We start from the raw sequence: 144179 nt of genomic DNA on the forward strand, positions 1-144179 counted from the left end.
CTTCCTTGTGTGTTCTTGTTTACTTAATTTTGATCACCTGTGACTTGTTCCAGCCTGTGTATTTAAGCTGTCACTTTGTCTGTGTTCCTCACTCGATTGGAAGGCCGTTTGTTTTGAGGGAAATTCAAATTAAATCGTATTAAAACGTTTATTGAAAAAGACTGGCGGTTGTGCACAACAGCTATTTTCTGAAAGAAATAGGACAGAAGTATGAAGTGGTGATAAGGTTTAATGGAATGAACCAAGAAGTTATAAAGAAAGCAAACCCATTTGGGTTAACAACCAGCCTGGCAAATTAAGTAGGGCAGATAGAGTACACAAAGATCCTTAATGATGGTAACCTACTAATGAGATGTGCTGATGCTGGGCAAATGGAGAAAGACCTGAAAATTAAGGATGTGGTCAAATGTAAGTTGGAGAATAAGGGTGGAAGTGGGGAGGAAACGTGTAGCTAAAGGGGTGATCACAGGAGTATTATTCAGTGTAACAGAAGAAGAAATGAAAAAGAATATAAAAGGAGCAAAAGTACTGAATGTTACAAGAATGAAAACAGCAAGAGATGGAGAAGTTAAAGACAGTAAAACTGTGTTATTAGAGTTTGATGAAGTGGTAGTGCCAAATAAAGTAATTCTTGGATTTGTGAGTTATCCAGTGAGATTGTAAAAATCTGTAATAGGTGTGTAGGGTATCATGATTACGGAAACTGTGGAGCAGGGGTTCAACCAAAATGTTGCAATTGCGGAGGTGCTTACAATGTGGCATTCAGTAGATGCAAAATCATGCAGAGGGAGACAAATATACAAAAGATAAGAGTGGAGAAAAGAAATCACATATGCTGAAGCAGTTATGGCCCGTTTCCACTGAGTGGTACGGTTCGTTTTGGTACGCTTTTATGGCTGTTTCCACTGTCAAAAGGCGTACCAAACCAAACCGTACCACTTTTTCGGCACCCTTTCGAAAGGGTCCCAAACACAAGAAAGGCGGAGCTAGACTAAACGCTATTTGTTTACAGAGATACGTCAGTCACTTACGCAACAAGCCAGAATGTAAACAAAGGACCCGCCATGTTTGAAATACACAGCGAGAGATTACTTGTGTCCGATTACTTGAAACCCGATCCTGTGAGAAGCTGACAAACGCGAGAATGACACATTCAGAAAGAAAAGGACAAACGCGAGAGTGGAGCACGGAAAAAAAGGGAAAGCCAAGGAGCACGTTATTTCTTCAGCAAACGTGAACAAACTGCCTTGTTTTAATTTTTATCATCACCTTTTGGACTAATATGAACTGGGAATGATGGAATGACTTTAACAGAGGCTACATGTGTTGCTGAAGATTACAGACACAGATGAGAGGTTTTCACTGACTGTAGGCTATACTTTGTGTTGTTTTGAACCTAATTAAGGACGAAATGTATGCTTTATGTACTTTTTCTGTAGTTGGTAACTTATCAGGGACTGTAAGAGTCTGTATGTGTTCATATATGTTCATTTATTTATTTATTTAAAATAATTACAGACGTTACAGTAGGTTATTTCAACCCAGTCTCATCAATCTGTGTACAAACAACACGACTTTACACTTTCCTTTTGCGTGCAATGCATATGCAAAAATCCATTTTTTCGTGCATATGATACGCCAATTCTCCCCATTCACTTCTGTTGAGAACAGATGCGTACAAATACCACACACCAACTCTATGGCAATGACGTCATGAACAAGATTCGGTTCCAATGCACAGTTCACCTGAGGAGGGACCATACTGAAGCAAGTAAGTCTTTTTTCTTCTTTTTATGAAGAAATCACGGCGTTAACCTGTGCATATATGTGTGTGTATATATATATATATATATATATGTGTGTGTGTGTGGGTATATACATATATATATATATATATATATATATATATATATATATATATATATATATATATATATATATATATAAATTAGTGTTGTCAATCGATTAAAAAATTAACTAATTAATCGCACCTTTTTAAAAAAATTAATCTTTTAAATATTAAATTTTTAAAAAAAGGTGCAAATAATTAGTTAATTTAAATATATATATATATATATATATATATATATATATATATATATATATATATATATATATATATATATAATTTATAATATAATATATAATTTATTGTATTTATTTCTGTTAAATGGAAAGATATTTTAATAACTAACTGATTCTATGAACTGCTTTTCTCTTTGCCATGACTACATAGTATTTGACTAGAATTTCTTAAGATAATCGTATTCATCTTTTGCAGTTTAAAGGTTTAACTAGGTTAATTAGGTTAACTAGGGAAGTTAAGGTAATTAGCAGTCATTGTATAAAAATGTTTTGTTCAGTTGGCAATTGGAGGAAAAATAGCTGAGTGAAAGAATCTTCTTCTTTGGCTCTGATCTTCTTCTTTGGCTCTCGGCGAAGGCGGTCGCTCTTCTTCCCGCTCCGTCCCATATCTCTCCTTGCTAGCACCTCTTGTCTCGTCTTATTCTATCTCTGAGGCTCTCCTTGTCCTGCTTTTCCAAACGAAAAAGGAATTATGGATTTGATCAACTGGTCTCTGAATGCAATTGACACCATCTTCTCAACGAGATCGCTGGGCTCCGGGGAACCCAGCTGTCCTGCGGGGACACTCGCAGCTGGATATGTGATGGACGAGTGGGAGAAGTGGAGAGTCCTCTGTCTAGCTGCTCTGTCTCTGGAGGATATTGAAGATATCTACCTATTCAGAACTTTGATAACAGGGTTTCTGCTGATGGGCTTATGCGGGGCCCTAGGATATCGGAAACTGATAAAAGCGGTCAGCGCAGCTCAAAACCCCACTAGGCTGGCCGGCTTGATTGAAACACTGATGTGTAGGGTCGCGAATCAGACTATGGTCCTTGACCGAAAACTGGAAACCATCGAGGTGAAGCTAGCGGCTCTGCAACAAATTTTGGCCAGATCGGGAGACGAGTGATGGACATTAAATATCTGTGAAATTGCCAGATATTGACCTAAAGTTGAAGTATCTTACTGTCTTTTTTTCGGTTCTCCTCTTACTCCTGCCAGACGGCCTCGGCTGGAAGTAAACAACTCCCTGGGATAAGCAAGATAAGCGGACGCTCTGAAATTTCTGCCCCTGTCAAGGACACCAGCGGGACTCTGGACTATGCAGGCTCACACACACACAAACATATCTACAGATAAACATTCACCACCGATCCCCATCCAAACGCCTTCGTGTGTTTTTACCCACGTGGGGCGTGGGCGGGGCTGTGACTTGCGCCGGAAATGGCTGCTGGACCAGTTGGCTGCCCGCACTCAACGGACTGTTTTCCATTACCACTGTTCCCATCCCCTTTGTCTATGTTGTGTCTTGCCAGTGTGCTTATGCTAAGATAGGGCTGTTTTTCTCCCTTTTCTCACTTTGTCCTAATCAAGGGCAAGCTGAGGGGGTGTTTTTTAGCCTAACTGTCCAAATGTATCTTTCTTCGTTTCTAAATGCTGCCTCCTATGATCTGTCTCCCCTGAAAAGTTGTTTGTGATGTTTTGTGTATGGTCTGGGGGGTCCAATTTCGCTATACGAAAGTGTAGTGACAAATAAAGGCTTGATTGATTGATTGATTGATTAGTGTGGTTAATAATATTGACCTTAAAATGCTTTTAAAAATTGCTTTTATTCTAGCCAAAATAAAACATTTCTTCAGAAAAAATAGGAAATACTGTGAAAAAATTACTCCCATCATTTGGGAAAAATTTGAGAAAAAAAAAATTAAATAACAGGAGAGCTAATAATTTTGACTGAAGCTGTACATGCATACACACGCACGCACGCACGCACACACACACACACACACACACACACACACACACACACACACACACACACACACACACACACATTGTAGCCAAGGTCCAGTCACTAATGGCCACTGTTTCAGTGTGGAAAAACTGGAAGTAAGGGTAAATCTTATGTTTAAAATTCACAGGTCAAATGGATGTGAAGTGAAAAGCAATTATTATTTATTTATTTATTTTGTCATGGAATTTTTATTCTTGCAAATAGCATTTTACATTTTATAACGATCCACAAAGCAATCCCCAAATAAAACAATCAACATCTACAAATGAATAAATAAATAAATAAAATAAACAAAATAGTAATAAACAAAATGAAATACAAATACAGAAAAAAATTACAATAACAAACCATATACATACATACACATGTACCTTCACTCAATACACGTCTAAGGTTTTTAAGTGATTAAAGAATGCAATAAATTGTTGCCATTTTTTCAAAAAAATTTTCTCCCCTACCTCTAATATTGTATTATATTTTCTCAAGTTTTAAAAAGAAGACCAAATCTTCGAGCCATAATGAAATAGAGGGGGGTTGTGGGGAGGTCCAAGACAAAAGTATTCTGCGGCTAGCGAGAAGAGATGCAAAAGCCACAATGTCAGCGTGTCTCCGGTTTAAAGGTTGACACTGAGAGGGAACACCAAAGATCGCGATTAAATTGCAAACAGCTAACTTGACCCCCAGAACACCTGAAACAATTTTAAAGAAAGTAATCCAGTAATTTTGCAACTTGGGACAAAATACAAACATATGACTAAGGTTACAAGGTGATAGTTTACACTTATCGCACATATCAGAAACATTGGGATACATTTTATAAAGTTTGGCCTTTGAGAGATGAGCTCTGTGTATCGTTTTAAATTGTATAAAACTGAGTCTAGCGTATGAAGTGGAGGTGCGCACATTGTCCAATACTGCACTCCAGTCAACTTCAAACTCTAAGTCAAGTTCCTCTTCCCAGGCCCTGATAGCTTTAATGTTATGAGAATTATCCTTTGACAAAATAATTGCGTATATTTTAGAAATAATCCCACTGGTATGAACATTGTTTAAATGCCTTTTCCCATGGAGACTTTGTAGGCAGGGAGGGAAACTCAGAGAACAGAGAGGAAGCACAATGTCTAATCTGAAAATAACAAAATAAGTAAGAGGGGAGCAGGTTAAATAATAAATTTTTTTTATTTGCTTGTTTATTTTACAGGGACAATACACTTGACATTGTTATACAAAGATAACCGATGTTGTGTACATAGGGCATAAAGCTAATTTGCAGCCCTGGTCCCTGGTTAGGCTTTACATAAAAAAATAATAATAATAAAATAAATAAAAAAACAGTCAAGAATAAAACACAATACAGCGATACATAATGATGATGATTCCGAAAAATTTGCAAACACATTGTTAATATAGAGATCTTCAAAGCATTTTAGACCTTTCTTTTCCCAGAAAGAAAACACAGAATCTAAGAAAGAAGGAAGAAAAAGATAATTATTATGTATAGGGGCCATAGTCGATGCAGAGATAAATTTAAAGTGACGCCTAAATTGAAAGAATATTTTAAGAGAAGCACACACTATTAGATTATCTGTATAATGCGAAGGGGACACTGGTAGAGAAGAGAATACCATAGCAGGGAGAGATGTTGAAGAACAGGACTTTGCTTCTAAGTTGCACCATGATAAAGAAGAGGCCTGTACACAAAACACCACTTTCTGAATATTTGCCACCCAATAATAATACATAAAGTTAGGCAAGGAGAGCCCTCCACTTATTCAACTTTTTTTCAACCTGCCTATATAAAAGAAGAAATTAACTGATCTATATTCTTAAAGAAAGATTTTGGGAGAAACAACGCAATAGCTTGAAAGAGGTAAAGTAATTTTGGAAGAATATTTATTTTTACAGCATTTATCCTGCCTAGTGGTGATAATGGGAAAGATGCCCATCTTGAAAAAGCTGATTTCATGTATGAAATTAAAGGTGTAAAATTTGCTGACTTTAAGGCAGAATAGGAAAGGGTAACATTAACACCAAGATACTTGAATTTAGTTCTCTCCAAATGTAAAGGGATGTCATTCTGTTTTAATGTTTGGCCAGATTGGTTTATGGGTAAACATTCACTCTTCTGTAAGTTCAATTTATACCCAGAAAACTTACCGAAATCATTTAATAAACAAGTTATTTGGGAAATAGATGCAATTGGATCAGTGATATAGAGTAATAAGTCATCAGCATATGAGGCTAGCTTATGTTCCATTCCTTTATGGATTATACCTTGAAATACAGGAAGTGTTCTAAACATTATTGATAGGGGTTCAATAGCTATTGCAAAAGTAAGCGAATCCATGATATTAATCCATTCCCAAAACCAAACTCTTCCAATACTCTGAAAAGGTAAACCCACTCTATCCTATCAAATGCTTTTTCGGCATCTAATGAAATAATTAACTCTGAGGAGTCGCTGCTTTGTCTTGAGTATATAATATTAAACAGAGTGCGAATATTAGAAAATGAATATCATCCCTTAATGAATCCAGTTTGTTCCTCTGAGATAATACTAGGAAGTATTGGTTCTAATCGAGAGGCCAGAATTATGGCTAAGATCTTAACATCAACATTGAGTAGGCTAATGGGTCTGTATGAATTACATAATGTTGGATCCTTCCCGTCTTTAGGCAATAGAGTTATAGATGCTTGTCTCAATGTTGGGGGCAATTTCCCTAGATCTAAGGATTCCTTAAAAACAGACAGAAGCAGCGGAGCAAATTTGAAATGAAATTTCGTATAAAATTTCGATGGTAGACCATCAGGGCCAGGGGATTTCTTAGACTGCAATGAGTTAATTGATTTGGTAATCTCCTTTAATGTAATGGGCCCATCAATTTCGGACACTAAAATAGAATCAACCTTAAGGAAGTTAATGCGGCCAGGAAATTGGTTTAATTCTTCTAGATTGTTAGAAGCTTCATTTGTATACAGAAAAGAGTATTTATTCTGGTTTAATAAATAGCAAAAACTGTCATCTAATTATTCTTATATTTTAAGTTGGTCTTTAGATTAAAAATATTTTGTATTGTAAATAAGGTCTCTTTGATAAAATATCAAGTGTGACGGTAATCCAATACTCTTTATGTGTGGACTTGTAGGCTATCCAAATGGATTCCCAGAGGATGGGTCCAGGGGCCTCTTGTGTACTGAAGAAAAGACTGCAGGACCTCAAACTGAAACAGCAGCAGACTGTAGCATGCAAAAGGTATTCTGGACTCAACTCCTAGCTTGATGGAAGAAGAGGAAAGGCAAATGGAGAAAGAAATAGGCTTGGAACATGACATTAGTTCTAAGGATGAAGATGAGGATGAAAAAGACACAGCGGTGGGAACTCTAGTGACTTGACTTGGGGTTTTCAGTCAGATCGCTTTGGTTTCTGGGGCCTCATGTATCAACGCTGCGTACGCACAAAAACTTTGCGTACGCCAGGTTTCACGCTTAGAACCGCTCACATTTGGATTTACTAGCGATAAACTGAACGTGGAAATGTGCGCAGCTCCACGCCAGCTTTATGGCTGGCGTACGCACATTTTTTGTGCGTGTCTGTTTTATTTCCATTGGCGACTCCTAGAGGCAGTTGTGTTAAATTCCTCTCTACAAAGTGTCTGAGCCTTGCAACGGCAGCTGTATGAGACGGGTTCATCTAGCAGGTATAAAAGGTTTCCATACCATACAGTTGACCAGCTAAACATTAAAGCACAATTTGCAGCGGCATGAATTGTGCCTGTTTTCCCAATGTAATCTGAGCTATCTACTGCACGCACATTGCTATAAAGACACTATCTGAAGATGAATTTGCATGCATGAATCAGAAACATTTCCATTCAATTAATGTGCAAATAAAATAAGATGCACAAACTTATTAATGATTCCTAATTGTCTTTCTCGTGATAAATAGTTGGCAAAATCTGATATGTAGCGGGGGAAAAAAGATGAAAGCGTTCATCAGACGCTGGATTCGAACCAAGTTCATGGTCAAACGTGTCAAAATATGTTGTCATGCGTCTTACGATCTGCGCCACTGAGAATGTTGAGAGTACTGCAATATTTTACACCTACAAATCACACTATTTCTTTTTTATTTCACTTTTTCAATTTCATTTGCGATGTTCAGACCCAACTGTGTTAACCGCATCAGCTAAACTCTCCCACTCTATTTTTTTCTTTTGTTGTTAATTCCGGAGAACAAACTTGCAAATAACACCGCTTTTTTTCCGGTCTACCTCCGAAAGCAGCACCTCCAATTCACATTCTGTTCAAAGTTTCTCTTCTTGCTTGCTTTTGACTTTGCTTTTTCCTTGGGTTTTGCCAAAGTAGAGTCATTAGCATATTCATACGGGGGAGGAGGCAGGGAGGGGTTTTGAGCTCGTGCATGTTGCGCTCAGTTTCATGTTCATTCAGATGTTCAAAAGAATATGCGTGAGATTCGGCGTACGCAGTGTTTCATGCATCTGAATTTTTTTCTGCGTACGCACATTTACAGCTTTGTGTATACGCAATTTTTTAGTATGATTTCCACGCAAGTCTACGTACATGAGGCCCCTGGTCTTTAGAATTTTTTTTTAAATATTATTTTAAAATACATTTTAGTTTAAAATGGATAAAATTTTTTTGTAATTTTAAAGACCATTAAAGCTGAAGGCAATTATTAAATTCATTTATGTTAAAACTAGGGCTGCACAATATTGGAAAAATCAAACATTGCGATAGTTTTTCTGTGATATTTGTTGCTATATGATTATAATTATTTCACCAGATGAATTGACTAGCTCAGTTTGGAAATAGCTCATGACTTTATATAAATTGGGATGATTTTGTAGGCCAGATAATCTGCAAAAATGAAATTTAATTAATTTATTTCTATTGCTGAGTCTAACTGTATTTGAGTATAAAGTAAATAATCAATCAAAAGCAAATAAAACAGCTTGATCTTTATTGTATCAGAGTTAAATGTAAATTAATTTCTATTTGGTATAATTTCTTGTACACAAATTATTAAAATGCACTTGAAATCTTACAATCATCTGCCTTAAACAAAGCAAACAAGCACTCTTTCACTCTATTAAGGTTAAACTTTACAACCATTTAACAATATGGTTCTTGGTCAGCTATAATTCCACTCAAATTTTCTGAAGAATAAATAAACTGAAGCTAAACTTGACATTGCAGATTCTGTGACGTGACTACTGCAAATGATCACATTGTGATATCAATGCTGAAACGATATATTGTGCAGCCCTAGTTAAAACTGATTACAAAAATGCAGTGTTTTACTTTTGTAACAACATGTTGATTTACACTGCTGTATTATCAGTAACATTCGAGGTTACAGAAGTAATCCTTCGTTCCCCGAGGAGGGGAACGGAAGTGCTATACAGTGGATTTGATTTTGAAAATCCACGTATGGGAGGTTTCAGTTCAGAAGCCGCTTGTCTGAAAGAGTATTGAACGGGCCAATGAATGCAATGAATTGGCAGCGTAAGCTTGCACAGGTGTGCTTCATTGCCAATTATCCCAGCATATAAGCACACCTGGAGTGACCAAACACCATCCTTTTAAGCTGAAAAGACTTTCAAACAGCTAAGGGACAGTCATTATGGCGACGGAGTATAGCACTTCCGTTCCCCTCCTCGGGGAACGAAGGGTTACTTCTGTAACCTCGAACGTTCCCCTTCGGTTGGGGAACTTCAGTGCTATACAGTGGATTTGATTTTGAAAATCCACGTATGGGAGAGCTATGGAAAGCGCCATAATGACTGCACCTTACCAACGCCCCCGATGAGGGGATAGTCAAGTAAGCGTGACGCACCCACATCATGGGAGGTGCGGTCCTGCAATGTGTCCCTGGCCCTAATTTATCCTACTTCAACAGAAGTTTTACGGACTTAGATATATTTTGTGGGAAGTCGTGAGCATCTAGATAATTCTAGGAAAATATGACAGTACGTTGAGAAGTGTGCAATCCCAATAGGGAGGACGCTGCGGAGGCCATCCGCTACCCAAGGGGGGGATAGATGGCAGAATTTACAAATGGACTAGCCCTAAAAAGGGGGAGTACGCATAGAAAAAAAAAAAAAGTGGTTAGCGAAGAGGGAAGACACGGGTCCACCCAGGGGGGGGGGACTTAACCGTGGCGGAATAGGCATATGGGATCGCCTAGTGGGGATCACGCATAGCAGGCACCTATACCCAAAACGCGGGCTGACCAGCGGGCAGACCTACAACGTAGTCGGCCAGCAGGTGACTCCTCCGCTGAGTCAGTGCTGGGGATCACGGAGGAATCTGCAGGGCTCAACTGACAGGGACTTTACTGACAGATAAAAAGGCGCACATACCTCCGTGTTAGGGAGAATGGCGCAGTAAGCGTGTTTCAACACCCTACTGAGTTGTTTCCTCAATCACCAAAGGGTTACCTAATACCCTTGAGGAAACCGGCTCCACTTGCAGAATGTTAAACCTTGCAAATGTGTTGGGTGTCGCCCAGCCCGCAGCTCTACAGATGTCTGTTAGAGAGGCGCAGCTCACCTAGGCTCTGATAAGCGAGAGAATGGCATCCACAATCCAGTGGGAAACTTAATTTCGATACGGCACTTCCCTGCTGCCGACCGCTATAACAGAGCTACTCAGATGATCTAAACTCTGAGTGCGGTCCGGATAATACGCAAGACGCGAACTGGACAATAAAGAAAGGGCTGGGTCTGCCTCTCTTCGGAGAGGCGCGCTGCCATGGTGACCGAGTCCAGCTCCATCCCGAGAGAAGAGATCCTCTGCACGGGGGCGAGTTTGCTCTTTTCTCGGTTGACCTGAAACCCCAACAGGTGGAAGTGCCGTAGCACTTTGTCTCTGTGCATAATCAATTGCTCCGAGAGTGGGCAAAAATCAGCCAGTCATCAAGAAAATTGTGTATGCAGATTCCCATGAGCCGAAGGGGTGCTAAGGCACCCTCCGCGGGGTGTCTGATGGTGGCAAGGAAGAGTGGAGACATGGAAATACGCGTCCATCAGGTCTAATGCTGCAGACCAACCCAGAGGACGAACGCACTGGAGGATGCGCTTCTGCGTGAGCATTCTGAACGGCAGCTTGTGCAGACAGCGGTTCAAAACGCGTAGATCAAGAATTGGCTGTGACCCACCGCTCTTTTGGGCACGATGAAGTGTGGGTTTTTAAAACCCGCTCTCCATCTCGGCTGGAGGGAGCGGCTTGATTGCATCCTTCGCTAGGAGGACAGCAATCTCCTCTCGCAAGACAGGGGCAGACAGGGGGCTGATCCTGGTAAATACACACCCGTGACTTGGGGGGCCGTTTCGCGAACTGAATCGCATAGCCGAGTCTGATTGTGCGTATGAGCCACCGCGAAGAGCTGGCCCGCGCTAACCAGGCAGGCAGAGCTCTTACTAATGGACTCATCGCTACAATCGCTGACTTACCAGCAGTGGGGCAGCGCAGAGTGGGTGTGCTGATCCGGGAAGCGCGCGGGTCCCACGGAAGAGCTGGAGGTGAGAGATTTGCTCTCACTCCGCAACCGAGCTCCAAAGGAAAGGCTCGAGGGGTGGGAGAAAGGAGACTGTCCTCCCAGCGCTCGTGAGCCACTGGAGAATCGCACCGAATCTGCAAGCTAGAAAGCATAGCGTCCCAGACTGGCAGATTTTGGGCTGTCACATCTGGGGAAGTGGAAAAGTGCTCTTTCATGATGTTTTCATGGCAGTAAAAAGTGCCGTTGGAAATGGGGCTCCGCCCTCCAGCAGGGAAAGAGCAAGTTCCCTATTCTCCAAATGGTCTGTCCCAAGGACGCTTTGCGGTCCATTGCCGGACTTAGTGGCGTTCTGGGAAGGGGGGGCTGCCTGCCTCCGTGGTGCTCGACGCGCTCGCTTCGCCCGAGGCGTTTGCGGGGGCGGTGCTGCTCTTGTAGGCGGGCGCCTTCGGCGAGGAGCAGGTATGGATGGCACGGCGGGCAGAGCGGGCTTACGGACCCATCATCACCCATCAGACTTCTCTCTCACCGCCTCGAATTCCTGGGTGAATTCACCGACGGTGTCGCCAAACAGGCCAGCCTGGGATATGGGCGAGTCAAGAAAGCGAACTTTGTCAACATCGCGCATATCTGCCAGGTTTAGCCAGAGGTGGCGTTCCTGGACCACAAGTGTGGACATCGTCTTCCCCAGTGCGCACGCGGCGGACTTAGTAGTCCGGAGAGCAAAGTCGGTCGCGGTGCGCAGCTCGTGTAACAAGCCTGGGTTAGACCCACTCTCGTGCAGCTCGGCCAGCGCCTGCGCTTGGTAGCGCTGGTAGGTGGCCATCGCGTGCAAGGCGGAAGCTGCCTGGCCCGCAGCCTTGTAAGCTGTAGCTCCGAGGGAGGCAGATAACCTACAGGCTTTGGACAGGAGATGGGGCGGACCGCGCAAAGTAGGGGCGCCACGCGGACAAAGATTGACCGCAATGGCGCGCTCCACCTGCGGGATCGCCTCATACCCCCTGGCAGCTCCACCATCCAGGGTGGTGAGGGCGGAGGCGGACGCAGTGCGGGCAGAGAAAGGTGCCCTCCAGGACTGCGTGAGCCTACTGTGCACTTCCGGGAAGAAGGGGACGAGAGGCTTCAAAGGCTTCGCCTTTTGGTCCTCTACGTAACACCCATCTAATCGGTCCGGCCGCGGGGCTGGGGGATGAACCATCTCCAACTCGACGGCCGAAGCAGCCCGAGAAAGCACGGCCAACATGTCCGCTTCAGGATCCGTTTTGACGGCGCTCGCTTGCCCAGAGGGGGCGAGCGGGTCCAGATCATCGTCGGACAATGAAAGCCCACCCTCGATGCCGCGGAGGACATCTGATCTCTGGTGTCAGCGAGCGTGAGAGCTACCATCTGATTAGACGGATCACTCCCAGCACCTGAAGCTTGGATGGAGCGCTTGGAGGAGCGAGAGGTCCGCGAGCCCTTAGGCGGCGGATTATCTTTCGCTGGAACCCTCAGATCTGCCCGAGCGCCCGATGCAGAGCAGGAGGCGACTGGGGTGGCTCGCTCTCTTACGAAAGTTAGCCGCGATCTCAACTGCGCGACGGTCATGGCATCGCAGTGACGACATGAACCGCCCCTGAGCACCACATTAACATGCTGGACCCCCAAACATGTAATGCAGTGATCGTGCCCATCATCTGGAGCCAGGAAACCCCCGCAACCAGAAACGCACAGTTGGAGCACCATCCTGAAAAGGACATGCTGCACGACTGTGTTGCTCTTTTAGGAAACTGCAACAATACGCACCGCTCTGGAGGACCAGACCCAAAGGGACGCCAGGCAAGGGAGAAAACCCAGCTCGACCGTCTGCCGCTGCGTGGACTCCCTCTGGACCGGGAGACACTCGTTCGCTCGATGTGGCTGTAGACAGCAAGAGGAACCCTCATGAAGCTCGATCAGAAAAGTCTCTGAAGCGAAAAGGATAGCGTTTGCTGGCGCCAGGTGTGCTTATATGCTCAGTTAATTGGCGATGCAGCACACCTGCGCAAGCTTACGCGGCCAATTCATTGCTTTCATTGGCCCGTTCAACATCAAAACATCAAATCCACTTATAGTACTGGAGTTCCCCAACCTAAGGGGAACAGCACAGTTATTATAGTTAATTCAGTTCATCTCATTCACGCCAAGCTGTGCATGCAGGGCCAGTGAGTGCTAGAGTTGGGGTTGAGTCCACCTTTGTCGAGTCCAAGTCGAGACCAAGTCCATAACCAGTCGAGAACAAGTCCGAGTCCAAAAGGGGTCGAGTCGGACTTAAGTCCGAGTCCTTAACATCCGAGTCCGAGTCGAGTCCGGCCGAGTCCAAACAGTCTTAAAACTCATTTATTAATTTTTCTTTTGGCTTAGTCCCTTTTTTATCAGGGGTCGCCACAGCGGAACAAACTGCCAACTAGTCCAGCATATGTTTTACGCAGCAATCCATTCACTCTCATTCACACACCAAGGCCATTTTAGTAAAATAAATTCCCCTATAGCGATTGTGTTTGGACTGTGAGAGTGTGCACCCGGAGGAAACCCACACCAACACACGGAGAACATGCAAACTCCACACAGAAATACTCCTGGCCCAGTCGGGACTCGAACCAGTGACCTTCTTGCTGTGCGGCAACAGTGCTAAGCACTGAGCCATGGTGCCACCTATATGTAAAAAAAATAAAAATAATAATAATAAATCAAATATATTTTATATTAACAATTAAACTGTTAAATTAATATTTTAAACTTTTGATACATTTTTACAAAATGCCTTGTATTTTTTGTAAGCTTGCTTTGAATTAAAATGAAAATAGGAGGATATATGTAGAATTTTACATACGTTTGACATTATTCTCATGCCACTTTCTCACATTTCTTCTGCTTAAATTACGCTTGTAATGTAAGCGTAATTTAAGCAAAAGAAATGTGAGAAAGTGGCATGAGAATGTCAAACGTATGTAAAATTCTACATACATCCTCCTATTTTCAAGGTAAAAATGCATTTTTATTACTATTAATTCCAGAAAATTCTGTTATCAGCCCCAGTGTGAAACCATATTCATGCCAACTGACCCAGATCTGCACAGAACATAAAGGTTCAGCAAAGAGAGACCATTCGGCTTCACTTTTGTCTTAACAGGGAATTAACAGTCAGAAGAAATTTGTTCTAAATAAACAAAGAGTGAATAAATAGCAGGGGCGATTGGGTGCGAAATAAAACCCAGCGGGAATCAGACTGAAAAAATAGTCCAGTGGAGATTTCTAGGCTCATGATCTGGGTCCACCTTTTAGTCATAGCCTAAAACAGGGGTTCTAAAAGGTCCAATTCTGATTTTTTTTATTAAGGTCAAAGGTATGAAACAATTGATATTACATTACTTGTTTTTAATAAACATTCATAAGATGCAGCACGGTGGCACAGTGGATAGCACAATCGCCTCACAGCAAGGTCACTGATTCGAGCTGGCTTGGGGCAAAATAAACACATACTTATCTGTTCATTCAACTTTGAACTGTCTATTCTCTTTATCAAGTTTTATTTTCTGTGAGGCCGACATCTTCATCCATTCAAAGATCGCTTTGCTGCAGTGTTTTAAAGTAGGCGTGCAGGCGCGATTATCAAGCTTGTTCATGAATAAGGCCCGACCCTAACCAATTTGGAGCCCTAGGCAAGATTTCAGGTGAATTCCAGTAAATTCCACTGCTAGTGTACATATACTCCTAAGACACTTATTAGCTTTGTCTTGGACATTCTTTATTTTTAATAAAGCAAGTGTACATTCAAAATACTTAGAAAGAAGTTTTTGCAACTCTGGGACACGTCGAAAAAATACGTAGCGATTATGCATTATGAAACCTGTGTAAGTTTTGCAAGTGGACAAAACAAAAATTAAAACAATATAATGATGATCTTATTTTAACTAAAAATGCTATGAAGCAGAAAGGAGAGATGAAGAGTCAGGCAGGTAAGATTAGGCCTAAATTCACAATTCAGGTCTAAAAAGACAACAGATAAATCTGATTCATTCATTCATTTATTTTATTTTCGACTTAGTCCCTTTATTAATCAGGGGTCGCCACAGCGGAATGAACCGCCAACTTATACAGCATGTTTCACACAGCAGATGCCTTTCCAGCTAAAACCCAATACTGATAAATATCCATACACACTCATATGCTATGGCCAATTTAGTTCATCAAATTACCTATAGTTTTTGGAATGTGGAGGAAAACCCACGCCAACACAGTGAGAACACGCAAACTCCACACAGAAACACCAACTGACCCAGCCGTAACTCAAACCAGCGACCTTCTTGCTGCAAGGCGACAGTGCTACCCACTGCGCTTCCGTGCAGCCCACAGACAGTTGTGTCTTTGTGTTCCAGTTACATTTAGGACAAATTTCTGTTATTTATTTAGAATTAATTGTATAGTAATATTAAAAATAATATATATATATATATATATATATATATATATATATATATATATATATATATATATATATATATATATATATATATATATATATATTATAAATAAATGGAGGGTGAGGTGCTTTTGAGGATAGGTCATGGTCCTGGTCCTCAGTGGTGACATCAGCATACAACTATGCATAATTCTGAATAATTTCTAAATGAAACTTTGAGATGAATACTTATGCTATACACATATTCTTGCCCTCTGCCATTTGACTACATATAAATAGAATCAGAAATTAGTCATTATCAGATTCTCTCTTGCATATTCAACATGTATGGCAGATATATACTGCTGCTCACAATCAGTAATGTTTATTCTCACACAGAAGACACATTACCTGAATATTAATTTTTACACAAAGTCAAACCTCATTCTGTCTTTAAAAAGATTCAATTATTGCTGGAATTTGTGGACTTAGTCCAGTGATCATCCATTCTAAATGTTGACTGGATTTGTGCTTATTAATATAATATGCAACTCCAAGCAACATTATTACAACATTTTTGCTATTCCATCATTTAATTACTGTAATTTTACACTCTCTTTATACTCTCTTAACCCCACCCCCAAAAGCAGAAGTTGATCTGGGATAAGTTTATACGGAAGGTGTCCTGACCAGCATGCATAATAGGCTGCACTGATTCAGACGTTATGATCGACGCACATCTTTAATGGAAAGAAAGTGAATGCAGACGTTTTCATATTCATTTAATTCCCCATTTATGCATACAATTCTAAAGAAAATCTCCAATGACTACTTATGCATCAAGCAAAAAAAGGTCAGACATAAGGTCAGGATAACCAGAGGTGAAAATTAGCTCATCGTCTCCGTCAATAAAGAACCCACACATACACAAAGAATGCTTATGTCATGCTCTATAGCTGGCATCTTATCAGAATTATAAAATAAACACTTTTCTACTGGCAGCTATACCTAAACATAAAAAACTCTTTCATACATTAGAGCCTTAAACAATTTATTCTTTATCATATAATAAAATGTACATCTATTGACAGCTGCATGTCCAGGTGAACAGCTTAACATCAAACATAAACATGAATTATTTCAGCAATGGAGAAGTGCTTTGCTCATTAACAGAGATTCACCTGTACCTAGAAACATTACTGGGAGAGTATTTGGGTAAATGTAAGTATGGGCCTTTTCAGACCTTTCAGTTTAATATTGTAAAATAGTTTGTACAATTTGCATAATAACATGAAAATAACGCTATTATTTTTGCTAAAAAAGCATTAACCACTGTGCTTAATGCTGTGGGTATTTGTTAGAATCTATTAAGAGAACACTGTGCTTATCCCAAATACGATTTCAGACAGCAAGGTTCTAATCTATATAGTGAACTTAGTGGGTAGAGAACTTCAACAAAACATCCTGTAATGGTAAAGAATTAGGTCAATTTGCTGTGGCTTTGTGTGAATAGGCTGTGGGTTTTGATAAATGAAAGTGGACAGGCTCATAAAGTACTAACCACGATCACACCTCTGTTTATTTTCATCCACTGGTGTTTAGATCAACATAAAATGCACTGTAACATCAGGTTGCTCTTTAATACAAGATGAATGTCCTGACTGATGCCATTCTTTTCCACTCATCTTGTGATGGATCTGTTTTTCTAGATCCTTCAGGTCTTTTAAATGTCTGTATTTTTGAGTCTCTTGATGGTTGTTGGAGCCTCAGCAGCAGAATTTGGAACACACAGGTGTTGACTCTTCATTTGTGGCATCTGCAGCAACCTGGAGAGTACATGTCTTTACAAATTAAACAAGACAAACATCTATGTAATTTTGAATCAGTCCTATCAATATGAAAACAAACCTTAGTCCATACAATTCGACACAATACAGCAGTAATATTATGCGTACAAAACAAAATGCTCTGAAGAACTGTTCAACTCTTACTTGCATTGTAAGTTATTCCATGTTTAAAGTGTAAATATTCCAAAGGTTTTATTTGGTAATTATGGCTTATAAAGAATAAAGGCCAAACAAATCAGGCCAATGCAAATATGAACAAGCTATAAACTAGGTATTTTGCATGGATCACAGACATTATGTGGAATATGTGGGAAGTGCAATGTGTCGTGTGTAAACAAAACAAATGTATATAGACTAAATACACCCAATGTTGATGTGTTGATGGTCATGGTGTCATGATTATTAATATTTACTGTATTTCTGGGATTCTTGGTAGTAAAAATCAGTTCCTGTTTGGTAATAATGGTATTTTCAGGATTTTTTAAAGAAGTACACATGCAGTACACATTCTTTAGCAGATAATCATAAATCACTTCATGTCTTCATATTTTAGTTATTTCACTAAATACACTAGGCCAGGGGTGCCCAAACTCTGTCCTAGATGGCCAGTGTCCTGCAGATTTTAGCTCTAACTTGCCTCAACACACCTGGATGAATCTTTCTATACCAAGCTCACACTTGACTTTTCTTTTCTCCCCATTCATACGCACACGGATGTGTCAGACCGGAAACGCAGGGTCATGCGTTAAGTTTCACATTTCGCTGCGGTGCAAAGTTCAAGCTTGGTGAACTCTGACCTGCGAAATCGCATTACTTGACTGCGTGAGATCAATCGAGGATCAAAACATGACCTCTCTGGACAGAAATTTAAAACATGGAGCAATCGCTCACTTTTTTATGACAGGAGTTTTGCACACACAAACTCTAGTGTGACAGCAGCTTTAGAGTTTGATTAGCTAGCCCAGGTGTGTCTTATTGGGGTTGGAACTAAATTTGTATTTCCTGCATCCTGGAGACGTGTGTCACCATAATAACACCACTCATTAGTTTATATAAAACCTTAAATAATGGCATCAGGTGACGCTTCAGCAAACTAAATGAGATGCATCTGTGTGTTTATGAACCAGTTTGATCACTAAGAGAGCTTAGAGATCATTGTTGTATTGTGTTTTTGTATAATATGATGTAACATAGAAATATAATACAACAATAAATGCTCTGCCTCGTCATGTTGGGTATATGTTGAATGAATAGTATAAAGCTAAATATTAACATAATAATGGAAAATAATAGAAAAGATAATATATATATATATATATATATCTGTACCAAAGCTTGATTCAGTTCAAACAATAAATGAACAAACAACCAAACTGTAGACAGATGCCAATGAGATTTGAATGGCAAATCCAAATATTTGCTTTTCTTTTTGTCTTTCAGTTTCTCTGCGTCACTGAAAAAACAGCATTCTCGATGTTTGGTTTATTGATAAACTACAGTCAACAGATGACAGACAATGACAGCAGGAATGTGTGCACAAATACTTTCATATTTGAGTGTGTGAGAGAAACTTTGTCAATGTCTGGTTAATGTTTTAGTCAATTGTAAATAAATGCTGTAAAGTAACATCCCACAATAACTCGATGTCTTTGTTTAACCACTTTTTACTAAATAAAACCAGTATTGAACTACTTTAAAACAGCTTTTGTCTTTTTTTTGTCAATACACTTAAAGTTAGTATATATGTTAAATAAATATGTGTTTAGAATTTAACTTCAAAGTCATCGGAAAAAAGTATTAATCTCTTGAGTGGTTTTAATTCTCCCCCTCTCAGAAAAAAAAGGTACAATGAGGGTACAATTTTGTTCCTAGAGGGAACAAAATATAAAATTGTACCTTTAAAGGTCCCATATTGGTCCTTAGGGTACAATTTTGTACCCAAATGGGCTATAAAGGTACAAATGTCCAGATTTAGGTTTGAAAGGTACATTTTTGTACCTTTTATAGCACATTTGGATACAAAATTGTACCGTAAAGGACCAATTTGGCACCTTTAAAGGTACAATTATATATTTTGTTTCCCTATAGGAACAAAATTGTACCCTCAGCTCATGATAAGATCAAGACACTATATAACACTAATTTAAATGTATTAATACTAAACATTAATACTAAAATACATAATTTAAAAATATAATAAATAAATAAATTGATTGAATTAAATATTTTAATAATTAAATTTTTTTCATGTATTTAAATTACATTTTTTCTCAAAAATTTTAATAATTTAATTTATAATTGAATGTAATTTTAATCAATAAAAATGTAAATACTGGTCTTTGCTTACTGTTTAAGACCCTTTAGTTTATGGGATGTAGAATAAGAACCATGCAGAGTGACAGCATCTTCATACAGGTGGTGATGTTGCTGTCTCTTTAAGAATTTGGCTTGTTGAGACGTTATAGTAGTGTTTGTTACTGAGGCGGTCGGTAGTGTATGCTGGCTGTTTACACAGAACTTCGCACGCTTTTCAAAGAAAAGTCTATTTTGGAGTCCTCACTTTTCAGGTAAGAATGTATTAAAGATATATTTTCAGTCTCATTTTTACATGTGAAGCCGTGTTCTGTTGATTTTGTCTGACTCTCGGGTCTCGGCTTTCCCCCGCTTTAAGTGCTCCGGGCTGGCCTGCAGGATGGAGTTTGCTAAGATGTCTGCAGCTTATTAAATAAGTTAATACAATGTGATATCGAAGTCACCGAGGGACATAACGTTATAGACGGTGAATACTATATGCTGTTAATTTTCTCGGTGTAAAAGTTCCCTTTGTCGCCTACGTTACCTATTCGCGCCTTATATCTTACGTTACGTTACTGCTTTATTAATTAGTGTTGCCACGGCGGAATATAATCGCAACCCAATTAGCAAAATACACTCGGGCCAGCTGCGGCGGCAGAAGCGCGACGCTGCCGTATCCGTGCACCGGAATCGGGCCGTGACCCGTGAGTAATGTGCGGTGTGGCCCGGAGCTCGCGCGACTAAAGTCTTCATATAACGTTACCTTGATATAAAACCTTTTGTTATTAATACTGGAAATTTGTAATTATCGATAATGTTTTATATTTTGAGGCCATTTTTCTAGCCACGGTTGACCGCTGAAATGTAATTTTAGACGGTTATATAAGTTAAGTTACACCGCCATTTTGTGAAGAAAAATCACAATTTTGTCACCGACAAAGTGACTGATTATGTAAACGTGGCTAGTTACAAACGTGGCGTGCGTAAGTTACATATCTTCGTTTCAATGTCTTAAGTTACATTAATGTTGAGGAGTGTTCACAAACTCTCATGTCCAGAATTGTTGGTGCTTTACTATCGTTTAACGTTATACTTATGTTAATGTAGAATTATTAACATACCATGTTGTATAAATCGACGTTTTAAGTTATACTTTGTTCTTTAATGTAATAATTTGTCTCATCTGTTCTGAAACTGGTACCTTGAGCTATTTTACCTATTTTATTAATATCTCAAAATAAATAAATAGTTATTGCTTTATCTTATTGCTTTCCAGAAGTTTTTGAAGTTTCCAATTGTCTTTCAGGACAAGATTGAACAACAGAATGCAGCCTAACAGCATCAGACCAATGAAGGCATGTCAAATGAAAGCATGGCTCAGTTACAAGATGTAAGTATGTCTCATTATCTATACCATGGTTTTAATGGCTTACATACTATTTTAAATTTGTAGGTTTTTACTTACGAACAACAATAAATGTACACCCACATGTTTAAAATTATTTTCTAGGTTTTCATCGAAAGATGAGAGATCAACTGAAGAATGCTATGGACCTGACTCTAAGGTACTCTTTCTAAACTTTCTCAACTTGATTAATATTATTCAATTCTAGCTTTGTATGGATTCCTTCATATTTGTTTCATCTTATGTTCCAGGAATTGATTTTACAGCAGCACTTCTCATGTTGCCAGCCTTGTTAAGCGAGACACTTCAACATTTCGTTGTGCTCCGGTGCGTATGTTGTTTTCTGTTCAGTATATGCTGTGATAAATGCATTTTATAATGCTTGATATTCTTTATATTAGGATGACGCAGTGGGTAGTGCTGTCACCTTACGGCAAGAAGGTCGCTGGTTCGAGCCTCAGCTGGGTCAGTTGGCATTTGTGTGAGGAGTTTGCATATTCTTCCAGTGTTCGTGAGGGTTTCCTCCAAGTGCACCGGTTTCCCCACAAGTATAAAGACATGCGCTATGGCTGAATTTGGTAAGCTTATTTGTCTGTAGTGTATAAATGTGTGTGTGAATAAGTGTGTCTGGATGTTTCGTAATACTGGGTTGCAGCTAGAAGGGCATCCGCTGCATAAAACATATGCTGGATAAGTTGGTGGTTCATTCCACTGTGGCAACCCCAGATTAATAAAGGGACTAAGCCGAAAAGAAATTGAATGAATGAATGAAATTTATATTAGTCTTTTAATCTGTGATACTTTTTTTTTAATCAGTGAATATTAATTATTTTACTTTCTATGCATGTTGATTTTCTCTTCATCAGTGATAGAGTGACTGATATTAATGTAATTATGGTGGCTTGAAAAGCCAACATACTGTTATCTCACTTAAACTTATTAGGCTGGCTTGTGTAGCAAGCCAGACTACTGTTATCCTATTAAACTTATTATTATTAATATTATTATTATTCTTCTTCTGAGACTAAAAATTAAACTCTATCTCGTCCTAGGCCTTTCAAGCTATGACCATCAAACTCGGGTCAGACCTCCGAACTATTCTGACTCGAGTTGCTATATCCTTTCCGACTGATCCGACTTTCGGTTTTCCGAAAAACGTCCCGGGACCGTCGGAAAAATCCCATAGACGTAACATTGGATCAAACTTTGTGACCTCATAACTCCGCATCAGAATGTCACACAGACTTCTAACTGGGCTCATTTAACTCAGACTATCAAACTGCCAATGACTGACCACCTTTAAACTTTCTGGCCACGCCCTAGCAACCACTTTTGGACCCTAGAAACCGTCCCATAGACTTCCATTGCAAAATACTCTCATTGACTTTGCATGGGATCAAACTTTGTGAGCTCATAACTCTGCATCAGACTGTCCTACAGACTAATGATTGAGCTCATTTAACTCAGTCTAGCCAGCAGCCAATCACTGATGTCATTTTAACTTTCTAGCCACACCCTAACAACCAGATACTGCACCCTAGCAACTGTCCCATAGACTGCCATTAAAGAGGTTCAGACTGATATTGTCATGCTGCAGTGTGATAGAGACATGGGGGTTGTTTTTAACTGTTCATACTGGCAAGAAGCTTTGATACATCATCAGTCTAAGCTGTCAATCAACTCCATAGCAACAAAACAGACTAACCTAGCAACGATATAACAGCAGCTATATCTCAGCATCAGAACATCGTAGAGAGGTGGGGGTTGGCTTGTTTGACTCATGCTCGCACACCATCTATCTATCTATCTATCTATCTATCTATCTATCTATCTATCTATCTATCTATCTATATCTATCTATCTATCTATCTATCTATCTATCTATCTATCTATCTATCTATAAACTGCTTCTATCTATCTATCTATCATTCTATCTATCTATCTATCTATCTATCTATCTATCTATCTATCTATCTATCTATCTATCTATCTATCTATCTATCTATCATGCTAACAACATGCTAGAAACATGCTAGTTACATGCTAATTCATGCTAGAATCATGCTAGTCACATGCTAATTCATGCTAGAATCATGCTAGTCACATGCTAATCATGCTAGAATCATGCTAACAACATGCTAATTCATGCTAGAATCATGTTAGTCACATGCCAATTCATGCTAACAACATGCTAATTCATGCTAGAATCATGCTAGTAACATGCTAATTCATGTTAGAATCATGCTAACAACATGCTAATTCATGCTAGAATCATGCTAGTAGCATGCTAATTCATGTTAGAATCATGCTAACAACATGCTAATTCATGCTAGAATCATGCTAGTTACATGCTAATTCATGCTAGAATCATGCTAATCACATGCTAATTCATGCTAGAATCATGCTAGTTACATGCTAATTCATGCTAGAATCATGCTAGTCTCATGCTAATTCATGCTAGAATCATGCTAGTAACATGCTAGTTCATGCTAGAATCATGCTAACAACATGCTAATTCATGCTAGAATCGTGCTAATTCATGCCAAAATCATGCTAGTAACATGCTAATTCATGCTAGAATCTTGCTAGTAACATGCTAATTCATGCTAGAATCGTGCTAGTAACATGCTAATTCATACTAGAATCATGCTAGTAACATGCTAATTCATGCTAGAATTATGCTAACAACATGCTAATTCATGCTAGAATCATGCTAGTAACATGCTAATTCATGCTAGAATCGTGCTAACAACATGCTAAATCATGCTAGAATCATGCTAACAACATGCTAAATCATGCTAGAATCATGCTAACAACATGCTAATTCATGCTAGAATCATGCTAACAACATGCTAATTCATGCTAGAATCATGCTAACATTATGCTAATTCATGCTAGAATCATGCTAACATCTATCTATCTATCTATCTATCTATCTATCTATCTATCTATCTATCTATCTATCTATCTATCTATCTATCTATCTATCTATCTATCTTTTCATACTTTTTAAAACTGTTTAAATAAACTATTACCGTCAGGCTTTCACAAGCCAGCCTCAAAGTTTGTTCTCAAACTTTAAGAATCTAGTTATTATTCTGCTTCTTCTTCTTCTTTCTTCTGAGACTAATTTTAAAGTCTATCTCCTCCTAACCCTTTCAAGCTTCATACCTCAAACTTTCGTCAAACCTTCAAACTGGTCTGACTCGGGTTGCTATATCTTTTCCGACTGATCCGACTTTCGGTTTTCCGAAAAACGACCCGGAAAATTCCCAAAATTCCCATTGACTTAACATTGGGTCAAACTTTGTGACCTCATAACTCTGCATCAGACGTTCCTACAGACTTCTAACTGGGCTCATTTAACTCAGTCTAGCCAGCAGCCAATAACTGATGACCTTTAAACTTACTAGCCACTCCCTAGCAACCACTTTTGGCACCCTAGCAACTGTCCCATAGACTTCCATTGTAAAAGACTGCCATTGACTTAACATTGAGTCAACCTTTGTGAGCTCATAACTCTGCATCAGACTGTCCTACAGACTAGAGTCAGGCCTCATTCAACTCAATCTAGCCAGCAGCCAATCACTGATGACCTTTAGACTTACTAGCCACTCCCTAGCAACCACTTATGGCACCCTAGCAACTGTCCCGTAGACTTCCATTACAAAAGACTCTCATTGACTTAACATGGGATCAAACTTTGTGAGCTCATAACTCTGCATCAGACTGTCATACAGACTAATGGCTGAGCTCATTTAACTCAGTCTAGCCAGCAGCCAATCACTGATGGCCTTTTAACTTTCTAGCCACACCCCTAACTACCACATACTGCACCCTAGCAACTGTCCTATAGAATGTAATTAGCTGTGCTATCAAATGCTTATAATTCTAACATGCTAATGACATGCCAATCATGCTAGCAACATGCTACTCATATGCTAATCATGCTAATGACATGCTAACTCATACTGGAAACATGCTAATGACATGCTAATTTGTACTTGAATCATGCTAGTAACATGCTAATTCATACTAGACCCATGTTAATAACTGGCCTACATGCATATCTTTGCTTAGCAGTGTCCTATTGACTTGGGGGATGGCTCATCTGACTCAGACAACCAATGAGCATCTCAATATGATAATAAAGCTCACAAGCCACGCCCCCAAATTTGATTCCATAGACTTCCATTAAAATAGGCCAAGATGCATATCTTTGCATAGCAGTGTCATAGAGACATGGGGGTTGGTTCATTTGACTAAGACAACCAACCACATTCAAGTTCACTCTGTAACCTCGCCCATAGCAACAAAACAGAGAACCCTAGCAACCATTCATCAACAGCTATATCTCAGCATCAGAACATCGTAGAGACTTGGAGATTGGCTCGTTTGACTCATGCTAGCAAACGGAACTTCCTATATGCTACACATGCTAGCAGTGACTAGCTACATGCTAATATTGACTAGCCAAGTACTGTAACTTGCTAGAAATGCTTACTAAGTATAAATGTTTTATCAAGCATGTATGTGAGGCTTGCCTAGTAACCAACCAGGGTACCCTAGCAACTGCCTAGCAACCACCCAAATTACCCTAGCAACCGCCTAGCAACCACCTAGCAACGGCCTAGTAATGCCTTAGTAAGGGCCTAGCGACCACTCAGGACACCCTAGCAACCGCCTAGCAACGCCTTAGCAACCACTCAGAATACCTTAGCAACCACCTAGCAACACCTTAGCAACCACCTAGCAACCACTTGGGACACCTTAGCAACCGCCTAGCAACACCTTAGCAACCACCTAGCAACCACTCAGAACACCCCAGCAACTGCCTAGCAACGCCTTAGCAACCATCTAGCAACCACTTAGGACACCTTAGCAACCACCTAGCAACACCTTAGCAACCACCTAGCAACCACTTAGGACACCCTAGCAACCGCCTAGCAACACCTTAGCAACCACCTAGCAAAACCTTAGCAACCACCTAGCAACCACTTAGGACACCCTAGCAACCGCCTAGCAACACCTTAGCAACCACCTAGCAACCACTTAGGACCGCCTAGCAACACCTTAGCAACCACCTAGCAACCACTTAGGACACCCTAGCAACCGCCTAGCAACACCTTAGGAACCACCTAGCAACACCTTAGCAACCACCTTGCAACCACTTAGGACACCTTAGCAACCACCTAGCAACACCTTAGCAACCACCTAGCAACCACTCAGAACACCCTAGCAACCGCCTAACAACACCTTAGCAACCACCTAGCAACCACTCAGGTTACCCTAGCAACCACCTAGCAACACCTTAGCAACCACCTAGCAACCACTCAGGACACCCTAGCAACCACCTAGCAACGCCTTAGCAACCACTCAGAATACCCTAGCAACCACCTCGCAACCACTTAGGACACCTTAGCAACCACCTAGCAACACCTTAGCAACCACTCAGAAAACCCTAACAACCGCCTAGCAACACCTTAGCAACCACCCAGCAACCACTTAAAACACCCTAGCAACCGCCTAGTAAAATGCTAATTCATGCTAGAATCATGCTAACAACATGCTAATTCATGCTAGAATCATGCTAATTTATGCTAGAATTATGCTAACAACATGCTAATTCATGCTAGAAGCATGCTAGTAACATGCTAATTCATGCTAGAATCATGCTAACAACATGCTAATTCATGTAAGAATCATGCAACTAACATGCTAATTCATGCTAGTAATAAGTTAACTCAAGCTTAAATCATACTAACATGCTATTTACACTTTAAAACCACTTCAAACTTTCAGATTCGGCTTTTCAAGCCACCATAAAGTTTGTCCTCAAACTTTAATATCTAGTTATTGCTTGTCATTTACAGTGAACCATCTTCACCACATCAAACAGTTCAAGTACAGGAGGAGGCCACCGACTGGACAACTACGTTAACAAGACGAGTCACGGCAGTCTTCAGAGTTGATGGGATTGCGATTGGCTGGCCAATGATGTGGACGAATATACATTTTTGACATATCCATCTTATTAGAAGAACACCTTGATGTTTCTGCAGTGGAATGTTTTGAATGAACGGTGGACTGTGACAAGCCTCGATCTACTCCAGTTACCAAAGTGATCAACCTTGTTTTTTGTTTCTCTACATGCTCTTGGGATAATCACAATCATCAAGTTAATCCAGCACACTGCTATCATTCATGCATAAAGCACATTTTTAAATAACTTGTGGTCCTAATGACTATCAAAGAACATTTTCCAGATATGAGTGCCTTACATGTCATGTTTATCAAAAACATAAACACATATTGTGTTACAACAAATTACAACTCCACTTGAGGATGATGAGGAGTAATCTACTGATGTATTTGGTTTTCTGCACTGTTGAAGCAATTTACAGAGAACGTTTGCCTTCATTCTGAAATTCAGAGAAAATGTTGATGACAAATTATTTATTATGACCGAGTATTCTGACTAAAGACAAATACTTTGGACTTTGTAAAGTGCAGTACTTGATGTAGCCTGTGTAATGTGTTTATAAATCTTAAACAGTATTCTTGTGGTCTTTGTATTAAGTTAAGATTTAGTTTTTATTCTTATCTAAATTGTTCTTTTTACTGTTTTACATGTCTGCTTCATACTTGCTGTGTAATTTTATTTCTTAACACATTCAGTTGTGAGTTGTAATGAAATATTTCTACATTAATAAATAAAAATGGACATCTGTGAACCAAAATATTTTATTTATTTATTTGTGCATGCAGTCACCAAAAGATCAAAATGCCTGGGTCAGTACCCTGAAAATGCTATATAATATAAAAAGGTACATTTTTGTACCTTCGGTGGGGGTACAAAATTGTCCCTTAAAGGGTACAAATGTAGAAGGTACAATTTTGTACCTTTAAATAGAGGTACAAATTTGTACCCTTAAGGGTACCACCCCAGTGACGGGCCATTTGTACCCTAAAAGGTACAATTTTGTACCTTTTTTTCTGAGAGTGTAGGGGGTTAAATTTCAAAGTTGTCTGTAAATGCGATCTCTGATGGCCTCTAGTGGTGTCAACATGAACAGCTGATCGACTTCCCAACCCTGCTTTAACAGATATATGTTTCAAACAAGCCTGAATGACTCCATTAGTTTGTTTAATTACTGTTGTAAGTAAACTGTACAATTTATTTATTGTTGTCAATTCAATTCAAACATAAAGCTTGTATTTTCACAAAGTAACTGCTCACAAGCAAAACAACATCAGATTCAATCATATAACATTTTATGTGATGCTTCTGTTTCCATTTAAGTTTAAGAATGTTAGAGCTGTAAATATATTGTAAAAATACTGTGCTTGGTTATACCTAAATAATGATGACAGCTCAAGTTAATTGTCAGTTAGGAAGTGACCAAGTGATCAACTCAAACTTAAAGTCATGTTTTAGCACTATAAAGCACTAATTAAGTTGAATTTAACTACACAGGACATTTTTGGAAGAAAGAAAACAATTTAAAGTTAAATTATTGGCAAATACAAACAAGTGCAAATTCTGGCTAAAACAAATCAAAAACTAAGATAGATTGTCAGTAGAGCATTGGTCTTAAACTCAATTCGTGGAGGGCCACAGATCTGCACAGTTTAGCTCCCACCACCTCCAAATCACATCTGGTTAATGGTCTTTTGTAGTCTTAAATGCAGTAATTAGTTGTCTTTGATAAGGGTTGAAGCAAAACAGTGCAGAGCTGTTACTCCTTTTTCCATTTGAGCTTCAGAAAGCTATAAGAACTGACAGACATATGTGTAAAGGTTTTGACTCTCGGATTCTGGTTAAACCTTCAGTCGGTGAAAGATGCAGTTTGTCTTTAACCATCATCTGACCGCTTAATGGAACACATGTATGGTTTTGGTTTTAGCAGTTCAGCACACACTGTAAAAGATACTGGGTTTCACACAATAGATTTGTGTTGAGAAAACATGAAGGAATTGAGTTAAATTATTAGTTTTTACATTTACATTTTACATTTACATTTAGTCATTTAGCAGACGCTTTTATCCAAAGCGACTTACAAATGAGGACAAGGAAGCAATTTACACAACCAAGAGCAACAATGAATAAGTACTAAAGGCAAGTTTCAGGTCTGTAAAGTCTAAGAAGGGAAGTGTTAGTAGTTTTTTTTTTTTTTTTTTTTTTTTTTGTACAATTAGTGTGATATTCAAAGAGGCAATTGCAGCTTAGGAAGTGAAGTGGAGACTAAATAGTTGAGTTTTTAGTCGTTTCTTGAAAATAGCGAGTGACTCTGCTGTTCTGATGCAGTTAGGGAGTTCATTCCACCAACTGGGCAGATTGAGCGTGAGCGTTCGCGAAAGTGATTTTTTCCCTCTTTGGGATGGAACCACGAGGCGACGTTCATTCACAGAACGCAAGTTTCTGGAGGGCACATAGATCTGCAGAAGTGAGTGCAGATAAGAAGGTGCTAGGCCAGAAGTCACTTTGTAGGCAAACATCAGAGTTTTGAATTTGATGCGAGCAGCAACTGGCAGCCAGTGCAAACGGACTAGCAGTGGAGTGACATGTGCTCGTTTAGGTTCATTGAAGACAACTCGTGCTGCTGCATTCTGGAGCAGTTGAAGAGGCTTGATAGAGTTAGCTGGAAGCCCAGCTAGTAGAGAGTTGCAGTAATCCAGTTTGGAGAGAACAAGAGCTTGAACAAGGAGTTGAGCTGCATGTTCAGATAAGAAGGGTCGGATCTTTCTGATGTTATAGAGTGCAAATCTGCACGATCGAGCAGTTCTAGAAATGTGGTCAGAGAAGTTTAGTTGGTCATCAATCGTTACTCCAAGGCTTTTCACCATTTTGGATGCAGTAATGGTTGCCCCATCCATCTGGATTGAAAAGTTATGGTGTAGAGTCGGGTTGGCAGAAACTACAAGCATTTCCGTTTTTGCGAGGTTCAGCTGAAGATGATGATCTTTCATCCAGTGTGAAATATCCAACAGGCAGGCTGAGATACGAGCTGGAACCGAGGGATCATCAGGATGAAAAGAGAGGTATAGCTGGGTGTCATCAGCATAGCAGTGGTATGCTGCTATGCATAATTTTTACAAATTTAAATGTATTGAACATAAAATAATTAGGTTGTCCCCCCAAAAATACCTCAAGAATTGTTCTTTTAGCTCATTTTTAAACAAGTCGTTTAAAAAAAACAGCAAATATAATTTTTGAGTGCATATATATATATATATATATATATATATATATATATATATATATATATATATATATATATATTTTTTTTTTTTAATAATTACATTAAATATCTTTTTTTAATAAAACTAATCATTATTGAAGATTGTACCTGTTAAAGGAGTCGATTTTGGGGAAGATCTGCAGAGCAGAAGGGGATTCTGGGTAAATATCGGCACATACAGCTGTGGTACTATTGACTCTGAGAACTAACGCCCTCTGGATAACTGTGGATAAAACATTTAGACATTTTCTGAGTTCAGAATCTGAATAGAAATATCAGTGTAAATGTGAAAGTTGTTCATGTAAGCTACCTGTAAAGTCTATAGTAAGTTGCACTAAAGAGTCAGTAAACAGCTGTATTTTGGAGAGATGTATGGGTCCATATCTGCCTGTCAGATCGCCAACCATACAGGCCAAAGCCCTGGTCTGAGAACAGTTGTTCATCTAAGAGAGAAGGATTTCTGTCTTAGTTATTCTGGATAGTGTTTGATGATAGACTATTATTGTATAGTTTTGTACATTTGTCATGTTGAACGGATTAAAGATCTCGTCATCTTCAGGACATGAGCCATCTGGGTACATGGGTTTATCTGCAATGTACCAGAAAGCCCATGAAAACTAGAAAACAATGAGAGAATTCAAATTCAGTGAAATAAAATATGTCGCAGTAATATGAAAATTTGACAAAAAATTAACTTACATTTGATGATTGCAGATCGACCTCTATCTGAACATCACCGTAACTGCCATCTGGAAATGTCTGCTAGGACTAAAGACATACACATCATCTCATTTAGCATTTATTTAATGTTTTTTGTGTGTATTATACACATTTAAACATGTATAACAAACATTACTGTAATATTTAAGATATTTGTATATTATATATTAACTTTAAATACATATTTTATGTAATATATATTTTTTCATTTTATTTAATGCACTACACCATTCTTTTATAATAAAATTGATACTTAAATTAAACTAATATATTTAGCTTAGAGTTGTAAAAAATGATTTTATTATTAGAAATCAAATAATATTTTTAAGATAGACAAAATATTTTAATGTCTTTATTAAATCTATTAAGTAAACAAAATGTATGTCTAATATTAATATATATTTTATATTCATTTTATTAAACATCATGCATTAATATTTTATATAGTATCTGTATGTTTACTTGAAATATGTGAATTCATGTAGTTATAATGAAACTAATTACGTGATTAAACATAGATTATATGAGCACAAGTACACATATATAATCAGTAAAAAAAATAAGCGTATGCAGTAAAAATTCTACATAATTTTAATAAATAATTTATATAATTATTTATTAATATATTATTTATTAGGTGGCACAGTGGCTCAGAGGTTAGCACTGTCGCCTCACAGCAAGAAGGTTGCTGGTTTGAGTCCTGGCTGAACAAGTTGGCATTTCTGTGTGGAGTTTACATGTTCTCCTCGTGTTCGTGTGGGTTTCCTCCAGGTGCTCCAAAGACATACGGGATTAGGTTAACTAATAGGCTGTAGTGTGAGTGTGTACAGGTATGTGTGTTTGTGTGAGTGTGTCTGTGTGTAAATTGTGAGAGTGTATTGGTGTTTCCCAGAACTGGGTTGCACCTGGAAGGGCATCAGCTGCGTAAAACATAAGCTGGAACACTTGCCGGTATATTTTGCTGTGGCGACCGCTGATAAATAATGGATTAAGCTGAAGAAAATGAATGAATATTATTTTATTAGTTATACCAATAATATAGTATATAGACTATTATACATATTGTTGTGTATAGAATAAATATGCTTGCATTTAAATCTATTATTTTAAAGAAAAAAACAAAAAACATTATGCGTTTTGTTCTTAATCATATGAATCATTCTTGCTCACGCAACACCAACACCACAAGACAGTGGCTCAGAGGTTAGCACTGTCGCCTCACAGCAAGAAGGTTGCTGGTTTGAGTCCTGGCTCAGAGTGACTCAGAGGAGGAGTCACTCGCTGGCCCACTACGTTAGGTCTGCCCGCTGGTCAGCCCGCGTTTTTGAGTATAAGTGCCTGCTATGTGCCATCCCCTCTGGCAATCACCATATGCTTATTTTCTGCCACGGTTAAAAGTCCCCCCCCCCCCCCTGGATGGACCCGTGCCTTCCCTATCTGCTAACCACCTTCTTATGCGCACTCCCCCTCCTTAGGGTTAGTCCATATGTAATTCCATTTTGTCTCCCTATTGGGTGCGGATGGTCTCTGCAGCGTCCTCCCTACCGGGATTGCAAGCTTCCCAACGTACTGTCGTATTTCCTAGAATTATCTAGACGCTAGCGACTCCCAAAAAATATACCTATTCCTTTAAGCTTCTTTTGAAGTAGGGATAAGTTAGGGCCAAGGGCACGTTGGAGGACCGCGCCTTTCATGATTTGGGTACGTCACGGTTGCCTGACTGCCCTCTCATCGGAGGCGTTGGTAAGGTGCAGTCATTATGGCGCTTTCAATGGCTCCCATACGTGGATTTAGAACATCAAATCCACTTATAGCACTGGAGTTCCCCAACCGAAGGGGAACGTTCGAGGTTACCGAAGTAACCCTTCGTTCCCCGAGGAGGGGAACGGAAGTGCTATACTCCATCGCCATAATGACTGTCCCTTAGCTGTTAACATCTCTTCAGCTTAAAAAGGATGGCGTTTGCTGGCGCCAGGTGTGCTTATATGCTCAGTTAATTGGCAATGCAGCACACCTGCGCAAACTTACGCTGCCAATTCATTGCTTTCATTGGCCCGTTCAATACTCTTTCAGACAAGCGGCTTCTGAACCGAATCCTCCCATACGTGGATTTAGAACATCAAATCCACTTATAGCACTTCCGTTCCCCTCCTTGGGGAACGAAGGGTTACTTCTGTAACCTCGAACGTTCCAGAGGATTATAAAATACACAGCAAGCATGATTTGCTTTCCCAGTTCAGTGCTGGATTCAGCTAAAATCTCCTCAAAGCAGAAGCTGTGAGCTACAAACAGTAAGTGTTTTCATTTGTTAAAATTGATCATGACATGTACAGTGTCTAGCGTTAACGGTATGCTGTAGCAACAATGTGAACAATGCGAAATGCTGCTTTGCGGGCAAGCGATTTAGCTACAAATTTATACTTATCAGTTAAACTGCTGTAAACACACACACACACACACACACACACACACACACACACACACACACACACACACACACACACACACACACACACACACACACTCCATCAGCAAGTTTGTGTCTCTTATGTGTGTGTGTGTGCGAATGCATTGATTGTCTTCAGGCAGCTTTTTCATTTTTTACCCTTGCATATTCCGGATACATGTGAAACATGTTGTATAACGCAATGGGGTAAAAAATATACAGGTTAGCTTACCTGACTTGTGTTGCAGCAGAATAATAAATCAAGGCTCACACAGGTAGCATCCCACATCTTGTGCTTTATTCTCCTGTCACGATATATTACAGAAAATAACTTAATCCGAGCATCAAAGAAAAAGAAAAAAAACTCACACACACACACACACACACATAGATGCAGACAACATTCACACACACACACACACACACACACACATAGATGCACACACATTGGCAAACACTCTTAAAGGAGCTGCACCCCATTTTCACTTGTTACAGACACTTGTCAGATTTTATTTTAGTGAGCAGGCAGGAGGTTGACTGATTGTTTACACAGCAGAAAAACGCATGCTTTTACGGGCGTGAAGTGGAGCCGATCCGCGAATAGCCGCCCATTATGATGATGACCAATCAGAGTCACTTAAGGGCGGGCCTTTCAGAGGAACTAGGAAATATGACCGTCACTTTCAAGATAGCTGAGTAGCTGTGTATAATCAAAGTGAGATTTATGAAAAAATAACACGATATCCTTCAAGTGAGCACACATTGCTTTGCATCTCATAAACACAAGCCTTAAAATTACATTCTGGAACACCCCTTTAAGAATGCAGGTATAAATAATGGGCTCAGTTTAACAGTCACAAACACTAGAGGTATTTTTTTTATTATTATTTCAGGTGAACCAATTTGATTCCCTAAAAAAACTTCTAAACATTTAGAAAACCTTTTTTTGCAGTGCAAATGTTCAATGGATTTGAAAGATTCTTCAGAAACATGAATACCAATAAGAAACTAGAGTATATTGTATGCTATGTGTTGTACTTTTTCATTTCTCATTCATTTGGCAACATTTTCCTGTTAATTACAGGTGCGGGGTTTATTTTTGGCTTGAGGTGCTCTAAGATGCTCTTTAGGATCTTCAAGCGGTGTTGTTTTAGATAATGACTGCAGAGTCCTCAATGACGTAGTCAAAAGTTCACTCAAACACTCAATGGTCTGAAAAGATGCTTATAATTATGACTAGCTGGAGTATATGGAAGTATAATGTGCATACTAATTGTATATGATTACTTTTCCTAATTAAAATATGAAGTAAAGTAGTAAAAAAAGAAGTGACTAAACATGCTATTCACAAATACAGAAGCTGCTACTAAGCTGTTGTTCCTTATTGATTATTCACTTCAGTTTTATGATGAATGAAGCTATTTTTTTACATCAGATGTCTATTTGTAGTTCACAATTAGATAAACAATTCTGTTTTAGTTCAGGCTTATCTGTCATTTCAAGAATTTATGAGAGATTCACATTTACATTTAGTGATAAAGAAATTCATTCATTCATTCATTTTCTTTTCGTGTCAGTCCTTTTATTAATCCGGGCTCGCCACAGCGGAATGAACTACCAACTTATCCAGCACGTTTTTACACAGCGGATGCCCTTCCAGCCGCAACCCATCTCTGGGAAAGTGATAAAGAAATACTTTCCAATATTTTTAATATTATTAATGCTGCTTTGAATCCTCTGCAACCATCCCATCAAGAGTTTTCTCAGGATGTGTGAACAGTTTTTTAATTTTTTTGTTGATGAAATTGTCACAGAAAGATCACCAATTTTACTTCCCTCGGTCGATCTACCGCTACTATGTGTTCTGCTGTTTTTCAGCAGTTTTGACCTGTATCTCTTGCTTTTTTTAAATAGATATTATTATTATCAAAATGAAACCATTTACTTGTTGTACTGTTGTTGTTCCTGCACATTTTCTAAAAGTGTTTTTTTTTTCAATATTTTTATTGCATTTTTTCCAGATATTATACAAACTTACAAATGTATTTGAAAAATAAAAGTCCTATCACCAAAGAAATGACATGAAATACATAGCAATAAAAACAAGAAAACTGTAGAACTCTTAAATCAAACTTACACTTTTATGCACCATGTAACGCCGGGGAGTGACACCAACAACAGAAGGTAGGATCCAATATGCAAGTTTAATCTTTGTCAGGCAAACAGTGGTCAATACGGGAGCAAACAGATATATGTAGACAATCCAGAATCGTAGTCAGTAAACAGGCAATAGGTCGTAAGGCAGGCGGCTAAACAGGATGACAAGGATAAACAGGGCTAAGAACAAAACACGGGAAAACAAGACCAGGATAACGCGTTGTAATGTCACCTTACAGATAAACAAGACTCGGCCATGTGAATGAGTGTGTGTGCAGCTTAAATACTGTGTGTAATCAGTCTCTGAAAGTCCTCAGGTGTGAATGTAAATCAAGCTAAATGAGAAAGCAGGTGTGTGGGCGAAGAGCATGTATGAAGTTGTAGTCCAGGAAAAGTGTAGTTCTAAGTGTGTGTGTGTGTGTGTGTGTGTGTGTTTACCAGCGACATCTGGTGGTTGTTTGCTGGTAAACATGACACACCATCTCTCCCATCTCCCACCCTCCCTATTTTCTGAGGCCTTCAATAAGTATGTAACGGTCAATCAAGACACTGATAAATAAATAATAAGCCAACTGAAAAAATTATAAATAAAATAAATAAAAATAAATAAATTAATATATGGGTTAATACAGAGGATGAAAATGTAAAATAAAAACTAAAAGTCTCTCTTTCTCCCTTTCAAAATTCTAGTCAGCAGTTCCTGAAATGTTAAGGTTCTCAATGACTGACATGCGACTCCATGTTTTGTTGAAGGAGTTCAGTGATCCTTTAAAACAATGTCTCAGTTTCTCAAGATAGATGCAATTAAGAACCTCTTTAATCCAGTGTTCTGATAATGGAGGGGACACATATTTTCATTTGAGGAGAATTGCACGCCTGGCGAGCAATGTGGTAAAGGCAATGGCGCGGCGTGATGTTTGTGTAGTTGGGGTTGGAAGATAACCAAAAAGAGCAGTCAGAGGTTAAAAGGGTTTTTGAATCAATTGCTTAATTGATTCAATTTAGAGAATTATAAATAGCAGACTCACTACTGGTGTTTTTCCACACAGTTTTAAACATGCAGTAGTTGAACCATTAATCAAAAAGGCAAATTTGGACAGTTCAGTTCTTGCCAATTTTAGACCCATATCAAAACTCCCATTCCTTTCTAAAGTTTTAGAAAAGGTTGTATTTATACAACTGTAATCATACTTAGACCTATGGATTTGAAGAAGTGTTCCAGTCTGGTTTGAGATCTTGCCATAGCACTGAAACAGCACTTGTAAAAGTTTTTAATGACTTGTTGCTAGCCACTGACACGAAAGATAGTGCTGTTCTTTGCTTTTAGATCTTACAGCTGCTTTTAATACAGTTAACCATTAGATATTAGTTTCTCATTTGAGCTCTGTGTTGGTATTAAGGGTATTGCCTTGGAATGTTTTCATTCAGTTTTATCTGACAGAAGCTTCTCTGTTCGCATAGGGGAGTTTGTGTCCATGCCAGCACCTCTGTCATGTGAAGTACCTCGAAGTACCATTCTTGGACCTATTTTGTTTTCCTTATATCTGCTTCCATTAAGGGTCTATTTGTAGAAAGTATGGGATTTTATTTCATCTTTACATCTGGTGGTTGTTCGCTGGTAAACATGACAGAGCCCCCCCTCTAAGGAGTGGCTTCCAGACACTCCTAATACTGTTCAGGTGGGAGATGGAGCGGAGGTGGAACAGGGGGAGGGATGGAGGGCCAGGACCATGCAGCAGGGGCGTAAATGGAGCGTGGATCTGCGGAGGGCCTGGAGCGTGGAGCTGCGGAGGGCCTGGAGCGTGGAACTGCGGAGGGCCTGGAGCGTGGAGCTGCGGAGGGCCTGGAGCGTGGAGCTGCGGAGGGCCTGGAGCGTGGAGCTGCGGAGGGCCTGGAGCGTGGAGCTGCGGAGGGCCTGGATCATGAGGCTGCGACCATTGGGGAAGCTTAGGTGGCAGCGGCCATTCAGGAAGTTCAGGCGGCGGCCATTCAGGGAGCTCAGGCGGCAGCGGCCATTCAGGAAGCTCAGGAGGCGGCCATTCAGGAAGCTCAGGAGGCGGCCATTCAGGAAGCTCAGGAGGCGGCCATTCAGGAAGTTCAGGCGGCGGCGGCCATTCAGGGAGCTCAGGCGGCGGCCATTCAGGGAGCTCAGGCGGCGGCGGCCATTCTGGAGGGTCAGGTGGCGGTGGCTCTGGCAGCAGCGGCACTGGAGGGTCTGGCAGCACTGGAGGGTCTGGCAGCTCTGGAGGGTCTGGCAGCTCTGGAGGGTCTGGCAGCTCTGGAGGGTCTGGCAGCTCTGGAGGGTCTGGCAGCACTGGAGGGTCTGGCAGCACTGGAGGGTCTGGCAGCACTGGAGGGTCTGGCAGCACTGGAGGGTCTGGCAGCACTGGAGGGTCTGGCAGCACTGGAGGGTCTGGCAGCACTGGAGGGTCTGGCAGCTCTGGAGGGTCTGGCAGCTCTGGAGGGTGTGGCAGCGCTGGCAGCTCTGGTGGTGGCATCAGCTCTTGTAACTCAGGTGGTGGTGGCCATTCTGGTGGCTCAGGTGATGGTATTTCAGGAACTGAAACAGGAACTATGGCAGGAACGGACAAGGAACAGGAAACCATCTTGTGAGCAGGTGGCAGATTGGCGCTTACCACATTGTGAGCTGGAGGGCTGGTTGTGACCACATTGGGAGCTGGAGGACTGGAGTCGGTCATCTTGTGAGCTGGAGGACTGGAGTCGGCCATCTTGTGAGCTGGAGGACTGGAGTCGGCCATCTTGTGAGCTGGAGGACTGGAGTCGGCCATCTTGTGAGCTGGAGGACTGGAGTCGGCCATCTTGTGAGCTGGAGGACTGGAGGTGGCCATCTTGTGAGCTGGAGGACTTGAGGTGGCCATCTTGTGAGCTGGAGGACTGGAGTCGGCCATCTTATGATATAACTGATGCTCAGGCGACAGGAGTGATGGTGATGCCAGCATTAATGTTTCAGTGGGGTGTACAGCAAGCCCTTTTGTCATCTGGTCTTGCTGTACACTGCCCCCCCAAAAAAAACATTTAGGAGTTTCCTCCACCTCGCCTATGGTGAAGGGGGACCCACTAAGTTGTAGAGCCAGATCAATGTACAACTCAAGTGTCCAATGGGGGTCATGCAGTGGCATTGTGGAGTACAGAGGTTCAGATAATCCTCCACGAAAAAATATTGTTACGTGCCGGCTCAAGCACGCAACAAAATGAAGGGAACCCAAACCAAGTTGAATATAATAATGCAAAAAGATATTTATTTAAAGGTTACAAAAAGACAAAAATGATAAAATAAAATAATTTGCAAAAAGGGGTATCAAAGTAAACAAATTAATTGTCTAACATAACAATATTCAATACAACAAATTATATAGGAGCAAAGTTCAAATAAACAAAATTAATATAAGCGGTGGGTAAGGCAAAGGAAGTCAAACGAAAAAATGGTCCTCCAAAGCAGTCTCTCCAACACAGTTTGGAAGCTCCTTTTATAAAGCCTGAAGATAAGCCACACCTGCTGCATCATAACGAGTCACCTGTTAAGAAACAGAAAGCAAAACCCAGGAAACAGAACGAACCAATCACAAACCCATAACACCTCCCCCTCAAAAGAAAGAGATTATAATAATCTCTGTCCTTAACTTTATAAATCTCCAAATAAATTAAAACAAAAACAAAATGAAAATGAAACTTTCCTTTTTCTTAGAAAACTGTTGAGCAATCACCAGCAATCTCCCAATATCTGGAGGCAGCAATTTAAGGGAAAGCCACACATCCTAGAACTAAAAAAAAAAAAGAAACATTTAAACCACTAGCCATAAGGGGCTCTAGACAAGGTGTCAGCCAACACATTGTCTACGCCCTTTATGTGACGAATATCCAGAGCAAATGGTTGTAAAAAGAGAGACCATCGAATCAGACGCTGATTTGGATTTTGTAGAGAATGCAAGAAGGTAAGGGGATTATGATCGGTATATATCACAATTGGGGTGATACCAGAAGTCAGATAAACCTCAAAATGTTGAAGTGCCCAAATCAATGCTAAAGCTTCCTTCTCGATAATTGAATAATTTAGTTGGTACGAGTTAAACTTTCGTGAAAAATAGCTAATAGGTCGATCGATACCATTTTCATCAGCCTGTAACAAAACTGCACCAGCCCCGATGTGGCTTGCATCCACCTGAAGTTTAAATGGATCAGCCAGTCGTGGAGCTGCCAAAACAGGAGATGAAGTTAGCATTCTCTTTACGTTTTCAAACGCATCTTCACACTTTTTTGTCCAATCAAATTTTACTTTTGACTTAAGCAAATCTGTGAGGGGAGCCACCACAGAAGAAAAATTGGAACAAAAGCTTCGGTAAAACCCTACCATACCTAAAAATCGCATCAATTCTCTCTTTGTTTCGGGAGGTGGAAAATTATCAATGGCCAAAACCTTTGCTCGAACAGGTCGGACTTCCCCCCTGCCCACTACCTTTCCCAAATAGGTCACGGTGGCTCTAGCAAACTCACACTTTGCTAGATTCACCGTGAGATTTGCAGCGGTCAGACGGGTGAATAAGTCACGAATGCGAGTTAGATGCTGATCCCATGTGTCACTATAGATGACAATGTCATCTAGATAAACAGCGCACCCTTCCAATCCTGATGTTACCCTGTTCATTAATCGCTGAAACGTAGCTGGAGCATTTCGCAAACCAAAACTCATAACAGAATAAGAAAAAAGGCCAAAAGGTGTAATAAATGAAGATATTTCTTGGGCACGTGGAGTCAGTGGTACCTGCCAATATCCCTTGAGCAAATCAAATTTGCTCACATAGGAGGCAGAACCCACCTGATCCACACAATCTTCAATCCTAGGTAAAGGAAATGAATCTGGTTTTGTTATCGCATTTACCTTCCTATAATCTGTGCAAAATCGTTGCGAGCCATCAGGCTTACCAACAAGCAAACAGGGTGACGCCCAATCTGAGAAGGAAGGTTTCGCTATGTTATTCTGCAGCATATAATTTACTTCAGCTTCCAGCTTCTTCTGCTTGTCCAAAGACACACGGTAAAATCGCTGTCTAATTGGTTTTGATCCCTCTATGTCGATGTCATGTTCAATTACATCAGTGCGGGTAGGCGTATCTGAAAATAGATTAGAAAATGCAAGTAACAGTGAAGTCAGTTCAGCACAATGTTTCTCAGGCAGATGTTTCAGCAACTCATCTAAGCGTTTCAAAGACTCTGAATTGTTAAGCCGGGGATGTAAAATAGCATCGTCCGGAATTTTAACATCATTTTCAGATTCGCTCACTAAAGTAGTGTTAGCCAACATCACTGGTGATTTACTAGTCTCAATTCCATCTTTACTATAATAAGGCTTTAATAGATTCACATGACACAACTGAGATGACTTCCTACGCTCAGGAGTAGACAACACATAATTCTGATCAGACACTGATCGCAACACTGTGTAGGGTCCTGAAAATTGTGCACAAAAAGGCGACTCAGGCAGGGGAAGCAAAGCCAAAACCTGATCTCCTGAACTAAACTTACGAACAGCCGACTTCCTATCAAATCAACCCTTCATTTTCTTCTGAGCTTTTTCCAGCTTTTCCTTGGCTAGTTCCCCAGCCAGCAGCAAACGTCTTCGAAAACCTAAAACATATTTGAGCAAACTTTGAGGTGGTTCATTTGGCACAACACTATCGGTCATTACAGACAAGGTTCCTCGTACAGAGTGTGCAAAAACGAGCTGATTTGGACTAAAACCCAGACTTTCTTGAACAAACTCCCTGGCTGCTAATAGCAACCATGGCAAACCCAGCTCCCAATCTCCTTTCAACTCTGTGCAATAGGCTTTCAATAAAGATTTCAATGTCTGGTGAAAGCGTTCCAGAGCACCTTGGCTCTCAGGATGATACGCACTTGACTTGTTATGACGTATTCCTAATTGCTGTAACACCTCAGAAAACATTTTTGATGTGAAATTTGTCCCTTGGTCACTCTGAACAATCTTTGGAACTCCAAAGATTGAAATAAACTGTGACAATGCTTTCACTACAGATCTAGTTGTAATAGAACTTAAAGGATATGCTGCAGGATATCGAGTGCTCTGACACATCACTGTTAGTAAATATTTACTTCCTGACTTAGAAGGTGGTAATGGCCCTACACAGTCCACTATCAGATGTTGAAAAGGTGGTTCCAAAACAGGTATAGGATACAAAGGAGCGGGTTTCAAAGTCTGATTGGGTTTCCCAGTCTTCTGACATGTTGGGCATATTTTAATGTATCGTCTTATGTCAGATTTTACACGAGGCCAATAGAAATACTGCAGCAAGTGTTGGTAAGTTTTGTTCACCCCCACATGACCAGACATACCTCCATGAGCAGCTGCTAATACGGCATCACGCAAAGAAACCGGAACTACAACCTGTATCACAGCTCCACCCAAATCCTCCTCTTTGTTCGGAGTCCATTTTCGTAGCAGCACGTTGTTGTGAACAAAATAGCATGAACTAGAACTTTCTGCTGCATCCTGGGACAAAGCCACATCAAACAAGGGTTTCAGAGAAACATCTTCACACTGAGCCACTTCCCAGTCATGACAAGTAATTGAGGGTACTGCAATAAAGCCTGGAACAGATTTATTAGAAGTCACAGGAATTTCCCTCTCCAACAATTCTTGTTCCTCAATCCCTTGTTTTCGCATAGCACGTGTAAATGCACATGACACAAATGTCTCTGGAAAATCTGTAGAAATATCAGTCTCACCCAAAACAGGAGTGGTTATCACAACTGGAGGTGGTGGAACATCAGGCCATACCCGATCACCTGCCAGATTATTCCCCAAAATAACTGACACTCCCTCTACTGGTAAAGAAGGACGAATTCCCAACACCACTGGCCCACTCACTAATTCAGACTGAAGAAACAACCTATGCAAAGGGACAGACATTGTATTTAAACCAATTCCTTGTATTAACACATTACTCCTGGTTGAAGTTTCCTGTGAAAAAGGTAGAGCAGATTCTAAAATAAATGATTCAGATGCACCCGTATCACGAAGAATTTTTACAGGTGTTTTCTCAGCATTTTCCTTAAGTGACACATATCCATCTGTAATGAAAGGAGAATAACTTTCATTAGCTGCTCTAACCATCATCACTGGCTTCTGCAACACAACAGGATCATCATTAGCATTTTCATCAGTCTGAACTGAAGATACAGTCAAGACAGCTTTTTGCTCAGATTTTACACGTGACAATTTCCCTTTTAGTACAAGACACTCTTTTTTCCAATGACCCTTCATATGGCAATACGCACAGCGGTCATTGTTATCACCATAAGGCTTTAAAGCCTTGTCTGCCTTTTCAGTTTTACTCATTTCAAAAGCAGGAGATCGTAAAGCTGCACTTTCGCCAAAAACATCAGATCTTAATTTATTTTTAACGCCACTCCCCATTCTCTCAACTTTATGCGTGAGTACATACTCATCAGAGATAACAGCAGCATCTTCTGCAGACTTCACTTTGCGTTCTGTCAAAAAAAGAACAACATGTTCAGGAAGCGTAGCTTTAAATTGTTCCAACAGGACTAGTTTATACAAATTTTCATACGTTTTAACTTCCGACGCAGAGCACCAACGATCTAACTGAAGTTTTAGTTCAGACACAAATTCAGAATATGTTTGTGCATTAGATTTTCGAATATTTCTAAATCTCTGCCTGTAAGCCTCAGGAACCAACTCGTAAGCTTTTAGCACAGCTTCTTTGATCTTACTATAACTCCCACTATCTACCGCTGATAAAGCAGCATATGCTTTCTGTGCTTTTCCCACAAGTACGCACTGAAGCATCATAGTCTGTTCCTGCTCTGACCAGGCCATCGATGTGCTTAATCTTTCAAACAATCTGAAAAATGTGTCAACGTCTGTTTCACTAAATTTTGGTAACAACTTAATATTATTTGTCACATCCAAACCTTTTTTAGCAGACACAATTGCACTGTTCGCACTTTCACCTAACTTTCCCTCACCAATTAGTCGAAAGCGCAGTGCTTCAACCTCTAATCTGCGCATTTCGAGTTCACCGTTATTTTTTGCTTTCTCTAACTCCAAAAGCATTAATTCTTTTTGTTGTTCAAATGACAATGATGTTTCATATTTTGAACTCGGTGTAAATATTTCACGTTCTTCTCCAACAAAAGACTTTTCAGCTTCAAATAACCCTAAACGAACTAAACCTGCCTTTACAACACCAGCAATAGATTCCTTCAATTTCTTATCTTTTGTTGTCAAATGTACGTCATATTTATTCGCCAACTCTATCAACTGCTCTTTTGTTAGTTTGTCAAATGATTCTTCATTTGGTGACTCAAAAAATATGTCTAATTCGGAGGACATTTTTCCCTTTATTTTTTCCTTTTCAAACGAATTTCTATAAATTTCAAACACAACCTGATTATCCCCCTATGCTTTTGTTATTTTTCCCTATTCTAACTCACCCTAATCTTCATGCTTTCACCAAGAGTCAAGTATCTTTAAGCACTCAAATACCGGCAGATGTCTAAATCTACGGACAAACCACTAGACCGACAAAAGCGGCAGTGCTCTTAACTCGGCGTTAGCACAAAAATAACAAACTAAAACAACAAAAACCAACGCAAAGCGTTGCTATGCCTAACATGGGGATATCAGCCCTGTGTTAGAAACATCAAACGGTTGTGATCCAATACACTATCACCTCAAACTACACTCCCAAATATCATCGGGCTAAATAGAAACACATTCGTGATAGCATAGATATCAAAATCAACTTACCCACTTCCGATGCCATTTTCAAATTTCTCAAAGCAATGCAAGAGAAAGCAAGGGACTGCAAAACAAAACAAAACAAACGCCACCGCACACTAACAAAACTCCTGGAGCTTCCACATGGAAATCTAACAGGTGTTTTTAATCAAGGTTCCCAAGTTACTTGAGGACGAGCCCCCATTTGTTACGTGCCGGCTCAAGCACGCAACAAAATGAAGGGAACCCAAGCCAAGTTGAATATAATAATGCAAAAAGATATTTATTTAAAGGTTACAAAAAGACAAAAATAAAATAATTTGCAAAAAGGGGTATCAAAGTAAACAAATTAATTGTCTAACATAACAATATTCAATACAACAAATTATATAGGAGCAAAGTTCAAATAAACAAAATTAATATAAGCGGTGGGTAAGGCAAAGGAAGTCAAACGAAAAAATGGTCCTCCAAAGCAGTCTCTCCAACACAGTTTGGAAGCTCCTTTTATAAAGCCTGAAGATTAGCCGCACCTGCTGCATCATAACGAGTCACCTGTTAAGAAACAGAAAGCAAAACCCAGGAAACAGAACGAACCAATCACAAACCCATAACAATATCATCAGGCATAAATCATCCAAAGATGTTAAATGGGCTACCTGGATGAAGTCCTCCACGTATTCCTCTATAAACCGGGCTTCCTGACGCAGACACATGATCTTGATACCCGCTGAATCCATTGTGTGGCCGAGTCTTCTGTAACGCCGGGGAGTGACACCAACAACAGAAGGTAGGATCCAATATGCAGGTTTAATCTTTGTCAGGCAAGCAGTGGTCAATACGGGAGCAAACAGATATATGTAGACAATCCAGAATCGTAGTCAGTAAACAGGCAATAGGTCGTAAGGCAGGCGGCTAAACAGGATGACAAGGATAAACAGGGCTAAGAACAAAACACGGGAAAACAAGACCAGGATAACGCGTTGTAATGTCACCTTACAGATAAACAAGACTCGGCCATGTGAATGAGTGTGTGTGCAGCTTAAATACTGTGTGTAATCAGTCTCTGAAAGTCCTCAGGTGTGAATGTAAATCAAGCTAAATGAGAAAGCAGGTGTGTGGGCGAAGAGCATGTATGAAGTTGTAGTCCAGGAAAAGTGTAGTTCTAAGTGTGTGTGTGTGTGTGTGTGTGTGTTTACCAGCGACATCTGGTGGTTGTTTGCTGGTAAACATGACACACCATCTCTCCCATCTCCCACCCCTCCCTATTTTCTGAGGCCTTCAATAAGTATGTAACGGTCAATCAAGACACTGATAAATAAATAATAAGCCAACTGAAAAAATTATAAATAAAATAAATAAAAATAAATAAATTAATATATGGGTTAATACAGAGGATGAAAATGTAAAATAAAAACTAAAAGTCTCTCTTTCTCCCTTTCAAAATTCTAGTCAGCAGTTCCTGAAATGTTAAGGTTCTCAATGACTGACAGTATGGGACTCCATGTTTTGTTGAAGGAGTTCAGTGATCCTTTAAAACAATGTCTCAGTTTCTCAAGATAGATGCAATTAAGAACCTCTTTTATCCAGTGTTCTGATAATGGAGGGGACACATATTTTCATTTGAGGAGAATTGCGCGCCTGGCGAGCAATGTGGTAAAGGCAATGGCGCGGCGTGATGTTTGTGTAGTTGGGGTTGGAAGATAACCAAAAAGAGCAGTCAGAGGTTAAAAGGGTTTTTGAATCAATTGCTTAATTGATTCAATTTAGAGAATTATAAATAGCAGACTCACTACTGGTGTTTTTCCACACAGTTTTAAACATGCAGTAGTTGAACCATTAATCAAAAAGGCAAATTTGGACAGTTCAGTTCTTGCCAATTTTAGACCCATATCAAAACTCCCATTCCTTTCTAAAGTTTTAGAAAAGGTTGTATTTATACAACTGTAATCATACTTAGACCTATGGATTTGAAGAAGTGTTCCAGTCTGGTTTGAGATCTTGCCATAGCACTGAAACAGCACTTGTAAAAGTTTTTAATGACTTGTTGCTAGCCACTGACACGAAAGATAGTGCTGTTCTTTGCTTTTAGATCTTACAGCTGCTTTTAATACAGTTAACCATTAGATATTAGTTTCTCATTTGAGCTCTGTGTTGGTATTAAGGGTATTGCCTTGGAATGTTTTCATTCAGTTTTATCTGACAGAAGCTTCTCTGTTCGCATAGGGGAGTTTGTGTCCATGCCAGCACCTCTGTCATGTGAAGTACCTCAAGGTACCATTCTTGGACCTATTTTGTTTTCCTTATATCTGCTTCCATTAAGGGTCTATTTGTAGAAAGTATGGGATTTTATTTCATCTTTATGCAGATGATGTACAGCTTTGTTTGCCCTTAAAATGGAAAGATGCTGGGTCCATATCACCATTGTTGGACTGTCTTAAGCACATCAAATCTTGGTTGGCGCTAAATATTTTTAATGTGCAATGAAGAAAAGACAGAAGTAGTGATATTTGGATCTGGGGAACTCAGGATTATCTGGTTCTTGGTGTGTTAAACTCTTTTGTGAAACCTAATGTAAAAACTTTTTTTGTGACTTCACACTGGATAAACTGATTAATTCGGTAGTTAAAGCTAGTTTTTTTTCCAGTTGGGACAATTATCCAAATTAAAGTATTTTTTGTCTTTTAACGACTTTGAAATGGTTATAAAAAATTTTATCTCAACTCGGCTAGATTATTGTAATGCTCCATATGTGGATTTAATTTTCCATTACTCTCGTTTGCTGACGGGGACACACAAACGAGAGCACATTACACTCATACTGGCTTCTCTTTATTAGCTTCCTGTAGGATACATTTTAAGATGATAGTTTTTGTGTTCAAATACCTAAATGGAGTAGCATCAAGATACTTGTCCTCATTTATCCAATTGTACACTTCATTTAGGACACTCAGATGTGCTGATCAGGACTTTTGTTTGTTCCACGCACAATGTTGAAAACCAGGGGAGACTGTGCCTTTGCAGTGGTGGCCCCCAAACTCTGGAATTATTTGCCTCTCCATGTTAGGCAAAAAAACCCTTTTTTTTTTTTTTAAATCTATATTAAAACCCATTTTTACTCTTTGACTTTTAATATCATAAGCAAATAATATAATATAAAATAATATCTTAAGTCTTAAGTGTGAAGTTGTTCAGCTGGAGACAGTTTTGGATTTCAGGAAACAAAATTTGGTCAAAGTATAATTCCACAGACAATCTGTCAAATGTTTGTGACTCATATTAGTTTTCCCTTTATATAAATTGATTTATTGATCAATTGCTGATTTAATCATTTACAGTTATAAATGATATTGTTCCAGATTGTGTATGTCTGATAAACTATTTTATTTGTTGCTAAAATTTGCTTAATGATGTCATGTCATCTTGTGACATGCAACCATGACACAAAACAGGGTCATTCTGTAAAATATGTCATTAAACTAGTCAAACTGAATATGTTAATTTAGATTTGATCGCAAAAGTAGTCAGTGTAATACCTAACCAAAAAGTTTGGACACTCTATTGAAATTCTTGACTTATATATAATCCATGGTAAGTCTTAAAATTTTAAGGATTAAACCCTTACATGACATCTCTGTATCTGTGTCATATGACATCTCACCGTGTCCTTACTTATTAAACAAAAATAAAGCAGGATAGAAAAACCCTATGATTCAGATACTGTAGATCCTCTTTTAGCAGTAATGACTGTAGTAATCATTTATTTATTTATTTATTTATTTTAGTTTTTTAGATCTTTCTTGGAACTTTTTTTTTTTCCACAAAAACATCACAGCATTTTATTCAGGTTGAGGTCTGGACTTTTGTACTATTGTACTGATTGTACTTAAAATGTTTTCACATTAAAGTATTTATTGTTTACTTATTGTTTACTCATATATTTATTACTAAAAATAGGTAGGTTTTAAATGTTTAAATTTTTTTGGTGTGGATTGGACAATCAATTTTGATTACTTTTATGTTTATCCTGTTCTGGTAGTGTAGACTGAAAAGTGGCTACATGTGTAGCAGGTCCAGTACATGTGATGTCATTGAGAAGTTGTTTTTATTAAATGTCATTAAAACAAATAAATAAACATGCTATTTAAATAAATCTAAATATTAAAAACTTGAGGATTAAGAAGAAATTAAATGCATCATCTGTCTTGCGAAAAGGGTCTACTTAAGAATTCTGGTGTTTCCCAACTGAAAGGGATAGTTCACCCAAGAATGAAAATTTACTCACATTTTACTCCCCAAATGGTTTAAAACCATTATGAGTTTATTTGGTTGAACACAAAAGAGGCTATTCTGAAAAAAAACTAAATACCTGTAAACATTGACCTCCATAGTAGAAAAAAATACTATAGAATTCAATGGTTATAGATTTGCAGCTTTCTTCAAAATATCTTCTTTTGTGTTCAACGTGGTCAGTAAATGACGACAGAATACAAATTTTAAACTATCCCTTTAATTTTCTGTCCTACATGCAGACTTTTGCAGAAGTGCTACTCCTTCTAGAGTTTTTCTCAACCATATGTCTAAAAAGCTTTAAACAGCTTTTACAGTACATGTAATGGTTCACAACAACTTGTAATTATTAAATGTGTTGAATGTTTCATGGTTCTTTACTGCAGCCCTTGTTTTAAAAAAAAAAAAGAAATTTTTTCGAGAATCTGAAATTTGAATTCTGGAAATGCTGGCACCGGTGGTGGCGAAGGGCTTCCTGACGATATCACACCTAATTCTTCACTTCTCTTAGTTAGGAATATTCAGATGTATGAGTTAAAATTATTGAGTGTGGCGATTATTATAAGACAAATTTGGATTCAATAAAAAATAAATATTTGAATTTTACTTTGTATAATAGCAGATACCAACTTAATTGTAACCTCGTATTTCATTTATTGCAGGTTTTCTGGAAGCTCCATTTGAGGGCATCAAGGACATACTGATGGCCTAAACCAGTGTCAGCCTAGACAGACAGACATCTATTGCAGTTCTGCTACACAAGACCAAACTCTCTGCTTTTGTATGGATGTCTGACTAGTACGGTGTTCTCTAAAGGTATAACTGGAGCAAAACAACAGCATCCGTTACAGTGAAATTTGTGTTCATAAAAGATAGTGATATATGTGTAACAGGTCCAGTACATTTGTCATAAAGGTTAAATCACAGTAAGTACTGTAAAAATAACTTGTTTGCCTCTGCCACAACAGGTCATGGTGTGTGCTTACTGCTCATAGTAAACACACACGCTGATCTGATGCGGGAGAGATATATGCAAACATATTTGTATTTACTGTTTTGTTTTGCCTCACTAAAGTGTTGTTGGAGCTTGGTATGTTCACAGTTGAAATCACTGAAGTCACATGGAACGTTTTGACAATGTGTTTTGTGCCTTATCTGGACAATGACCATCTTGGGACCATTGCTGTCTGTAGAGGATGAGGAGCATTTAATCTAAAATATTTCAGTTTGTGTTCTGAAGATTAACAGGTCTCTGGGATGACACAAGTAATTAATAACAGAACCTATATGAACACTTAATGTGACATGTAATAGTGAAATAGTGGTCCTACATTCACAAATGTGAGCCATTATTATAAGACCCATGTGAACATGCAATTTTTATGATACTAATAATAATGGAATAACAAATTGCTATTACTGTTGTGTTTGTGAGAGAAAATCAAACCATATATTCTACACATTTTCTTGATGATTTACTGAAATATTTGTCTACATGTTCCACTGTCACAGGTGCTCAGTTTTGCTGCAGTAATGCTAAACACAATAGATGTACTTTATGCAAAAAAAAAAAAAAAACTACTAAATATTTAGCATGCAGACCTGCAAAGTAAAGGAGTAATGTCAGGTTTAGATTATAGCATGAGTTTTCACTATTGTGAATGTGAAGCCATTCATTCACAATGAATTGGAATAGCAAACCTCATTATTGATTTTGTAGGAAACTCACCTGGTGTTTGAGAAATAAATATGCATTTAACTGCTAGACTGATATAGATGTTTTAGTGTTTTACACTTGATTCTTTGTCCCCAGTGCCATCTTTTACCTCAAGTGTTTCTCTCAACCTATAAAACCTCAAACAGATGTAATGTATTTCACTTGTGATTCTTAGTTGTGAGTGATGTTTTTTATTTTATTTTTTTTACTGCAGCCACTTTAAAAATGGGTATTTTGTAAACTTTGTAAACGGAATTGTATTTTGGAGACTGTGATGGTTGAAGCGTAGTTTAGTTACTTAGTTTAATTTAGTTAGCATCTGTCTTTCTGAAGACGGTAACACTTTACAAAAAGGTTGTATTAGTAAGTGTTAATGTATTTACTAACATGAACAAAGAACAATGAAGTATCTTTCATATAAAGAAAGTACAGTTCATGTCAGCTCAGTGCATTAATGTTAACAAGCATACATTTTGATTTTAATAGCATCGGGACATATTTCAATTAATTAAATGATTAATAAATGCTGTACAAGTATTTGTTCTTTGTTCATGTTAGTAAACATTAACTAACTTTAATTCATGAAACCTAATTAAAAAGTGACTCTTTAATTGTATGCCTTTTTCTGTATTTGAGTGTACAGCATGTATAGTAACCTGCATGGTTTTGATGAACTGTATGCTGTAAATGTTGCTGTATATTTAGAATAAATGAAATAATGAGGTGTGTATTAAATAAATTGATACACAGGCTAAGTTGTGTATTTTTGTCGTGTATTTTTATTAGTAAAAAATTGTTTGCTATATTTATGGACTTTGCGTTGTATGTAATTTCTATTTAACTTGCGTTGAAATGTATGACGGTGAAACAACGTCACGGTATCAACGTTGATCCAATTTGCAAAATCGAAAGGTAATTCAACCTTCATTCAACGTCTACAAAACGACCACAATTCACCCATGAAGAAGGTAAGAGTGAAACAATGTTGTGATTTCAACGGTGAATCACCGGTGGTGGTCCGACGGTGAAACAACGTCACTATATAAACGTTGATCCAATTTGCAAAATCGAAAGGTAATTCAACGTTAATCCAACCATAGACCTGACGTTGATTCAACGTTGAATCACCGTTGAAATGCCGGCTGGGTCTGTATCTCTCTATGTGATATGTGATATTACTACAGGGTATACTGTAGCCTATATATATAGTGGTAATTGCATGATGATTATTACATAGTGATTATTACATGGATGTCTGCAATATTAAATTCTGCTTGGTCTGTCATGACATTCAAGAGTGTGTTATTCCTATTTACAACCACTGAATAACACGGGCTCATCAAGGAACTTTGGATCACCTTGACTGTCAGTGAATAGGGCTATATGTTCACATCCATATACTTACATTCACATCAGTAAGGCTCAACTGTATTTTGACTATTTGATGCCATCTTATGAATGAATAATACGTAGTTAGTCTATTCTCCATTTACACAGCATCGTTTTATAGTTTGGCGCCATCTTATGATTGAATAATAAACATTCATTGATTTTCTTTTCGGCTGTTATTAATCAGGGGTCACAACTGCGGAATGAACCGTCAACTAATACAGCATATGTATTACGCAGCAGATGCCCTTCCAGCCGCAATTAACCTGAAATTGGCATGAATAATGAACAGTTTAGAGTATACTCCATCGGATGTTTTTGTTTCTGTCAGCTTTGCATTTTATTCATCATCATCACCATCCTTAGCGCGAGAATCCAATACTGGATCCTGGCTGCCACGAGTATTTTTGGCCCGCGGGCCGTAGTTTGGACACGCCTGCCTTATACCTAAAACATTGGCGTCACTGCTAATGCAGTTTCGCCATCTTGGTTTAGGCCTTCCTTCTTTTCTTTTGCCTACCGGGTCAGTGCTAAGACTTTTTTTGTAATAGCATTTTCATCCATAGGTATGACCCACCTATGTCCTGCCCACCTTAGCCTCGCAAGTCTGATATATTTAACTATAACAATTTCCTTATACAAGACTGCAAGCTCATTGTTGTGAAGTATCCTCCGTTGATTATAGTCTTTTATTGGGCCATATATTCTCCTTAGAATTTTTCTTTCAAAAACTAAGAGCTTTTGTTCTATGGCTTTTGTCATTCTCCACGTTTCTGATCCATAGGCCAGGACTGGGCGAATCAGGACTTTATAGAGGGTTATCTTTGTCTGTCTAGGCAGTGAACGGTTCTTCATGTACTTCATGAGTCCTTAATAGCATTTTATTAAAACTAATAAAAAGAATAATAAATCAGGCTTTCTGCGATAACAACCACCTGGTTGCTTGTTTGTAACTCATTTATTCAATTATAGGCTGATTTTATAGGCTAAAGGCCCATAAAAACACAATACTACCAATAATTGGTGACATTAAGGTAATCACTACCTCAGTCAAAAAAAAATCTTTACTTGAACATCTTTTCCATTCTTTTCCATCTTCACATTTTTTTACATTAGTTTAAAATTACACTTCTAAGGTGATGTTTGAAATGAGCTCCTGCAATGATTAAATATTGCCATCTCCTCAGTGTTTTGAATGTAGGCTATAAATCCGAATGAGACGCGTATGTGTATTCGTGCAAAAAGAAACGTGCTCTGACTAGGGTTACCACCCGTCCCTTAAAGTATGGAATCTTCCCGTGTTTTAGAATAAAATTGCACGTCCCATTTTAAATCAATACGGGATGGGTTTTGTCCCGTATTAATCCAGTTTTAAAGTAGCTTTTCATGCAAATCATCCCACACACATTTTATGAAGATGCCTTATTTTCTACTTTTGAATGGGTAATGCTTGATGTCATCGTTAGTTTGATTTGTCTTTGTCCAGTGGGAAGAGCGGGTCTTTAGTAATGTCAGATGCCTCTCCAGGTAACCCCTTGTGTCTGAAAGTTTCAAGCCTCCTTTCCACTGCACATGACAATCGACAAGCGATAGACCGGAAGTCATTCATTTCCAATGAAGAGTAGTCCGGTAGCTGCATGGAGTTACGATCATCTCCGTATAATCTTCCGATCAGATCCGAATTGAGCTGCGGATCCGTTTAAATATTTGAACTCTGGTTGCATACGGTCTAGTTGCAGGAGTTCAAATATTTCAACAGATCCGCAGCTCAATTTGGATCCGATTTTTCCGCATATGGAGATGATCGGAACTCATCTCTGATCTCATGAAAAAACTTTTACGCTAAAACGTAACGTAACGTACATTTTACTTAGTATTTTACGCTTTGCCAGTTTAGTGGCAATGAATTTGTACGAGTTTGTACGAGTTCAGTTGTACAAAATTGTACGATTTTAAAAAGGAGGCGTGGCACCTACCCCACCCCTAAACCCAACCGTCATTGGGGGATGAGCAAATCATACTAAATTGTACGAATTGGATTGTACAAATTCATACGAATTAGCCACTAAATGAAAATGTTACGAATTACCGTGAGATTGTGTTGGAACTCCATGCAGCTCTCGGACTACTCTCCATTGGAAATGAATAATTTCCGGTCTGTTGCTTGTCGTTTGTCGTGTGCAGTGAGAAGGAGGCTACGGCTCATTGTGCGACAACATGTCTCTGGAAAGCAGCATTCCCTGACATCGATGCTTTTAATCCTAAACGTAAAACTGTTTGAAACAAATAAATTGTTTAAAAAATATATACATAATTCATTCATGTAGGCCTACTGGTAAATGTTATCGTTTGTTCAGGTAGGCTATGTTTCTATGCACATCTGCTTATATATTTTTATACGAATTTATATTTATTTAATGTTTAATTTTTAAGAATATTTTGCTTATAAATATTTCTTGAACCATACATTTTACTATATTACTATAACTTAAATATAGTGCACCTGAATTGAAAATGTACTCAACATATTTAGCTACTTTAAGCCTTTATAAATTTCTTGGTGGTTGTTGTTGTTGAATGCAGATGAATATATTTTGAAGAATGTTAGAAACTGACATTAAAAATAATAATAAAAAAAATACTATGGAAGTCAGTGAAAATGAAAATGTCTTATTTTGTGTTTAACATTAAAAACAAGATAAGCTTGAAACTTACATTATTTTAAACCAACCAAAGACAGCAGTTGAAGGATGACGTGTTTAAATGACGTGACATTTAAAGGCTTTATTAATTTAATTAGGGTAACTAGGCAGGTTGGGGTAATTAAGCAAGTTATTGTATAACGATGGTTTGTTCTGTAGACTATTGAAAAAAATATATTTAGTTTAAAGTTTATTATGTTTTTTTTTTTAATTATCTACTTTTATTCTAGCCAAAATAATTCAAATAAGACTTTCTCCAGAAGAAAAAATATTATCAGACAAACTGTGAAAATTTCCTTGCTCTGTTTAACATCATTTGAAATATTTAAAAAAAAAATTTTTTTTTCTTTCAATATTCTGTTCTCGAAAGCATTTGATCCGAAGACATCTGTAAAAGATCTGATAAAAGTATTTAAAAGGTCAGAAAGGAGACATCTCGTATATGAATTGCAGATGTGAAAAATACATCTTTCATTAAATAAAAAATCAAATAGAGGTCTTTCTTTGCAAGGTTTGAGTGCGGGTTTCCATCTGAGGTTAATATGAGAACTGAAACAGACACGTGGTTTTAGGCTAAACCTCCACTCTAGACAAAGGTAAGAGACACTGTTTGTCACAGGACTCAGCATATAGTGGAACCAGTGCAAGTTTTTGATTTAATAGTTGAATTTAATGACATTAAATATGTAGCCTGTTCAGTAAATCTTTTTTATATTTTTTTATTAAATCTATATACAACCATTTGACAGTCATAACAAAAGCAACATTACAATACATATGAACTCCGGGCCCGTATCCAGCCTGGTAAAAAGGGTAGTGGTTTTCTTTCAAAAAGTGGACATTTTTGCAGTTATACACCTCGTTTTCTATTTCATTGGGATTTAAATACTGCATTTTAATGACATTTTAGCCACTATTTTTAGCTAGATTAGCTTGTTAGATGGTAATCATAACCACATTTTTTAATGTACCAAAAACATTTCCTAAATATTTACAATAAAGACATATGAAAAAATACTTATTTTTAAAATACAAATTTGTCACATGATATATTATTAGGAACAAATGAAATCAGTAACACTTTATAATAACTACACAGTATGAATCATTTACTACGCATTAGCATCTAGTGAATTCCTTATTTGTTAAGCATTAACTCTACATTAATAAACGTTAGTAAGCAGTTTATAATGTGCCTAATAATTGTATTTTTATAATTTGTTAATGATTTATTTTTCATTACTAAATTAAGTATTGCATTATTTACAAACCATTTGCATTCAAAAGTAGTTGGTGGTAAGATTTCTCAGAATGAGTTAGTAAATTATTAATAAACTATTGAAATCAACGCTTATATGGTATTACTCAGGCATATAATAATGGCTACTATATATGTTAATGATTGCTTCATGCAGTTTTGTGACCTAATCTAAAGTGAGGACTATTCATGCTTTATAAATCACTTATAAATGACTAGTAAAGGCTCCATATTAAATGAACAATATTTGCAATCTTATCTAAAAAATTTAAATTACTGCAAAGTTCAAATATTGCCAAATAACAGGTGTCAAAATACAACATAAAACAACAATAGAATTATTTAACAATATAATCAGAAGCAATGTTTAAACTGTACAGTAATTTTATTTTAGTTAAGGTTGCAAAGATAAATTTTTCATTTGTGTATCTTTAAATGAATAGAATTGAAAAAAGTCGTTTATGTAATTTTTCCTGTTTAGAATTTAACTGAGCCTTCAATGGTCATTTATAAGGGATTTATAAAGCATGAATAGTCCTAATTTTAGATTAGGTCACAAAACTACATGAAGTTGAGTTAATAAAGCATTTATTTTCAAACAAATTAACTATTAGTGTATGCCTGATTAATAAGATGTATACATGTTAATTTGATAAGTTTATAAATTGTTAACTAACTCATTCTGAATGATCTTAAAAAAACAACCAACCATGCTTAAATAACTGGTTTGTAAATAATGCAATTAAGTAATGAAGAATAAATCATTAACAAAGTATAAAAGTACAATTATTAAGCACATTATACGTGTATTTATAATGCAAGAATAGAGAATTTGTAGCTGCAGTTATAAACTGCTTACTAACGTTCATTAATGTAGAGTTAATGCTCAGCAGATAATGAATTCACTATTTGCTAATGCTTAATAAATGGTTTATAGTGTGTAGTTATTATAAAGTGTTACCATGAAATCTGTTAAAGTTTTAAATTAAAAAAACTGTGGCCCATTGTAATTTATAAGGCAAATAACAAATTGAGCAGCACATTCAACTTTCCAAAGTCAGAATTTAGCCTTTTGAATAATAATAAACATATTAAAAATAATAATGTAAAGCTTATTAATTTACCTTGCCTATCTTGTAAAAAATGACATTTGAACATACATAGATAACAACAATGGCCAATATAATCAATGGATAATAACAATAACAATAGTATTCAAATTCATTTTAAAATGGGCCACTTTTAGTGCTTCACACCTTTTTAACTGTTATTTTTTCTTTCAAGAATAAGGTCTAAGATTTAGAATGCTAACTTATAATAACATAAGGTGTGAACTGTGAATATATATTTAAAAAAACCACCATAAGTTTATTTTTGGATGCATATACATTTATTACATTTGGTTAACATAAAGCAATTCTTTACATTGAAGACCATTTACTAATGAATGTGATAAAGGCGCTGCCGGTATAATGTGTTCATAACATTATAAACCTTTACAGAAATTCAAATTCAAGTACAGAAATTCCATATCTAAATAAACTGCAAAAAGTTACAATTAGCCTCAGTCTCCACCAGTACACCGGAGATCACTGTAAAACAATTATTTTTTTACATTAAATATTAGAAACAGGCAATCAACTAATGACAAAACTTATGATTTACCCTATTGTGATGGTTTTGCTTTGTGTCTTAAGACTGATATATGACTTTCGTCTGCAGATCTGCACTATAAACCTGTTTTTCCAGTTGCTCTCTTTTTCCAATTGTAAAAGCTAAAAATAAACAGTACATTTGGTATTTATTATTGACAATAATAGACTGATTAGATGACTAAACAACATTTTCATAAGACTTTAAATGGTGAAAAATACAAAATCACTTATACTGAAAAAAAGATAACGTTCGAGGTTACTAAAGTAACCCTTCGTTCCCCGAGGAGGGGAACGGAAGCACTATAAGTGGATTTGATGTTCTAAATCAACGTATGGGAGGTTCGGTTCAGAAGCTACTAATCTGAAAGAGTATTGAACGGGCCAATTAAGAATGAATTGGCAGCGCAAGCCTGCGCAGGTGTGCGGCATATGCAATCAACTGAGTATATAAGCACGCCTGGCGCCAGCAGACGCTATCCTTTTTAAGCTGAAGAGACTTTTAACAGCTAAGGGACAGTCATTATGGCGACGGAGTATAGTGCTTCCGTTCCCCTCCTCGGAGAACGAAGGGTTACTTTAGTAACCTCGAACGTTCCCCTTCGGGGGGAACTCCAGCACTATAAGTGGATTTGATGTTCTAAATCCACGTATGGGAGCCCATTGAAAGCGCCATAATGACTGCACCTTACCAACACCCACCATGAGAGAGCGGTCAAGCAAGTGTGACGCGCCCAGATCATGAGAGGCGTGGTCCTCCAACGTGCCCTTGGCCCTAACTTATCCCACTTCAAAAGAAGTTTTACGAAATAGGTATCTTTTTTGGGAGTCGCTAGCGTCTAGATAATTCTAGGAATACATGACAGTACGTTGGGAAGCGTGCCATCCCAGTAGGGAGGACGCTGCGGAGACCATCCTCACCCAATAGGGGGAAACAAATGGAATTGCATATGGACTAACCCTGAAAAGGGGGAGTGCGCATAAAAGGTGGTTAGCAGATAGGGAAAGCACGGGTCCGCCCAGGGGGGGAACTTAACCGTGGCGGAAAAGCATATGGGGATCACCAGCGGGGGTCGGCCATAGCAGGCACCTATACCCAAAACGCGGGCTGACCAGCGGGCAGACCTACAACGTAATGGGCCAGCAAGTGACTCCTCCGCTGAGTCAGTGCTGGGGGCCTCGGAGGAATCTGCAGGGCTCACCGAATGGGGAACTTACTGACAGACAGGAGGGTGCACATCTCTCCGTGTTAGGGAAAAAAGGCACCGCAGGCATGTACAACACCTACCGAGTTGTTTCCTCAATCACCAAAGGTACCTAACACCCTTGAGGAAACCGGCTCCACTCGCAGATTATAAAATCTTGCAAATGTGTTGGGTGTCGCCCAGCCCGCAGCTCTACAAATGTCTGTTAAAGAAGCGCCACGCGCACACGCCCAAGAGGATGCAACGCTCCGAGTGGAGTGCGCATGCACTCCCGGGGGGCGCGGCTGACCTCTGCTCAAATAAGCACATGAAATGGCCTCCACAATCCAGTGGGATAAACGTTGTTTAGACACGGCACTTCCCTGCTGCCGTCCGCCATAACAGACAAAGAGCTGCTCAGAAGATCTAAAGTTCTGAGTACGGTCCACATAAATGCGCAGAGCGCGAACTGGACAAAGTAAGGACAGGGCTGGGTCTGCCTTCTCCGGGGGCAGCGCTTGCAGGGTCACTACCTGATCTCTAAAGGGAGTGGTAGAAACTTTGGGCACATAACCCGGGCGGGGTCTCAGGATAACGTGAGAAAATCCCGGCCCGAATTCCAGGCACGAGTCACTGACCGAAAATGCCTCCAGGTCCCCGACCCTCTTAATGGAGGCCAACGCGACCAGCAGAGCTGTCTTCAGGGACAGAAATCTTAAAGATACTGTATCGAGTGGCTCGAAGGGATCAAATCGCAGGCTCGTGAGAACGAGGGCGAGATCCCAAGAGGGCGTGAGAGGGGGGCGAGTTGGATTAATAAGCAAACAGATCGATCTGGGCCTCCCCGAATCGCGCCCATATCAGCTGGACAGACTCGGGGTGGAGTCTCCATTCTCCAGAGTGAATCTGCTGCACGGTTGAGCATACCTGGGATGTGAATGGCGCGCAGCGACTTCAGCCTCGGGTGACTCCAGAGAAGCAGACGGCGGGCGAGCTGAGACATGCGGCGAGAGCGCATACCCACCATGCGGTTGATATACGCCGCCGCCGCCGTACTGTCCGTCCTGACCAGCACGTGTTGCTGCTCCAGCGCCGGAGAAAAACAGTGGAGAGCAAGGAACACTGCCAACAGCTCTAGGCGATTGATGTGCCAATGCAGCTGGGCACCTACCCACAGGCCCGCAGCTGCATGCCCGCGACACACAGCTCCCCAGCCTGTGCTGGAAGCATCTGTCGAAACAACAACATGACTGGACGCCTGTCCCAGAGGCACACCGGCCTGCAGGAACAAGGGGTCGTTCCAGGGGCTGAGGGTGCGGCGACACAGCGCAGTAACAGAGACTCGGTGTGTGCCCGCATGCCATGCGCGTCTCGGAACTCGATCTTGAAGCCAGTGCTGAAGTGGTCTCATATGGAGCAATCCGAGCGGCGTGACAGCCGCAGCGGAAGCCATATGCCCCAGGAGCCTCTGAAAATATTTTAGTGGGACCACTAACTTGCTGTCGAGCTCCCTCAGACAGTTCAGCAGCAGGCGAGCGCGCTCTCCGGAGAGGCGCGCTACCATGGTGACCGAGTCCAGCTCCATCCCGAGAAAAGAGATCCTCTGCACCGGGGCGAGTTTGCTCTTTTCCCAGTTGACCTGCAACCCCAGTAGGCGGAGATGCTGGAGCACCTCGTCTCTGTGCGCAGTCAATTGCTCCCGAGAGTGGGCTAAAATCAGCCAGTCGTCGAGATAATTGAGTACGCGGATGCCCGCAAGCCGCAGAGGCGCTAGGGCACCCTCCGCGAGTTTGGTGAAGACCCGCGGAGACAGAGAGAGCCCGAAGGGGAGGACCTTGTACTGCCATGCTCGACCTTCGAACGCAAACCGCAGAAACTGACGGTGGCGTGGAAGAATGGAGACATGAAAATACGCGTCCTTCAGGTCTATGGCTGCAAACCAATCCTGAGGACGAACGCATCGGAGGATGCGCCTCTGCGTAAGCATTCTGAACGACAGCTTGTGAAGGCAGCGATTCAAAACGCACAGATCTAGGATTGGCCGTGACCCACCGCTCTTTTTGGGTACGATGAAGTACGGGCTGTAAAACCCGCTCTCCATCTCGGCTGGAGGTACCGGCTCGATTGCACCCTTCGCCAGGAGGGCAGCAATCTCCTCTCGCAAGACAGGGGCGGACAGGGGATTGACCCTGGTGAAATACACGCCCGTGAACCTGGGAGGCCGTTTGGAGAACTGTAGTTCGTAGCCGAGTCTGATCGTGCGTATGAGCCACCGCGAGGGGCTGGCCCGCGCTAACCAGGCAGGCAGAGCCCTCGCTAATGACGTCATCGCAGCAATCGTGGACGTACCCGCAGAGGGGCAGCGAGGAGCGGGTGTGCTGATCCGGGGTGCGCGAGGGTCCCACATAAGAGCTGGAGGAGAGCGTTTCACTCTGGCTCCGCACCCTGACTCCTGAGAGGGGGCTTGGGGGCTGGGAGAAGGGAGACCGTCCCCCCAGCGCCCGAGAGCCGCTGGCGGAGCATGCAAGCCCTGCGAGCTGAGAGGCAGCGCGTCCCAGACTGGCGGGGCTTGAGCTGTCACATCCGGGGAAGGGAGAAAATGCTCTTTGATCGAAACTTTGGTGGCACTGAAAAGTACCGTTGGAATTTGGGTCCCGTCCTCCAGCGGGGAAAGAGCAAGACTTCTCTTCTCCGGATGGCCTGTCTCAGGGATGCTTCGCTGTCCGTTTACCGGACTTAGCAGCGCCCTGGGCAGGAGGGGCTACCGGCTTTCGGCGTGCTCGACGAGGAGCAGCGGAGGTGGAGCGGGCTTACGGCCCTGCCGATAGATGACTTTGCCCATCGCATCCGACTGCTCCTTCACCCCCTTGAACTCCTGGGTGAATTCACCGACGGTGTCGCCGAACAGGCCAGCCTGGGATATGGGCGCGTCAAGAAAGCGAACTTTGTCGACATCGCGCATATCTGCCAGGTTTAGCCAGAGGTGGCGTTCCTGGACCACAAGTGTGGACATCGTCCTCCCCAGTGCACAGGCGGCGGACTTAGTGGTCCGGAGAGCATAGTCGGTCGCCGTACGCAGCTCGTGTAACAAGCCTGGGTTAGACCCACCCTCGTGCAGCTCGGCCAGCGCCTGCGCTTGGTAGCGCTGGTAGGAAGCCATCGCATGCAAGGCGGAAGCTGCCTGGCCCGCAGCCTTGTAAGCTCTAGCTCCGAGGGAGGCAGAAAACTTACAGGCTTTGGACGGGAGACGGGGCAGACCACGTAAAGCGGGGGCGCCACGCGGACAAAGATTGACCGCAATGGCGCGCTTCACCTGCGGGATCGCCTCATACCCCCTGGCAGCTCCACCATCCAGCGTGGTGAGGGCGGAGGCGGACGCAGCGCGGGCAGCGCGGCCAGAGGGGGCGAGCGGGTCCGGATCATCGTCGGACAATGAAAGCCCACCCTCCGATGCCGCGGAGGACATCTGATCTCCGGTGTCAGCGAGCGTGAGAGCTACCATCTGATTAGACGGATCACTCCCAGTACCCGAAGCTTGGATGGAGCGCTTGGAGGAGCGAGAGGTCCGCGAGCCCGTGGGCGGCGGATTGTCTCTCGCTGAAGCCCTCATATCTGCCCGAGCGCCTGCTGCAGAGCAGGAGGCAACTGGGGTGGCTCGCTCTCTTACGAAAGCTAACCGCGATCTCAACTGCGCAACGGTCATGGCATCGCAGTGACGATATGAACCGCCCCCGAGCACCACATTAACATGCTGGACCCCCAAACATGTAATGCAGTGATCGTGTCCATCATCCGGAGCCAGGAAACCCCGCAACCAGAAACGCACAGTCGGAGCGCCATCCTGAAAAGGAAGTGCTGCACGACTGTGTTGCTCTTTTAGGAAGTTTGCAACAATACGCATCGTTCTTGGAGGACCGGACCCAAAGGGACGCCAGGCAAGGGAGATACCCAGCTCGACCGTCTGCCGCTGCGTGGACTCGCTCTGGACCGGGATGTAATCGTTCTCTCGAAATGGCTGTAGATCAGCAGGAGGAACCCTCATAAGCTCGATCAGAAAAGGCTCTGAAGCGAAAAGGATAGCATCTGCTGGCGCCAGGCGTGCCTATTTACTTAGTTGATTGCATATGCCGCACACCTGCGCAGGCTTGCGCTGCCAATTCATTCTTAATTGGCCCGTTCAATACTCTTTTAGACGAGTAGCTTCTGAACTGAACCTCCCATACGTGGATTTAGAACATCAAATCCACTTATAGTGCTGGAGTTCCCCCCGAAGGGGAACTAACTTTTTAAAGGTAAGTGGTTGCAAACAATTTATATGGGCTAAATTTAAAGAAACAAACTATATTCAGTAATGTCCAACTTATTTTATTTGCTTAAATTCAGCCCATATCAATAGTTTGTAACCACTTACCTTAAAAATGTTAGTAAATCCAAAAAATTATTCATTATTAGTACCACCTACGCTTTAAAAAGCGATTAGTTACTTTACTTTCGAAAAGCAAGTAAACCAGAAACCTAAAAAGCAACAAGTTGATTTTACTTTAAAAAACAAAGTGAGTAAACGCATTGCCTTAACTTTTATAGTTATACATATTTGTTTACTTAATAATTATAAGGCCACGAGTATACTTTCTTTTTTAAGGCAAAGTCAACTAATTGCGTTTACAGTGTATCTGGATCATAATGGCATTTTAGACAGTACTTTTAATTTTCTACATTAAATTAAAGCAAAAACTCACCGATCACCACAATGATCAGAAGTCCGTTCATCAGGGCAGTTATGAGGATAATAATAATAATCTGCCATTTTGTCTGATTCTGCTGAGAACAATTAGAATTCTGCTCCCACATTGTCTGATTGTGACAAGAACTTGATTGAGTTGGTTCTGAAAAAGAAAGTGTGTAATGTGTAAGGTATAATGGCTAATGATAATATATGTCACCAGCAGTTATTTAGCAAGTGTTGATCACTGAATGATCAACTTCACTCACCGGTGGTGTATAATCTGGTGCTGTTACTGAATTTTGGCTGTGCGCCTGTGGTACAGTAATAAACTCCTAATTCATCAGCAGTGACATTAATAATAACCAGACGATGTTTAAACTTCACTGAATATTTACTTCTGAATGATTTATTTGAGTAAAAAGGTGGTATTTGTGGTGAGAGTGATCGTAGAATCACTGTTGGAGGATCTGGAGTTTTCAATAAAATCCAGTTAACTTCATTTTCATCAAGATTACAGTTTATGCTCACACTTGATCCCAGATCAGTTAACAGACAAGACACTGTAGCTTTACAACAGATGAATGCATCTACAAGATAAAAATTAAGATTTTCCTTTTAAAACCGTGAAACAAAACTATTTGCGACTGTTTTAAGATTATAAATTTGCACATAAATGTATTCAAAACATGTCAAACTCACAGAGCTGAAGCTGAAGGATCCTCATGATGAATAAAGCACTTTAATATGAGTTTGAATAAATTAATATAAGTTTAGGTTTTCTGCAACTATATAGCAAACACAGGGGAAAAAAAGAAAAAAAGTCTTCCCATATCAGTCAGAGGAAGTCTAAAAACGGTTAGACTATGGTGCATTAAAGGGACAGTTCACTCAAAAATAAATATATATCCTCACTATTTACTTACTTAGGTGATTCTAAACTTAAAATTTTTCTGTTCTGTTGATGACTCAATGGATGTTTTCCCCCAGCATTCTTCAGTATATATTCCTTTGTGCTCATCAGTAGAATGAAACTCAAACAGGTTTGTAATAAGTGAAGGGTAAGTACATGGTGACATGATTAAAATTTAAGTGAACTATCCCTTTGAGAGAGAAATTACAATTAGCAGCCCCCTAGAGGGCAGAACACTTGCACTAACTCACTACAGAAAGTTTTAGAGGAGGGACGATTGGATATCGTAGCAGCAATAAAGATAGATGGCTTAAAAACAACAAGATACTATGATGATATATTACAAGTTGTCTTACCAATAGTAGGTCTATATAGTTAATGTGACATAAATTAGATATGGTAGCTAATGTTATATAACATAATTTAATTTGTCTTTAATACTTGATGCCACGATGAAAAAAACTTGAGTCTCATAATCAGATCTTTAGACAGACAGCAGAACACTTGCTTGTTCACACTACTCATTTAAAATAAGCTGAAACAGCACAATTTTTGAGATTTTGTTGGGATAACTTAACTGTTTTAAGCTCAATTCACTTAAATTTGAAAAATTAATAAGTAAGCTTAATTTTTTCATGTTGTCCCAAAACATATAGATTGTGTGAATCTGGTATTATTCTTTATAGTGAAAGTTCAGACTCCATAATGATTTTCATTTGCCAAAGACGTTTTTTTTTCTTGTGATATATGTGAAGCTGATGTCCCAATTGTAAAAGACTACCTTTTTAAAAAAAAATTTCAAGAATCGCATAAAGTTCACTTTTTTATGTTTAGTTGACTCTTAAATTCAGCACTCATTTAGCACTCATTTTCAGAGCTGCACACAAGACTGCTTCCATATAAGAGGGTTTGGTATCATGACAGTTTTGTTTCTTTCTGACTATAAAAGGATGTTACACACATTTCACATAAATCCTGCAAAATGTATCCATAACATGACAACTCACTTAACCCATGTTCATTCATTTTTTTTCAGCTTAGTCCCTTTATTTATCACACCACAGTATTATATGTCACCACAGAGGAATACACCACCAACTATTCCAGCATATGTTTTACACAGCGGATGCCCTTCCAGCCACAATCCAGTACTGGGAAACACCCACATTCATACACATACTCTCACATTCACACACACACTCATACACTATGGCCAATTTACAACCCAGGCTCATTCTGAAAACCATTCGCGCCTGCTGGTCTCTCAAAAATCTACCAGAGGCTGCTTTCGACTGACTGTTTGACTGACTGACTGAATGGCTGACAGACTGACCAATCGACTGACCCACCCTCCCCCTTCCTTAAAACCCAACCGACAAATTTAAAAGCAATTCCGAAAAAAAGACCTAGTCTAATTTTTGCCTCTTTTTACCACATTCTTACAGTGTTATTTACTTGTTTACTTTATATTTTAGCTTTTGTCTTACCCACTTTCTGAAATTGTTCTTCACCAGACTCAAACCCCATTGTCATGGTCATCTCCTCTCTGCATTTTAAGACCACCGACATACATGTCGTACATACATAAATGCAGCAATACATACTTCTGGCTACATAATTCGCGATCTCCAGAAATGTATATAGGGCTACGTTTAAAGTATGTTGCCTATTTAGCTTATTCAATTTACCTATAGTGCATGTCTTTGGAACTTTGGAACCAGCTGACCCAGCCGGGACTTAAACCAGCAACCTTCTTGCTGTAAGAGAACTACGTCACAATGCTGCCAACTTGTATACTTTCTTCTTTAAAATGATGATGAGACTGAATTTTTTTTGTTCATAATGTTAAAGGGGTGGTCCACTACGATATCATTACAAATTCTTAGGCCTCGGACAATGAGCCGTAAATTTATTATTCCAGGAAGTTAGCTTCTAATTGGTCAACTTTCCATGGAGGGTGGATCTGAACCCGCCCTATAAAGCTTAGGACCAATCTCTTCGCACCCCTCTCTGTTCAAAACTTCACTTGGCTCTGGAACACGCTGCCAGGGAGCTCTCTTCGCACCCTCTCTGTTCAACCTCTCTCTCTTTGAACTCGCTCTCTTCAAACTACTCTCTGCTCTGAAACACGCCGCCTGGGTGCTCCTCCCTCTCTCTCCCGTCTCCAGAGCAACCCCCCTTTCTGCTCTAAAGCTCTCTGTTTTGAAACTTTCTTCAAACTTTCTACAACTTCATCAGAAACCTAGGCAGAGAAACCTCCAAGAAAGCAGGCGGAAACCCAGACGGAAAGGGTTAATCGCAAAGCTCAGACATTTCAAAGTTCAGAATCTTTTTGCTGCCTCAGCTTCAAACACGGACTCACAGAATCAAACAGCCGAACCATGCGCTCAACAACGAGAGCTCGGAAATCACGAACAGACCGCAAGTATCACCTTTCTCCCAACATCTAAACTGGTGTGAACTAAATTCAACCCTAAAGAGACAATAGAAGGGTTAGATTGAATTTGATTACATTTGGTTTGCTTGGTTTGTGCTTACAAACTCTGAGGTCTTCCCATCATTACATCCTCTCAACCTCTTACTTTACGTTAGTTACTCTTCCCTATGAATGTGTGTTTGTGTTAGGTGCTAGTTTTTGTTAGATTAGCCAATAAAGTTTAATTTTGTATAAAGAAAGGTGCCTGTGTATATCAATGAATCTAATGTCTTAAACTTGGATCTTGCTACCCTGTTCAAAGTTTATGGGTTTTTATTTTGATAGCATAGCTGGACGATTCGTTTGTTTGGATCTAAAGAATCGATTTATTTGAAGCCCTGTTCAAATAAATCTTCCTCCCGCTAAGCTAGTCCACTATATAATGGTCCAGAAGGTACGCGAGCACTGAAATCTACATCATAACTCGCAACATTATAGGAAAGGAGCGGGAAGAATAACCTTGATCTAATTTTTACAATAATGACGATTAAATTGCTCGCATATCTACATCAAGTGTGCCGCAAGCCTGCCTTTGAGTGAAGGTCTCGGCCGTTAGATCGCCCCCTGGGGGCTGGCTGCAGTACAAGTAACAAAGCCCGCCTCCTCTGTGTTAATGAAGAAGACTCGAGTTCAAAACAAAAAAAAAAAAATTCACTTGAAATTAAACTGTCCTGAAAGATGGTCTTGGTCATTTAAGGCAGTTGTTATCATGCTGCTATAGGTGCAAATCTTCATTTTTGCAGTCAGTATGTTTTTAACCAGTAATTTGATGCAAAAAAAACGGGGCGTGTTGTCATGATTGACATTTGTGATTGACAGCTTCTCTGAGCAGATCGTCGGCGCTTCAGGGGGAGATTGAAGCAGGATTGAAGATATAGGGAACTAACAATCATCGATTACTGTGTTATTTCACTGCGAAAATATGAGTTGTTCAGCAGTAAACTGTTCTAACCGGCCTTCAGGATCTGATGGATCACTGAGTTTTTTTCGGTAAGGTTAAATGTGAGCTACACTCTTAAAAGAAACGGTTCTATATAGAACCAAAAATGGTTCTATCAAGCGCTTCATATATGGAACCCCAAAAAGGTTCTAAATAGAACCATTTTAAGGGTTCATTAAATAGAACCCCAAATGGTTCTTTCACTCTTAAAATAAACGGTTCTATATAGAACCAAAAATGGTTCTTTCAAACGCTTCATATATGGAACCCCAAAAGATTAAAAATAGAACCATTTAAGGGTTCATTAAATAGATCCCCAAATGGTTCTTTCAAGCGCTTCATATATGGAACCCCAAAAAGGTTATAAATAGAACCATTTAAGGGTTCATTAAATAGATCCCTAAATGGTTCTTTGAATTCAAGTTACATGGTTCTATTTAGAACCATTTGAGGGTTCTTTATTTATTATTGAATAAAAAATAAAACCAATGCAGAAAATTCAAGTTGTTTAAATTTATTCAATTTACTTCACAAAATAAGTTTTAAATAATATTTAAAATTGCACCTCTGCGTACGTTGTATAAGATCTACCTCTAAACATTATACATTTTTACTATTTAATTAGTAAACATAATTAACAGCTTAATGGCATTCAACAATCTAATTCTAATGATTTCACTTTTTATTAAACATTTGTAAGCTTGTTTACTGATTGAACAAATACAAAACTTAACTTTCAAACATCTCTAAAATGATGAAAAATGTATTACAATGCAGACAGAAACAATACACAAACATCTATTAAATAACACTACAATTTCAACAAGTTGACGGTACATGTATGTATTAGTCATGGCAACATCCATTTTTATACATAATTTTCAATAAAAGTTATTGAAGAAAGTGCGTAATGGCACACAAAACTTTGCAAAATGATTAGACAAAACACTGAGAACAGCCACTCCACAACCTGTAGCATGTCCATGTTCGCCGGCCTCTCTTATAACGTAAATAGTTTTGTCCATGGGTGGCACAGTGGCTCACTGGTTAGAACTGTCACATCACAGCAAGAAGGTCACTGGTTCGAGTCCTGACTGGGTCAGTTGGTGTTTCTGTGTGAAGTTTGCAAGTTCTCCCAGTGTTTGTGTGGGTTTCCTCTGGGTGCTCCAGTTGCCCCCACAGTCCAAAGGCATGCGTTTGGTATTGGTGAATTGGCCATAGTAAGTGAATGTGTGCAGGCGTATGGTGTATGGGTGTTTCCCAGTGCTGGGTTGCGGCTGGAAAGTGAAGAGTAATTGCTAATTCATTCTACTGCGGTGCCTCTGATAAATGAGGGAGCAGAAGGATAGTGAGCGAGTGTTGGCCATCGTAATGCTGACACTTCAAGCCTTGACGGAATCAGGAGAGCTGTTAGGATCTTTGGATTTCTGTAAGACAATATTTCAATGCTGAGTACTTTCTTCTTTCCTTCCCTTCTATTAAACCATTTCTTTTAAAGATGTTTCTGTGTCCTTCACTAAGTCCTTATATGCAGCATCCTAAATTAAAACATTTTGTTTACTTTGTGTAAGTTTCCAAGTGACACATTTTCAGCAATACAAGTACTTTAAAGTCATCAAAAATACAGAAATACTGTGTAGACAGCTGTAATATATTTTCTATTTAATCTGCATCTCATTTGTTACAGAATTTAATGAAATTGACATTTCTGAGTGACCTCAATTTAGTATTTTGTAAATACTACAAAAAATTTATTTTTGTATTTAGTAAAAATGTATAATAATTTATACATTAAATAAAACAATAAAATTAAAATAAGAACAAAACAAAATAATTGTTTATCAAATAACATACATAATATTTGGCAGATACTTTTATCCAAAGGGACGTAGATTGTGTTTAATCTATACATTTATTAATATGTGTGATCTGGAACACATCTGGCATTGCTAATGCCTTGCTTTACCAAATGAGCTTTAAAATGTCATATACACAGATTTTTCATATCTATTTGGCACACAATGTAACAGTGTTTGGTTACTCACAAGCTGTGGCACTCCAAGAAGAAGAAACTGCTCCATTAGTTTTGCAGACCCCTCCATAATCTGCGCTCTGGAAAATAGTGTTTCATTTGGTTCTTGACTTATTCGTAAACGATGTCGCATTCTAGGTCCATCACAATCTGAGGTAGGAAGACAGCATTTGTAGAGTGTGTAAATACAAATTTAAATCACAGAATTAATCTTGACATGAAATGTATTGAAATGAACTTACCTTGTGTTAAGTCCCTCAGAGTCCAGTTCACTTCCTTTTGATCCCATCATATGAGCTCACCACTGAAATACTTTCATTTTTACATTTGTTTTGAAGACATTGCAACAAGGAATCCTGTAGGCAAAATTACACCTTTCAATACATATTTCTTCTCTGCAGGACTTTTTTTAAGCAACGACCTTAATATTCTCACTGTATTAAAACAGCAGTAGTAAGTAATAGAATATTTTTTTGATAAATATATTTTTTCAGTACACAACAACCAACAAGTCTGAATTATGCATGTTATAAAATACAATACTTTACCAGGTGTGCTTGAAGATGATGTCAAACAATTATGGATGTGACGTGTTTTTCTTTAAGCTGGGATCCTTCTTCTTCAAAGCTACTTGTGTGCAGCAGATCAAATTTGGAAACTTAATATGGGTCCCATGACACTTTTCTGTAATGATAAATACAATCTTGAAGTCTTTTATAATATTTATTTCATTTTACTGACCACAATACAGTTTGTTTGGATTTTAAAACAATGATACATACCAAGCACAAGTTTTATGAAGCAGTTCAGTTTCCAGGCTGTTTGAAGAAAGATAAAATATACATTAAAATATTTATTTTAAACTTATTTTGCACTATATATATATATATATATATATAGTGTGATGGGCTGAAGAATCACACGACAAAAGAATTAAAGTTTAGATCCCAGAGGGTGGATTTATTTACAAAGGTGCATGAGTGCAAGATCCAAAGGGGTGCTCCAGCGGGTGATGTTCTTTCATCCGTGGGGTGCTCAGTGTCTGTGAGATGGGTCTAGGAACCCGATCGGTCACCAACTGCTGTCTAGAGGAAAGAAAGGGAGAATAAGTGTTACTGCTCTGTTTCCTTCGTATGCTTCCCCCTTTCTGGTTCTTTTGGTGAGGCTTATGTAGCCGGTCTTGGATGAGTTGCAGCTGGTGCTGATTAGTTGGGAATGAGAGGGCCCAGGTGTTCCTCGTTCCTCTCCAGGACGATGCTGATAGCTTCATGGGATGCTTGTCACACTCCCCCCCCCTAAGTGGCGTCCTGGTCCTGTGGATGATATGAGACAATAGGGGAGAATTAAGGGGTGGGTGGGGAGTGACCCCTGACAGACCTGCAAAAGCCGCCCAGATCCGAGAGAGTCCATCAGCGTTGGCGTTGGCAGTCCCGGCCCGGTGACGCACATTGAAGTGGAAGTCCTGGAGCGCGAGGAACCATCTTGTCACCCTGGCATTTGTGTCCTTTGCCCTGGCCATCCACTGCAGAGGTGCATGATCGGTAACCAGGGTGAACTGGCGGCCAAGGAGGTAGTACCGCAGCTCCAGGACTGCCCACTTGATGGCAAGGGCTTCTTTTTCTACGGCGGCGTATTTTCTCTCGGCTGGGGTCAGCTTTCTGCTGATGTATAGGATCGGATGCTCTTCCCCTTCCTGAACCTGTGACAGAACAGCTCCTAGTCCTGTGTCAGAGGCATCCGTCTGCAGCAGGAAGGGACAGCCAAAATCAGGAGCTCGAAGTACTGGTTCTGAGGTCAGTGCTGTCTTTATGCTCCTGAAGGCTTCCTCGGCTGCCGGCGTCCAGTTTACCTTCTCTGGTTTCCCCTTCCTGGTCAGATCTGTCAGAGGGGCGGCTAAAGAGGAGAAATTAGGGATAAAACAGCGATAGTACCCTGCCAACCCTAAGAATGCTCGTACCTGGGTTTTGGACACCGGCCTGGGAGCAATGCGGACAGCTTCAACCTTTTTTTCTTGGGGTTGGATGAGTCCTCTTCCCACTTGGAAACCCAGGTACTTCGCTTCAGAGAGAGCAAGATGGCACTTATGAGGGTTGGCCGTGAGTCCAGCCCTCCGGAGTTCAGACAGCACCCTCCGTAGACGGTCCAGATGATCCTCCCATGTCTCCGAGTGGATCACAATGTCGTCTAAGTATGCTGCGGCATATGCGTGGTGGGGCCGGAGTATGATATCCATCATACGTTGAAATGTGGCAGGGGCCCCGTGCAGGCCAAAGGGAAGGGTCCGGTACTGCCAATGACCACTGGGGGTGGAAAAGGCAGTTTTAGGTTTGGCATTCTCAGACAGTGGGACTTGCCAGTAGCCTTTGGTTAGGTCTATGGTAGAGATGTACCGGGCCCTTCCCAGGCGGTCCAACAGCTCATCCACACGAGGCATGGGGTAGCTGTCAAATTCTGAGACTTCATTAAGCCGACGAAAGTCATTGCAGAACCGGAGGGTGCCATCAGGTTTGGGGACCATCACGATTGGGCTGGACCATGGACTTGATGAGGGTTCTATCACCCCTAATTTTAGCATTTGTTTTATCTCCTCTTCTATAGCCTGCCGACGAGCCTCAGGGACCCGATAGGGCCGCTGCCGTATGATGACTCCTGGCGGTGTTCGTATATCATGTTGGAGAAGGCTGGTTTGCCCGGGGAGATAAGAGAACACATCTGGGAACTGACCGATCAGGTGCCGCAGATCCCCCTTTTGAGCAGCCGAGAGATGGGGGTTGATGTCAACAACCACGGGTTCAGAAGTGGCGAGGGCAGCGAGTTGGACCCTAGTTCCAATCCATTTCTTTAGAAGGTTAATGTGGTACAACTGATCTGCCTTTCGTTTTCCTGGTTGTTGCACCCGGTAGGTCACTGGTCCGATTTTTTCCAATACCGTGTAGGGGCCCTGCCATGTGGCCAGGAACTTACAAGCTGCATTTGGAATTAGGACCATGACCCGATCTCCTGGTTGGAATTCCCGTGCTTGTGCTGCTCTGTTGTAGTGGCGTTGTTGGGCCTTTTGTGCTGTAATCAGATGCTCCCGGACTAACGGCATGACACGGTCGATTTTTTCCCTCATCTGCTTGACGTGTTCCACCACAGACCGATGGGCCGCCGGCTGCTGCTCCCAGGCCTCCTTTGCCACATCCAGGAGGCCACGGGGTTGTCGTCCGAAGAGGAGCTCAAAGGGGGTGAAGCCAGTTGAGGCCTGGGGAACTTCTCGGATCCCGAAGAGAATGTAGGGCAGCATAAGGTCCCAGTCACGCTTGTCCTCCGCGGCGACCCGTCTTAGCATTTGCTTTAGTGTTTGGTTAAAGCGTTCAACCAAGCCATCTGTCTGGGGGTGATAGACAGTGGTCCTCAACTGCTTCACCTTCAGCAGCCTGCAGAGGTCAGCCATTAGCCGGGACATAAAGGGGGTACCCTGATCGGTCAGGATCTCTGCGGGGATGCCAACTCGGCTAGAGAGCAAGAAGAGCTCCTGGGCGATGGCTTTGGCGGTGGCTTTCCGAAGGGGCACCGCCTCTGGGTAACGGGTAGCATAGTCAACAATCACCAGGATGTGCTCATGTCCCCGGGCAGATTTAGGCAATGGCCCAACCAGGTCCATCCCAATGCGCTCGAAGGGCACCTCAATAATTGGTAATGGAATTAGAGGACTCGGGGGAGGTGTCCTTGGTGAGGTTCGTTGGCAGGTGGGGCAGGCCTGGCAGAACCGCTTTACATCTGCCTCCAGTCCTGGCCAGTGGAAACGGTCCCGTATCCGCTGGACTGTATTGGCCACCCCAAGGTGTCCTGCCATGGGATGGGAGTGGGCCAGTTCCAGTATTGCTTCAGTCTTGGATCGGGGTACGACCAGCAGTAGTTTTTCCTCCCCCCTCCGCTGTGCGACCCAGTAAAGCAGGCCATTCTGGACAGCAAAGTATGGGAGAGGGTGGGGACCAGGCTGACTATCTTTTCCCTCTATGACTCGGACTTGGGTCCAGCAATGTTTCAACCTATCGTCTCCCTGTTGTTCCTTAGCAAATGAGCCCCCTCCTGTGACCTGTTGAAAGACATTATAAAACAGGTTAGTATTATGAGAGGGGGACTCACCATCTCTCCCGCTGTCTGATGCCAGAAGGACGGGTCGCTGACGAGGTCTTCGGTTGGGCTTTTTACGGTGACGACTCCCTCTGGGGCTGGCAGGTTGGGAAGCTGCGGCTAACAGGCGCTCTAAACCTGGCCAGTCTCTCCCAAGGAGCACAGGAACTGGTAGATCTCTCACCACTCCCACCTCGACTGGCCAGGTATCAGGGCCGGCTGAAATGGTTACATGACGGGCAGGGACCTGACGGGTGTCCCCGTGGACACAGGTGATAGGCAGGAAGGTCTTTGACCCAGTCCGTGGGGCCAAAATCCGTGCGTGTACCAGACTAACCGCACTACCAGAGTCGAGTAGGGCCCGGTATGGTTTTCCGTTGACCTTGACATCCGCTTCTGGGGCTCCTTCGGGTAGGTCTCTGTGTACAATGCAGCCTGCCAGCCAGGTCCGTGAGGGGGGTGTTGAAACCTCTGTTGGCATGGGCTCCTCCCGTGGAGAGGGAACCGTCGGCCTGCTCACCGGTCGTTGAGGGCCCTCTGGCGCACGTCGCTCCTGGACCACCCTCCGGGGAAAAGGCGGCGCTCTCTCCCCTCCTTCCCGATGTAGGGTCGCATCCGCCAGTTCAATCGCCTCAATGAGCTCCAGGGTGGTTGAGGGGTTTCTCATTCCGACTACTCGTCGATGGGATCGGGGAAGAGCCCGGAGCAATTTGTCGATGACCACCCGTTCCGCTACCTGACTCGGCGTTGGGTCTTCCGCCAAGAGCCAATGTCTCGCAAGTCGTGTGAGACCCGCTGCTTGGGCACGGACCGGCAGATGGGGCTTATATGTCCACTCAAAAAACTGTTGAGCTGCACATGTGGATGACAGTCCCATATGGGCCAGGATTTCCCGTTTCAGGTCCTGGTAAGTGGTAGCTGCACCATCGGGGAGAGAAAAGTAGGTGTGCTGGGCGTCACCAGTCAGCAGGGGAGCCAGGACCTGCGGCCAGTCGTCGACATTCCACCCTTCATTCGTAGCAGTGGTTTCAAACATTTGTAAATAAGATTCAATATCATCGTGAGGGGTTAGCTTTGGAAGGAGTTGAGTGGCTCGGGCACGAGGGTCTGGTAGCGGAACACGTTGTGCAGCAGCCAGACGCAGGGCAAAAAGTTCTTGCTCCGTCTGGTCCTGACGAGCTGCCAGATGCTCGGCCACTTGCTGCTGGCGGATGCTGACCTCGGTGAGTCGCTGGAGAAGTTCATCCATCCTGTAGGGGGGAGTGAGCGCTCGCCTGCACACAAAAGGAAGAGAAAAAAAAATAATAAATAAATGATTTTTTTTTTTTTTTTTTTTTTTTTTTTTTTAAATAGATGAGTGGGAGTCTGGGTGTCGGTGATTCTTCACTCTTCTGCCCGCATTCTCCACCAGTGTGATGGGCTGAAGAATCACACGACAAAAGAATTAAAGTTTAGATCCCAGAGGGTGGATTTATTTACAAAGGTGCATGAGTGCAAGATCCAAAGGGGTGCTCCAGCGGGTGATGTTCTTTCATCCGTGGGGTGCTCAGTGTCTGTGAGATGGGTCTAGGAACCCGATCGGTCACCAACTGCTGTCTAGAGGAAAGAAAGGGAGAATAAGTGTTACTGCTCTGTTTCCTTCGTATGCTTCCCCCTTTCTGGTTCTTTTGGTGAGGCTTATGTAGCCGGTCTTGGATGAGTTGCAGCTGGTGCTGATTAGTTGGGAATGAGAGGGCCCAGGTGTTCCTCGTTCCTCTCCAGGACGATGCTGATAGCTTCATGGGATGCTTGTCACAATATATATATATATATATATATATATATATATATATATATATATAATTTCACAATACATTTAGTCTGCATTATTGTGTCTTTTATAAATGAGACCTGATCTTTCATCTATGGATTGTTAAAATATGTTTGGCTTTTTAAAGGTTTCAATAATATTCAGGGGCGGACTGGCCATAGGGAGAACTTGCCACCGTGACTGGCCTCCCGCGCGTGCACAGACTCGGGCACAAATCTGCCTGTGCGGGCACGAGCGGTGCACTGCTATCTTGCGGTTTTATGCAGACTAGCGGGAAACTCTCAAAAGCGAGCAGTAATGTCCACTACTTTGCAGAGTTTAGCTCAATCACTGATAAAACACACACGAACCAAGCTAAAAGTGAGCGTTTGTTCAAGGTTGGAGCTAAAAACAACACGAAAAACACAATGAAATCGGCACAAATCTAGTTAATTTTAAAGTAACATGCACATGCTTCATTCACGCTCTCTCGAAGCTCGCCTTCAAATAACACAGCTGTGTACTGTTATCGGTAATTTAATTAGTAGTACTGACAAACAAGTATAGGGATATTGTAACTTATTTCGAATAAAAAGCAGAACAAACAGATTTCTGAACCGAAGGGTGACGACCGAGGTCATCGCAAGCACAGTGTTTATCCATATTAACACTAAAGTTGCCCCCATTCAATCTGTATCACCATATAACACGAGGGATTTTCTATCAAATAGAAACCTTACTTCATAATACAAAATATTTCACTATATATATTAAATGTACTAACATACCTGAATGATGAAGCTGAAATAGTGGACTTCTCCTTTCGAAAAATTAACCTTCTCTCGCGGCTCTTCACCACTGGTCCATGACGATGTCCTTGTCAATGACTGACGTCACCAGAGGGCTTTTTTATGATTATTAGTTTCAAATAAATTATTAAACCATAACAACATGTTACTGCACAGTCTAAATAAATTGGTTATTTTATTTATTTCACAAAATAATTTGTCAAAAATGTTAAACATAAACTAGGCCTATAAGTTATATGCTATTATTTAAAAAAAGTTATTGCTTTGAAACAACATTTTAAAACGTATATAACAGGTAGAACTGTATATAGTGTATACTATTTCAAATTTATTTCACGTTAAAATTCATTAACTACCATGTACTGTTAAAAGCTTATCTTAACGTATGGAGACGTGAGTTATCCGTTTATTTATTTAGTAAAATGTATTTGTTTTAGCCTTCATAAAATACACATCCAAATAGCTGTAAATTCCCATTTGTAAGTAATTAAGACATTGTTTAAATCACTTGATATTTATATATTTGTATTCACTTCTGCTTCTGAGAACTATATTTCCATAAAAACTTTATTGATTCCTTTAAGTTTATAAAACAATGTCAAAAAAACAAAACAAAACATGAATATAAAATTGTCAAAGGCAGCTAATTGAAACTGTGATAGTAGCTGCATATGTTTTGTAGTTTTCCTTTAGGTAGGCATGATGCAGCAAGATTGAAACAATGGGTGGTGAACATGAGACGCAACAGCTGGAAACCAACAACTTCATCCCGTCTTTGCAGTGCTCATTTTGAAGAGCATGCTTTTTTTTTTTTTCAGTACATTTACCAAGTTTCTTAAACTCTTAACGCAGCAATATACCTAAAACACACAACTGACTAAACAGTTTATTTCATGCTCAAAATCACACATCATAAACTAAACCACAAAACTAATGTTTAAAATACAATAATAAACTAACACAACACTGCAAACTTGTTTTAAAATTAAATAATAACTCAAAAGACTAAAACATGTTCTCGTCCAACAGGAAAATTTAATCATTCATCATAACACATTGACAAAAAATAAAATAAAATATATAAATAAATAAATAAAACTATCATCTGCTGAAATTATGGAGACTGCATTGTTTTGTGTCAGGTCTGCCCCCTATGTTTGAACCCTCTTTACATTTTTGTTTTGCTGGGTTTAGTAAATGCGTGTATTTTCTTTTGCTCCTGAAATTCAATACAAAAAATAAATGACCATATCAGATTAGCTTTATAAAATGTACAGTTTATGTAAAAATAAATAAAACTTAAAAGACACAGAGTTGCTGCAGTACAAACTTTATTTGCAAAAAGACATACAAGATGTACAAACAGAAAAAGCACCACAATAACAATAATAATAAAAAAGTAATCTTCTGCATTTGGTCACATGTTCTCATTCACATCACACCTGATATGTTCTCTGGCAAGGCATGGGAAGAATTCTTTTGTTGTTCTTTTTCCACTCAAGTTCAGCCCAAAGAACATATTTATGATCATGAGTGTGGTTCCTTGATGGAAATATGCTGTGATTTAGGTATTTGCATAACTGCAACAACCTGTTTCTCATGGACGATGGAAAAAAATGCAGTCAATATATTTGTGTTTCAATACACAACATGAACAGCTATTCACTTTGACTTTAGCCTATAGAAGTTATGTTTACAACATGTTATCTGTTCTGACATACAATGTGAAAGTATTTGTAAATTTGACTGTAACATTACATTGCTTTGGTCTTGGTTGAGCTTGTTTGTAAAAGAAGTTCAAGCATTTGAAATTAGTGTTAACTGGATGCATTTTGTATCAAAGCAAAAAGAATAGTTTTTTAGCCTACAAAGACGGATGTTGTGCTAATTGTGTTAAGAGTTTTGGAAACTTGTTAAATGTATTGAAAAAACTGTCACAGCGATTGTAGAGAAAACTAGAGTGCTTGTCAGATATATGAATATGTTTAATACACAGCTTAGTACTGGAATATGCACTTTATTTTAAATTCAATTAATGTTACATTTTAATCTGCTTTAATCTTAATCTGAATTTTAATCATTATTCTTACTGGATAATGGAAAGCATTTTGTCAGCATCCTTGTTGTCAATTTATTAAAGTATATGAATTTAATTATTCATATACTTTAATAATGCAGGCTAACATACTCAAAATAGTAGATTAGAAAAGAAAACTTTTCACACTCATCTAGATTTGTGTTTATTGAAAGACGTCGTTTTTTTCTTTCCTCATCTTTGTTTTTTATTTTGTTTTTTCTTTAGGACAGGGGTGTCCAAACTTTTTGGGCCGAGGGCCAGATGCAAAAAAAACAACGTTGTCGCGGGCCAAATTTTACACACATCACACAGACACGCATATATATATATATATATATATATATACAGTTGAAGTCAGAATTTTTAGCCCCCGTTTATTTTTTCCCAAATTTCTGTTTAACAGAGAGAAGATTTTTTTTTCACACATTTCTAAACATATTAGTTTTAGTAACTCATTTCTAATAACTGATTTATTTTATATTTGCCATGATGACATTAAATAATAATTGACTAGATATTTTAAGACACTTCTATACAGCTTAAAGTGACATTTAAAGGCTTAACTAGGTTAATCAAGTTACAAGTTAAGGTAATTAGGCAAGTTATTTTATTACAATGGTTTGTTCTGAAGACTTAAGGGGCTAATAATTTTGACCTTAAATGGTTCATAAAAAAATTAAAACCGCTTTTATTCTAGCCGCAATACAACAAATAAGTCTTTCTCCACAAGAAAAAATATTATCAGACATACTGTGAAAATGTCCTTGCTCTGTTAAACATCATTTGGGAAATAATTAAAAAAGAAGAAATAAATCAAAGAGGGGCTAATAATTCAGACTTCAACTGTGTGTATATAGATAGATAGATAGACAGACAGACAGACAGACAGACAGATAGATAGATAGATAGATAGATAGATAGATAGATAGATAGATAGATAGATAGATAGATAGATAGATAGATAGATCATAACAAGAACTGCTGCTTAATTGAATGCATGTAATAGCGACACCCGGTGGTTATTTATTGAATTACGTTCATTTTTGTATAGCGGGCCAGATTCTATTGATATTTATAAAAAGCCTCGCGGGCCGCCACAAAACTGATTGCGGGCCGCAGATGGCCCGCGGGCCGTAGTTTGGACACGCCTGCTTTAGGGGAATCTGCGTCTTAAAAGTACAGCAGTTCCAACTATATTCTCATTTCCTTGTCATCTGGTGAAATCCTCTTGTGTAGGGGTAAGACACAAGACTTTTGCAAATAAGAATTCTGAGGTAAGTGGCTCCTCTCTGTTGTTCAGCAAAGATGCAGGACACAGTAAAAAGGATTCTCCAGTTGACAAGTCTCTTAGCGTGCACTCAGCTGCTGATTACAGCAATGCCACCTTGATTGAACATGCTATTGGCAACTTCTCAGTTAGTAATGACCTATGTCAAGTTGACACTGCTGTAACGGTGGATATTAATGAGGATCATAGTTATGCAACTTTAAGTTCCACACATGAAACTCCTAAGTTTATTAAAGAGGATCACAGCTACAACCTTGCGTCTCCGAGATCTTTAAAACGGAAAAATCAGGCCACTGACCAAATTCTACAAAAATACAGGAAAAAGCTTAAAATTGAATCCCAAAAGTCTAGGCGTTTAAAAAACAAAATCTCCACCTTAAAGGATGTCGTCACAGAACTCAAGAAGAAGCTGTTGATATCCAATGAATGTGCTTCTTTGCTTGAGTCAATTGATGAAGTGCCAAAACACATCTTGTTGAAAATACAGCAGGGGAAAAAAACCGCAAAGTACTCAGAGGAGTTGAAGCAGTTTGCCACAACCTTGCATTTTTATTCCCCAAAGGCATATGACTACGTACGTGACAATTTTCAGAAAGCGCTGCCACACAGTCACACCATTCGAAATTGGTACAGCAGCGTATCAGCTGATCCTGGATTTACTGTGGCATCTTTCACAGCGCTGAAATGTCATGTAGAGGAGAATAAAGAGAGAGGAAAAGAAACAGTATGTGCCCTAATGATGGATGAAATGTATATTCACAAGATGACTGAATTTGCAGGAGACCAGTTTCATGGCTATGTGGACATTGGTACTGGAGAAATTGACAACACGTTGGCTACCCAGGCTTTGGTCCTCATGGTTGTGGCTGTAAATGAGTCATGGAAAATTCCCATAGCATACTTTCTCATCACAGGTATGGATGGATCAGAGAAGGCCAATGTCATTAGGGAGAGCCTTAGCAGACTTCATGAGGTTGGTGTCAAAGTTATCTCTCTTACATGTGATGCCCCCACGACCAACTTGGCTATGATAAGGAAACTTGGCGCTGACCTAAATATCAACAACATGAAGCCTTACTTCATGCATCCTGAGGACCCTACTCAGAAAGTACATGTGATCCTGGATGCATGCCACATGCTAAAGCTTCTTCGCAATGCCTTTGCATCTTCCCTTGAATTTGAGACAGAAGATGGAAATAAGATTAAGTGGAAGTACATTGAAGCCCTCAATGAACTCCAAGAAAAAGAAGGTCTGCGACTAGGAAACAAGCTGAAGATGGCTCATTTAGAATGGCGAAAACAAAAAATGAAAGTCCATCTGGCAGCACAGCTCTTCAGCAGCAGTGTGGCAGATGCTACAGAGTTCTGTGAGCAAGGCTTGAAAATGGAGGAATTCAAAGGTTGTGCTGCAACTGTGCAGTTTTTGCGCACTGTAGATGCAGCTTTTGATGTACTGAACAGCAGAAATCCTCTTGGAAAAGGTTTCAAAGCCCCAATCAAAACAACAACTAAAGATCGGGTTGAGACCATTTTAAAGCAGGCAGAATCCATGCTTCGTGGGTTGAAGGTCCAGCAGTACAACAAGATGGTGCCACTTCACACAACCAAAAAGAAGACTGCCATATAGGGCTTCATTGCTAATGGCAGAAGTGCACTTAACATCTATCATGATCTTGTTGAAAGGCCCAATGCACCATGCAGATATCTTTTTACCTACAAATTAAGTCAGGACCACTTGGAGCTTTTCTTTGCTGCCATTAGAGCAAGAGGTGGTCACAATGATAATCCTAATGCCAGGCAGTTTAGAGGAGCATACAAACGCCTACTTGTAAGGCACCAAGTGAAAACAGGCACAGGGAACTGTTTGCTTCTAGACAACACTTACATGCTCAACTCAACACCTGCATCTGTAAATGTTGCCCGAAGATTGGAAGTACAGTTGGTGGAAGTGGACGTGCCCGAGAATGATGCTGTTCCTGACCTCCCTCATGTATGCAGTCTTTCTGAATACAAAGAGGCAGCAATTCATTATATCACAGGATTTGTGGTGAATAAGATGAAAGAGAAAATCACCTGCTTGCCATGCTCACAGGCATTAACAACTGATGGTGCTGCACATGAATTCATCTATCTAAAAAACAGAGGTGGTCTGCAGAAACCATCACCAGGCATGGTGTCTGTGTGTCTGACCACAGAGAAATGCATTCAGAGAAACATCACAACAAGTGGAGGTCAGCTTCCCCGTGGACGTGGAATCACACTTGCTATTTCCAACGAGGTGTTAGCAAATTGTGCAGAGAGAGATCTTTTTCCACAACTCCACAGCCACATGTTTGCTACAAGCGTTGAAATGAATCATATTCATTTATTGGTTAAAATGGCATCCATTTGGTATAGCAAAGTCAGATTTAACCACTTTGCAAGAAGGGGAGCTGAAATAGCAAAAGATGGCAAAATGGTTCGCAGACAACTGACTAAATTGATTCATTTTTATGGTGAATAATTTGTTTATTTGTAGTTTTCTATTGTTCTCTTTGCTGCTAATCATTCATGCCTCCTCTGTCTCCTCTGATCTTACTGAAGACTTGCTGCTGCTATTGCTGCTGCTGCTGCTGTTGATTTACAGTCCGCATAAACAGGACTGAATCATTCATAAAAGACACCTTTACTCCACTGATCCTCTTCAAGTTCTGTTGCTGCTGGTAATAATTTACAGTCCTCGTTAACCAGATTAATACATTCACAAAAGATGCCACTACTCCACTGATCCTCTTTAAGTTCTGCTGCTGCTTCTAATGATTTACAGTCCGCATAAACAGGACTGAATCATTCACAGAAGATGCCTCTACTGCTCTGATCCACCTTAATTTTTCCATATTATTGTTTTTAAAATCTGTTTAGTCACACAAAGCACTTCTTAGTAAATAGTTCTTCAGAAATTCAAATGAAATAGGTTTACTGTTAAAATATGTTCTCTCATATATGGTTGTTAGTGTAGTACTATATGAAATTTTTTCTTATGATTATTTTGTTATAAATGCAGTTTGCACTTCCAGTTCCAATTATATTATTGTTCTAGAATAAAAATACTGAAAATACCCCAAAAATTGTATTCCTTTTATTTCAGGTTAAAAATGTTCTTATTTATGTTTCTATAAACGTTGTTTTGTTAATATTTTTGTATATAGTTACATTTTACATGTAGAAATCTGTTTTGTCTCGTCTAAGTTCGTCTTGTTTGTCAAGTTTGTCTTGTCTTGTGTCCCACTCAATGGCCTGCACCTTGACGTGGTGAGTGGGCTTTCTACTAAGATGGGCCACTTTGTTGAAATTCTGTTTGGATCTGGTATGTGAAATATATTTTTTGTCATTCCTACCTTATAGGCTCATTGGGGATAATGAAGAGAGACGAAACAAAAATAAAGGTGAGTTAATTAATAAAGACACTTATATTTCCCTTTCTTGAGGTAATAAAGGAGCATATAAAACTATGAAAAATTTGCAGTAGGCCAAAGCCACATATCTACTATGTAGACAGTGTTAGGAAAAAATAATATATTCAAACCTGTCATTCTTTTCATTAAAAAAGTTTTACTTTTTAATTAATTAATTAATTTAAAAAATAAAAAAATTATGTTGTGTTATTTTTAAACTGTACTTTTTCAACACAGATCAAATTTAAAATTGTTTATTATCTTAATTTATAACCCCACTATCTGTACATATTAGAAATTAGTTTAATTTATTGCAACAGTGCAATTTGTGGCACTTTCAAGTTTTGGTACATGAGCTTTGCAATAAAATGTTTTTCATTAATGCTTTTCTTTGTATTTCCTATACAGAACCTACCCAAGATGTACACCCAGTGCAACATAGTGACAACATGGAGTCAGCACGTTTAGCACTCATCCACACTTCATGCAGTTCTGTCCATTCATTTTAAAGTACTGTCTATAATTGAATCACTAATTAAAAAGTTCACAGTTCTAAAATGCCACACAATGTATTGACAGCTAAAAGTTCAATTGTATAAATTTATATGAAGTAACATTAGAAAGATAGATGTTGGACAAATAATTATTTCTGTAGTGCAATGCATTAATCTTATTACACAAAAAAAAAAAAAAAATATATATATATATATATATATATATATATATATATATATATATATATATATATATATATATATATATATATATATATATACTGGCATGTAGTTACCCAGTTTGGTTATTAATAATACCGTTAAAGCAGCTAAATGTAGGCAAGCAATCTGTTTTTGTTTAAGGAATATTTTATCATGATTTTAATGGATGTTTTTTTAAGTTGAGGTAGGTCTTGGGTCATCATGCTAAGTTAGTAACTTTAGTAACTTACTATGGAATTATTTATCATACAATATATATATATATATATATATATATATATATATATATATATATATATATATATATATATATATATATATATATATATATATATGTAATGTTCTTTTGTTAATAAATTATAACAAAAAAGCACAGACACGTGTAAATGTAAAAATGAACATTTATTTACAAAATCTTAGCTACATTCACCATGGGGAAATTGGAAGAACAAAGAAAAGTATTGAAAAGGAACAGCTGTGACAGATGTCAGTGTGATGGTTTCCCTTGAAATTTTTTTTTTTAAATAAATAAAATATGTTGTTCATCAAACGTCACAAAGTTTAAAATTTCTGGAAATTTTTTATGTCACAACTTTGGTTAGAAAGTTCAAATCCAGCAGTTCACTTCAAACCCTACCTGATTTGGTCTTTCAAACACTGGGCAATTATGTTTAAAAAAATATCATTTCCCAAAGGTGTCAGATGAACTAGATCAGGCAAAAAATGTCCAGGATGTCTACGCTTTATCTGACGATGATGAACAATGGCTCCATCAATACATGAGATAAAGGAAGCCATCACACTGTTAATGAAGCGCCGTGCTTTCTCAATTTTTTGAGGTTGTGCAGACCTCCACAGGTTTCTCTGAGTTATTGTAGAGAATATTATTTTCATCTCTGGATACTTCCTGTGGAGGTCTTGCAAGTCCTGCTTTATTCTTGCGGCAGGATGGATACTCTTGGTTTTTCCAAGATCGTTTCCGCCACAGTGAACCAAGAGAATGTCTGGCACAGCTCTTCCTTGGAGGCACTGTTCAAAGTACGGGAGGACGTTTCTCCAAATCATCCCTCCCCTACCAAACCACTGGATGAGGGCATTTAGTCCCAGGTTTCTCCCAGTCATCTCTCTCGCTCTTTTTTTCCCCACGGTGAATGTAGCTGTCTCCCACAATGTATATTCTTGGTCCTGTTGATTGTAAATTAATAATTAAAAAAATAATAATAAAAACTTTTTTCATTTTTAAAGGAAACTTGTTTATTGTGTGTTGCTTACATCAAATTATTTTTTTTTACATTTTATAAAGCCATCCTATGCTGTATGTCAGAATTACTCAAAGTAGCCCTGAAAAACTGGTTGTGACATTAAAAATAATTTACCAAAAGCCGTAATTTAAAGCCATAATTTAAATAAAACAGTAATTTAAGCAGTTATTGTATTTATTACTTCTTGTTTTAACTGTTAGTTGGCAAAGGTAGTACTAAAGACCAAATGTTATTTATTAAGTAGTTATAATATTTTATTTATTTACTTTTGGAAAAGTCAATCTATTTTTGCTGCAAATTAAGCACAGGAGATTAAATAATAAACAATTCTTTACCATGCACTGATTTTAGCACTGTTTTTATTTTCAACTTTATTTTGAAATGATCAATTAGAATATCTCTGTCATACATTAAGCACTGAAAATCTCCAGGATTCAAGGCCCTTGTAAAGGTAAGGCAGCATAAAACATTTTGCTGAGCTGTTTTTAATCTATATTGGGCATATACCACATGAAAAATACTATAATAATTTATAGTAAATAAATACTATAGTGTTTTTGAACCGTTTCAGTAGTAAGGTGCATTGAACTTAAATAAATTAGCCCACCAGGATACTGTAGTATTAACTTACTGTAGTATTAACTATAGTGAACTGATAAATACTGTAGTATTATGTAGTTTTGACAACACTAATCTGGTGTATTGTAGTATGCTATAATAAATGCACTTATTGTAAAATCACTGATTAAATCATTTATTGAACATTCCAAATACAGCTATGGCTGGATCCGAACAAACTGAAAATGACAGGTACAAACACGCAAAAATTACAATTATAATTATTTTATTACGTTATGAAATTATTACAAATAACTTATTTCATTATTCCTTTATACTTACGTTTGGCCTCAGTGGTGGCTGTGACGGCTGCTGATGTCATTTCTGATTCTAAACTGAAGATAAGATTTAAAGCAAAGGTTAATTTAAATATATAATTGTTTGAGAAAAACAATTGCTCGTTATAAACTATGATGCTAACTTTGTTAAAACAACACTAACGTTATTTACACTATAAATAATTATGAAAACCATATGTCACTACTGTTAACTAATGTATAATTTATCATTTTGTGTTCTTAAATTTTAGTTGTTATCTGTATTGTATTTACCGTTGAAGATCTGTAAAAAATAAATAAATATAAAGTGCAGTCAGCGAACTTCCGGGGCGCAGTTGATTGACGTGAGAGAGTTTGGGCGGGTGGGAGTTTGAAATCGCGGCTCCGCCTCGCTCCGCCTTTGGCTCCACGGGGAATGTCCTTCTGCGCATGTGCTGGCCCCAATTTCAGCAGTGTTTTGCGACAGTTTGTGCCCGTCATGAGGATATTTTGCCCTCAATGCGTTCAGTGGGAGTCAGTCATTGATCTACATCAATGATCTGTAACAAATTATATTATAGATTAAAGTGCTCACATATCTACACCATTATTACTGTAAAAATAAGCTCAAGGTTATTCTCCCTGCGCCTTAGTCTTAGACAAGCAGCTTAAAGGGTCCTGAACTGTCCTTTGTTTAATGCCACATGGCACATTCCTTTTGGGTCGTAAATACCTTGGAATCAGGTTTCGAGTCTTCTCTGGGCAAAGTTGGCTCGGTTGTGGAATAAAAAGCAAAATAATTATGTGTCTGGTCGGCCATATTTATTACAGTTGGTTGGTGAAATAAAGAAGACGGCGAGACCGCAGTTACACAAAGAAGTATCTAACATTATTTATTCATACAAATCATCATGGTGTCAGAAGTAAGCCTGTACTGACTATGGCACAAGGACTTGGCAAGATTGACCCCCGCATGTTTGACGAAAATATCGCGGACAACAGGACAAAGCAGAGGTGGGACCAAGTCATTGTTTGGCAAGTCACAAGTAAGTCTCAATTCATTGCCCTCAAGTCCCGAGTCAAGTCCCGAGTCAAGACAGGCAAGTCCCGAGTCAAGTCCCAAGTCAAAGGCAACAAGTCTCAAGTCAAGTCCAAAGTCCTATAGTTTGATTTTCGAGTCTTTTCGAGTCTTTTTAACAGAAAAATGAACTGTAAACAGATTATGTATGGTTGTAAGATCTGTATTTATTAAACAAACCTTTTTTTATGAAAGAACATTGCTCAGATATATAAAAACACAAATGTAATTTTCTGAAAAAGTGCTAAACAGTGCTGCATCTTGTCTACACAGCACATTGCACAAGAACGAGTTCCATTACAATAGAGTCCATTTTGCCTCACATCACACAGAAATTGCAGGTCTACTGCTGTCTAGTTCATTAAGTTTAGTTGTGCTATGTTATGTCTTCTGTGATCAACTTGTGATTAACTAAAACTACATAAAATGCAATGTAAAATTGTGGCACATATTCTAAATGAAGTTGGCTACTTTATACAAACATTAACGTTGTTTTTTTCACATAACAATGAAGAACTTTGATCTCTACCTTGTGTGACGCTCGTGCACCGATTTCCTCTGTGGACAAAACTGCTTGCGAGCTCTGAAATATACGCTGCTCACGCACACATTTTCCTGCGTGCTCTCAGAGATTATATACAGATTTTGAGTCTTGTGTTTCCTCTTCCTTTCGTGCTTTTTTATATGATTTATATTGAGGCACTATTTATTAACAATAACCAAAATACTAAAATAGACTTACATATTAAATTTTTAATCTAATAAACCATAAAATTTTGGCTGTATGTTTTATGATGAGATATTTCCAGTTACAAACACTTAAAGACACAGAGAATAGATGTTGGATGTAAAGAATGTATTTTGTTTTACAAACATTTATTAATCATCCGAAAGGTGTACCATACTAATCAAATAAAAAAAAACATTTAAACAAAAATATAACTAATGCAAGCAGAAATGTAACTGTGATAAAAATAAGGAAAAACTTGATTAGGTATTATAGCCTACTGTACTATTCACTCTTTAAATAAATCTCACTATCAATCCCATTTTATCATGGCAACTAAAATAAAATGAACACGTCTCTGCTGTCTTCCACATTATTGATGAGATTGTGGAGGACATTTTCCATGTCATCCTCTTCATTTTGAGGAAAAGCTGTTCCACAGGGCCCCTGAACACATCTATTGGCATGGACAGTGTTTTGAACAGTACTATAGTAAAGTACTTTAATTAATTTGTTGGGGTCATATTATAGTTGCTTTGGTAACACAAGTGTAATATAAACAAATTACCCAGTGCTGTAGTTTTTTACAATATAGGGTATATTATACTACAATTCACCACACTTTACTGTAGAAAAACTACACTCTGTATTTTATCAGTTCACTATTCTTAATACTACAGTATGCTGAAGCATTCATTAACAACTTGTAAATAATACTAGGCTTAAACATAGGCAGTATACCTTATTCTCAAAAACACTAGCATTTATTATAGAATTTACCTTAACCTCATAGTTTTTAATGTATTGTTACTAAATAGTGTAGCAATATATAAACCATATTAACATTCTGGAATAATCAATTTACCAGGAGGATCTCTGGAGAGCAAAAGCAGGAAAGGTTTGAGGCGCCAGTGTGGACAAAAGTCAAGCAAACGCAGTGAGACTGAATACGTGCACGAGAGACCAGCCAATCAGATTGAAGTACCTGCCCACTGGTGAAAGTAATGTCAGAGCCAATCAGATTTTTCTTTCTTTTCATAAAGAACGGGGTTCAAATCCCACTTAGGCACTTGTAAACTATCATTTTAGACCATTTTGTCAAAAATCCCTACTGAAAAAAACAGCTTGAACCAGCCTAGGCTGGTTTTAGCTGGTCGACCAGGCTGGTTTTAGAGGGGTTTTGGTCATTTCCAGGCTGGTTTCCAGCCATTTTCAGCCTAGTTTTATCTGGGCAGGCTGGGAGATGACCAGCTAAAACCAGCTTGACCAGCCTAGCCAAGCTGGGAGCCCAGCCAAAACCAGCTATGTCCAGCTTAAACCAGGCTGGTCAAGCTGGTTTTAGCTGGATTTTGCTGGTCAATTCAATTCAATTCAGCTTTATTTGTATAGCGCTTTTACAATGTAGATTGTGTCAAAGCAGCTTCACATAAATGGTCATAGTAACTGGAACAGTGTGGTTCAGTAACTGGAACAGTGTGGTTCAGGTTTTAGTGTTTAAGTTCAGTTCAGTTCAGTTTAGCTCAGTTCAGTTTCCAGCCTGACCAGCTAAGACCAGGCTGGAAATGGCTGGAAACCAGCCTAGAAATTACCAAAACCCCTCTAAAACCAGCCTGGTCGACCAGCTAAAGCCAGCTTACCAGCCTAGGCTGGTTTAAGCTGGATTTTTCTGCAGGGATATTGTAATGTTTAACAATTTATTAGAGCCACAAATTATCTAAAACTTGTTTTCATGTTTGAATAGGCAATAAATGTGCTAAATAAATTAAAATAGAAATACCCACAGTGAAACAGTTATATAAATTTAAATATTAGTTTAAATACATTCATAGTGGTTTTAAATATATTTTAATATGTAAAGTAGAGTTCAAATTCAACAAACTGAATAAAATAAGTCTTCGTTTTTAGTTTATTTAAAAACAATTACAAATGGAGTAATTCAACTCACAATTAAATGATCTCATTGAGTGATGGAATAATAAAGGTAAAACTTTAATTGAATGATCAGTCAAGTGTTTTCCAATGAAATCTGTTAAAATAAGAGTCCTACAAAACAGGAACAAAGACACTCATGAAACGAAATGTGATTGTCAATTGTATTTTTTATTAGATGGTTGGTTTTAAGTACCTTAAAAATAGTAGATAAGCCTTAAATATAGAGGGGGAAATACAGAAAAACAAACAAACAGAAATTCAACAATATAGATGCATTACATTACAATCTCGCAATAAAAAATTAATTAAAAACCATATAGAGGAATAAAATATTGCTAAGAGGCATAACATCAACAATAATACAAATACTTTTAAGGTTTTAAATACTAAATAAAATTAATAGTATCAATCCAAAATATGAAAAAGGTAACACTTTACAATAAGGTTGTATTAATTAATTAAGTTTATCTATGTACTGATGTGAACAAACAATGCAGTGAAGTACAGTTACAAATCATTACAGTATTCATTAATTAATGGAAATAAAATTATTGGTTAACCTTTGTTAAATCACAGTGCATTAACATTAATGTTAACAAGCATACCTTTAAATTGTAATTATGCAATAGTAAATGTTAAACTATAATTAATAAAGGTTTAAAAGTATAGTTCATTATTAGTTTATGTTAGTACATAGATTAACTAAAAAAACCTTATTGCAAAATGTTACCAAAAAATAACAAAACACTTTTTTCACAGTTTTAAGAGCTTTAAAAATAAATTATATATATCTAGTTATTATGGCATGTAATTATTATTACTACTAATTAAATAGTTAGAAAATACTGTCAGAGGATGGGCAATACACAAAAATAAAACATAATATGCGCATTGACACAAACGACCAAGTGCAAAAACATAAATTACAGCCATGTTCATTCATAATTATGTAAAATAAATGACGAGAGGGTAAGTTTGGTTAAAAAAACTGAAGTTCATTGACTTATGCACAACAGTAAAACAATGCTTTTGCACAACAGTAACACATTGCGAGTAGTTAAGTATCTTACCTTTGACAGATGTTGTAAATCCGCTGAATAAAACAAAAGGAGTAGATCGCGGATGTGTTTATTTCACTCTCAGAGTCAGAATGAAAATGGCATCTTCAAATTTCCCGCTGGTGCAAAAACACGGAAGTGCGCCACAAAGCACTAGTGGTCGAAAGTATGCACGCATGCTTTCTGTCTCACACACACACACAGAGAGATAGAGCGCTCCGTGTCAACATACTTTTTATCTTTGGGCTTTTTATAGAAAGTAGCAAGTCTTTACAAGTCAATAGGCGCAAGTCCAAGTGAAAGTCCGAGTCATTTATGTTCAAGTCCAAGTCGAGTTGCAAGTCTTTTCATATTTTGTCAAGTCGAGTCTGAAGTCATCAAATTCATGACTCGAGTCTGACTCGAGTCCAAGTCACATGACTCGAGTCCACACCTCTGGGACAAAGTTTAAGCGCGAGTGGCACATATACAGTAACGCCGGTTTTTCAGCATCGACCGCAAAAGTCCAAGCGTACACTTTTCTCAACCTCGCCGGTCCCGATGCATAAGATAAATATGGAACTTTCACTTTTGAGGAGAGGGAAGATCCGGAGGATGCAAAGATATTGGTTAAGAAGTTTGAGGCGATTTGTTTGCCTGTAAAGAATGTATTTATGGACAGACATGCATTCAATACAACAAATCAGAAGCCACATGAAACAATTCAGTCGTATGCTGCCACGTTAAAGACACTTGCAAAAAAATGCGAGTTTGGAACACTGCATGACGAACTGATAAGAGATCGATTAGTATGTGGCATTCACAATGACAATATCCGCACACAGCTGCTAAAAAAAAAAAAAAATCTAAAACTCTAAACTCAGCTGTTGAAATATGCATGCTACATGAGCAGTCTGAAAAGGGAAACAAAGAAATAAAAAAGAAGCAGCTATCAAAGAACTTAAGAAAGAAAGCGAAGTTTGTGCCCTACAGTATTCCCCATGTTCAAACTGTGGTAGCTAGCATTCATCCGAGCGCAGCAACTGTCCAGCTTTTAACAAGCGATGCAATGCCTATGGAAAATAGAACCACTTCTGTAAATGTTGCAGATCGAGCAGAACACGCACCTACAATAGACCTGGACAAAGTCTGTCTCAGTCAACCAGAGCAACCAACACCATACGCAGGGGAGGGCAGACACAAAGAATAAGTGAACTTGATGCACAGGTTGCACATGAATCAGCAGATGTATTTTACTGTATAGTAGAATAGTATAGAGATGCCAGCGGATAGAGGAGAGATATTCACCACACTGTTAATTCCCAGCACAGGGAAGCAACTTAAAGTCAAAATCGACACAGGAGCTTGATGCAATGTACTCTCCAAAGGTGATCTCCAGCACATTGACCCAGACGCTCATGTTGACCACAGCCACATAGTCAACCATGTGGCTTATGGTGGCCACACCATAAAGACTTTAGGTGTTACTAATGTAAACTTCTCATGCGGAGCACTACAGTTCCATTTAGTTGACAGTGATGTAAAACCTATATTGGGCCTCCAGGACAGTGTCAAATTAGGTTTTGTGCAACTTGGCCCAAATGTGCATGCTCTCCAGCAGGGGGCTCTTGAGCTCACATAATATAAGGATCTTTTTGATTGCAACACTATAGGCAAACTCTCTGTTTTATATCACATGCGTCTTGACCCCTCTGTGCACCCTACAATATGTGCTCCCAGACGAGTGCCTTTGGCAATGAAAGACAAAATAATCAAAGAGCTAAATAGAATGACCAAACTGGGAGTCATAAAGCCAGTTCAGGAGCCCACTGAGTGGGTTTCTTCTATGGTGGCTGCATGCAAGAAAGTTGGTGCTGTATGACTATGTATTGACCCTGTTTATCTCAACAAAGCTCTACTCAGGCTGCATCATCCTTTGAAAACAATAGAACAGGTGGTCTCTGACATGCCAGGGGCCAAGGTGTTCAGCATCCTTGATGCAAAGTGTGGATTCTGGCAAGTGCAATTTAGTGATGAGTCATCAAAGCTGACCACTTTCATGACCCCGGTGGGCTGATATGCCTTCCTCCGAATGCCCTTTGGAACATCCACAGGAAAGTGAAGTTTTCAAGGGTGTATGGAGCAGCTCTTTAAAGGACAGCCATGTTTTATTGTTGTTGATGACATTCTCATTTGGGGCAGCACAACAGAGGAGCATGATCTGCGCCTTCGTCAGGTCATGAACAGAATTCGTGCTGTAAATCTTAAACTGAACCCTGACAAGTGCCTTTTCCGGGTGTCTGAGGTCTTGTATGTAGGTCATCTTCTAACTGACCAGGGCATAAAGCCTAACTCTACAAAGACAGATGCAGTCAGCTCTATGCCAACCCCCGCTAATAAGCATGATGTTCAGAGGTTCTTGGGAATGACCAATTATTTATCAAAATTCATCCCAGACTATAGAGAAATTACAGCACCCCTGAGTCAACTCCTGCTTGAGGATGTGAAATGAAGCTGGAAGGAACACCACAGGGCAGCGTTCACAAAACTTAAAGAACTCCTCATGAGTCCTCCTGTTCTCCAGTACTTTGACGTGCACCAGCCAGTGCTGTTGTCTGCAGATGCCTCTCAGCATGGCTTGGGTGCTGTCTGTCTACAGAACAACAAACCAGTGGCATTTGCCTGAAGAGCGCTTACAGAGACTGAGTCACGATATGCTCAGATTGAGAAGGAGCTGATGGCCCTTGTGTATGCTTGTCAGAAATTTCACGACTATATATATGGCCCCCAGTAACCATAGAAATGGATCATCAGCCTCTTATTACTACTCTGAAAAAGCTGCTACCCTTGGCTTCTGCACGCCTTCAGAGCATGATGCTAAAGCTGCAGTGTTATAAACTCCATGTAATTTACAAGAGAGGCAAAGAGCTATACCTGGCAGATGCCCTCTCACGTGCACACCTGCCCTCCACCGTCTGGGCCGACAATACTGAAGACTATAATGTGATGACAGTGGAAGCTCTCTCTTCAAGGAGAATTGAGGAACTGAGACAGGAGACACAGACCGACTATCTATGCAGGCGCTTATCTAAGATCATTTCTGTAGGTTGGCCTGATTCATGAAAGAAGCTACCACATGACCTCAGGCAGTTCTATGCCAAAAAGAATGAACTAACAGTCGATAATGGCTTGCTGCTCCGTGGACAGCGTTTTGTAATTCCCCACTCTCTGCAATGCTATTACATCAGGCAGCTGCATCAAGGTCACCCAGGCATAGAAGCAACAAAGCGCAGGGCCAGAGAAACCATGTTTTGGCCTGGCATATACCAGGACATAGAGCAGGAAGTCTCCAGGTGTTCTCCTTGTAATGCCCTGTAATTCTGAGAAATTTATTGACGATAACCTTAGCATACTGTACGTGGGCAACCATTCATGATCTTGCAGACTGCAACCCCCCAGCAGTTCCCAACCAGTAAACCTACCCTTCCTGATGAACTAAACAACGTTTAAAAAAACTCGCTTTGATCGTGGAGACACAGAACCATTCTTCAAAACTGTGTTCCCTCCTGATGGCCTGTATTAAAATTTTTCATTTTTAGCCTCATTGCCAGTACTCTTCAAGTAGGATTGGACAATTCCTCTACTTGAAATTGCATATGTGAACGTGCAAATTTGCTATTTTTATTCACATATTGTCAGGGAAGCATGATGTGATCTGTAGCAAATCTCCTCTAATTGCTAGAGGGCGATCTCATGCAGAAACTCCAAATACACCACAAAGAAGAAACCCAGTAATTACATATGCTCCATCACAATTTGCATACTATCCATCAGAAATAATATTTTAAAATAGAATTAGTATCTTCCAAACTGTAGTATGTTCAAAAAAGAGTATGCCAATGGTTTCAGGATGGTCTATTGTTTTCTGTGAAAATTGTGTATGTGTCCGTTCTGTAACCGCTATTATTGCTCAAAATTCATTGCGTGTTGGACATGAATTTGTTCTACTCTACTCTATTTGAACTACAAACTCAAGTAAAAAGTGTAAATAAATTGCAAACATGGCAGATGTGCGAGACCAACCCTCAAACGCTGACTTTTTTCATTGGCTGACGCTACAGTATGATGCAACTTCAGACAAGCCCTTTGTCAAGAGTTGACGCTAAAGCCCCGTGTGAATCAAGCATTACCAGTTTGTCCAGTAGTTCACTTGAGATGCAGATAGGGGTTAACCATGACGACAGGGTTCGAGTCCGGCAAAAAACAGTGCCAAAAAGTTGGTAAGACAAAAACAGAAGCCACAAAATAAAGTAAACATGTAAATAACAGGGTAAGAATGTTGCGAAGTATAAAAAAAAAAGGTAAAAATCAGGAAAGGGTTTTTCTTTTTCTCGATTGCTTTTTAAAACACTGTCGATTGGGTTTAGGGAAACCCAGGGTGGGCGGGTCAAACAGTGCTTTTGAAAACACTATTGGTTGGGTTTAGGGAAAGAGGAGGATGGGTCAGTCAATCAGTCAGTCTGTTAGTCATTCAGTCAGTCGACAGCGGCCTCTGGTGTATTTATGTGAGAACAGCAGGCATGAATGGCACTCGCGGGATTAATTTGAGATCTGAAAAAGCATACACAGTGGTGGATTTGCGAAACAAAAACTGCAAAAAGACATAGCTCCTGGGATTAATTTGACACTTTCCAGAAATGTATCTAGCGTATATATAGTACGTTTTTTAAAATAACACATTTTCTGTGTTTTATTTAATCTGCAACAACAATGTGAACTCCTATCAAGATGAGTTGTTTGAACATTAACTTCTGAATGCTTAATTATCCAAAGCATTTCTGAGCAGATTATCCTGCTGCTGCTTCTCCAATAGATAATTAAATATGAAAAAAATGTGAATGATGTCGAGATGATTGTTAACGAGGAAGAAGTACAGGTATGTCCCAAAGCTAACATCTTCTGTTACAAACTCAAAGGTATATAAGATTCCTTTACAAAAAAAAGTACATACTTTTAGGGCGCAGTATAAGTATGTGAATTGGGTGAGTGTGTTACTGATACTGTAAAAGTATTTCAACCAAATTCTGGGTGTAATGGGCACTAACCCAACTGCTGGGTTAATTGTATTTGCACTTTTGTTGTGTATACTTTTATATTATTCCTCTTGTTGTTTTATTGTCCTTGTTTTTAATGTACGGTGTTCTTTAATTCTTTAAATTCTTTAAAGGCGCGCCCTCTAGTGGCTGTTTCCCCAAATTTCCCATTCTAAGCTCTTTGGTATCAGTTACTAATTGAAACACAATCACCTTAAGTCATTTAACCAACTTTAACTATAATTAAACTGTAATTAACTGTAATTCCCTTTGCGCTTACCGTGGGTTCACAGAGATCGGAGTGACTGTGAAAGGTAAGCGCAGCTCGTCTCTCTCTCTCGCAAATTGATTCAAAAGGGATGATATAAACAATTTTATATAATTTCATCGAGCGAAACAGATGTGTATGTTGTGAAAATAATACATTAGTTCCTGTTTTGGATTCCTAATGTTTTTTTAGCAATGCATTACATTGCTAATGCATTTTAGAGTTGTATACAATATCCCAACGAGAGAGCTTTTGTATTTTTCCCTTTTAGAGAGAGAGCTGAATGTTAATGCTGCATTTTCCTGCATTACATATCTTTGTTTTATCTCAGGTATGTTGTTTATCAATTTTTTATATGTTATGTTTTTGAGTTTAAGAAAATGTAGATTCACAGAGATCGGTGTGACTGTGAAAGAGAGAGAGCTGAATGTTAATGCTGCACTTGCCTGCATTACATATCTTTGTTTTATCTCAGTTTTATCTCAGACGGAGATAATAAATCTGATTGAGTGCAATGGTGTATGGCTTCTTTCAATGAGTCCAAGATCTGAGTTAATACTGGTGTGTTGCTGATGGGACACCCGTTACACTGGTGCCGTGACTCGTTTGGATTACCCGATCAGTTCAACACAGATCGACCGTGATTGCTGCGTGTGACAAGTTCATCAGCGGATCAAGCTTTCGTTTCTCCAGGCGTGAACAGTATTTACACATGCACACACTGTGATTGGGACGATACACTAATTTTCACAACACATTTTATTTTTCACACGCTTTTTTTTTTTGAAAACACAACGCATGGACATATGAAAATTTTTTTTTTTTTTTTTTACTTTTAGACAATATTTGACTACAGTTATATTCAAATATCTTTGCAAGTAGTGCCATATTTAATGCTGTTGCTGTAATTGTTTATTTGTGGTGCAATTTTGACGACGAGATGGCTGAAAAACACAACTATTATAACGATTTATGGGGAAAATTGCCTAGAAATGTGGTTCTGTCTCCAGGGAGTGCAGTTATGACTGAGTCAATGTCTTCTCACTCTGCTCCCAGAGGTGTCATGGTGGCTAGGCTAGTCACGTCTCTGTGGGGAGATGGTTGGGTCCCCTTAAAGCTCATTAACACGTCAGGCAGACCTGTGTTATTAAAAGTTGCAGATCTCTATCCATGCATTGCACTTGAGGATTTTGATCATTCTGATACTGTCAGTCCTTCTTTGACAAACTGCACAACAAGATTATCCAATGAATCAGCGGATGTGTTACCTGTGAGTGAGCAACTGAAGTCAGTTAATCTGGACAGTCTAGTTATTGACTCATGTGACATCTCAGATGAATGTAAGCAGCGGCTGGTTAATTTGATTCTAAGTTACAAAGATGTTTTTTCTCATAGCCATCTTGATTGTGGGAAAGCAGAAGGCTTCGTCCACAGGATACATCTCACAGACACCAGACCGTTCAGGCTGCCATTCAGACGAGTAGCACCCAGTCAGTATCAAAAACTCCGACAAGTGTTGACTGAAATGGAGGAAAAGGAAATAATTAGGCGATCTACCAGTGAGTATGCTTCTCCTCTCGTTTTGGTCTGGAAAAAAATGGGGACCTGATGAAAAGGACAGATTTCCGCTGGTTAAACAGACGGACATTGAAGGATTCACATCCTCTTCCGCATCAGGCGGATTGTTTGGCAGTGTAAGATCCGGCCCACTGGTCCAACGGCGGCAGCCAATGGCACAGCAGAAGGGTCTTTGCGCGTCACTATCTTTTCATAAACAGCAGACATTAAAATAAAGTAATATACCTCTTATGTATTATCTCAGAATTTTATCTGACTCCATGTTATATATATTATTTAAAATAGTTAATAATAATAATGATGATTTATAATTTGTTAATTTAGATGGAATTTGGAAGAATGTTTGAACTTTTGTTTTCACTATTAACCATTACATCCGTTCATTCGGGTGCTCATGTCGCTCAGAGAAATCGCCTTGGCCGAAGGCGTTACTCACGGTCACACTCCGGTAAGTCTTGAATATTAAACAGAGGTAATTGACAAATACTTTAGATAGCCGCTACCAGCGCGCTCGTTCTAAAATACTTTAGTTAGTCCCACTTAGGTGTACACCCTTGAGTTAAGACAATCATCATTTCTAATTAGAGGTTAGACGGAAGTTAACGCCCTTTCCACCTAAGTACACTTGAATCAATATCAAGAATCAGTCGGATCCCTAAAACACAATTAGTGTGCCCAATGCTCCATCTCAACTGGATTTTAGTCCGTCTACTGACCTGACACAAGACGTGCGGAAACAAGGATTCAGTGTAATCTACTAAGACTAATAATTACAGAGTGAGCAAAATATGTTCAAACATAACAATTTATTAAACAGGTAAACAAAGGTAATCATTCAAATCCAATTCAAACAACAGACAAAATATAATCTAATCTAAAACAATAAAAACATCATCAAATTAATCAAATCAAGTCTGTAAACATAATGAAAAGAGGTTTTAGAAATGTTTACCTGGAGATGGAATCTACACACAGAAGTTGTGCGGGATATCTGCATACAGATTCCCTGAGTTCTCTGCCATCTCTGCCATGAGAGTTCTTTTATGTTTATCAGGTGTCTGTTCCTGTTAGAGCCTGAATATTTGATCATTTCCAAAAGCAGTCTTACAGTAATCATTTCTGATATCAACCTTACAGTAATCATTTCTGATACCAGCCTTACAGCAGCTCTGGGCGGAAATGTTTTATTCAGCACAATGGATTTAAAGTCCAGATTTTATAACATGTCATTGCACGAAGAAGACCGCAAGTTCACCGCTTTTACGACACCCACGGGTCTTTTTGAGTATAATCGCTTACCTCAAGGCCTTTGCAACAGTCCCGGGAGCTTCATGCGTATGATGACCAGTATACTTGGGGATGAAAACTTCCTCAGTCTCTTGTGTTACCTGGATGACTTGATTGTTTTTGGCCCAGATGAAAGGACTGCTCTTGATCGCTTGGAAATGATGTTTGGCAGGCTCCGCAAGTACAATCTTAAACTAGCTCCAAAAAATGTCTCCTTATGAGAAGAATGGTGAAGTTTCTTGGACACATCATTGATCAGACTGGTGTTTCCACAGACCCAAGCAAAGTTGAGAGCATCTCTAAAATGAGCAGTTTGGATTTGATGGAGCAAGATGGAGTAACTCCTTCTCAGAAGAAAATAAGATCAATTCTGGGAATGGTGAATTACTACCAACACTTCATTCCAAGTTATTCAGCAGTTGCAAAGCCTCTTTATAGTCTTTTGAAAGGACAGAAGGCAAAAGCAAGAATTCCAGGGAAAAAGGGTAATGTTAGTTCAAATAAAAAACTGAAACCCAGTGACTGGACAGAAGCTCTGGTCCAGGCTGTTGAGAAGTTGAAAACATTGTTGGTTGAAAGTGTTGTCCTTGCCCATCAGGATTTTAATCGCCCTTTCGTGCTTGCAACGGATGCATCCTTAGACGGGGTTGGAGCTGTGCTCTCACAGGTTCCAGAGGGGGAGATCAAGGCCAGGCCAGTGGCTTTTGCCAGGAAGTCCCTTTCTTGCTCACAGCAAAACTATCCAGCACATCATTTGGAGTTTTTGGCCTTGAAGTGGTCTATATGCGATAAATTCAGTCATTGGCTGAAGGGCCATGAATTCACTGTCTTCACTGACAACAATACTTTAGCCCATATCCTAACAAAACCCAAACTTGATTGCTCTGAACAGCGCTGGGTGGCTAAACTGGCAAGCTTCAACTTCAACATCAAGTATGTGCCTGGTCCCCAAAACATTGTCGCCAATGCCCTAAGCCGGGTTCCATTTGTCAAAGCTGAGATTGTACAGAGACTGCTCAAGGAGCCTTATGGTGCCCTTCTAGCTGAGTCTAGAGGAATGTCAAAAGGTTCAGTGCAGGATGCCTTTAGGATTTCAAGTGATTCAGGAGAAAGGCAAAGTGTCCTTAACGCGAAACAAATGTATAGTCACAACATTCAAAAAATGGATGAACTGATGATGATTCCTAAGGATGAGGTCTCTGCCACATTAGATTCACATTTGGAGTAGAACATTGGTGCAAAGGCTCGAGCCATGACTTCCATCGATCACCTACCTCAAGTGATGTCAGTGGGACAGGATACACTGCCAGCATATTCTGAACAAGAGCTGCATGAAAAACAACTCAGTGATAAGCACTTGTCTAGAGTCTTCTATTATGTTGAGCGCCTCCGTAGACCTTCTAGAAGAGAAAGAATGAAGGAGTCAGTGGCTGTTGTTCGATATCTGAAGCACTGGGAGAAACTGGTTGTCAGGAATGGTGTGTTATACAGAGTGTCTCGTGATCAACTGTCCAAAACAAAACGCTATCAGTATGTTGTCCCTGAGTCCCTGATAGAAGTGATTCTGAAAGGAATCCATGATAATTGTGGCCATCAAGGACAGACTCGGACAATTAGCCTGGCCAGGCAGCGATTCTTTTGGTTGAACATGGAACGAACTTTAAGAGAATATGTACACAAATGTTTCGGAACAAAACTACGAATCCTTCTGGAAGAGCCCCCTTGGAGAACATTTCAACAAGTAGACCATTAGAACTTGTCTGCATAGACTTCTGGTCAGCGGAAGATTCCAGTAACAGGTCTGTTGACGTTTTAGTAGCAACCGATCATTTTACAAGACTGGCACAAGCCTTTGTGTGTAGAGACCAGTCCGCCAAACAAGTTGCCAGGGTTTTATGGGACAGGTACTTTAGCATTTATGGCCTTCCAGAGCGGATCCATAGTGATCAAGGGGCATGTTTTGAAAGCAAGCTAATCCGTGAGCTTTTAAGGGTTTCTGGGGTTAGTAAGTCACATACCACACCGTATCACCCGATGGGTAATGGAAGTGTAGAATGCTTTAACAGAACCCTTGGAAATATGATCAGAGTCTTGTCACCAGATGTAAAAAGAGATTGGCCTAGACGGTTACAGACTCTCTCATTCCTGTACAACTGCACCATAAACGATACCTCAGGATATGCTCCCTTTTATCTGATGTACGGACGGGTGCCTCGTTTACCTATTGACATTCTTTTTCGTTCCGTTTTGGATGATCCTACTGTAACAAGTTGTGACAAATTTGTGTCCACTCTGGTGAAAGACCTGAAAGAGGCATCCTTAATCGCACATAAGCATGCTACGAAAGAGCAACGAAGACATGCAGAGATATACAACCAAAAGGTGAAGGGGTTGATCATTGAGATAGGTGATCAAGTACTCCTGGCAAACAAAACTGAAAGGGGCAAAAAGAAAATCGCTGACAGGTGGGAGTCAACAGTTTATACTGTTGTGGATTGTAGACCAGACACACATACTTACTGAATCCGTAATCCATCTACAGGGCAGGAAAAAGTGGTCTGTTGGTAGTAAAAAACCTGCTGTTGGTAGTAAATTAAACCTGTGAATGTAGAAATCCCTCAGTCGGATCAGATGTCTGTTGTATCTGATTCTTGTCAAAACTCACCTTCTGTCATCTGCTCAAGTGCCATTGGCAATGATCCTGTAGAAAGGGATGTGGAAGTGTCTGATGATGAAGAGGATGGCTGTAATGGAGTTACCTTGGAAGGATCAGTGATGATGGGAGGCAAGGTTCCATCCATACAGGATGATGTCATCAATGACTATGACCATGTGGATTCTATGTCTGTTCAGGAATCTAGTGCCAGAGACAGAACCATTAGCTGGGTTTCAGACCTGCCTGAGGAATGTGTTCAGTCTAATACCGATCAAGCATTGAGTGAAGTTCTGACAGTTCCTGGTACTACAGTTACTCCTGCTACATCAGGAAGTCTTGTATCTGATTTGTCCAATGAAGTGACAATATCTGTCTCTGGATATGAAGCACTTGGCAGTTCAAATGCGCAGAATTCAGACGCAGGGACAGTCTGGTCTACCCATTCCAGCTCACACGTCCCTACAAACATGCACATAATTGACAGAGTGAGTGTATCACCAAGTTCTACACTTGTCACACAAGTGAGATCACGCTTTGGTCGTGTTATTAAGCCAGTTGATCGTTTGATTCAAACAATGTCAGGTCAGGCTGTCATTCAAGATGCAAAGCAAAATGTAAAAGCTGCTTGTAGGTCTCTGTTACGTGCTCTTGCAAATTAGCAGTCTACATATAGGTTTAAGAGAGGGTTTATTTTCCCTCAATTTTCTCAGTTTATATGGACGAGTTATAGGTCTATGGTTCATGTTCAAATCAAATACCTGAGGTAGTAGATGTGTATGTTTATTACAATGTTTTATTTTCCCTTTATTTGCATTTGTATTCTGACAATGCATGAGGTTAGGAGGATTTGGTGGAATGTATGTAGACGTTTCACTGTCGATTGTTGATATGAGAGCTTAGCGCTACTCTCTTATCACTTTATCCTTATGGAATAATTGAATTTTGACTGTCCTTTTATGGGAAATTCTCCATTGATATGAGATGTCGATAATCTGTTATTGTTTTCTTAATTTTGGATTTGCCTAGATTTCATGTAATTTAGTGAGGGTGAATGTAACGGAGTTGAAAAGATAAGATGATATAATTCATCAGAGTGAATGACATGAAATTAGGCATTATACATAAGATGGTGTTTGAGTGCCCCCTTGTGGTAATTAAATTGCTGGAGAATATTGTCCCTTTGCGCTTACCGTAGGTTCACAGAGATCGGAGTGACTGTGAAAGGTAAGCGCAGCTCGTCTCTCTCTCTCGCAAATTGATTAAAAAGGGATGATATAAACAATTTTATATAATTTCATCGAGCGAAACAGATGTGTATGTTGTGAAAATAATAATTCCTGTTTTGGATTCCTAATGTTTATTTTTTTTTTTTTTATGATTTAGATGATTTGTGTTTTGCTAGCTGAAGCATTACATTGCTAATGCATTTTAGAGTTGTATACTATATCCCAACGAGAGAGTTTTTGTATTTTTCCCTTTTAGAGAGAGAGCTGAATGTTAATGCTGCACTTTCCTGCATTACATATCTTTGTTTTATCTCAGTTTTATCTCAGACGGAGAGAATAAATCTGATTGAGTGCAATGGTGTATGGCTTCTTTCATTAAGTCCAAGATCTGAGTTAATATGGACAGGTGTGTTGCTGATGGGACACCCGTTACACATGGAAATGCTGTGAGATTGGAAGGATTCCAAGTTTTCCCATCACTAAGCACATATGTACCCACCCCCAGTTTTTGGTTGACTGTGAGGAGATCGGTGTATGTCTTGTGTCCCTTCGGAACATGCAGATGGTTTCAACGCTCACTTTATCTCCCTCCTGAAAGCGAGGAATTTGTGCACCACGCTTAGCATCAGTGTACAATTTCATTTTGTTTTACATCCTTGTGACTTTTTGATGCACCGCTACATCATTGCTCAAGCATGCAGAAGGAGATGGCAGAATAGACAACCTTGTGCACATTTGCCTGCCGAAAAGGAGCTGAAATGGTGAGGTGCCATTAGCAGCGTGAGGAGTAGCACGGTACACCTGGAGAATACTCCATACTGAATATGGGGGACAGTAACGAAATCACAGAATCTGTAGTGATGGTATATGTAATAGCATATGAGGTGCAGCGTTTTTTTAATGGCCCAACTATATCCACAGCTACCTTCTGCCATGGTCCATTTGGAATCGGTACAGGCTGAAGAGGTGCAGGCTATGACTTTACAGTTTTGTCATTGAATTGGCAAACAAGGCAAGAACACAGCATCATAAACCTGAGCATCCATCCCTGGCCACCAGTGAAGATCACGGAGGCGCTGCTTGGTTCTCGTCTCCCCTTGGTGACCTTTGTGTGCTATGGAGACAAGTGTCGTGCGAAGAGCAACAGGTGCAGTTAACTGTAACTCCTGGAAAACAAAGTTGTTCTTGACAGTCATTTCCAATCGCAGCTGATAGTGCGGCAACAGCTCAGTATTCAGTCCCTTGCTTGAAAGAGGCCAGCCCTTCTGGCTCTGTAATCACAGTTTGGTCAGTGTAGGACATGTAGCACATGCATCATCAATATTTGCAGCAGATATGGAGTTAAAGGGGGTAGATAGAAAAGCAACAAAATCTTCGACTACATCGTCCTCATGATAAAAGAAAACAGCATTGTCTGTAGATGGAGCAGGCATGGGCACACATGACAGATAATCAGCCAGAGCATTTTGTGAACCTGGACGGTATAAAATATCATAATTAAATGACATCAGACATGCAGACCACCTTGCTACACGAAGTCCAGCTTTGGCAACACCTTTAGTTGTAAGCAGTATTGTCAGAGCCTGGTGATCTTTCCATAAAGTAAAGCGTACTTTCGCTCAGCAGCAGACAAAGTGCGCGATGCGAATGCTACAGTATGTTCAATCCCATGTGAACTGACTTGAGATAGAATAGCACCCAGACCATAATCAGAAGCATCTGTGGAGACAATGGTGTACAAACTGGGGTCAAATAATACTAAGGAAGGGCTGTTTGCCATCAGCTGCTTAACCTTGGTCTAGCTTAGTTCAGCTTCATCTGACCAGCTGAATCCACTTGGAGCTTGTAGACATACTCATACTGGAGCAACAACAGAGGCAAAATCGGGTATAAATTTACATTATCATGGCAAAAGTCCCAGAAAGGAGGGCAAAGTAGAAGCATCTGAGGGTGCAGGTGCATTGAGTAGTGCCTGCACTCGTGACTCATCAGGACGAAGGCCCTTAGCCAACATTGTATGCTCTAGAAACAGTGGGCTGGTTTGTCAGAAACAACATTTGTCTTTATTTAGTTTCAGGCCAGCAGCCTCTAGGCGTTGTAGGGCTGCTTGCAGTGTTTTATCATGAGAAGGCATGTCACGTCTGTGTATAATAATGTCATCCAAAAACCTATCGACCCCTGATAAGCCAGCCAGAATTTTTGTCATCATTTTTGGAACGCTGCAGGTGCTGATGCTAATCCATAGGGAATAAGGCTAAATCTGTACAGTCCATCATGATTAATAAAGGCTGTGACATTGTGACTCTCTTCATGCAGCAGTACTTGATAGTAAGTATTAGTCAAGTCAATAGTAGTAAAAATAGTAGAACCCTTAAGAGCAGTGAATAATTCCTCCATACGTGGCAATGGAAATAAGTCAACAATTACTGCCTTGTCCTCTGAGATCCACACACATCCTGTTTTTTCCCGACTTTTTCTGTGTAACAACGATTGGTTAGACCCATGCAGAAGCATCAATACGTTCCATCACCCCAACTACTTGTTAGCGATTTAACTCCTCTGACACAGCACTGCGCACAGAGAATGGCAACTGACGAAGCTTGTAACGCACAGGTGTAACCATTTCATCCAGCTTTACGCAGTGTACAAAGTTTCTAGCACATCCGAAATCTGTTAAATCCACAACTGTGCATTGAAACACTGGCACTGGAGTTGTAATGTCAGGAATGGCATTAAAAGGCAGCGCTTGATTATTCTCAATCCTCACATGCAGTGCAGACATGAGGTTCCTTCCCATCAGTGGTGTGCCTTTTTCCACAATATAACAAATAGCCGAAACTCTATGGTCTTGTAACGAAACATTTGCTGAAAAGCACCCAATTACTGGAATGTGAGCTTTTGAGTGAGTCACAAGCTTAGCTGTTGGCTGTAACAGTGGCACATGACTGAAATGGCATGCATAAGTGCTGTGAGGCAAGATGGATACAGAAGACCCGGTGTCAACTACCAAGTTCACCACACAGGTATGAACAGCAGAAGTGGATATAGCTAATATACTCATAATGCTTGGTGAATGATCTGAATTTTTAGTGTACAGGATTGTAACTTCTGGTAATTCAATTTCATAAACCTCTCGTGTTTTTGTCTGAATGGATCTGCACACTTTAGCATTATGTCCAGTCTTTTTGCACTTTCTGCATGTTGGAGCTGCAGCAGGACAGTTTGCAGCATTAGCTAAATGGGTCTCTGAGCTACAGCGAAAAAAGGACATTTTTTTCCCATTACATCATTAGAAGATGTATGTGACAATCTTTCTGTCCTGCGCTTTATTACAGGCTGCACTGCTTGAATGGGGGCGGTAACTTGATGGGGATTTAAAATGTATTTAACCTGATCAGCCGCAGATTTAATCTGACTTGCTATTGTGACAGCTTTGTCCAATGTAAGATCTGTTTTAAGTAAAAGGCTCTTGCATATGCGTGGGCTGAGCACAATTTCCACTAACTGTCTCGTATCCTTTCATCAGCACAGGCATCGAATTCAACCAACAAATTGAGTTCTCGCAAAGCAGTAACGTATTGCATGGCAGTCTCATGAGGCGCCTGTCAATGTCTTTGGAAGGCGTGACATTCCTCTACTATGTTGGCTTTTGGCACAAAATACCCTGTTAGTGCACTCTCTGCATATTTTATGTCATACCTATGTTAGGCAATGAGTAGAAAATTCGCTGTCCTTCTGTACCGAGGCAATGAAGCAGTACAGCTCTCCTTCTGTCATCCGGCAATGCGTCCCCCGTCGCATCGATGACCCGTAGGTAATTCTCAAATATCTGCTGCCATGTAGTGAACGGCATAGCAGACTCGGTGGGCCAAGTTAGAAAAAACTTGGGAAAGGCACATTGTTAACAGCTGTCTTCGTGACCAAAATAGCAGAAAACTAAGCGTAATCCTCGTCGCCAATTTGTGATATTCTTACAGCAATAAATCAGACGAGACAGGAATTGCGGCGTTCAACATTCTCTTTACTTCACTTACTACTCGCTTCACTTCTGTTTTCCAACCTTTACATAAAAGTTTCTTATTTCAACATAAGTCACAGTGCTAAATTACATGTGACACACAACACTGCACAAACTGCTGTTGTTGTCAAAGTATCATTATCTAGATGTTTTTATCAGCCAATTAAAACTAACTATATTACATTAGCCCTCCGATGCAATGGTATAGGCAGTATACTACTGTATTGTTTGTCTGTTCATAATTTCAAGATACTTTAGTGTCTGCTTTGCTCTCTTTGGTGAGAGCTATTGTAGCTACTGTACGTCTCTAAATGTGTAGTTAGCCAAATTAGCAATTGTGTTCATATGTGTTAGCCACCATGGTCTATCTTAGCCCATGTTTGGCAGGTTAGTGGGTATTTTAAACCCTCTCTGTCAACTCTAAACTTTCTGTGAAACTGACCGAAATTAGTTTCTGCAGCAGGCCACAAGGTAGGTTCGTAACAGGAAACCACTGCAGCAGAAATGAGCTGTGTTGAAAATAAGTATTGACCCTAGAATGTGAATTTTCTTTAGACTCTCTGACTGCATAGAAGTTATAATCCAACATTATTATACAGTATATGTATGTAAACTATTCAATTATATTATAATTATTATAATAATAACAGTAATTATTATTATATGACTATATTTTATCAGTATAAACGAGTGTACCCCTCACCGCTTTTTTAAATTAATATATTTTATAGGATGCTTTACAAAAATATATGTGCATATACGTTCGATTAGCCAGTCCCTAAAATTAGAACTAATCTAACAATAAAACAAAACAAAAAAACTAAGATCAAAGTCCAAAAATGTGTACTAATTATATGTTTGGGGAAAAAATAATAAATAGAATTATAATAAATAGGAAAAATCAAGGCAATAATAAAAATATGTAAAATTTAGTTGAAATTATTTTATTTTTGTAATATCTAATTTTAATTTAAATGTATTATCTGTCAATTCCAAAAGATGGTTTGTTTAAATGCACAAAATTTATGCTGACCACTGTGTGTGCGTGTATATATATATATAAATATATGTGGCATAACCAAGGGGTTCAATAATGTTCAACAGCTAGCACGACTACGCCACCCTGGAATATGGCCAGGGACCTATATTTTATATTATAAAAGGCAACACAGGTAAGCTTGCAGTAAATGGCAAGAGACGTGGATTGGAAAAAATACATACAAACTTTATTTTTTTTTAAAAATGCATCAAAAAGGGGGACAATGTATATACTGTTTAAATTCAATAAAACCCATCTACTAAAAATACACTACACGCACACACTAAAACACCTGGATTTAGGAGTGCAGGAGCTGAGACATGACAGCAGAGAATAAGGGCACAACAAGGCCTCCACAGCAAGACCACCAAGACCTGTGACACAACAAGGCCTCCACAGCAAGACCACCAAGACCTGTGACACACACACACACACACACACACACACACACACACACACAGCGCATACACACAGCACACGTGCAAGAAAGAACTCCACCAGGAATCCACCCTGCCTTAGGTGCTCTGCTCCTGAAAACACAAAATCCAGTTACTACAAAGTTTTAATAAACTGGTCACTGACACTCTAACACACAATCACTTGGGCGCACAACACACTGCAATGCTAATGGATTACAACCCCTCTTAATGAACCCTCTGCTGAAGAAGCAACCCAAAAATACAAAATATAAGAGGAAGGCACAAGGGTTAAACAGTCTTGAATATACATACACAAAGACTGTTACAAAAAAACAAATACAATTTCAATAAAGCATACAAAAAAAACAATGTAACAGAAAGAAATCACATTAGAAAATACTAATTTCAAGGAAACCAACACAAAAGTAAAAAAATATATATCTAACAAAACTAGGCGAAATTACCCAAATAAAAGAAAAAAGAACACAAGGACCATTCAAATCGGTCAACCACAACCTTCAAATATACGGTCCTAGCACTGAATGTGTAGGGAAACTGATGTTTACTACATTAAAACAGCATCATCCCCCAAAAATTCTTAAACAGCATCAAAGCAGCAGTTAAACAGCAGTAAAGCAGCAGTTAAGCCGCGGTTAAGCAGCAGTTAAGCCGCGGTTAAGCAGCAGCGTCGTTTAGAAACCTCCCACGTAGCTAGAGGTTGTCATACGGCACCCAGCAATCATTTTCGGTCCGTAACATGGTAAGGGGATTTAAGTTAGACTGAGTGCATGAGCAAGCTAATCCAAAGATTTTAAAATCACTTACCGCACCACTCAATTTCGCCTAATCAAGAGCATTAGAACGCCAACACAGAGGAAAACGGGCTCAATCAATCATTAATAAGTCCTAAACATATTCGTTGGGTTAAACGTAGTTTTGTAACGCAGTGAAACGAACTGCTGACTGCAAGGGAGGAGGAAACAAATAATGATCACTTTACTACAATCAACTTTCCATCCAAAAAGCAACGAGCAAACGTAGCCAGTTACCTGCAGAAGAGCAGTCGTAGATGCAGACCAACACCGTGATCCCGATAAGACGCAACACTAGACAAACATACTGTACAAAACATGAGCTTTCCCAATGAAGCAACCCGTACACAAGCGAGCTGTCATCCACATACCTGCCGGTGAGTGACTGAAAGCGGGAAGTGACCAGTCGGAAGGGGCGGGACTCGTGACACATACCATCCTGGTTGTCATTTTATATCTTCCCCCACTGATTACTAATAGGGTAGGGGGTATGCCACCCGCAACCACAGAGGGGCGGCGCTTGTCTGGCCACATAAATATATATATATATATATATATATATATATATATATATATATATATATATATATATATATATATACAGTCACTGGCCACTTTATTAGATACACCTTATTAGTACTGGGTTGAACCCATTTTACCTTCTGAACTGCCTTAATCTTTTGTGGGACAGATTTAACAAGGAACTGGAAACTTGATTCAGAGATTTTCGTCCATTTCGACATGATAGCATCACACAGTTCCTGCATATTTGTCAGCTGCACATCCATGATGTGAATCTCCTGTGCTACCACATCTAAAAGGTGCTCTATTGGATTGAGCTCTGGTGACTGTGGAGACCATTTACAGTGAACTCATTGTCATGTTCAAGAAACCAGTCTGAGATGATTCACGCTTTGACATGGAGCGTTATCCTACTAGAAGTAGCCATCAGAAGATTTGTACACTGTGGTCATTAAGGGATGGACATGGTCAGCAACAATGCTCAGGTAGGCTGTGGCGCTGACATGATGCTCATTTGTTACTAATAGGACCAAAGTGTGCCAAGAAAATATCCCCCACATCATTATACCACCACCACCAGCCTGAACTGTTGATACAAGAAAGGATGAACCCATGCTTTCATGTTGTTGATGTCAAATTCTGACCCCACCATCCAAATGTCACAGCAGAAATCGAGACTCATCAGATCAGGCAACGTTTTTCCAATCTTCTATTGTCCAATTTTGGTGAACCTGTGCGAATTGTAGCCTCAGTTTCCTGTTCTTAGCTGACAGGAGTGCCACCCAGTGTGGTCTTTTGCTGCTGTAGCTCATCCACCTCAAGGTTGGACGTGTTGTGCGTTCAGAGATGCTCTTCTGCATACATGTATGGAACAAAATCAATGCCTAAAGTCTTGAATTAAAAAGCTTGTTGAATATCACAAACTGAAAAAAATAATACAGCGTATTAACAAGTTCTTGCATTTTAATGACTTGAATTCCAGGGTCTGTATTTTTAGGTCCTGAAATTTAACATATCTGTTTATTTAAGCTGTGAATATTTCAACGAAAAATATTTCAAACACGTTTTCAAACTTAAAAATTCAATAATTCATATTCAATTTTCAGATTTCACTTAAAATATATTCAATACCCTTTAAAAATACGATGTATAATATTCAAAAGGTCATTTTCAGTTCATTTTATTTCAGTTCTAATATTCGCTTCCATAAACTCAGTGGATCAAATTCGACTGATAAAATTCAACATTACATCCGGGAACTGCAGGAGAAGCAATAGATTGCAGAGTGAAGATCGCCAGCTGCTCTAGCTTTCACCAGCAGGTGGAGATGGAATAATGTAAGATTTTTAACCCAGTTAACAGGTGAGAAAAAGGCTAATAAAGGCAAAAAAAGTAGCATTCAATTTTAATATCAATACCTTGGACATTATAAATAATAAAAAGTATGAGTAAAATAAGTAAATGAGGTTTTAGTCATCTATATTTGCCCTTATGTAACGGAAGCCAGCTGGTGATCGCGTAAAGCTCACTCCTCGGATCCAGGGACAGACGTTGTTCTGCAATCTTATCGGAGCTTGTCTCCCATGCTGGGAGAATAAATAATGGTTTTCTTATTTAATACTGAAAACAAATTAAAGTCAGTTATAACTGCCTATTATCAAACCACAGGCGACTCATTTTATTACTTATCATTGGCTGCGACATTGCCACTTTTGCGTTAATACCTTTTTCTCGCCTATAGGCTACATAACAATAAAACAATAATCTGGACAAACTAAGACATTTTGCAAACGTTTAACCATGGCAAAACCCCAAAAATTTGAAAAAAGAAGAGAAAGACAGACAGAGTGATAAAAAGGATAAATAGAAATATTAATTTAGAATCACGGATGACTTATTTAAGCGCAATAGCCCAAATAAATGTCATACAATAATAATATTAACAATCATAATAATAATTTAAATGATGAAAATGTATAACCTATCCCAATCCTGACATAGCTGCGTTTAAACAGCGCAAACATTACCCCTTATAGTTATGCCATATTAGACGGTTCTGTGTGAATAACTGAAGACGCTCCTTAATGCATTCGCACGTTAAATTATTTTAAATCAGACGCCCCAACCTTAAATCATACCTGAACTCTGTTTAACATTTCCAAGTAAACTGTTTTGTGACATTCTCATAAAATCTCCCTGGTTTTGAAAATCTTTGTTGATCTATTTTGTATCATTATTATAAGATTTCCTCTCCTGTTTCTCTTACGTTTATATTCTTTAGCTGTCAATATAATACTTAGCGTCTATGGAAGAAAGAGTCAATAAAGATAGACAATGTGTAACATCATATTCATCAAAAGACGATTTATGTGCAAGTAACCGCACCGGTCCGAGCAGGTAACGAGCCAGCATGGGAGACAAGCTCCGATAAGATTGCAGAACAACCTCTGTCCCTGGATCCGAGGAGTGAGCTTTACGCGATCACCAGCTGGCTTCCGTTACATAAGGGCAAATATAGATGACTAAAACCTCATTTACTCATTTTTCTCATACTTTTTATTATTTATAATGTCCAAGGTATTGATATTAAAATTGAATGCTACTTTTTTGCCTTTATTAGCCTTTTTCTCGCCTGTTTACTGGGTTAAAAATCTTACATTATTCCATCTCCACCTGCTGGTGAAAGCTAGAGCAGCTGGCGATCTTCACTCTGCAATCTATTGCTTCTCCTGCAGTTCCCGGATGTAATGTTGAATTTATGGAAGCGAATATTAGAACTGAAATAAAATGAACTGAAAATGACCTTTTGAATATTATACATCGTATTTTTAAAGGGTATTGAATATTTTTTAAGTGAAATCTGAAAATTGAATATGAATTATTGAATTTTAAGTTTGAAAACGTGTTTGAAATATTTTTCGTTGAAATATTCACAGCTTAAATAAACAGATATGTTAAATTTCAAGACCTAAAAATACAAATCCTGGAATTCAAGTCATTAAAATCCAAGAACTTGTTAATACGCTGTATTATTTTTTTTTCAGTTTGGGATATTCAACAAGCTTTTTAATTCAAGACTTTAGGCATTGATTTTGTTCCATATACATCTATATCGTGTAGTTATTTCAGCTGGAACTATTGGAGAATCATAGAGGAACTTTTATTATGTAATCACTATATAATCACTGTATAATCTGCCACTATTAAAATACACTGTTAAAACATATAGAAATACATTCAAGTGATGCAGAGCAAAACACACAGAAGTAAACAGCGGTGAAGACCATTCAGACAGCATATGCAACACGTATTGATGTATTGACCATGACAAAAACAACTTAAAAACAACTTTGCTCAACCTGCATGGCAATAGCATGCATAGGAAGAATCATTTAAAAAGTGTTGAAATATGACCTTTAAGATGTGCAAAAACAGAAAAACATACAGCCATCAATATAAAGGCTAGAATCCTATTGGAGCCTGGAAATAACGTGATGCTCATGCTACACCACTGTTTCATGATGACTATAGGAAAAGCCTGTATATAAACTGTGGGTTTTGGAACATTTGTAGGAGAGAGATCGATCGACCAAATCTGCTGTAACAATAAACTGCTTCAACTTGACAACTTTGAAGACCTCAGCCTCTTTTTTGAAACTTAGAAGATGTTTGTCGAGATCCAGCGCAACTTTCCACAACATAATTTGGCGCCCAACGTGGGGCTGGATTGAGGGTGGTCGAAAGAAGGTGTCAGTGGGCCGATCCTTGGCAGACACTCACGCAGAAACCAAAAAGCGCGCAGATTAAAAAAGGTGAGCAAATTTTTGCTTTATTTTGGTTCTCTGATGAGTGTACTGTGGGGTAGACCAGACGCCTGAACTTGACTTTAAAAAAATACCTCACCATTAAAAAGAACCTTTGAATTGACTACATTTATTAAAAAATGATAAAGTAAATGATAAAGTAATAAAAGTATAGTGAAGTGAACTATTTATAAGAAAAAGAGGTCTTCCAGGTTGTCAAGGTATGTGATTGTACTAACAAATGGCTGTAAATTATGCACTTACTAATAGCTTTGTATTATATACTAACAAAGGGCTGTAAATATATGCGTATGAAAGAGAGGTACATGCATGAATTGCTACGCGAGAGGCGTGAGCAGAACGCGCGGAGGCAGCGCTAGGGGTCGCTCTTTATAGATGTAATCAGAGAAAAGGAGCGCTCCGCGTCTCTGTACCCGCCTGTGGATTGAGTAAGACTCTCCCGATAGGGGCAGGGAAATTGGGAGGAGGCCTTTAATCTGATTCCAAAAGCACCTATAGGGAGGGCTGGATCTCAGTGAACTGGCCTGTGTAAGTCTTGTTAGTCTATATGTTGTGTTTTTATGTGGTGGTCTGGACCAAAGTGAATGGGGAAATTTTTTCTTACAATTCCTAGAAAAGAGGATTGAATAAGAAAGCATATAATGCGAAATCTGTGAATGAGGATGCATGTGATGAGAGAATTGAATTTAAAGCATGAGTAGGGTGTGTGCTTAAGGATGTTGAGTGTTAGAGAGAAATTTCTGAGGTGTAGTGTGAGAGAAAGTAAGTATTATTATTAAGAGAATAAAATATAGATAAAAATATGAATTGATTAGAGAATTAATAAAAATTGCACATGCTGTACTGGAGGGACAAAGCAAACAACGTGGCCACAACAATTAAGAAAAGCAGTTTTGCATGTAAAAAAGTTTGGTTTGTCTCCCAGGACCTGCTTGTGATGGTAAAGACACTTCAACTGTTCCCTCAAATTAAAATAAATAAAAGTAATATAAAGGAAGGCTTAGATTCCAGATTAAAAAAGAATAGTTTGCATGCAAATGATCTGTGTCTGTTTGTTAAGAGGCCTTGATAGCGACAGACGTTAACTAGTAACTGTTACTCAGATTTGGGAAATTATTTAATGATGATATACATAGAACAGATTTAGATTTCAAGAGTGAGTTCTGAATGTGTGGTGACAGTTAAGAGATTAAAAGCAGATTGGATTATAGAGATGTGCACAAGGAAATTCCTGTAGTTATCGCTTTAGTGTTGTGTGTGTCTGTGTTTGTGTGAATGGTTGTGTAAAATTCCATATTAGTGGACAAGCAGAGCCGCCCTCCTGCACCATCCCTTAAATAGAGCATGGCAGAGTTGGACGCTCTCTGTGTTACACTGAGAGGAATGAATGACTGAATGAGCCCTGTAGATATAAAGGGACAAATGTTGAGTGAATGAGTCCTCTAAATGTGAAGGACTAGAATGTGAGAGTGTGTTTAACTGTTTGTGTTTAGTAGTTTGTTTGTGATAAATAGTGAAATAAAATAATCATCATTGTAGATTATAATATAAAGATGGACTGCAGGTATTGTGTGATATAGAAGAGGTATATATATATAGAAGAGGTATATGATATATATTTGAAAAATATAGAATAGACTGATACAGTTTAAGGAAGAGATTATAATATTTAGGAAATAAATAAATTTAGTTCAAATAGAAAGATATAAAGAAATATATTAAATTAAGGAGAAGTATATAACATAAGTTGACATGTGCATACAAAGAGAGCATAATTTAAGTTCTTAGAATATAATTTAATTTAGGGAATAATAGCATCTGATTTAATATTAGTGAGGTGTAAAAGTGTATATTGCAAAATAGTATAAGATAAATAGGATAAAGTAAATACAATTTGGAAGAAGATTATGTGTTATATAAAAGAATAAAAGTAATAATTAAAAAAGTAAACATTTAGGAACAGAGGGGAATAACACATAATAGGAAATAATAGAATTAGAACTTGAAAAAAAATATATATATAAATATATATAAGATACTCATCTAAGAGAGAACAGAACAGAAAATAATGGCAAAAGGAAGGAACATTTGATGTAAGCAGTGTGTGTGTGTGTGAGAGAGAGAGAGAGAGAGAGAGAGAGAGAGAGAGAGAGAGAGAGAGAGAGAGAGAGAGAGAGAGAGAGGACAATGGGTCAATGACCAATACAGAGGGAAATTATGGAAGTAGCAAAAGAACTTAAAATGGATTAAAAGCAAGTAGGGAAAGGTTAAAACTAAAGAGATGAGTGTGTAAAAAAGAGTGAGACTATACTATATAAAGAGTGTACTATAGAATTGAAACAGATATAGAAAATGTTAGAGAAATTCAAACAATGTAAAGAAAGGCCAACTAGTGAGAAAACACTAGAATAGATTAGGAAAAAAAAACACAAGCTGAAGCTAAAGAAAGGAATTAGAAGAAAATTAAAGAAACAGAAAATTAAAAAAGATACAGTAGACTTAGTAATAAATATTAAGAAGAATCAACTATTGGACAGTAAAAACAAGAACATAGATGAGAGGAGTCTTTATTTGATGAAGGAAAAATGGGAAAGTGGAAAAATGCTTAGATTATTAACTAAGCAAATTGTTATATTAAATTAAGGGGCACGGAGATGGACTTTGAAGGGTCCTAGCCTTTTCGCCTGCCTGACATCCCTGAAGGCATTGGGAAATAGATTAAGGTGTTTTGAGAAACACAAGGAGCAACTTGTTGACTGTGGACTCTTATCACATGAACTAAAGCAGTGAGCCAGGCACTGCATACAGAGAGCTACAGAGACTTTGACCCATCGACATATTTTCAAAAGACACTTAAAGAAGGAGAAACATGAGACTGATGAACTGATCAAAAAAGCTAAACTTTCCAGCAACATCAGCTGGGTGAAAGTAAAGCCAGCACCAAGAGGGAGGAGAAATGCTCAACACTTTAACTCCTTAAATAAGCAGGAAATGTGGGGATTCCTGAATACAACAATGCAAAAACTGCACCATCTATGGAACAGTTGCCTTGGGGTTTGAGGGAGAGAGATTGGCTATGGCCTAGCAAACTCAATCTCAAAAGCCCAGTAGACATATGATCCAAATCAAGTATATTGCAAATTAAAACAAAAGTGTAGCCTTTCTTGTGTCAAATCAGCCTCCTGTCAATTGATTAGTTAGAAAGTTATTTTATAAAATAGGACTTTACATTTAGTAAAAGAAATTTGAATTAAATAAGGATTATGAAATAAAAAGATAATATATCTATTAATTAAAACAGATAGAAGATGTAATTAAGACAATTGATAATGGGAAAATAGATTGAGTTAAAACATTTCTGAAGCAGGGTTAGTAAAAAGAAGAATTTGTCTATGCAAATTTATAGTTTTAAAAGAGAGTTAGACTTAGAAAATTATTATCAGAAAGAAATTGAAGGAAAAAAGAACAGCACAAGAAAATAGGTCAACAGTGAAAAGCTCTAAGTGTAGTAAGAGATAATTTGGGGGGGAAAAAAGGGTTTAATGTAATAGATTTTGTTTCATATATCCATACAAGTAAAAAAAGGAAACTAAATTTGAGGACTAAAGATTAAAGCAAAACAGAACAAAAAGATTAAATGATTTTTCAGTTAACTTACAAAAATTGCATGAAAGATGAGTATACAATCAAGTAGATGGGTTGCCTTAGAAAGTTAATATTAATAGAGAGAAGTTTAGAGAAAAAAATAAATAAATGCAACATTCAAATGAACAAATAGTTCAAAATAATTTAAAGAAGTACAGTTAATACTTAAAGAAATATTATCATTGCAGGACTTGGATTTAGAATTAGAAAATAAAAATAAACCAGATGCACATCTGCAGAGAAAAGAAGAAAAAAGCTGAAATAGGTATAAAAAACAATATTGAAGTTTTATTTAGAGTGGGAGTATTAACACCTAGTGATTATAATATGCAATACATAGGTCGTTGGATATTTCTATTTAGATTATATTTCAATTTAGGTATGACAGTGTATGTAATTATTAAGATTTGAATTTAAATTGAATAAATACTTTAATTATGCTGCATCAAAGCAGGTAAAAATCAGAAGATATAAGAAAAATCAATGAGAGAAAATCTTTCAACTGAAGTTCCTACATTTTATGAACAAATGTTCCTCCTGATGTCAAATATTGTTGATAATTAGTTTCTTTTCAGCCAAGTTTAGGTAATTAGCAAAAGATGATAGGTACCTATTAGTATTTTCATTTGCTGCTGAAAATTATACATACACAAAGTCTGAAGATCTTATGATAAACAGTAGTGTGTTACACTATATTTACACTATTACACTATAGTTACACTATATAGTTGATTTAAATATCAGCAGCTCCTCATAGCTCTAGCTCAATTAAAAGACAGCAAACCCATGATGACTTTTAGGGATGACTGAAATTTAGCATTGATGGAACAGAGAATTTTACAACAAACTGCACTAAAGAAAATTTATGAAACAGGAAAGACTGCAAAAATAAGGCCCTAAATTAACAGGAAACACAGATTCAATAAAAGCATTTGAGATGATGAAAGAAAAATTAGTTTATCATTAAAGGAAACAATACAGATTTGAAAGTTAAACAAGTGACAGAATATGAGGTAGCAAGTCATCTATAGTGCTTATAGAGCTACAGTCTCAATTGAAGAACATTGTAAAAATTAAACAACAAAAAAGGTCTCTGTGAACAATCTAGCATGAAAGGGGGGAAATAGCCTATATACATAAAAGACTAATTGTTGTGCCAACAGCATCTCCAAGTATACTTATTGCCGATGCACATGAATTTGATCAAGGGTGAAGTATTAGGAAAACTTAAACAGCAAGGAGATTGGTATCCTTATTCAAATGCAGTGCTTAGTGAGTTTTGTCCATGTGACATCTATGCTAAATATAATGTGAGGGAATGAACAGCGAGCAGTACCTGAAGTGACTTTTAAGCATTTAGTAATGAGGGTTTGAGGTTATATTAAAACGAGTACAAGGCAAGAAATACATGTTTGTACTACTTAACAGGTTGGGATTAAAATCTGGTTGTGATGATTAACTATATTTCTCATGAATAAAAACATCCATTCTTAGATTTGGACTATCATCAGAAATAATTTCAAATAATTATTGTGCATTAATAAATTTAGAGTAATTAAAGTAAATTAAAAATAGCTAAATAAGTAAATAAGTGATTAAATAAATATTCAAATAAATAAATAAAACAGTTAAAAAAGTACTGTTAATTAAGAATGAATCAAAGGCTAGAGTGAAGTTTATCAAGCACAATCACAACAACTGGTCAAAGGCACCAAGAAGATCTATTAAGGCCATAACTTTTTTGAAAAACGTAAAAAATGGTAAACCTGATTGAGTTTGGATTGGTAAAATGGACTGATGTGTAAACTGATGCTTTAATGAGTTTTTATGTAAACTAACAGAAACAGGAACACTGCATGGAACGCTAATTGCACATAAGAATTTCTGTCGTATAAGAAAAACTAACTGCCATGTATGAAGTTATTTATTTACAGGAACAGAACAGGGAACGGCAGAAGGAAACTGGTTTGGAAGATGTTCCTGCTGTTGTTGCTGCTGATGATGCAAATAAAGATGAGTGAAACCCTAGAGGTAACTTCTCCAAAGGTAAAGGATTATCTCAATCTGACAGAGTTGGACAAGAGTATCAAACAATTGTCTTCTTAATTTTTTAAAAGAGGCAAATATCCCACAACAAAATGAATGTAAAGAACAATCATCTAAAAAAAAAAATGCCGACCCAGAGGATATGCATTAATCAAACTGATACATATGCGATTTATGTAGAAATTGACTGACCAGATCTCAGATGATCAGTTCTTAGAAGAAACTAATAACAGTGATTGGTATTGCTGGTACAAATACACAGTTGGAAACTTACAAATATCCAATTGTCTAATATGTTTTCTAATAGCCTCTATAAAGCTTATAGTGGTTATAAATCGTTATGATTATAGACTTTGTGCAAAATTCAGGAAAATAACTGCAATATACCATACAGTGACTCACTGTTTTGCCAAACTTGATGTCTTGATACTATATTAAACTTCAAATTTACATTAGAGAACAATGATAGGTTGAAAAAAGACTGTGAAGAAATGAACATCAGAGTTCAACCAGCAGTAAGAGTGATCCCAATAAAATATGTGATAAATAAGAAATTAGAATATGAATGTTACAATCAAACAAGAGGATCAGAAAATGTAGGAAAATTTAAAGGAAATTGTGCAATAATTTGGCATTTGAATAACGAAATGTAGGAAAAAAGAAAATGCTTATATGCAAACCTGCCAAATGGCTACAGCTACAATAAAGAGTATAATGTTGCCAGTTTCTGAAGTTGCAATTATGAAAAAAAAAAAAAAAAGTGATAAGGCAGTTAACCGCACACTTGGTATTTGTACACTATTACTGGATCTGTGGATCAGGAGTATTATGACCCAATATTCCATTGAATGGAAAGGGATTTGTACTAGAGTTAAACTAATACAGAAAGTGATAAAATGATTGGGTTAAAGAGTAAGATGACCTAGAAACACCAAAGAATTGAAAGCAGCAGAATTATAAGCATCAAAGTTAAGAGACAATATACACCTGACTCAGAAGTTCACATAGATACAATTGGCCAACCTAGTGGAATACCAGATACGTTTAAAGTTAGAGATAAAGTAAAAGCAGGACTTGAGGTTATAGTAGTGTGTATAATTGCAATGGGAAAAATTTAAGAATGGGCTAACTACGTTTATTACAACCAACAAAGATTTATAAATTACACAAATGATGCCCTTACAGCATTAGGAGAACAATTGGCTCTAACAAGTAAAATTGCTTGTCAAAACAGTGCACCATTTGCTTCACCTATATCCTAAATAATACTGCCCCAGGTGGATCTTTCATGGAAGCTATGCGGAAATTGGAAAACCTGAGAAAAGAAGTAAAAGAAAATGCTGGAGCGGATAAGAACTTAAGTGACTGGTTTGCTTCTGTATGTGGATCATGGAGACAATGGTTAATCAAGATTGGAATATTCATAGGAATTGCTCTACTTGTTTTTGTCCTTCTTTTTTGTTGTGTTGTGCCTTTTCTCAGATCGATGCTGGTTAAAGCTGCTGTCAAGCAGATAACCAATGTGCAAGTGGATAGAATTGTGCATGACTGCAGAGACCATGTCTATGAAGTCTTTGGGCCAGATTTAGACCAGTTGGATGAGTTAAAAAAAAAAAAAAAAAAAAAAAAAAACAATTACTACTTTAAATTTATTTTTGTCTTTAATTTCTTTGAATTTTTAAAAAATTTTAAAAGATGAGAGTTTTAAGCAAGGCATCATCCATAATATAGGAAAAAGCTAATAGAATGGACTAAACTGAAAAATTGTGTGATTATTTAAGCCCTATTTACTAGTATACATTTCTGTATGTATTTAGGAGTTCATCGAAGCTGCCGGAGCTCATATCAGATGCACACGGGGAAAGAGGGAAGATGATTATGGACAAGGGACACCTTGGTATCCAATGGCAGGAGATGCAGAAGAGCAGACTCTACTGGCGGTTTAAAAACCCACTGTCTGCTCCAACACCAGACAGTACTCAGGAGTACCTCTGGCGACGTGGGATAAAACATCATGGCTCTTTTACAGGCGCCGAGAATATTCTACAACTATATGATTTCTATTAAATGATGATTAATCAAGTGTATATGCTGTATACCAACAACTGTGAGCAAGGCTGACAAGCATATGTTTTTAACCTGTCTAATGATTATTGTGTGTTGAACTCCCCAAGGAAAGTATTCAGTTAGGGAGAGCGGGATCTTTTACTCCCTCTAAAGTAAAAAGTAGAGGGAGACGTTTGGTTCTGTTTCTCCTCTGAAGTGCGGCGGAAGGATGCTGACAATTGATAAGGATGTAGATGGGCAACTTTTTGGTTGCACAAGTATGTTAAGACTTTGCAAGTGTTGGATTCTTGAGTTGCACTTCAGTGAGGGATTTAGGAAAAGGACTTTTTTGATTAAGTCCTTAAGGGGGGATTTATATTGGAGAATCATAGAGGAACTTTTATTATGTAATCACTATATAATCACTGTATAATCTGCCACTATTAAAATACACTGTTAAAACATATAGAAATACATTCAAGTGATGCAGAGCAAAACACACAGAAGTAAACAGCGGTGAAGTAAGACCATTCAGACAGCATATGCAACACGTATTGATGTATTGACCATGACAAAAACAACTTAAAAACAACTTTGCTCAACCTGCATGGCAATAGCATGCATAGGAAGAATCATTTAAAAAGTGTTGAAATATGACCTTTAAGATGTGCAAAAACAGAAAAACATACAGCCATCAATATAAAGGCTAGAATCCTATTGGAGCCTGAAAATAACGTGATGCTCATGCTTCACCACTGTTTCATGATGACTATAGGAAAAGCCTGTATATAAACTGTGGGTTTTGGAACATTTGTAGGAGAGAGATCGATCGACCAAATCTGCTGTAACAATAAACTGCTTCAACTTGACAACTTTGAAGACCTCAGCCTCTTTTTTGAAACTTAGAAGATGTTTGTCGAGATCCAGCGCAACTTTCCACAACATAATCAGTCTGGCCATTCTTCTCTGACCTTGTACTTCAAGAACTGCCACACATGCCCACAGAACTGCCGCTTACTGGATATATTCTCCGTTTTTGGTACATTCTCTGTAAACTCTGTGTGTGAAAATCCCAGTAGATCAGCAGTTTCTGAAATACCCAGACCAGACCATCTGGTGCCAATCATCATGGCACGTTCAAAGTCTATTAAATCGCCTTTCTTTCCCATTCTGATGCTCGGTTTGGACTGCAGCAGATCATCTTGATCGTGTCTACATACCTAAATGCATTGAGTTGCTGCCATGTGATTGGCTGATAAGAAATGTGTGTTAGTGTATGTGTTGTGTGTGTTTGCAGTAATCTCATATTTAAAGTGAGAGTCTCGTGAGTTCTATTTTCAACACTTCTCATTTTACTTTTTTCTCAAAGTATCTATCAGTTTTAGGCTGTTCACTGGTGAACAATTCATAACTAAAACTCATAAAATGTGAATATATTATTCACCCTGAAGAAAAAAGAAGGAAACAAAAAAGGTTTTGACAGTGATGACACACCATTTTTTACTACCCTAAATGATCACTATTTTCATAATGTGAAGAACATTTTGACAGCCACAGCACATGACATCACATGGCAGCCATTGATAAATGTTAAGATTTATATTGATAAAGAAATGCAATGCCTAGGCTGCTTTGTTTCCATTTGAGGTTATGACAACTGTGAGAACTGAAGTACATCAATGCATGAGGCTAGAGGAACATTTCTGCAGTAGTATAAGGTTAAACCCCCACTCTATACAAAGGTAAGTGACCCTGTTTGTCATTGGTTGTGCCAAAGCCAGTGGAACATATCTATGGTTTCGGTTGAGCATTTCAGTTGATTTTAACCACACTGTGCAGTGAGCTGGCACGGGTCACACTAAGCAGCATGTTACTGTACACACACATGCTTATTATTACACGCATATTCACATATGCGGAGGTTTATATATAAGTTTGTTTTTTAATTAATTTTGTTAATTTGTTCAGCATTTTAAAACAATCTGACAATAAAGTTATGATCTATCTAACAAGAGTTACATTTTTCTATTTGATTCTAAATATGATTTCACTACTGATATTTGATTTTTTTATTGACACACAAAACATTTTTGTAAGGCGTCAGGGATGACGTCTGTTGGGATAAATTGCAGACCGTCTGTGTGTTTATACATCATACTCAGGGTTACATGGGCTATGAATATGTGCAAATATTCAGCTCAGTTAGGCAGAACAATTTTATCCAGTGCTCAAGAATGTCAAGGCGCAACGTCAAGGCGTCTAGTACAGGGACAACTTACAATAAGATAAGACACAGTTACAAAACAGAATATTTGGAGAGTGACTACATGGATATTTCTTTCAATCCCCTCTTACAGGCTCTGTTTTTACAAGAGCCTGGATCATACCATATTCTCATAAACTCTATTTGTTAAATGGTTACCCTCAGTTCCATTCATAGCTAAATGTTCATAACCCTTTACCTAAGGCATTAACCATCCTATACATTCATTCCATAAAACATCTCAGAAAACATGGACCAAAAATACATACACATAAGAAAATAATAAGTACCGGTACTACTATTGAGACATATGGAGCCAATGATCCAAACAGGCTTTCTAAAAATCCCCATCCCCAATTATAATTTCTTTCCTTCATCTCATCCTCATCCGCTAAGAGCATGGCCAGAGCCAGTCTGTTCTGCATAGTCATTAGTCTCAGAGCTCTCATCTCCTCTCTTAGTCCAGAAATGGCATCCGTGGTACTGTTAATAAAAGAGGCCAGTCTATAATGCATAATCTCTTGCTGTTTTAAGGCATCTGCCATGCCAAAACTGGAAATCATAGCCTCCCAGAATCTAGTCCAGTGTGATCTCATATGGTGTTCGTCAGGTACGTCGTCCTGGGGAACTGACCTCCGTTCCCTTTTGGATTGTCTGGCAAGATGCATGACAGTGACCATGTGTTGTAATTGGATCACAGTACAAAGACCAGTCCAATTGGTGGGGTAAGTGTTGAAGATGGTTTCTCCCCCACAATACCAGTACCAGTCATCGGCCAGGACCGCATCCTGTCTCGGCCAAGTGGGGACAAGTTACATTGCTGCGTTGACAGTATGTGTTGTTCAGGTTGTAACATGCCGTGACAGCTGTCTCATTTGTGATATTAGCACATTTAAGTTTGTTCAGTTTACAAGTGCCGGGGATGTAACGGGGACAAACACTTAGTAGAGAACTATATTTTTTATTCTTTCGCCACGGTAAATATACCTCCGAAAATTACTATATTACAATCTTTAGCTCTTAAGGTGGATACATTAACTCCATTTGTGCCATTAAAGCAAAAAGAAAAAAATGAACCCCTGGGGTTTCGTCAACAAAATATTTAAACCCATAGTTCTAGGTGTAGGTATTACAACAGAATGATTCTTTCTGCTAGTTGATCTGCAAAGGGGCTCCCATGTTTTCTTGTTGGATACACATGTGGGGCGCCACTCATAAATATCTCCCAAAGCATTTGTACAAAAAGCAAGTTTAGTACATGTAAAAGGCAAAGGTTTCAAGGATATAGTCACAGCAGAGGAGAACACTTCTTGGCAGACAACACATGACTCATTGGTTGTCTGTCGTGCAGTCCAGTTAGCATACTGCCAGAATAAGTTGTGTACTTCAGTGTGGGCCTGTGTCAGTCCCAGTAGGGTTATCAGTAGAAGTAGTCTGCAAAACAAAAACTATTAATATCATATCATAGACATTTACTTCAATGGTTTCACTCTAGTGCCATGGATCCACTGTGGAAAAAGATCAGTTAATACAGCAGTGCGTGTAACAGCCAGAACCTCAGCTGGCCCTTTGTATTTGGGGTCAGTTAAATCTTTCTGGGGTTTTATATCTTTTATTAGCACCTTGTCCCCTATCTGGAAAGGGTGTGCTGCCTCAAGTGGAATTTCAGGGTGTTTCTTTGTTACCCTTCCCCAATACTGATTAAGTTTCTGAATTAGGGCCGCTGAGAATTCTGACATGTGGTTAGAAAGCTCAATACCCACTCCCATAATTCCCCCTTGCCATGGGATAGGGAAAGGTCTTCCCATGACCACCATTGAGCAGGGAAAAGCTTCTACCCATTTTGAAAAATTCTCCACGCAAACCAGTAGATACTTAAACGGTCCCCTCTTGGGCATATGCGTGAAATCTACTTGCCATTCAGAAAAAGATTTGATCGGTCTTGGTAAATGTTGGTGCTGTGCCACAGGCTTTGATACATTATATTGAGCACATATTTTGTATAGCGCGCTCTTCTTGGCTTTTCAGGAAAAATCTCAGCCAAGGATTACTCAGTTCAGTAATGAAGCTTATCAGGCAGTCAAAACCAAATTCATGTCTTGCCAGCTTCCTGAACACTCAGTTCAGTGATGAAACTAATCAGGTAGTCAAAACCAAATTCATGTCTTACCTGATCAGCTTCATCATGTCGGAGGTCACCAAGTTGTTGGGATAAATTGCAGACCGTCTGTGTGTTTCCTCAGTAAGCTGGAGCTCCAGGAATGCAACAACAACTGAGAGATGTGAATCCAACAGTTTATTGCTCTCTTCTAAAGAAGTCTGGGGTATTCCCAGCTTTTATACATCGTAGTCAGGGTTACATGGGCTATGAATACGTGCAAATATTCAGCTGTTAGGCAGAACAATTTTATCCAGTGCTCAAGAATGTCAAGGCGCAACGTCAAGGCGCCTAGTACAGGGACAACTTACAATAAGATAAGACACAGTTACAAAACAGAATATTTGGAGAGTGACTACATGGATATTTCTTTCAACGTCTTACAAAGATTTTGATTTTGGCATTACACATACGTAATGTTTAATATTTTCATTTTATTGTTTACGGAAAAACAACTTCTAAAGATGTGTTCATTCGCGTTTATATACTTGGCAGATGTTTATTGGAAGTATGTTCATGTGCATTAGTGGCATGCATTTAATCAGTTTGGTGTAATAAATGGGTGTAACATCTATTTGCAGCGGGAAAAATATGTATCAAACATGTCATGTTTTTTTTCCTTTGAATAATATTTCTAAAGCAGCCGTTGACATGGAATTGAACCAGATTTTGGTAAAAACCCATACAATACAAACATAAAAATAAAACAAAGCAAACAACAACCTGAACTAGTGAAATATATTTAATACTTTATATAAAAGGTTTTTTTGGTGATGGGAGCTTAAAGACGCCTCTCATATGGAGAAAAATGTTACATGCATTGCTTAGATGTGAGTTTTTAAAGATTTCAACAGTGTGTAAAAATCTTGATGGTTCTGTGGATCTTGTCTATCAAATCTGATAGATTTGTATTTTTTTGATTTGTCAGGTGATTGGCTGGGCCAATCTACAGCTTGATTTTCTTTCTCTGAAAGCATTTGAGAGTTTCTTTGGTTGTGTTTTGGATCATTGCCTTGCCGAAATGCTGGTTTCATCCTCATCATCCTGCTAATGTAGATGTTGAACTGAAGCAGCTAATATTAATTTACAATGATTAAGGGCAGATGGTTGCTGAAGAACGTTCGAGGTTACAGAAGTAACCCTTCGTTCCCCGAGGAGGGGAACGGAAGTGCCATAAAGTGGATGAAATCCACGAATGGGGGGATTCGGTTCAGAAGCCGCTTGTCTGAAAGAGTATTGAACGGGCCAATGAATGCAATGAATTGGCAGCGTAAGCTTGCACAGGTGTACTTCATTGCCAATTATCCCAGCATATAAGCACACCTGGAGCGAGCAGACGCCATTCTTTTAAGCTGAAGAGACTTTCAAACAGCTAAGGGACAGTCATTATGGCGACGGAGTATGGCACTTCCATTCCCCTCCTCGGGGAACGAAGGGTTACTTCTGTAACCTCGAACGTTCCCCTTCGGTTGGGGAACTTCAGTGCCATAGAGTGGATGAAATCAACGAATGGGAGAAGTATGGAAAGCGCCATAATGACTGCACCTTACCAACGCCCCCGATGAGGGGATTGTCAAGCAAGCGTGACGCACCCACATCATGGGAGGCACCGTCCTCCAACGTGTCCCTGGCCCTAATTTATCCTACTTCAACAGAAGTTTTACGGATTTAGATATATATTTGGGAAGTCGTGAGCATCTAGATAATTCTAGGAAAATACGACAGTACGTTGGGAAGCGTGCAATCCCGATAGGGAGGACGCTGCGGAGGCCATCCGTTACCCAAGGGGGGATAGATGGCAGAATTTACATATGGACTAGCCCTAAAAAGGGGGAGTACGCATAGCAAAAGAGTGGTTAGCGGAGAGGGAAGACACGGTTCCACCCGGGGGGGGGATTGGGGGGGCTTAACCGTGGCGGAATAACCTACAACATAGTGGGCCAGCAAGTGACTCCTCCGCTGAGTCAGTGCTGGGGGCCACGGAGGAATCTGCAGGGCTCACCTGACGGGGAACTTTACTGACAGATAAAAAGGCGCACGTACCTCCGTGTTAGGGAGAATGGCGCAGCAAGCGTGTTTCAACACCCTACCGAATTGTTTCCTCAATCACCAAGGGTTACCTACTACCCTTGAGGAAACCGGCTCCACTCGCAGATTGTAAAACCTTGCAAATGTATTGGGTGTCACCCAGCCCGCAGCTCTACAGATGTCTGTTAGAGGGGCGCCATGTGTGCGCGCTCGAGAGGATGCGAAGCTCCGAGTGGAGTGCACACGCGCTCTCGGGGGACGCGGCTCACCTCGGCTCTGATAGTGAAAGAAAGGCATCCACAATCTAGTGGGAACTTATTTCGGTACGGCACTTCCCTGTTGCCGACCGCTATAACAGACGAAGAGCTGCTCAGATGATCTAAACTCTGAGTGCGGTCCGGATAATACGCAAAACGCGAACTGGACAATAAAGAAGGGCTGGGTCTGCCCCCTCCGAGGGCAGCGCTTGCAGGCTCACTACCTCGTATTAAAAAGGAGTGGTAGGAACCTTGGGCACATATTGCGGGCGGGGTCTCAGGACGTAAGAGAAAGCCAGCCCAATTACAGGCACGAGTTACTGACCAAAAAATGCCTCCGGGTCCCCGACCCTCTAATCGAAATCAACGCGACCAGCAGAGCTGTCTTCAGGGACAGAAAGATACTGAGTCGAGGATCAAAGGGATCTGACGCGGCTTGTGTAGCGAGGGCGAGATCCTAAGAGGGCATGAGAGGGGGCGGGGTGGATTAATTCGCTTAGCGCCCCTGAGGAACCGGATGATGAGGTTATACGTTCCCACGGTGCTGCCAGCCACCGCGTTATGAGAGCGGAGATGGCAGCCACGTAACCTTGAGTGTGGAGGGTGACAGCCAGCTCTCCAGCTTCTCTCGGCGTAAAGAAAGCACAACGCTGATCTGGCAAATTACGGGGGTCTTCTGTGCGAGAGACACACCATTCAGTGAATAGACTCCACTTCAGGGCATAGGCGCGCTCGGGGAGGGGGCTCTAGCCCGAGTGACGGTATTAGCCACCGCAATCGGAGGTTACCTAAGTCTTCCTCGCGTCTAAGGACCTCCAAAGATCGGCGAGGGTGCCAGATGGTGCCCTGTCCCTGAGAGAGTAGGTGCTCTCTCGAAGGGACTGCCAGGGAAGAGCTATCGCGAGGGAGAGCTCTGACATCCAGGTCCGGTTGAGCCAGAGGGGCGCAACCAGCAACCTGTTCTTCGTCCTCCCTGACCTTGCACAGTAACTGCGCGAGCAGGCTCACTGGGGGAAACGCGTATTTGCGCATGCCCCGAGGCCAGCTGTAAGCCAGTGCATGCGTGCTGAGAGCACTCGGTCAGGGAAAGAACAACTGGCAATGAGCGATCTCGGGGGAAGCAACAGATCGATCTGGGCTTCCCCGAATCGCACCCATATCAGCTGAATAGACTCGGGGTGGAGTCTCCATTCTCCAGGACGTAAGGCTGCCGTGAGAGCGCATCGGCTGCACGGTTGAGCCTGCCTGAATATGAATGGTTTGCAGCGATTTCAGCCGCGGATGACTCCAGAGGAGCAGACGGCGGGCGAGCTGAGACATGCGGCGAGAGCGCATACCCCCATATAGCTGATATACGCCACCGCCGCCGTACTGTCCGTCCTGACCAGCACGTGTTGCCGCTCCAGCACCGGAAAAAACGGTGGAGAGCGAGGAACACTGCCAACAGCTCCAGGCGATATGCCAATGCAACTGGGTACCTTTCCACAGGTCCGCAGCTGCATGCCCGCAACGCACAGCCCCCCAGCCCGTGTTGGAAGCGTCTGCTGAAACGACAACAAGACTGGACGCCTGTTCTAGAGACACCCAGGCCTGTAGGAACGAGGGGTCGCTCCAAGGGCTGAGGGCGCGGCGACACAGCACAGTAACAGAGACTCGGTGTGCGCGTGCGTGCCATGCGCGTCTGGGGACTCGATCGTGAAGCCAGTGCTGAAGTGGTCTCATATAAAATAATCCGAGCAGCAGAAGCGGCTGCGGATGCCATATGCCCCAGGAGCCTCTGAAATAGTTTCAGTGGGACCACTATTTTACTGTCGAGCTCTCTCAGACAGTACAGCGTCAGCTGAGCGCGCTCTCCGGAGAGGCGCGCTGCCATGGTGACCGAGTCCAGCTCCAGCCCGAGAGAAGTGATCCTCTGCACGGGGGCGAGTTTGCTCTTTTCTCGGTTGACCTGAAACCCCCACAGGTGGAAGTGCCAGAGCACTGTCTCTGTGCATAATCAATTGCTCCGAGAGAGGGCAAAAATCAGCCAGTCGTAAAGAAATCGAGTATGCAGATGCCCGGGAGCCGAAGAGGTGCTAAGGCACCCTCCGCGGGCTTGGTGAGGACCCGCGGAGACAGAGAGAGCCCGAAGGGGAGGGCTTTGTATTGCCAAGCTTGACCTTCAAACGCAAACCGCAGAAACAGACGGTGGCGAGGAAGAGTGGAGACATGGAAATACGCGTCCATCAGGTCTAATGCTGCAGACCAACCCAGAGGACGAACGCACCGGAGGATGCGCTTCTGCATGAGCATTCTGAACGGTGACCGAGTCCAGCTCCAGCCTGAGAGAAGAGATCCTCTGCACGGGGGCGAGTTTGCTCTTTTCTCGGTTGACCTGAAACCCCCACAGGTGGAAGTGCCAGAGCACTTTGTCTCTGTGCATAATCCATTGCTCCGAGAGAGGGCAAAAATCAGCCAGTCGTAAAGAAATCGAGTATGCAGATGCCCGCGAGCCGAAGGGGCGCTAAGGCACCCTCCGCGGGCTTGGTGAGGACCCGCGGAGACAGAGAGAGCCTGAAGGGGAGGGCTTTGTATTGCCAAGCTCGACCTTCAAATGCAAACCGCAGAAACTGACGGTGGCGAGGAAGAGTGGAGACATGGAAATACGCGTCCATCAGGTCTAATGCTGCAGACCAACCCAGAGGACGAACGCACCGGAGGATGCGCTTCTGCATAAGCATTCTGAACGGTGACTGAGTCCAGCTCCAGCCCGAGAGAAGAGATCCTCTGCACGGGGGCGAGTTTGCTCTTTTCTCAGTTGACCTAAAACCACCACAGGTGGAAGTGCCAGAGCACTTTGTCTCTGTGCATAATCAATTGCTCCGAGAGAGGGCAAAAATCAGCCTCACTGGAGGATGCGCTTCTGCATGAGCATTCTGAACGGCAGCTTGTGCAGGCAGCGGTTCAAAACGCGCAGATCTAGGATTGGCCGTGACCCACCGCTCTTTTTGGGCACGATGAAGTGTGGGCTGTAAAACCCGCTCTCCATCTCGGTTGGAGGGAGCGGCCCGATTGCATCCTTCGCCAGGAGGACAGCAATCTCCTCTCGCAAGACAGGGACAGGGGGCTGACCCTGGTGAATACACACCCGCGACTTGGGGGGCCGTTTCGCGAACTGAATCGCATAGCCGAGTCTGATTGTGCGTATGAGCCACCGCGAAGAGCTGGCCTGCGCTAACCAGGCAGGCAGAGCTCTCGCTAATGGACTCATCGCTACAATCGCTGACGTACCAGCAGTGGGGCAGCGCAGAGTGGGTGTGCTGATCCGGGAAGCGCGCGGGTCCCACAGAAAAGCTGGAGGTGAGATATTTGCTCTCACTCCGCACCCGAGCTCCGGAGGGGAGGCTCGAGGGGTGGGAGAAAGGAGACCGTCCTCCCAGCGCTCGTGAGCCACTGGCGAATCTGCAAGCTAGAAAGGCTGTCACATCCGGGGAAGTGGAAAAGTGCCCTTTCATAATGTTTTCATGGCAGTAAAAAGTGCCGTTGGAAATGGGGCCCCGCCCTCCAGCGGGGAAAGAGCAAGTTCGCTCTTCTCCAGATGGCCTGTCCCAGGGACGCTTCGCGGTCCGTTGCCAGACTTAGCGGCGTTCTGGGCAGGGGGGCTGCCTGCTTCCGAGGTGCCCGACGCGCTCGCTTCGCCAGAGGCGTGTGCGGGGGCGGAGCAGCTCTTGTAGGCGGGCGCCTTCGGCGAGGAGCAGGTATGAATGGCACGGCGGGCGGAGCGGGCTACAGACCGCCGATAAGACATCACCCATCAACTGCTCTCTCACCGCCTTGAATTCCTGGGTGAATTCACAGATGGTGTCGCCGAACATGGTTTGGGATATGGGGAAAGTCAAGAAAGCGGACTTTGTCGACTTCACGCATATCAGCCATGGGTGGCGCTCCTGGATGACTAATGTGGACATCGTCCTCCCCAACGCACACGCAGCGGACTCAGTAGTCCGAAGAGCTAAGTCGGCGGCGGTGCGAAGCTCGTAAGCCTGGGTTGGACCCACCCTCGTGCAGCTCGGCCAGCGCCTGCGCTAGGTAGCGCTGGTAGGTGGCTATCGCATGCAAGGCAGAAGCAGCCTGGCCCGCAGCTATGTAAGCTGTAGCTCCGAGGGAGGTAGATAACTTACAGGCTTTGGATGGGAGACGAGGCGGACCCCGCCAAGAAGAGGCGCCGCGCGGATTTACCACCATCGCGCACTCAACCTGAGGAATCGCCACATACCCTCTGGCTGTTCCACCGTCAAGAGTGGTGAGGGTGGAGAGACACGCAGCACGAGCAGAAAAAAGTGCTTTTCAAGACCGCGTGAGCCTACTGTGCACCTCCGGGAAGAAGGGAACGCCCCTCTAGTCGGTCCGGCCACGGAGCTGGGGGATAAACCATCTCCAACCCACGGCCGAAGCAGCCCGGGAAAGCACGGCTAACATGTCCGTTTCAGGATCTGTAGTGACAGCGCTCACCAGCCCGAAGGGGGCGAGCGGGTCTGGATCATCATCGGACAATGAAAGCCCATCCTCCGATGCCGCGGTGGACGTCTAGTCTCCGGTGTCATCGGGCGTAAGGGCTACCATCTATTAGACGGATCGCTTCCCCTGCCCGAAGCTTGGATGGAGCGCTTAGAGGAGCAGGAGGTCCTGAAAAGGACGTGCTGCACGACTGTGTTGCTCTTTCTGTGAAGTTTGCAACTTTATACGCACCGCTCTGGAGGACCGGACCCAAAGAACGCCAGGCAAGGGAGAAACCCAGCTCGACCGTCTGCCGCTGCGTGTACACACTCTGGACCGGGAGAATGCTCTCGTTCGCTCAGAATCGCTGGTCACAGCAGGAGGAACCCTCATCCACTCGATCAGAAAGTCTCTGAAGCGAAAAGGATGGCGTCTGCTCGCTCCAGGTGTGTGTGCTTATATGCTGGGATAATTGGCAATGAAGTACACCTGTGCAAGCTTACGCTGCCAATTCATTGCATTCATTGGCCCGTTCAATACTCTTTCAGACAAGCGGCTTCTGAACCGAATCCTCCCATTCGTGGATTTCATCCACTCTATGGCACTGAAGTTCCCCAACCGAAGGGGAACTACTGATGTAAGGTAGATTTTTTTTCTTTGCACATATGAATTTTTTTGGTTGTTACCAACATCTGAGGAAAAGTCATCAGCACCATTATAAATGTTTTCTGAAAAAATGGTGATGTGTTCAATACTCATTTTCTCCACCATAATAATGTTAAATGTTCATAATCTGTTTTTTATGTAATCGCCATTGTGTGATTTGCTGTAGACTAAATCAAATTGACAGACACACAATACAAATATAAAAAAGTGTAAAATTTAGTTGAAATAATTTTATTTTTGCAATATCTTTAATATTTTAATTTAAATGTATTATCTGTCAATTCCAAAAGATGTTTTGTTAAAATGCACCAAAATATATTATATTAATTTAGAAATGGGGTAAAATATTAATTTTCAAAAAGGGGTGTGCTCATTTATGCTTTGCACTGTGTGTGTGTGTGTGTGTGTGTGTGTGTGTGTGTGTGTGTGTGTGTGTGTGTGTGTGTGTGTGTGTATATATATATATATATATATATATATATATATATATATATATATACACACACACACACACACACACACACACACACACTCACAGGCCACTTTATTAGGTACACTTTATCAGTAACAGGTTGAACCCATTTTACCTTCTGAAATGCCTTGATCTTTTCTGGCACAGATTCAACAAGGAACTCAAAACTTTACTCAGAGATTTTGGTCCATTAAAATACAAAATTGTAAACATAATGCAAGGGTAAAAGGAAGTCACGATTATGAATAATGGATTACATCAAAAATAAAACAGACATTGTTTTTTCATCTTGAAAATGTTTAAATTTTATTTAAGGTATAGAAAGACAGAAGTAATAAACATTTTGTTTTCTGAATAAATGACCCTGGACCACACAACCAGTTAAGTTGGCTCTGTATTTTTGTAAGTATGGCCAACATTGTATGCATCAAAATGATACATTTTTCTTTTATGCCAAAAAATCATTGCAATATTAAGTTATATCATGTTCAGTAAAGACATTTTGTAAATTTTCTTTTGCATGTTTATCAAACCTTAATTTTGGTTACTAATATGCATTGCTAGTAACATCATTTGTACAACTTTTTCAGGTGGTTTTCTTTAACCCTCAAATTGCAGATTTTCAAAAAGTGAAAGTTGATACAATATATACTTTAGTTTGAAAAATGGGATTGGTTTTGTGTTCCAAGGTCACATACAATTTTAAAACTGATGGTTTTATATGTTTATTTCATTTTTACAGCCATTCATCACACACTTACATAAAGCAATAAACAATCTTTAAAACACATAGGAAATTGTTCAGATTCTGCGATCTTCTCAGATCAACAGCATTGAAAACTCAATAAATCAGATTTTACAAAAAGCTAAAAAGTCACGTGCAAAGGTTTTCATTCTAAGAACTAACTATTTTTCATCAAGATACAAGACCAAAGTTTGGTTGATAAGATTGCAACAATTGCTAACAGAAAAAAAGTAATACAGTTGCTGCAAAACAAACCATAACCATAACTCTTAAATGAGAACTTGTCAACAAAAACTTCTTAACGAACTATTATAAAGCAGACATTTATAAACATTATAATGCCACATCACTTTAAATGGGAATAGTTTGTGGCTATAAAACATTCAGACATTCATTCAGTATTTAATAATAAAAGCAGAATAAAACAACAAACAAATTGCAAATTGATAAAACGTAGATGATTTTAGCTTATTTCTTTGTGGTTTTTACACCCTTGTCTCAGAACATTTAAAATACTTATATAATGGTCTTATATATATAACTTATAAACTACCTATATAATGGTCGGCTGGTTATTGTTTTGAATGTTTTGCTGTCAAACAGTTTGTGGTTAGAAGTTTCAGAACTGAATGTACTTTTAAAAAAGTGACTAAAATAAGTACGAGATCAGTCCTACCTTGGCGTTCATGATTTCGCCAGGTGTAGAGCAGCGTAGGTGGTGTTGTTTTGGCTGGAGCGCATTTTTTTATGAAACTTTGAAAAGTCCATAGAGGCATACAGAAAGAATGATTTTAAAGTGTTTAAGCTAAAAATAAAACATCCTTAAATAAAACAGATGTTAAAGGCTCCAATAACAATTATCAAGAAGGAAATATCATTATCAAGCCAGAAAAGAGTTTTTAATATTTTGATGTTTCCACATAATTAACCTGTAGCTGCTCTGGATCCTGATGCTGTTCGGTAACTTGTGTCTGTTGAATTTGTTCTGATTGTTCTGTGAATCTTCTATTCCCAATAACAAAAACCTTTACTAGTCCTAAATATGGAACAGAGATTTCAAATTATGATTAGTTTTTTTTTTTCAAAACAATTTCTTTAGCTAAAGAATCCAAAGCTCACCGATCAGCAGAATGAGCAGAAGGCCGTTCATCACAGCAGATATGATGATGATGATAGTCTGATGATGTGTTTGATTGTGCTCAATACACTCCATCACTGTCCGATTCTGACACACAGTTTGTTGATCTGCTTCTGTAAGGAAAGTAGTCACATTGTCATAGCCTGTCAACAAAAAATACTTTTAAAAATATGAAAAAATAATAACTGACAAATGTAAACAGTGATCATCAGTATTTTCAGATCAACAGTAATAAGTAAATGAGCTCACCGGTGATGTAGATTCTGCTGCTGTTGCTGAATTGTGGAGGTGTGCGTGTGCTCATACAGTGATAAACTCCTAATTCATTAGCAGTGATGTTATTAATAACCAGACGATGTTTAAACTGCACTGAATATTTACTTCTGAATGACTTATTAAAGTAAGATGCTGCTAGTGTTGAAAATGATCGTAGAATCACTGTTGGAGGATCTGAAGTTTTCTGTATAATCCAGTAAACATCATTTTCATCAAGATCACAGTTTAGGGTCACATTTGATCCCAGATCAGTTAATAGATCTGACACTGCAGCTTGAAAACAGATGAATGTGTCTGCAAGACATAAAAAAGCACCACAACTAAGGTTAGCCATATTAAAAAGTTTGAAGCATAAAACTATTTTTTATTGTTTTTAATATACAAAGTGCAAATAAATATATTCATTACATAATAAACTCACAGAGTTGAAGATGAATAATCTTCATGCTGCTGGCTTGATTTAAACAGTTTAGTCTAATCAAACCCGTGTCTCCTCTCTTAACATGCAAGGCTAAGTCACTTCAGCTCTGAAGCATGCAAGAAAAAACTTCTGCCACATCAGTCAGAGGAAGTCAAGTTTTCTGTGACCTCACACGTCTACAGTATATCATCATTCAGAATTTTTTTTTAATTTTTTATTTTATTGGACGCAAAATATATCCAATCTGCTAGATCTGGATTAGGCAATACCAGTAAACAATTTTTAATGTCATATATTTTTGTATATATATTTATAATTATTATAATTATGCAAGGAAACTTAGTGCTCTGAGAATTAAGTGCTAGTTTAAGGAGGGGGGAGTTTTTTTTAAGAAAGAGAAAGAAAGTAAGAGTGTGTTTTACAGGTAGTTTGTTAAGCCGACTCGCCTGTGTAAAGCACACTTAATACATTAACATAAATGCACAAGTTTTTTTTTTTTTTTTTTTTTTTGAATGTACAATCATTGTCTGGTGCAAATGTGCAAAAAAAACTGTGGCAAATGTTGGGCACCAGGGTGGAATGAAAATGTTTTAGAAAGTGACTTACAGTACAGCCTTTCTGCGATGGCACCACAGGGCGATGCTCACTCTCCTACCGGAGACTCTTGGAGGGGATGTTGACCTTCAGGAGCAGGTGGAGGTAAGTGGATGCAGTGTGAGAGGCGGTTCTGTAAGCAAGCATCAATGATTTGAACTTAATAAGGGCCTCAACCAGTAACCAATGCAGAAAGATAACAACAGGGGCTCTCTTGGGCTCATTGAAGACCAGGAAAGCTGCACCAAATAATGTCTTTTTTCACAAAAAAGCACATACACCTTCGAAAATAGAAGTGGTTATAAAAATTTGGGTCTGGCTGAAGTGTGTGGATTTCAGGGGGGTTACAGTGTGGTTACATTTTGATGAAGCTCTTGCTTTGGTCAGTTTGAATGTCTCAGTATTCAGGCTTTGGACATATGATCAAGGAAAAGACAAAACATTTGCTCTGTCTCTTTCCTGCTTTGGCTCTTCTTCTCTCTGGCTTCTTGGGAGTGTCACTTCTCTGGCTCTTTTGCTATCTGGCTTTCACCCTTCCCCTGTCTCACTTTTCTTCCATCTCAGGTAACTTTTTTACATTTAAGCTGGGTACAATTAATACTGTATGTTTTTATCATTTTATGTTTTATCATTTCTAACAGATACTTTATAACTAACTTAGTTGTAACCATAGACAACCATTTAATCATTTAAATTTCAGTGTTCTGTGAATTATGTTTGATTTGGCTTTAACACTTAATTGTTCCATATTGCAAAACAATATAATCAACCCTCGGCTGGGTCAGTTGGCGTTTCTGTGTGGAGTTTGCATGTTCTTCCTGTGTTGGCGTGGGTTTCCTCCGGGTGCTCCGGTTTCACTCACAAGTCCAAAGACATGCGGTAAAGGTGAATTGGGTAAGCTAAATTGTCCTTAGTTTATGAGTGTGAATGAGAACGTATGGATGTTTTCCCAGTGATGGGTTGCTGGAAGGGTATCTGCTGTGTAAAACATATGTTGGCTAAGTTGGCGGTTCATTTCGCTATGGTAATTAATAAAGATTAATAAAGGGACTAAGACGAAAATAAAATGAATGAATGAACTAAGCATCCACTTGCTGCCCCATTGTTGGTGCATCAGTGTCAATCCCTCTTGTTTACAAGATGGGCCCCCAAGTTTTGGTCCATGCATTTACGATTATGGTTTGCATCAAAAGATTGCTGTCCACTAAGTTAAGGATGTAATCAAGCCAGCCCCACCAGCCGAGGTAAAGAGTGGGTTTTACAGCCTATACTTAATCATACACAATAAGAGCAGAAAGTTACAACCCATCTTGGATTTGTACATTTTGAATCAATCCCTTTACAGGATGTCATTCAATATTTTCACACAGAAGTGCCATCTTCACATCCTTCCTTAGAATCAGTTTAAAACATTCTTGACTCTTCCATGATACAGACGTTATTTTTTCTGTTTCTTCATATTGCATTTGCTCTTAATTCCCCCTCAGTCCAAAGACATATATAGGTGCATTGGATAAAGTAAATTGCATGTTGTGTGTGAGTGTGGGTTTAAATGGGAAAGTGGGTGTTTCCCAGTAGTAGGGGGTGCACAAGTTGGTAAATTCTCAGAGCTGGGTTGCAGCAGAAAGGACATCCACCAACTCTTATGTATTCAAATCACAAAACAGCTTACAGTGTACATATAATGCACTTATTTTTGCAGACACTTGAGGGAAGCAGAGGACAAGTGATATTTTTGTAATGTAATGCTGTCAATGCATCAGGCTACAAATGCCAGTCAATAAATGATCATTTTAATATTCACTTACTCACTTTTTTTAGCTAAGTCGGGTGCAGGGGTTGCCACAGCAAATAGAACCACCTATAATTATGATAAATGAAAAGATATACTATATAAAAAATAAAATGAATATAATAAATAAAATGAATTTCCAAAATAAAGATAGTCATAGACAGCAGTACAAATCTTTGCCTCAGAACTTATTAATATTTTAGACCAGAATAGGTATATTGTTATAATGCTTTTTTTTTTTTGTGGCCCACACTATAATTTAGCCACCGTTTATTAGTTTTACACATATTAAATGTTTCTTTCTCTAATCCTAATGTAAAACGTGAAGAGTTCTCCTAAAGAGAGAAATTTTTCTCAGCTTCCTATATTTATGTTCAGGTTTTTCCACTTGAAAGGCAATAAAAAGAACTTATCTGTCACTATAAATGTAAAATTAGTGAGCCAACACACAAGAGTTAGAGAAAAATGCTAATTTTAAAAGAAAATATTAAATGGCCTTTAGAGGTTTTTGCATCTATATGACGTCTGTTAAATCAAGGACCAATAGAAAGCACAGAATGTGATGATGCAGTTGGTCTGATAACAAACCTCAAATTTGCAAACCAACCGTTGAAACATTTACCTAAAACAAAAAATAAAATAAGCCATGAACTAGGGTCAGAGTCATAACACAAGAGGGATGACTATAGTGAAGGCTAATCCTTCTGATGACCAGAATATCTGTATGAAGAACTGAATCGAAGTCTGAGAGTTACTTTCTTGTAAATCATGTGGATGGCCAGACCTCGAGAAGTGCCTTATGCCTATGGGAAAATGCAGGCTGTTGACTCATCTGCAAGAATAACTTGATTTATGAATGTTATTTTACACATGTACCTCTTATTATTACTGACCAAGTCATGACAATGCAATTGCCTGATTGCTCACAATCCAACTAAGCATCTGTAAGACCTGTACTGCAACAAGGTCCATACATGCAATCAAACCCTTATGTTCATATGAACAACCAAACTCGAATGATGAAGCCATTTGATTTAAATTCTTGCTTTCAGGTTATTTGAATGTTGAGAATGTAACTAGGAGTTTGGCATTCTTAACATGCTCTTACAATGACAAACAAACCATGACAGGAATGTGCAAAGAATGTACAGTAACTCTCACACAATCATTTAAATAACTTTTGTAAGATCATTCTCAAATGGTACTTTCTCAATTCCCCACTGAGAGATCACAAACTGTTTGAGTTATTTAAAAAATGACATTAAAATGGTTATACTAAAAGCATTACTAGCTGCATTTAGAAAAGTTACACTGTGGCTGCCCACTTACCTGCTCATCCAGTTCTACAGTACAAACCTCCTTCCATTATATTGACAGACGCTTTAAACCTGCCATGAAGAAAACAACAGACGGTGTCCAAACTGACAACAAAAATCACGATACAGGTAATTTCTTTAGAAAAAAAGTGAGATATCTTCATTTAGGAAAATGTCTATTAATTTGAAAGGCAAATTTATTGAAAATGAGGATTGTTTACCTTGTCCTCTTTCTCTTTATCTGTTGAAAAGAGGATAAAACGAGAAGCCATCGTGTTTCCAGCGTACTTGCAGATTACTGACTACAAAACACTTTTCCAGATGTTACAGAAGGAAGCTCTCCTGTCATAATCATGTAAGTTTACTCATAATTGATTTATCTGTTTATTTCAACACATAATGTTTACTTTATCCTCATGTCTACTTCATAATAGATACCAACAGTAACATTTAATTATAAGAAAACATAAATTATCATAACATAAAAAGTAGTTGCTGAATTTTAAATTTTTTAGATACTGTTTGTACTTTTACTACACAAATAACACATTGACTATGATTTTTAATATCCTAAATTATCAACAAGTGACAGGTTTCATCTGAATAAAACGTGAAATTATGTTTATTACCTTTACCTTCCTTTTCTATTTTAAATTACAAATTCATTTTCCGTGCTTTTTGCAATGACAAAACCAGATCCTTGTATTTTTTTACACATTAAATTATTACAGGATAATAATGTCAAGGATCTTAACGCCAGAGCATGGAATATAATTTTGTTAGCAAATAATCTATGCAATTCTCAAAATAAACAATCTATACTGCTTTAAAGTCTTACCCAGAGGTGAATTTTGTGTACACATCATATACACAAATAGCACATTTTAGTAGCGTAAGGTTATTTATCTGTTAGGAAGCCTGTAAGTAGTTTATTCGACAATGAATTATATGATTAGTTTAATTACACACACCGAAAACTCAAAATTGCCCCTATAGTGGATGATTTCTTTCAAAATTTCTACAGATCTCTAGGCCCATTAGTCCAACATGCCCACCGAGTTACATTCTGATCCGTCATTGTTAACAGTGTTTAATGGGTGCTCAAATTTAATGGGTCAATGGTGGCCATTTTTATAGAATTGTCATTCTACTCTGAGCAAATAAACTGCGCGCCAAATTTCAAGTTGATCCATTTAGTGGCTAAAACTGTAGTTGAAACACTATTGAGCATCAACAGACATTGATTGTTTTTGGGACCTTTTCTACTATTATAGTGCCGATCTCCACAAACTTTTGCATGCTTGTTTACATTCATGTCACATGTACTCACCAAATTCTGTGATGTTTTGAGTTTCCCTTATGGGTTTACAGGCATGTAGGTTCAAGTAGACGGCCCCTTTTGTAAATGAGCCTGTTACAGCTATCCAAAGTGGGAAGTTCAACTTTTTTTGATAATTATTGATAACTCAGCTCAGAGATTCTAACAATACGGGTTTTGTTGCGACTGAGCTAAAAACGAGAGACTAGTTTTCAAAAGTAGGTATTTTATTATTCTTTAATAAACAATTAAAGTGACAGCAGATGTCTTAGTGTCAACGTGTTCAGTATGAGCAGGCCAATCATATAAGTAAATTAAGTGTATTTGTGAAAATGTGTGTAAATGAAGCTTATTTACTGCATTTTGAAACCATTTAGCATGTTTTAAGACCAATATTATTACTATTATAGCGCCCCCTATTGCCCAATTTTTAAGGTGGAAAATTCAACATTTCTTAAAAATAATTATTGATCTCAGTCCAGCGATTCTAACAACAATTTTTTCATTGCAATTGATCCAAAAACCTGGGCCAAGTTTACAAAAGTAGGTTTTTTATTTAGTGATGATTTTATAATGAACGGTTTGAGTGACAGCAGTGGTTTTAGTGTCACAGTGTTCAGGATAAGCAGGCCTATTATATTATGTCTGCCTGTGCAAAAGCTTGTGTAATACACAACCAATTACACACTAAAAACATGTAAAACCGAACCTAGAGGGCGATTTTTTCAAAATTCGTACAGACCTCTAGGACCATGAGTTATACATGCCCATCAAATTTTGTTCTGATTGGGAATCGTCAACCTTGTTTAATGGGGGGTTAGTTTTTTTAATTGGCTAGTGGCAGCCATTTTCTGATGTGGACTCGGACAAAGACACTGCATACCAAATTTGATGTTAATCGAAAGAATTATGGTTATGGTTATGTGTATTTTCATATTTTTTAAGCAAATAGCGCCACCATGTGGCCAAAGTCAGCAATATTTAGTATGTCACCTCAACTTGACCTTATACATATTGCGTACCAAGTTCAGTAATATCTCATTCCGTTCTAAAGTTGTAGCTACAATTAGCATTTAGTTTCAATTAGCATGGAACATTTTTGCATACAGTTTCATGCAAGTATGAAAATTTTACTTTTTTTTTTGATAATTATTGATATTCAATGTCCAGAGCATATTTCTCAACTGGTTTGGTTCAGATTGGGTGAAAAATCTAGGACATGTTTGCAGACAAACCTCATTGTAGCGGACAAATGGTGTGTTGTAGAGAAAATCTGAGTGACTTGTGTGCCCTGAGTGTTCGGGCTGACTCAAGGATTCCAAATATGTAGATTTTTGAGTCTACGACAAATGGTTCATGAAACCTACTGGTGGATTTGGCTGATTTTTGTCGAGGATGTAGTGTACCAGAGTACTACCATCTGACCAAGTTTCAGCTTTCTAGGCCTTACGGTTTGGTCTGAATGATAATCATAAAATAATCATATTAAGATCTTAACAAATACAATAGGGTTTCAGCTCTTTGCGCTTGAACCCCTAATTACAACAGCTTAAACTGTCAACAAGTAAAATGAAAGTGTACAATATTTAGAACAGGTGACATTGATACCACTTTAAGCTTAATACTTGTATATTGCTAAATAAGTCCAAAAATATTATGTACTGTCCCCATGGACAAAGACAAACAAAACAAACATAGATGAATACATACATATACACACAGACAACAAATCTTTTATATATTTAATTATTGTCACAAACCATACAAAAAAACAGAAAAAGTATTTTTAAGGCAATATTTGATAAAAGAACTTGCAGTCTGGTAACACAGATAAAACATTCCACATGAATGCAGCATATATCACCATGGGCATATATTTTTTAAAGTTACACACAAGCCCTTAGAGGAAAAATGTACATTATCATACCAATACAAGCTCAATATGCTCTAAGCAGAATCCCTCCTTAAAAAGTCATAGGCCAAAGATGTAACAAATGTAACATTGCAAACAAAATAAATGCACACACACACACACACACACACACACACACACACACACACACACACACACACACACACACACACACACAGTACATGTATGTAATACAGTATATGTATATAAATCCTGAGCAAGTATTTGCACTTTAAAATTGATATATCTTTATACATATGTATATGTATGTACCTATATATATATATATATATATATATATATATATATATATATATATATATATATATATATATATATATATATATATATATATATATATAACACACAGTTGAAGTCAGAATTATAAGCCCCCCATTGAATTTTTCTATCTTTAAATATTTAATGATGTTCAAAGGTGCAGTAGGTAATTGTCTTCAGAAACACTTTTTGTTGTGCTGGTTAAAAGTCTCTTCACATTCCAATAGTACTGATTAAAGTAAATGATCTAAATGTATTTATATGTATGTTTATATTCTGGATAAGGCATACAACTAAAAAATGTTCATCCAATTAAATATTGTCGGACAGTCAAGTAACTCAATTAGGACAGATATCTCAAATTGTCTGTCAACAAATTTAAATCTGAATTTCTGTGCAGACTCTTTAAGCAGACAGATACATCACTCGCGCGCACACAAGTGATGCACACATCTACAGCTTCATCCTGCAAACTCTGCAT

The 144179-nt window shown here is 39.4% G+C and overlaps 3 protein-coding genes and 7 long non-coding RNA genes across 16 annotated transcripts; 3 read left to right on the forward strand and 7 right to left on the reverse strand.

The window, feature by feature from the left end:
* Positions 1 to 16835: 16835 nt before the first annotated feature.
* LOC137488953 (uncharacterized) lies at positions 16836 to 109908 on the reverse strand. 6 transcript variants are annotated; one of them, XR_015522141.1, is made up of 8 exons: positions 109876 to 109908; positions 109742 to 109798; positions 33989 to 34061; positions 31290 to 31358; positions 31109 to 31207; positions 30901 to 31033; positions 30699 to 30813; positions 16836 to 17627 (listed from the first exon to the last, which is right to left on the reverse strand). It is a non-coding gene; the product is annotated as an uncharacterized LOC137488953 (long non-coding RNA). The 6 variants fall into 6 exon arrangements; XR_015522143.1 differs by lacking the exon at positions 33989 to 34061 and adding an exon at positions 35894 to 36065; XR_015522140.1 differs by adding an exon at positions 35894 to 36065 and having other exon boundaries at positions 109742 to 109877.
* LOC137488952 (uncharacterized) lies at positions 20016 to 28088 on the forward strand. Its single transcript, XR_015522135.1, has 6 exons — positions 20016 to 20427; positions 21250 to 21333; positions 21454 to 21508; positions 21600 to 21675; positions 21750 to 21926; positions 27222 to 28088. It is a non-coding gene; the product is annotated as an uncharacterized LOC137488952 (long non-coding RNA).
* On the forward strand, positions 37490 to 45928 carry LOC148679503 (uncharacterized). Its single transcript, XM_088651650.1, has 3 exons — positions 37490 to 37531; positions 37865 to 39101; positions 45316 to 45928. The coding sequence occupies exons 1-2, from the start codon at positions 37490 to 37492 to the stop codon at positions 38576 to 38578; spliced, it is 756 nt and encodes a 251-aa protein (XP_088507776.1). The 3' UTR covers positions 38579 to 39101; positions 45316 to 45928.
* On the reverse strand, positions 48674 to 79915 carry LOC147838545 (uncharacterized). Its single transcript, XR_015522183.1, has 3 exons — positions 78988 to 79915; positions 51266 to 52532; positions 48674 to 51078 (listed from the first exon to the last, which is right to left on the reverse strand). It is a non-coding gene; the product is annotated as an uncharacterized LOC147838545 (long non-coding RNA).
* On the reverse strand, positions 57422 to 64331 carry LOC147831604 (uncharacterized). The gene is made up of 4 exons (XM_087304477.1): positions 64307 to 64331; positions 63874 to 64194; positions 63621 to 63767; positions 57422 to 57820 (listed from the first exon to the last, which is right to left on the reverse strand). Exons 1-4 carry the CDS (start codon positions 64329 to 64331, stop codon positions 57738 to 57740), a joined length of 576 nt encoding a protein of 191 aa, XP_087160603.1. The 3' UTR covers positions 57422 to 57737.
* LOC147838546 (uncharacterized) lies at positions 68432 to 76755 on the reverse strand. The gene is made up of 6 exons (XR_015522158.1): positions 76662 to 76755; positions 70748 to 70783; positions 70514 to 70649; positions 70208 to 70321; positions 69975 to 70115; positions 68432 to 69360 (listed from the first exon to the last, which is right to left on the reverse strand). It is a non-coding gene; the product is annotated as an uncharacterized LOC147838546 (long non-coding RNA).
* LOC147838547 (uncharacterized) lies at positions 84586 to 86936 on the reverse strand. Of its 2 annotated transcripts, XR_015522180.1 has the most exons (3): positions 86629 to 86936; positions 86360 to 86412; positions 84586 to 85382 (listed from the first exon to the last, which is right to left on the reverse strand). It is a non-coding gene; the product is annotated as an uncharacterized LOC147838547 (long non-coding RNA). The 2 variants fall into 2 exon arrangements; XR_015522179.1 differs by lacking the exon at positions 86629 to 86936 and having other exon boundaries at positions 86360 to 86447.
* Positions 109909 to 123789: 13881 nt separating the features above from the next.
* Positions 123790 to 126286, reverse strand: LOC141380112 (uncharacterized). Its single transcript, XR_015522184.1, has 2 exons — positions 126021 to 126286; positions 123790 to 125284 (listed from the first exon to the last, which is right to left on the reverse strand). It is a non-coding gene; the product is annotated as an uncharacterized LOC141380112 (long non-coding RNA).
* Positions 126287 to 135232: 8946 nt separating this feature from the next.
* Positions 135233 to 136544, reverse strand: LOC103909620 (uncharacterized). The gene is made up of 5 exons (XM_087304497.1): positions 136488 to 136544; positions 136040 to 136360; positions 135772 to 135903; positions 135583 to 135688; positions 135233 to 135430 (listed from the first exon to the last, which is right to left on the reverse strand). The coding sequence occupies exons 1-5, from the start codon at positions 136510 to 136512 to the stop codon at positions 135337 to 135339; spliced, it is 678 nt and encodes a 225-aa protein (XP_087160623.1). The 5' UTR covers positions 136513 to 136544; the 3' UTR covers positions 135233 to 135336.
* Positions 136545 to 140240: 3696 nt separating this feature from the next.
* On the forward strand, positions 140241 to 140544 carry LOC103909619 (uncharacterized; the record flags this gene model as incomplete). Its single annotated transcript, NR_170293.1, is given in 2 exon segments — positions 140241 to 140318; positions 140442 to 140544. It is a non-coding gene; the product is annotated as an uncharacterized LOC103909619 (long non-coding RNA).
* Positions 140545 to 144179: the final 3635 nt, after the last annotated feature.

The sequence above is a fragment of the Danio rerio genome, chromosome 22 (genome assembly GCF_052040795.2).
Source record: "Danio rerio strain M-AB ecotype USA chromosome 22, GRCz13ab, whole genome shotgun sequence".
In the NCBI taxonomy this organism is placed as follows: Eukaryota; Metazoa; Chordata; class Actinopteri; order Cypriniformes; family Danionidae; genus Danio; species Danio rerio.

Coding starts and splice junctions, on each gene's coding strand:
- LOC148679503 (XM_088651650.1), top strand. CDS start 37,490: ATGGGATTTTATTTCATCTTTACATCTGGTGGTTGTTCGCTG. Junction 37,532..37,864: donor CATCTGGTGGTTGTTCGCTG/GTAAACATGACA, acceptor GGGGAAGCTTAG/GTGGCAGCGGCCATTCAGGA.
- LOC147831604 (XM_087304477.1), bottom strand. CDS start 64,331: ATGAGGATCCTTCAGCTTCAGCTCT. Junction 64,195..64,306: donor GATCCTTCAGCTTCAGCTCT/GTGAGTTTGACA, acceptor TTTATCTTGTAG/ATGCATTCATCTGTTGTAAA. Junction 63,768..63,873: donor CACCAGATTATACACCACCG/GTGAGTGAAGTT, acceptor TTTCTTTTTCAG/AACCAACTCAATCAAGTTCT.
- LOC103909620 (XM_087304497.1), bottom strand. CDS start 136,512: ATGAAGATTATTCATCTTCAACTCT. Junction 136,361..136,487: donor GATTATTCATCTTCAACTCT/GTGAGTTTATTA, acceptor TATGTCTTGCAG/ACACATTCATCTGTTTTCAA. Junction 135,904..136,039: donor CAGCAGAATCTACATCACCG/GTGAGCTCATTT, acceptor CTTTCCTTACAG/AAGCAGATCAACAAACTGTG.